Here is a 143,631-nt window from a genome sequence, read left to right on the forward strand (position 1 = left end):
GCTTCCCTAAGACTCGGCCCTGCGCTCACAACTTCTGAAAGCAGGTGGTTCCTTAAATTTGTGCCAGCTGTAAGGGCAAGATGGCACAGTGCTTGGGGGCACTTGCTGCTGGCTCTTCCAGACCACCCAAGTTTGGTTCCCAGCACCTATGTCAGATGGTTCGCAACCATCTAGAACTCAAGCTGCAGAGGAGCTGACACCTCTGGCCTCCTCACATACTTGTGCTTACTTGCACAAACCCGCGTACAAACACACATTTACACATGATTGAAGATAATACAAATAAATCTTTCAAATGATTTGGTTCTGTCCATGCCTTGCTCGTGTCTCCCCAGTCCGAGCCTTGCCCCAGGCCTCCTCTAAACCCCGAGAGTTTGGTTGGCACTCCAACGCGTGTGCTGATTGTATCTCTGCCGTGACTTTTGGAGGACAAAGTAGATCTGTAGCCCTCTACTAAGCTCCTCCATGGAGGCACCCCTGGTTCTTGCCGGATCCTTGGCGCCTCACCGGGTACATCACCCAGTTTTGAGTATAAAACTGCACTGGAAGTGCCTGTCCATTAGAAACCCTATTGGAATGCTTTCAGCAAAAGGGTAATTACGAGGGGTCACCCAGGAAGCCCATAGGCAGGGGTCCCACAGCTTAGGAAGGAGACAGCAGGAGTCTTGAAGTCTTGAGTGCTTGTTGCTCTGCTCTTCATCTTGACCAATACTTAAGGTGCAAAAGCTGACGTTGAGGTGCAACCTGTCGTGCCAGGCCCGTCACATCACATCCACAGTCAGGAAACACATAGCAAATTGCTGGTGTTCATCTGGTTTTCTCCGTTTTATTTGGTCCAAGTACCTATGTAGCCCACGGGACGGTGCTGTCAACCTCCAGGCTGTGTCAGTCTCCCCCAGTTAACCCCTCTGGAGACACCCCCACAACATGCCCAGAAAGGTATCTCCTACAGATTCTAAAGTCCAGTCAAGTGGACAACGAAGATTAACCAACGCACCAGGGAACCCCCTCTCCCCATCCCTCTCCATGCATTTGCCTCCCTCTTGATACGGAGAGACTTCCTGTTTCTCAGTTATTTTGGTAGAAAATGGCCTCTGGCTGCAGCTCCCAGGCCAGCTAAGATGTAACTCAAGTATAGAAATAGAGAAAGGGAAGGAGAAAGGAGGGAGAAGGAGGGGAAGGGAGAGGGAAGAGGGGGGAAGATGGAGAGAGACTGTTTGAACTTTTTCAATTCCGTTTTCAAAATCTCCATGGAAGGATCTGATTGGCTACTTTGAATAAGGAACCTATTTTTGGACCAGCCGTCTGTGATCAGAAGGCAATGAAGGAAGGAAGAGGACAATCCTGGGTGCCCTGGTAGGTGTTCATGACCTCTGCATAGCTTCATCATGAATGTGATTCAACTCTCAGTTCCTAGTCTCTGTGTCTTAGCCAAACACTCAAAAGTCCGGGGACAGAAAACACACGCTGACACACTTCTGGTTAAGAGACCACCGGAATGGGAACCAGGGAGAGGAAGGTTTTATAGTATAGGAAAGATAATTGGGGTGTTCCATGCATGAGGACGGTTTCCCGAGCTGGCAGACAGCTGGTGAGTCATGCCTAAAGGTGACTGTTACTGAGTAGTTGCTGAATAAATTGATGGAATGATCTCATTTTTTTTTTTCTAGACAGGGTTTCTTTTGTGTAGCCCTGGCTGTGTGGAACTCACTATGTAGATTAGGCTGGCTTCAAATTCACAGAGTTCCGCCTGCCTCTGCCTCCCCAGTGCTGGGATTAAAGGCTTGCACCACCACCGCCCACTGTGATCTCCTTTTAAAGGGGGCAATTGTTCAACACTATTAGCTAAGTATTAGGGAGCGATTGGAAAGCATACTCCACTATAGTGATATAGGAAACTTCTCAGCTTCTCTCAAATTCTTCCTTCTGCCCTTTGCTTGATTATCTTCCCGATTATCTTCCCAGTTCTACTCCAAGCTGCTTGCTGTGCCAGGGTAATTTCCCCGAAGCAGCAGGCTTCCCTTTTTTATTACCAGCCATCCTTCAATCTGTCTGAAATCTGACAGATCCTCTCCCTTCACAGGCTCCCTTCAGGTGAGGGTCAAGGACACTTTCAGGCCCAACTCTGACCTTCAGTACCTTGACTCACCTCTGCCCTCTGCCCTCTGCCCTCATAGCCTTTCAGGAGTCTCATCAGTCACCAAGTGACTGGATTTTCTTTTGTTTACACTGGCCCTTTTCATTTTGTTTCTGTTAGCTATCTCCCCCCTAATCCCCACCAGTGAGTAATTTCAGGGCATCTTTCAGTGGCTGAGAGGAAGACAGTATGGAAAAGATATTCTTAGACACCTAGGAATACTGCTGTTCTGTTTACCAGCCACCTCTACTCAGGAAAGTCCTTGGGAACAATGATACAATCAAAGAGAAACTTAATAATTAACTGAACATTTGCCCCCTCCCCCCCAGCCACGATGCAAAATAGGCTAGACGCTGGTCATTTCTGTCTGTTCCCCACCCCCACCCCATCAATGCCCAACAGGAGTCTTTTCTTTTTTTAAGTTTTATTTATTATGTATACAGTGTGCTGTCTGCCTGTAGGCCCGAAGAGGGCACCAGATCTCATTACTGTGAGTCACCATATCGTTGGTGGGAATTGAACTCAGGACCTTCGGAGTAGTCAGTGCTCTTAGCCTCAAAGCCATCTCTCCAGCCCTGTTTTGGTTTTCAATACAGCATTTCTCAGTGTAGCCCTCTATGTAGACCGTGCTGGCCTCAAACTCACAGATCCATGTTTCAGTCCTGCTGGGATTAAAGTGAGTGCTTTTTAAAAGATAACTTTTATTTATTTACCTTTTTGTGTGCATTGATGTTTTGCCTGCAGGTATGTCTGTGTGAGCGCATTGGGTCCCCTGGAACTGGAGTTACTGACCCTTGCAATATGCCATGTGGGTGCTGGGAACTGAAGCCAGGTCCTTTGGAAGAACAGTCAGTGTTTTTAACCGCTGAGCCACCTCTCCAGCTCTCTCAAACAGCAGTCTAAGAAGTTTACTTCTTAGCAAGACAGAGTCACACCAAACCGAGGAACTGGTTTAGACAGGATTGTAATTGGTAGCCTCTGTCCAAGGCTGGAGTTGTCCAAGCCTGTGTTGCCCTAGGATTTGGTGACCATGTGTGTGCACATGTACTGCATGACCTGGCTAGACTGCCTCTTCCAACGCCAGAGGTAGCCCTTGTCACCTCTCAGGCTGTGCGAAATAATAAGAAGGCTAACTTTCAATCTTGTAAATGTTCTACCTGGGAAACTGAAACTTACTTTATAGTCTCCCAAGTTGAGCAAGATTTTCTTTCTGTTTGGGGGACAGGTTGGGAAGGGCGGGTAAAATTTGCTCACAGTCTTCCTGAGTCATGAGAAGTAGAGAGACATGAGTGTCCTGCTGAATTCATGTTTGATCCCCAGTGAAGCTGCACTGTTACCATCTTAGCCCTTGCTCAACATTGACAAAAGCTGTCTGTGCCGCTAAGTTAAGCATTAGTGCTCACAGAGGCCATTAGGATCACCTGCCTTAAAAGAAACGGTTGTGTTTGTGTGAAGGTGTGCACAGCATGACAGGCACACAGAGGTCAGAGGACAACTCTCAGGTGGAGATTCTCTCCTTCCACAGCGAGACTAGAAAAGAACGCCAAACATAGTCATCGATGAGGTCAGTCAGATCTAACCAGGAGGGTAAGGTATCTGGGTGGAGGCTTCCAGAATTTCATTGATAACCCAATCAATAAGCTCAGGAGAAAGGCAAGAGGAACCAGAACTGAGTGTGTAGGGCAGTCTGAGAACCTGTTGACACAGGATTTGCATACAAAGGACTTGATGTGTTTTACTGTGCTGACAGAATACTCTGATGTATCTTAGCCAAAAATATCTGGCTATGTGGCAGCCTTGGCCTGCCAAGACATGAATCCCCATTCTCTTGCGAAGGTCAGCCAGGTTGGTCTGGGGCAGTAATTTCAATTTGTTTGGGATGCTGAATGTCATTAACTCTTTTTTTGTTGTTGTTTTTGTTTTTTGAGGCAGAGTTTCTCTGTAGCTTTGGAGCCTGTCCTGGAACTAGCTCTTGTAGACCAGGCATTAAATCTTAAGGATGTACAGAATTAATGTAAGGATGATGAAGTCAAAGCCATATATAACAGTTATCCCATTATACAAACCTTGGTAATAAATAGTGTCTAATTGCTATTTTAATATTTGTAAAATTAGAAAATTTATAGTAGAAAAATCTGTCAAAATTTCACAAAAGCCTAAGTTAATGCCCTCTGATATTATCTTTCTTTTATGGAATGTTGGCCATGGCCCGCTAAATTTCTCTTGTGCCTTGTGAGCGGCTCTGAGTTGCCATCTAAAAGCTCTGGTGACAATAAAGAGTGCATCTCTGAGGACAGGCTCAGAACTGGTTCCATCTCTTACCGTCTGATTTTGGGCAAATAACATCTACATATTCTGGTTTCTTTATCTGTCAAATGTACTTATGTGGGCTGCCTCTGAGAAGGAAATGAGAAGGGGAATAAAGTGTGGGCTGGGGATGTTGCTCAGCTGTTAAGACTGCTTGTCTCACATGCAAAAAGTCCTGGGTTTGGTCCCCAGCACACATTAACCAGGCATGGTAGCACAAGCCTGGAATCCCAGCAACCGGTGGGGGCAGAAGGCTTAGAGGTTGAACAGCATTCTCAGCTATACAATGGAGGCTAGCCTGGGCTACTTGAGGCCCAGGATAAATAAACGGAGAAGTGGGGGGGGGGGAAGTCCTGGGTCTAATGAGGAAAGGGCAAAGCACTAGTCTTAGGGAATGAGGGATGAAGGAAATGTTGCGACTAAAAGACTAACAGTTATTTTGATGAATTTTTCTAGCACATTGAGAAGACGGAAGAGAAAAACGTTCTGAGCAAGAGGAACAGTGTTTGCAAAAACTGCAAAATGTCAGAATTCTTAGGCTGATATGACCCAAGGCTTCCCAGGTCTACAATCTGAGAGAGACGTGGCAGATGAGGTCATCAAAGTCCTTAAACCCACCTTCAAAAATTTTAGACATTAGCCTAGAAGTAATGGGATCTAATTAAACATCCCAAGCAGGGAACTTGATTTGGATGATTTGCAAAAGAAACAAACAAACAAACAAACAAAAAGGTCTTCAAGCTGAAGCATTCAGAATGGACTAGATAGAGGGGGCAAGTCTAGTGACAGGGAGATCATGAGGCATGAGGTGTCTAAGTGCAGCCTGAACCAAAGTAAGAAATGACAGGCAGCAACAGTTTGAAGGATTTCATTGGATGTTCGGGCACAAGGGTACATGTCTTTGATTACGGTACCTGGATGGCAAGCACAGGCAAAATCTCGGAGCTGGAGACCAGCCTGGCCTTTATGTCGAGTTTCAGGTCATCCAGGGCTACATAGTTGAGACCCTGTCTCAAAAATAAAATAGAAAAGATTGCACGGGTATGTAAAGTTGAGGTAAAGGAGTAGAGTAGGAATTGTTCCCACAGCGATGGGTGGTATCTTCGATGCTGTTTTAGAAGGCAAGGAAAAAAAGACATTCAATTTTTGAAGAAAACGTTAGTAAAAACGAATGCTTCCTTATTTGTTAAGCTGTTTTCTGACACCCTCTGGGACATTTTAAAATTATCTAGGGTGCATAAAAATTTCCAGGAAGTGTTAAAAATGCAGGCTCTCGGGGTAACAGCTGAGATTCTAGGTGATTCTGATGGTGACTCCTGATGACACAAAAAACCAATCCAAACCCTCATGTCTCCAACCTCATTTGTTAGGCATGCAACTGAAGTCCCTAAGGCTTCAAGTAAAGCTCCCCACCCCCAAAAAAAAAGAAAGAAAGAAAAGAAAAAGCAAGGGCAAGAACTTAATTTTTTATTTTTTCTTAAAAAGGGCCTTGGTTTGCTAACAGGTGCACTTCGGAGCCCCCACAACAGCATCCAGTACAGAAGGGGTTCCTCAGAAATGTTCATCTAATAAGGAGAGAATAAATTACCATATTGCTTTGTACTGAACTTTTTCGCTGAACGGTCTGGTTAGGGCTTTGAAAGAGAGAAGGAAGTCTCATTTCAGAGAGGGGGTTGAGGCTGCGACCCAGGCCGCGCGGAGGAAAATATGGGGGAGCCCCTTTGGAGCGGTGGTCCCAGTTCCCCGCGCCGGGGACTGAGCGGAGTCCCCTTCGGATTAGCAACCATTTTGGGCCGCATGAGACTCTCGGCCGCCGCGTCCCCGGTTCGCCCATGCGGACGCCTCCCGGTCCCAGCTAAGGCTGCACAGCGGCACGAGAGGCCGACGAGGCGGCCGGGGGCTGCGACGGCACCGTCGAGAGCCCCCTCCCCGGGGTCGCCAGAGCCGCGCCGGCCTCGCCATCATGGCGGTCTCCGGGCGGGGAAGCTGAGCCGTGCGTCGCGTGCGTGCCTCCTCCCTCCCCTCCCCCTCCTCGGCGGCGGCGGCGGCGGCAGAGGCGGCAGCGCTCGCCATTGCCGCTGGTGGCAGGAGGCTGCGAGGAGCCGGCGCGGTCGCAGTCTCCACGGCGCAGGCCCACGGTAGCGCAGCCGCTCTGAGGTGAGTGCCCTACCGCGCAATCTCCAGCTATTTCAGCCCCGGCGCAGCCGCAACACGCCGCCCGCCCGCCGGCCGGCCGGCCCGCCCCGCAGCCGGCACCCTGCCGCCCCCGGCTCGGGGCCTGGGCCCCCGCCGGATTCGGCCTGCCTGGGGCGGGGGACCCGGGCCCGGCCCAGCCAAACCGCCACCCCGAGGATGCGCAGGCCGCACTAGGCCCCAGGCGTCCTGGCGGGCTCGAGAGGGAGGCGGCTGCCCTCCCGAGAGCCCCAGGGTTCCGGCCTCCCCTGCCGCTTCGGGTTCTCCGGGCCGCGGCCTTCTCCGCGCCGTGGAACCCCGGGGCCTGGCCTTCCCCCACGGGCTCTGGAGCGGGCGGCCCGGGAGAGCGCGCCGGGCCCGGGAGCGGGAGGTGGGTGGGCAGCGCGGGACCGGAGCGGCCGCTCGGCTCTCGCCCCCTCGGCTCTTCCCGGGTCTCGTCCGCCGGCGGCGCGGCGCGGCCGGTCGGGCGGGGCGCGGGAGTGGCTGTCTCTGGCGGGAGAAGGAGGCTGGTGGCTCGGCCGGGCGACCTCCGAAGCTTCCCTCCCGCCGGGGTGGCGTGGGCTGCTTCCCCAGGTGGACTGGGGGGCGCTGAATATGGCGCGCTGCCCACCTTCTTGCAAGTTGGGATGAGGCGCCTAGGCGGCAGTTCGGGGAGGAGGGCGCAAAGTCCTTTTGTACGCAGAAATAAGGAGCGACATTGTGTTTTCCTCCACGGCGGAGATGCCCACCGAGGGGTCTGGGTTCTTCCCGGGCCCGGCGTGGTGGTCCCCGGGGTAGGGGAGCGGGGAGGTGGCTCACCCCTCGGAAAGAACGGAACCTTTGCCTCGGTTAAAACGGGGTCTGGGATGGGGATGTTCTTGGGCTTGATCCTGTCCCGTATCCCAGGCTTTCGTGGATTCAGGGGTTTGCCATTGCGTGTTTTGTAGTGATGATGTCCACTGCGTTTCTCACCTGTTGTGTCATTGCTGCTGGTCTCAAACTTGGTACGGTGCACCTGACTGCCCACCAGAACTTGAGATTGTTAAATTATCTTAATGTTGTTAGGGCTTCAAAGGCTATCCGCTCTGACCAGTTGGAGGAGCTGTTAACAGTTCATCCCATCTTCCCAGCCATTAAAATATCGTGTACTAATTGTTTACGTTAGAGTTGGTATCGGTTGGGCCGAATTCTTTTCCCTAGGCAGAGCAAAAAAAAAAAATCACATTTTACTGAGTGTTTAAGCGGTGTTTTGGGGTGAAAGTTAGCGGGAGTGAACCTGTCAGTTGGGACAGTGCTCTGGAGGAGAGTGGGAACGCTTTTGTCCTCTGGGAGGAGTGGTCCTTTTCCTAGTCTTCAGCCATTCCTCTTAAATTCTTTTCTCTTTGGTCTTAAACACTAAGTTATTGGATTGTTCCTCACTCAAGGGAAGAGAAGAGAACATTGGAGAAACTTTTTTATAGGTGTGTTGGTTTTGCTTTTTTTTTTTTTTATTCAGTTGTGTCCTAACTTCTTAACATTGTTTGAAAGTTCTTGACCAGTTACCCTATAAGGTTAGTAAAAATATGGTTAGTTATGAGCACGAAAGGAAATATATAGTCATACTGTGTATTTACTTTTAATTTGGGTGCTGAATTGTGTGTAGATTTTGGGGGGGCTTTTTTTTTCTTCCTCTATTTTTTGTTCTATGCTTGGGAATCTAACCCAGGGCATTGGACGTGCAAAGAACCAGTTGCTGCTAACCTACACTGGCAGCCTTGTTTTGTTTTGTTTTGTTTTTCTTTTTCCTGATAGGAGTTAGATTGTTTTTTTCAGTTGGGTACTTGATCCAAACAAAAATAAAACAATCAGATTATGAGTCTTTCAGCCCACCTTATTTAAAGTCTCTTGACTTCATTATAATCTCAAACTCAACGTGCAGAAGGGAAAATGGCTTTCTGCCTAGTAGTAAGTGATTCATATTCTCTTTAGCCAAGACTAGCCAACTGAAGCTAGGTGTTTTCACAAAAAATATTGTTAAAAGAACCTACAGAATTATAAAGAAATTTTAGATTTCCCTCGATATTCATATATATATATGTCGGTGGAATCCAAGGTTGTGTGGCTTTTTTTTTTTTTTTAAATTAAGGCACAATTACACACCCGTTGCTAATTTACTTAGGGAGGTGAAGGCCGCTTAAATAAATGCATGAATTGTTATTGCTGGTATATTGCAGGTTTAACCAGACCCCTGGGTTGTCTGTTCAAAGCATTTTATGTGAAACAACCACAAACAGGTGACTTTTAAGGGAAAATTAAGGTTCTTGTGGCTTAGAATTACATTTTTATATCTTGGTTATATATAGCATAGTCTTGGTCATCCTGGAACTTGTTGTAGAGACCAGGCCTCTAAGGATCTGCCTGTCTCTGCCTCAGGAGTGGATTAAAGGCTTGCACCACCATGCCCAGCTGACAGTTCTTTATTTTTGCAATAAGACATTTCAGTAAATGTTTGTTGGAATAATAGTGATGATGAACAACAGGTTTTTTTTTTTTTTTTTTTGGTTTTTCGAGACAGGGTTTCACTGTAGTTTTAGAGCCTGTCCTGGAACTAGCTCTTGAGCTCTTGTAGACCAGGCTGGCCTCGAACTCACAGAGATCCGCCTGCCTCTGCCTCCCAAGTGCTGGGATTAAAGGCGTGCGCCACCACTGCCCGGCTGAACAACAGTTATTGAAGTTGGATATTGTTTCGGGACAAAAAAATCAGCATAAAAAGGCCTGTTGATTTATTTTTTGGGGGGTAGGAGAGATAATCTGTCAGTCTTAGGACACTCTCCAGGAAGTTAACCTGTCAGCCTCTGTCAGGTTCTTGGACAAGTGCAGTGCACCATGCTGAAACACACTTGCTCATCCTCTCAAAGTTGGAGGCTGAGGGGGACTCTGTGTTGCCCCGTCTCTCCAGAAAATGAGATATTTTACTCAATTACTCTGGGACTGTGTATAATGCTCATCGACACACATACATACTTGCATACACGCACTTGTGTGTACACATATATATTTTGAAAATCAGTCTCCCAAACACCAGACTATAGTCTTGTGAAAGACATTTAAGGAAATGCTGTTACAGAATGTTAGTTATTTGTATTTCTTTTTTTTTTTTTTTTTTTTTTTTTTTTTGGTTTTCGAGACGGTTTCTCTGTGGCTTTGGAGCCTGTCATGGAACTAGCTCTGTAGACCAGACTAGCCTCGAACTCACAGAGATCCGCCTGCCTCTGCCTCCTGAGTGCTGGGATTAAAGGCGTGCACCACCATCGCCCGGCCTTATTTGTACTTTTTTGAGTTCATTAGAACATGGGAGCATTTTTTAAGCCCAAGCTTCCCAGAAAATTTTCCACTATCCCTTAGTAAACTAGCAGCAGCTAAAAAGGCACGTTTATAAGTTTCTTTCAGAAATACCCTGGGCTTGGTGGTATAGATCAGTGGTAGAAGGAGTGCTTAACTTGAGCAGGGCATTGGGTTCAATCTCTAGCACTAGAAGAGCTGCTTAGACTAAGTCTAGTGGGTTGTGTGTGTGTGTCTAGTGTATTATGTCTCATAGTTTCTTATTAAAATTATATATATATATATATATGTTCAGTCTGTGTATATGTCTGTGCATGCCTTGTGCAGGGGAAGCCAGAAGAGGGCATCACATCCCCTGGAGCTGGATTTGTGGCAGTTATGAGCCGTCATGTGGAACCAAACTTGGGTCCTTGAGAATGGCAGTACATACTCTTTAACCGCTGAGTCACCTCTTCAGACCTCTGTTTTTATTTTTTGATTATGTGTCTGTGTGCTTAATGTATCTGTGTTTATATATGAGAATGTACATGTGAGTACAATTTGCCCGTGGAGTCTAAAAGGGCATCATCTCCTGGAGCTGGAGTTACAGTTGGTAGTGACCTACCCAGCAAGAGCGCTGTGGTCCTCTGGAAGAGCAGGCAGTGCTCTTAACCACTGAGCCATCTCCAGCCTGTTACTTTGTTTTGTTTTAAAGATAAGAATTTGTGTATCCTTGACTGGCCTAGAACTTGTGTAGCTAAAAGTTGACATTGAATTTTTAATCCTTCTGCTACCACCTTCCAAATGCTGGGATTAAAGGTGTGTGCTTTTCTGTATGGTAGGCAAGCACTTTAAACATTTGAACTACATCCTAGCCATTGGTTAATACTTGTCCATTATTATCTAAGGTGAACAGGCTGAAGAGAAATAGGAATTGAAACAAACAAATTACAGGCATTTTCAGATCACAGCTACACTAAACTGTTGGAAACTTTTAATCTTGGAACAACAGAAATGTTTTGAAGTTACTTTAATGTTATGTGGTGAAAATTTGGAAAGTGACTTTGTTTTTTGACTGCTCAAGGAAAGTAAATTATTTGTATGTGTGTGTGTGTGTGTGTGTGTGTGTGTCTTGGATTATTACCCTCCCCCATACAGTTGAGAATTAGGTTAATGTGTTTCAGCCTCTCCCTAATTTACTTGTTATCAAGACATCAGAGGCTTCATTATGTGGTCCGTATGCCCAAGCTGTATGCATATATGTTAAGACCATTTTTTAAAGCGCCTGGTTTTACTGTTGGCAGTTGGAAGCTTTTTGGAACTTAAGAGAGTGCTGCTGCTGCTGCTCTTGAATGTTAATGTCAGGCTGGCAGCTAAGCTACAGAGACCAAGAGGAAGTGAAGAAATGTCTCTGAAACATTGCTGAAAGCTGTTAAGCAGTGGACTAGAAATGGGGAGCAGGAAACTCAGAGCTGCATTCTTGTTTTATGTTTAAAAGAGAGTGAAGCACATCCCCCATTGAAAATTAAACTCAAGTGTGGCCTCACTTGAGAGTTTTGCTATTGTCAAACTAAATTAAAGACAGTCTGTATTTTAGACCCATTCGAGGTACAGAGTCACAAACCTCGGGCCTTATCCAGGACGGGAAAGATGAGCTCAACTCTTCTACAACTTGTAGAAACTAAAATAGGGTAAAGAAAGTGGTATGGGAATAGGGAGGAGTTTGTTTAGAGGAGGGACCATGACACAGGGAAAACAGAAATTAGGTAACATTTTATGTGTATTAAATAAAGTTTGAGAAGGACTGAGAGGCTAGAGGGAGGCTACAATAGCAGTTTGACCTGAGAAATAGCGAGTGGATTTTACTTGTACTTGAAGAATATAGAAAACGAAATTTCCACTTGGAAATTTGAGTGGGGAAGTTTGGGAAGTTGGTAATTGGCACTCATGAGTAGAGATGGATTTCTGTAGGCAGTCCGGGGCCATACGGGAGTTTCAGCAGAGCGGATGTTCTGGTTTTAACCTTGTGTTGCTGGTGCTGAGAGTGCCCTGCATCTCTTCAGACACAAATTGATCTTGAGCTTTGAAGATTTATGATATTAGTATGCTAATTATATTCTATAAAGTTTTTAGTTCTGAAGTTCAGGGATGTATTGTAACTGTAACTCTTTGAGTCTTGAAATGACATGCAAAATTTTGTGTGTCTAATCCCTATTTCTGAGAAGGTCCCAGTCTTACTTTTAGAAGATTCTTGGGGACTCTTGACACACAAAAGTCAAGGGCCTTTTCAGTAATGTTAATGATGAAATCCAGTGATGGTTGTGTTGGCCAGTTGGCTGAAATAAGTTCCAGGGAGGGACTTTGAGTGGGTCTCTTAAGTGAGGAGATCTGCTCTGAGGTACTTCTTAGAGATGGAGTGGGGACACTTGATGGAGAAAACCAGAGCAAACAAAGCTAGGGGAGTTGCAGAGATTTGCCAGCTCCTTGCAGGTTTTGTTTGTTTTGTTTTGTTTTTTTTTCTAGACAGGGTTTCTCTATAGCTTTTAAACCTGTACTGGAACTCAGAGATCTGATTGCCTATGCCTCCCAAGTGCTGGGGTTAAAGGTATAAGCTACCACCACCTAGTTTAGCTGACATTGTTTATAGGCTGTCCAGAAATATTGGTAAATATAGGAATGATGGATAGATAAATTTTGGGTAATCTTATACAGAAAATTTGTGTTGATTACTTTTGAAACATAATTATACTTATTTGGGGCTGTAGTTGTATTGACTTAAATGTAAACAATATACAATATTCCAGTCAGAGTAGTTAGCTCATTCAACATCAAAAACATTTCTTTATGTTGTAAATACTCAAAATCCTCTTTCCTACCTATTATGGTTGCTGTACTATGTGGTAGAACATAGGAACTTCAGCCTAGTTGTATTTTTGTGCCTGTTAGCCAACCTTTGTGTATCCTTTTTGCTACTCCCTTCCCTCTGGCAACCACTCTGCTTCTTACCTCTTCACATGTGGTATTTATCTTCCTGTGCCTGGCTTTTTTCACTTGTTATAACAGGTCATGCATGCTGCTCTAAAGTAGATTATTGTATGTGCTAATCTACAAGAATCCAAACTGAAGAAAGTGTTTTGTAGGTTCCTTAGGGCCCCTTTCTTTTTTCATTTGTTTTTTTGTCTTTAAGTAGATGGGAAATAAAAGTCTTAGTGATCAACTTCCTATATAAAAAAGCCCACGTATCACAGTAGGTGAACCACCACTGATCCAGCATCTCGGATGGCCTACAGTGGACTTCAGGTACTAAATATAAGGAAGAAGTGGTTCTAGTCTATCGCTAATTGTGTGACGGCTGAAAATTTACCTTTCTTTAATTCTTGGTTTTATAAAATTTCTTCTAAATAAAAGTTACTTCTAAAATAAATTGAGTCTGGCATGTTAATAACTATATACTGAATGTAAACATACATGTAATATGAATTCACTATAGAAAAGTAAAAGAAACATAACCCTACCATGTAAAGAACACTTTAATATATTTGATTTTAATTTTTATAATTATTATTTGTGGGGGGTTTAATTCAAGTCCTCAGACTTGGTGATAGGGCCTTTACCCACTGAGCAATTACCAGCTCAGTAAATAGGATTCCAGATCATTCCTAAGCATGCATGTAAACACAGTACTTATATCACTGTATTTGACAGAGAATAATATCGTGTATACTGACCTAGATCATCTTCAGTGTATTTGACATCACCAATTTATTTTTTTTCTGAAACTTTTATTTTCTTTTTGAGGCAGGATCTCTCTATGTAGTCCTGGATGTCTTAGAACTCGGAGATCCTTGAGTTGCTGCCTCCAGTGTGCTGGGATTAAAGGCACCACTATACCAGACTTCCTGAAATACTCCTTCTCTCCCTCCCTCCCTTTCTTTTTTCTATTTTTCCCCTCTTTTTTGAGACAGGGTTTCCCTATGTAACAGCCCTAAGTATCCTGGATCCCAATTTGAAGACTAGGCTGGCCTTGAACTCCCAGAGATCACAGGCCTTTGCCTTTCCCTCTGCTGGGTTAAAGATGTGCACCAGCACACCTAGTTCTCAGATACTCTTACTGGGACAGCAGCAAATGCTTTCGTTTAGTGGGAAATGTGTGTGTATTCTTTTCAGTGCTGTTTGTCTGCTCTCTGGTAAAAGGGTGGCTTGGAGTCAGGGTCAAGGTCTTTCCAGGAGGGCTCAGTGAAACTGCTTCCACTAACCTCAGTTTCTCTTCTGCATTGTCTTATATTGTCTACTGCCATCAAACCTGTTATCATACCTAGCATACAAGACACAAGCGGTTCAGCAGCACATCTAACAAGAGGTACGGTAAAATACAACTTAAAGGGTTTTTTTGGTGATACATTGTAAAGACTTAAAGGTGGGTGGCATTTGTGGGACGGGAGAAGAGTTGCTCTTGCTTAGTAGGTGATGAGTGCTGCCCCTTGGTGGACACTGTTGAATAAATGGTGTGCACTTAGACTAGGCTAAATTTATGAAAAGAATTTCTTCAATAAGTTATTTATTGCCACTTTTTAAACTTTTTTACTCTTGGAACACTAGCATAAAACATGCATTAAGCTGGATGTAGTGTGCATGCTAAAATCCCAGCACTCAGGCAGAGGCAGGAGAATTGATGCAGGCTTGAAGTAAACTGATCTGTGTAATGAGTTAAGGCTGATACCTAGTGGGACACTTTCCACAACACTGCCCATACATTGAACATGCAGTATTGTAGATCTTTTTTGGGAGGGTGGTGCTTCAAGACAGGGTTTCACTGTGTAGTCGTGGACGTCCTGGAACTCAATTTGTAGACTGTGGTGGCCTTGAACTCAGATCTGCCAGCCTTCCTCTGCCTCCCAACTGCTGGGCTTTAAGGTGTGAGCCACCACTGCTTGGCTAGTGTTTTATATCTTTATTCCATTCATCTATTTTCAAATTTTAAAAATGTTTAAGAGTTTATTTTTTGTTTAAAACCCACATAAGCTGGGCATGGTGGCATAATCTTGTCTATATTCTGTAGCAACTTTAGTAGGATTGGAAGGTCAAGGTCAATCTGGCTACACAGGGAGTCCAAGACCAATGTGGGCTATATGAGATTCTACCTAAATAAATTTCACTCAGCATATTTTAGTCTAGACCTGCACAGGGCTGTGGTAACATCACTATCGTCTACCTCTGCCTTCTGTCCCACTAAGTCCAGGGGTTGTCGTCTGTAATGACAGTGCTGCCGAGCTGCCTTCTGGATCAAGGACCTCACAGGCACTGAGATCTGTTTCCTCAGAAAGTGTGCACAGTGGCTTACTTACCTTTTTATTATATTCATTCATTCTTTCTTTTTTTTTGCTGTTGGTAAGCAGAAAATATACCATGAACATTTACTCAAGTATTAAAAATCTTTTGGCTTTAGGATTACAAGGCATATAATTGTAAAATTACATGCATGGATACACGTGGTTAAGAAAAGTCTAGAAAATGAAGGTTTTGGGTAAAACTCCTGGGGAGATGATAGAGCCAAGAGCTGAAGGTAGAAGAAACAGAATGAGTTTTGTATCCATCCTCAGTTTGTTGGGAATATGATTATGTCTGTGAAGTTAGATAAGATCCAGAGCTAGACTTTGAAGGCACATGCCTGTAATTCCAGCATACATGGAGGCAAGCTCGAGTGAGTGTCTTCTCAAAATGAGAGTGTGTGATAGTGGCACTTTTTAATACTAGCACTTGGGAGGCAGAGGCTGACAGATCTCTCGGGAGTTCAAGGCCAGCCTGGTCTACAAAGCAAGTTCCAGGATAACATGGGCTACACAGAGAAACCCTGCCTTGAAAAACAAAACAAAAAAGTTTTCCATTTTTCTTTGAGCATATTCAGTGACAGTCTAACTTTTGCCTGTCAGAAGTTCAGCTACTCTTTGAGACCTTGAGGTGGCTAGAAATATAAATTCAGGCTTGGAATGGTAAAACCACCTGACAGGCAAGCCCAATGATCAATGTTTAATTTCCAGGGCCCACATAAGAAAAGTTGTATGCTATGGTGTGCATCTGTAATCTTGGTACTTCTACCAAACATGTTCCTGTCCAGACGCTCAACAAAAATACTTTTTAAAAAAGATGTATTTATGGGTGCATACTTGAATGTATGTTTGTATTCCAGAAGAGGGCATCAATCCCATTATAGACAGTTATGAGCCACTGTGTGGTTGTTGGGTATTGAATTCAGGACCTCTGGAAGAGCAGCCAGTGCCTCTCCACCCCCATATACAAATATATCAACATATACATGCATATGTGTGTGTGTTTTTCAAGACGGTACAAAATTATTAATCTTTTTTAAATGATGTATTTTTCACTTTATGTGTATTGATATTTTGCCTACATGTATATCTGTGTGAGGGCATTGGATCCCCTGGAGGTAGAGTTACAGGCATTGTAAGATGCCATGTGGGTGCTGGAAGTTGAACCCAGGTACTCTGGAAGAATAGCCAGTGCTCTTAACTGCTGAGGCATATCTCCAGCTCCACAAAAATATTTTAAAAGAAAATATAATTTTAACTGAAATTGCACCTTGGAACTTTTTTCTGTGGATCTTCTGTTCTCTAGGGTTTCCAAAAACAAGTCTAACTTACAGTTCATTACAATAGTGTCTCCATTCTAGTTCAGATATCCTATGTCCTGTAACCTTCCTGGGAAGAAAAGCAGGTAGTTAGAAAAGTTGGGAAGGAAGGGCTGTAGTACTCTGAGGACTGTCATCAAATTGATAAAAGCTTAGTGCTTTGAAAGAAATGTATCTCTTAGCTCCAGAGAGATGAGTGAGTGGGTAAAGTGATCGTGGCACGAGCTTAGGAGCAAAAGTTGGGGTACTCTGCTCATCTAGCAGCTGGGCAGGAGGTAAATTGGCTAGTGAGACTAGTTGGAACTGACCGGCTCTGGGTGTGTCAGTGAAGTGGAGCGCCATTGAGGAAGACACCTGGCATCAACTGGACTGTCACATGCATGTACCCATCATGCATGCATATCTGGACCTACACTTGCAATTACATACATACCACACAGACAAATTATTGAGCATTGTAAAAAGTTTTTGTTTAATGTGGGTTGTATTTTTGATATTTGCCATGTTAAATACTAAAATGGATATTTCAAAAATATTAATTTAAAACTACAAATAGTAAGCATACAGCATGTTGAAATATTTTTCTATTTCTTTGGTTTAAAGTATAAAGATATCTCTCTACCAGATCACACACACCACAAATTGGGTATTTAAGAGCCTTTTTAGGTGCTTGTGGATATTATTTTCTTAGTTATTAAACCCAAACTGTATAACATTAGCTTTTTGAACATGAGGTATAAAGTAGAATACAAACTCATTTAAAATCTATGGATTGTCAGACACTTTGGATGCATGTTTGCTGTGACAGCCTGACTGTTGTCCCGCTGCCTACATTTCCTAGGCTCATGTGATGCCTCTGTGTCCCTCTTGCTGGACCTGTCACCAAGCCTAGCCAGAATGGGTCTTTCAACTCAAGAATGATCTTGTGGTATCTGACAAGAGAAATTTGGAAAATAGTTTACTGAGTTATGCAGATCTTGTAAATATTGACACAAGCATTTATTAATAACTCCATTATTTAATTAGAAAAGACTTTTAAGTAATGAAAAGTTATCAAGCTTACTGGAGCAGATAGAAAAATTTTCCAAAATTCTGACTATCACTTGTATATCTGACACTTCAAGTGATACAGGTTCACTTTAAGTTGTTGAGAAAAATCCTGTGCAGGACTTAATGTTATATAGTTTGTTGGCCATTTTATCAAAGAAAAGTGATAATTGGGAGAAAAATATTACTAATTTAGTTTGCAACTCAAACCATGCCTCGCCATGCTTTGGTGACCTGTGACTGCTGTCAAAAGGATAGAAATACTTGGTGTATACTTTGCATTTGTTGAGCGGAAGCATGAAAGGTGTTGGAACTAGTAGTATTTGGAACCAAGTAGAGTGGTTCACACCTGTTGTGTGTGTTAACCCAGTACTCAGGAGGGTAAGATAGTAGGATTATCATGAGCTCAAGGCCTACATAGTGGGGACTACATACATCAGGGACTGTTTCAAAAACCCAAAGAAAGATGGTGTGTTGACATTTAATCCCAGCACTCAGGAGGCAATGGCAGATTATCTGTGAGTTCAAGGCCAGCCTTGTCTGCATTTTAAGTTCCAGATCTGCCAGGGCTACATAGTGGAACCCTATTCCCCCAAACTCTCATCAAGTGCATGCTTAAATTAAACACACCTCTTCCTCCTTACTGTGAGCAGATGAGAATGAAGATCACAATGGCTACTGGTCAGTCCACTGCGGCACTGCTGCGTTGAGTTGTTCTGTTGGTGCCCCACCATTGCTCCTACATCTTGAATGTTAATTTAAACAGTGGTGGGGGGGGGGCATGTTGGGCATCTTAGTTGCCATGCAAGTTTTTTTTTTAAGATTTATTTATTATGTATAGTGTTCTGCCTGCGTGCCAAAAGAGGGCACCAGATTTCATTTAGATAGTTGTGGGTGCTGAGAAGTGATCTCAGAACCTCTGGAAGAGCAGCCAGTGCTCTTAACCCCTGAGCCATCTCTCCAGCCCCATGGAAGTAGTTTTAACACCATTGATTTCTTGAAAGAGTCTCCCGTTCCATGGTCACTTACAGACTAATCCTGAACTTTATGCACAGAAAATATGGTTCGGACATTAATGGACTCGATATTTAAACAGGACAAAGCTCACTGTGGGTAACCTTATGTCCATCCAGGCAGGCTGATTGGAGAGCGGAGTTTCTGCTGCTGCTGGGGCAGCAGTGTGAGCAAGTGGAGTGTAGATTGTGTGTCTCCACACCTCTGACCATGACAAGTGCAGTTGGATAAGTTTTCACTGCCAACTTTTCAAGCCTTGCTAAGGTTCTTAATGGTTCTATTTTTTGTCTAATTTGGTAAGGTGGGGTGCCCCTTGTAAATGGAGGCTACTTTTTTGTTTTCCAGTGCCAGATGTAGCTATAAATATTCTCCATCCTGCTGGTCCCCCTGGATTCTGCAGCCACTTACGAAATAAACATTTTGAGGATTAACATTAATTACTCTTTGGCCTACTCATAGGCTCAGGCACATTCCTAGCTAGCTCTTACATCTAAAATTAACCCATTTCTATTATTTTATATTTTACCACAAGGCTCGTGGTTTGTTACCTCTTGCTTCTTAGATGGCTACATGGCTTCTGGCTGACTCTGGGTTCTTTCTTCCTGCATTCTATTTAGTTTTCCCACCTACCTATATTCTGCCCTGCCATAGGCCAAACCTGTTTCCTTATTAACCAATGGTAATCAAACATTCATAGCATACAGAGGGGAATCCCATGTCAGCTCATCAAGTAGGATGGAGCTGATCAGAAAAGCAAACACCAGTTTGAAGTTCACAATAAAGGTCATTATTGTGTTGATTTGTTAAAGTCCGTTGATAAGGGACCACAGAAGGTAAAATGTGAACCACCGTTTTTATTTTTCCTGATGCTGCTTTTTGGTTTCTAAACAATCCCTCCTTTCATTGTTGTTGGGGGAGTTGGTTTTAGGGAACATTGTTTACTATAAATCTTTATGTTCTTTGTATTTAAAGAAGCTGTTTCTTGAAGAGGGGCTATAATTTAGTGATGGAGTGCTTACCTGGTGTTTGCAGGCCCTGGCAGTCCTCACTCAGAAAAAAAGCACTTGGAAGGAGGGCCTATGGGAAGGGAATTAGAACAAAGTATAGTATGTGTCAAGATGCCTCCATGAAGCTCCTTACTCTGTGTTTACCTACAAAATTAATTATAAGATGCCGGGCGGTAGTGGTGCACACCTTTAATCCCAGCACCCAGGAGGCAGAGGCAGGCTGATCGCTGTGTGTTTAAGGCCAGCCTGGTCAATAAAATAGATAGTTCTAGGACAGGTAGGACTGTTACACAGAGAAAAACTTGTCTCGTAAAAAAAAAATATAAGAAAACATCTGGGAGACTGGAGAGATGACTCAACATTTAAGAGCACTGGCTGTTCTTCTGGAGCACCTTCAATTCCCAGCACCCACACGGTAGCTCACCATTGTCTGTAACTCCAGTTCAGGGGATCTGACATGCTCACACAGACATAGGTGTAAGTAAAATATCTGTGAACAAAAAGAAAAGAAGGAAGGAAGAAAGATTACAGAGGATAAATTTTATTTCATCCTCATAGATATAAAAATTGAATAAAGACATTGCTTCAAAACAGGGACTGTTAATTTATTCTCTTAATAGAAATTAATGAAGGGATTGGCTATTGCAAATATTTCTTAAAGTAAGATTTACTTATTTTATGTATAGGGAGGCCTTGTCTTCTATACATCTCTCTGCACATCAGAAGAGGTCATCTGTTCCCAGGAGACTACAGTTACAGATGGTTATGCGCTGACATGTGCTGCTGGGAATTGAACTCAGGACCTCTGAAAGAGCAGCCAGTGCTGTGCTCTTAACCGCCGAGCCATCTCTCCAGCCCCCTGAGTAAGAGTTTTATATTACAAAATTGTAGTGCCGGTAAAAGGATTCAGCGGGTGAAAGCACGTGGAAGGAGAGAACCAGCTTCCTAAAGTTGTCCTCTGACCTCCACATGTGTGCTGAGGCACATGTCTGAACTTAGAACACATCACACACACACGGTAATTAAAAATAAAATTGTGCGCATGTGTGTGGTAAGAGACAGAGCGAGTGAGCGCTGGGCATGGTGGCTCACCTGTAATCTCCACACTTGGGAGGTGGAAGCAATAGGACCAGGAATTCAAGATCATCCTTAGCGTAAGTCCAAACCTCTCCTGGGGTACATGAGGCCCTGTCTTACCCAAGGGGGAAAATCAATTAAAAAGTATATATTATAACTTAATCAAACTGATACAGTATTTGAGCTGGTTTATGTGAGGCATTTTTATGTGCTATTGTAATTTTGCTTAATCCTTATTCATAAAGTTAAGTGAGATTATATCAGGAAACCTGGAAACATCTTTGAATATTTCTGAGTTTTCCTCAGAACTTGAGTTTTAGAGGAAAACCTATTTAATATTTTCTTGGCTTCTACCTGGTTTCTATAGAATATATAAGTTAAACTAAAACCACCTGGTAACCAGGAAAGCAACAATGATTCTACTGTAATAGAATTAGCTTAACTACAAAAGTAAAATGAATAACCCCAAGAAATCCCTATGTCACTTGTGTGAGCACTTCTTATTAGATAGTGAATAAAAATCTTACATCCATATAAACCACAGGTCTGTGTAGCATTAAATAATTTACCTGTTCACTGTGGGATACCTTTGTGCTTAAGAGACTCCTCCTTTTTCTTGTCGCTGGTGTTCTCAGCAGAGACAGCAATGAGAAGACGTCCTGTCCACTTTTAGCGTGAGAGCCTCCTCCGCCTGCCTGCATGTTTATAATCCCGTCACTTAAATAGCGCCTACCTCTGTTTTGGTTTTAGTTGGCTGTTGTGGTCTTTATTTCTGTAGGGATGAGTGTTAAAATCAAAAGTGGAAACAAAATGGTAGATCTAAAGCATCCTGGTTTACCTCCCCCACCCTTACCTTTAGGACTGTTTGTGTGTGTCTGTCTGAGCATATGCACACTTGGCCAGTGCTTTTACTGCTGGCCTATCTTTAGCCTCCACCCCATTTTATTATTACTACTCTTACCCAGGGGAGTCATGTGTGCTACAGTGTCTGTGTGAAGGTCAGAGGACAACTTGGTGGGTTCTGGGATTGACTCTGGTTACATGGCTTGCTGGACAACTGTCTTTACCCACTGTGCCATATTGCTTGCCATCTGTTCCCCACTTTTACCCCGTCTCAAGACAAAGGAAAATCATAAAGGATACTAAGTTGATGATTTTCTTCCATGCCGCACTCTCCCCCTCCAGACCCCCCACCCCGGGGTCTGACTAACATGGAATTCACTATATTGATCCTCCTCCTTCAGCCTGCAAGAGCAAAGATACAGGCAGAAACCAAGATGCCCAGCTAGAAATCCTAAGGGTGTGTATAGTTTTTTGTTTGTTTGTTTGTTTTAAAAGCATGCTGGGACCTTAAACATTAGTTCAAAAGATGAAGATTTGAAAATCTACCATCCTAATGTATTGGTATTTTCCTTTGTTTACCCACTTTGTGTGTGTGTGTGTTCTTTTTATGCCTTTTAATGCCAAAGGGGTCTGATTTTTTGGGGACTACATAAAATTGGAAAGTAGTCACATAAAGTTGTAATCTAATTTTAGTTGAAAAGGGACAGAAAATGAAGGAATATTCCATATGAGGCATGCCTAGGAAATTTATTGTACCAAATATTGACAGTGTATTACTATAGAGAGACATTTTTAAATAACATCTACAGAATCTAATATTGTGTAACATATTTTAAAAATTCTGTGAGGGTGCTGGGAGGTGACTAAATGGGTAAAGCTGTTTGCCACACCAGCCTGACCTGAGTTCAGTTCCTCGAACGCACATAAAAACCAGATGTGGTGATACACATCCATCATTCCAGCACTTGTCTGGTGAGGTAGAGATAGGAGAAACCCCTGGAATCTTGCTGGCCAGCCAGCCTAGAACATATAGCAGCATGGCTCAAACAATGAGACCCCTTGACCCAGGGAAAAGGAGAGAACCAGCTCCCTTAAAGTTGTTTTCTGTGCCAGGGTGTGCATGCCTACACTTACACACACTTAAAATAAGCCACACATTTTTAAAACTTTACAAGATTTTTCTAGTAAACGTATTTACCAGATTTATGATACTTAACCTTTTAAATATTAAGTGCTATTTTAGTTTTATATTGATTGATTCATTCATTCATTCACTCATTTTTTGAGACAGGGTTTTCTGTATAACAGTCCTAGCTGTACTGGAACTAGCTTTTTTTGGGGGGGGGGGGGGTTGTTTTTTGTTTTTTTCTTCTTTTTTTTTTTTTGGTTTTTTCAAGACAGGGTTTCTCTGTAGCTTTTTTTTTTTTTAGAGCCTGTCCTGGAACTAGCTCTTGTAGACCAGGCTGGCCTCGAACTCACAGAGATCCGCCTGCCTCTGCCTCCCGAGTGCTGGGATTAAAGGCGTGCGCCACCACCGCCCGGCTTTGTTTTTTGAGACAGGGTTTCTCTGTAGCTTTAGAGCCTGTCCTGGAACTAGCTCTTGTAGACCAGGCTGGCCTCGAACTCACAGAGATCTGCCTGCCTCTGCCTCCCAAATTCTGGGATTAAAGGCATGCACCACCACCACCTGGCCGTTTATTTTAAAGTAGACAGGCTCTTAGAATGGACCCTGGCTGTCCTGGAACTTACGATGTATACCAGGCTGGACTCAAAGTCACAGAGATCTGCTTGCATCTGTCTCCTGAGTGCTGAACTCAAAGGTGTGGCCCATATGTCTGGCTATCTTAAGGGTTTTTGTTTTATTTTTTGCTTGTTTTTTGGGAAACCCCAAAAATGAAACATTAGAGATATTTCTTTTTTTTTTTTTTTTTTTTTTTTGGTTTTTCAAGACAGGGTTTCTCTGTGGCTTTGGAGCCTCATTAGAGATATTTCTTAACCAGAGGACTATATATTGCTTATAATTTTGGCCGCTTGAGGTCACTGTGGAAAGCAAGCTACTGCCCTTTATTGGGATTTTCTTCAGCTGGGTGCCTTTGTACTATTTGTCTTGTGCACCTTTAGTTAGATTTGTATCAGGCAGAGAGGAGGAGGAACGCGGTGCAGAGTCTGCAGAGCCTCTCCCTGACGGCTGTGGTGGGAAAGCTGCCAGCAGCCATGCCTCTTTAGTGGAGAAGCGGGATCACTCTCTATCTCCTGTCAGTCAGTCTATACATTCACGTAGATTCAAGAACTAGGAATACGTTTATAGTGTTTTGCCATTTCCTGTAACATACTGTGGACATTATTTATGAATAAAGCTACTTTTCCTTCAGGACTTGTGTGGTATTCCTCCGTGTCAGCAGAGCTGTATCCTGCTTCACAGGAGGCATGACGATGACTACACTGCATCGTACCCACTGTTTCTGCACTATTCCTCTCTTGTAGAGTGATAGCTTGGCAGCCAGAATTGTACGCAACACTTTTATTTCTGCAGTGAGGAAGGGAGCTGCCTTGTTTTTACCCAGATGAGCTGGTTCTAAGAGACTAGGAAAGTTGGACGAGCAGCTTTTGGTGGGTTGATAGCCGGCTGCCTGGCCCACTGTGACCAGGACCAAGAGATTAATTACACGTGATGCCTCTTCCCCTCCTGTGGTAAAGTGTATCAAAGATCACATCAAGAAATATCAGTGAGAATAATATTTTTCATTCTTCTAATTTTCACCTTCTCTTGTCTAAGGCAGATTAAAATGCTTAATTTGAATGGCTGCATACTTATGAGGATTTTTCTTTAATTGATGCTGTGTAAACAGTGTGTAGGCAGTTTGGGTTTCTTTAAAATCTGGGGTAACGTTTTAGAAATTTATACCCTTTTAGATTTACGGATCTCTCTTACAGGTTAAACCAAGCCCACAATGACGATGTTAATTTTAATTTTAGGTGGAATTGTTTCTGTTTTCTCTCTCTCTCTCTCTCTCTCTCTCTCTCTCTCTCTCTCTCTCTCTCGTTGTTGTTTTGAGACAGGCTTTCTCTGTGTAGCTTTGGGCTGTCCTAGAACTTGTAGACCAGGCTGGCCTTGAACTCACAGAGCTCCACCCGTCTCTGCCTCCCGAGTGCTGGGGTTAAAGGCGTGCGCCACCACCGCCCGTGTTTTAGTTTTATAATCAGCCACTTTCTGAATTTCATTGCCCTTCCTCTTGAAGCCTGCTGTTTTATTTTTCTTATCTTTCAGAAATCTAATGTGAGTTTTTCTTTATGCTGCTGTGCTTTTTGTCTTGATTTTGAATTACAAAGTAAAGATGGAAACTCAATATGTTGACCTGCTGACCCTTGAACTCAAAGAGTTCCGCCTGCCTCTATTCTCCTAGTGCTGGGATTAAAGGGGTTGTCTACAAGACCCTGCAGAAATTTCTCTTTTTTTAAATGAATTCTCTGTCTGCACATACACATATATGCCAGTAGAGGGCATCTGGTCCCATTATAGATTGTGAGCCACCATGTAATTGCTGGGAATTGAACTCAGGACCTTTGGAAGAGCAGCCAGTGCTCTTAACTATAGACCCATCTCTCCAGCTGAAATTTTAACTTTTGATCAACCAGAAAAGATCAGATTTGCATTTCTGATACTGTTTGGAGTTTTGAAAACATTTTTGTTTTATGTCATTCAGAAAGGTTTGTTTTATTATTAAGTAACAAAATCAGTACTGTTTATCTGCCTTAATTTATATGATGTGTTTTTTCAAGTAATTTAGGTAGTTCTGTTTCATATCCGTGTAACAAATGAGTTTGAGGGATTGATGGCTTTCCATACTTAATTGTGTGTTTTCTTTCATACTGCCTGCCACTTTCACAATTGTGTTATTCATTTATTACTACATAAATTGATACCTTCCTCTGGACATGGTGGCTCACATCTGTAATTCCAGCACTCATGGTACAGAGATGGAGAATCAACACACGCTTGAGGCCAACCTGGTCTGGCAAGTTCCAGCCCAACCCAGGGCTACACAGTGAGACTGCATAAAAAGGAAAGCAGCAAAGAAGTAATGTTTCCAGTGTGATTAACAGTGAACCTTCTCGGGCATCTTTCTTTCCCTAAAGTGTAGTGTGGCAGCAGTGCTCCCTGTGCTGTCCTGGGGTGTGAGGCAGCTGTGCTGGGGTGCACCAGTAGTGCCTGTACTTGGAAGGTGGACATGAGAAGGCCTGAGCTTGAGGTCACCCATAGTATAATAGCAAGATTTCATCTCAAAAAATCAAAAAGGTCACTCATCACTTAAGAAAGAAATTATTGATATTTAGACTTACAGAACTCAATTTCATATTGTTTAGTGTAATTAAAATATGAAACTATCAAAGAGTTTTACGCGTATTGCCAAGATACAGATTGTTTCTGACATTTTCTGTTTGTCCCAGAGCAGTTAGTTTGCCTCATTTGTCTTTTTGGGGTGGGTAGTGTTTGAGACAGGGTCTCATGATACCCAGGTTGGCCTTGTCTCCCTGTGTATCTGAGGATAACTTTAAATTTATGATTCTCCTGCCTCTACCTGCTCAGCACTGGGATTACAAGTGTATGCTACCATGCCAGGTTTGTGCGGTTTTAGGGAATGTTGAGCCCAGGGCTTTCTGCTGCTAGGCAAGTATGGCCAACTGAGCCCCAACTCCAGCCTGGACTATCCTATTAGCATTCATCAAGAAGAATATTTAAGTCAGGAATCCCAGCATTCCAGAAATGGAGGCTGGAGAGCTACATAGCAAAACCTTCATTGAAAAAAGAAAATTTGACCAAAATCATAAACAGATCCAAAATGTTTATAAACTGTCATTGTGATGGTGCTGCCTTTGAAAAAGTTAACAGTGGTGTTTCTATAATCAGTTTGCCAAGAAATTAATGGTCTTAGATAACAAATGTTGGTAATACTTTGAAAAATATAAGTGCAATTTTCTCTCTCAACTTAGAATTTTCTTAATTTTTTATGTACGAAGATGATCATGATTTCTTTCACTGGTAGATAGTCTTGAATAAGCCATACAAGGAAGGTCACTCAGTCCCATGTAATGAATGACACCAAAGTCTTTCCGGCACATGTTCAACCCTCTCCCACATCAGATTGTGTCAAGTGAAGCTTCCACCTGGTGACTCAGTATACAGCTGTGGGTGACCCTTTTGTCTTCAGCTTGCCAATGAGGGAAAAAGACAACTCTTAATTATAGTGTTCAAAATGGGAACAGAAATAAATTTTTTCTCAATGTTGTTTACAAAAGGGTCAACATTGTTTCCCTTTAGAAGTTGGCATCTCGGCTGATAAAAAAATGACTATTGAGTTCTTCCAATTACCAAACCAAACCTTGGGAGTTTGGGGACTGCAGGTGTGCTTGACTCTGTGGTAGAAAACTTACTTAGCATGGACAAGACTCCTGGTTTCAATCCCCATCACCGAAGAAACAAAGTATTTCAAAAATAGAAACAGCATGGAAATAAATAAATAAAACCCACTTTTGATTGCTCTCTCACTCTCTCATCATCAGGTCATCAGGAAATCTTGGCAGCTCTGCCCTCAAAGCGTGTGACATCTGATACTTCTCCCCACCCGCTGCTCCCCACGCGTCACCACAGTGCTCATCTAGAAACACAAATTTCAAAAAGATCTTCTGCCTAGTTTTATGTCAACATAATAAAACTAAAGTTATCCGAGAGGAGGGACCCTCAATTGAGAAAACGCCTCCATAAGGTTGGGCTGTAGGCAAGCCTGTAGCACATTTTCTTAATTAGTGATCAATGTGGGGAGGGTCCAGCCCATTGTGGGAGGAGCCAACCCTGGGCTGGCAGGCCTGGGTTCTATAAGAAAGTGTGCTGAACAAGCTATTCGCATCTAGCCAGTAAGCAGTTTCTCTCTGTGACCTCTGCATCAGGTTCCTGTCCTGTGTGGGTTCCTGTCCTGACGGCCTTCACTAATGAAGAGCCATGTGGAAGTGTAAGCAGAATAAGCACTTTCCTCCCCAACTTGCTTTTTGGTCATCGTGTTTTGTTGCAGCAATAGAAACCCTAGCTAGGACATAGATCATAACCCACCTGATCAAAATTTTCCAAAGACTTCCTTCTTGCGCTGAGTAAAAGCTAAAGATCTTACCTAGCTCACAAGGCCATGCATTTGTTGTTGTGTTGTTTTGTTTTTCGAGACAGGGCTTCTCAGTAGCTATTGAGCCTGTCCTGGAACTCACTCTGTAGACCAGGCTGGCCTTGAACTCACAGAGATCTGCCTGCTTCTGCCTCCTGAGTGCTGGGATGAAAGGTGTGGGCTACCACTAGCTGAAAACCATGCAGTTTTGATCTTGGTGCTGCTCCTCTGGTCTCATTTGTCAATCCTGTCCACATACAGGGTCAATTTTGCTGTCCTGGTATCCACACAGGAACACACCAGAGATCCAGAGTTTGTATACCCAGAACCCATGTAAATACTGAGCGCCACTTGTAATTTCAGCCTCCAAAGGTGGAGACAAGGGATACCCAGTACAAGCTGGCTGGTGAGACCAGCCATATCAGCAAGTCTCAATGGCTAAGGTGGGAGAGCAGTCAGAAGATGAGTTAAGACATTGCTCTTAGGCCTCCGCAGACACCAGCACCCCAACCATGCCTACTTTCCTCCCCCTGCACACATGTGTACAAATATATGCGTGCATCACACACACACGAATGGGGGGCAGTGTTTGAGCACACTCCCTGCTCTCACTTTGCCATCTCCCTGATCTTATTTCATTACTTTCCCTCTTACTGTGCCTAAACTTACATGTGTGCTTATTACTATCTCCTTCCTCTAAAGGATGTGAAATCCTAGAAGTCAGATGGGTTGGTTCACATTAGCCTTAGAAATGAATGTGTGAAACTTTGATAAATTACTTCTGTTCTTTTTCTTCTTTTGCTGAACTTGGATCTTTTGTCTTGACTTTGCAACACCACACTAGTCTCCTGCTTCTCATTTTTTTTGATATTGCTTTATATTTTTCCTTCTACCCTTCTATGACATCTCAGTTGTCCCCAAATTTTTTGCTTTTTATTTACTTATTTATTGGGCTTGGTTTAATTTTTATTTTATTTTATTATGGAGACAGGGTTACATTGTAGCCCTGGCAGGCCTGGAACTCACTACGTAGACCAGGCTGGTCTTAAATTCAGAGGTCCATCCGCCTCTGTCTTCTGGGTGCTGGAATTAAAGACATGTTCAGTCACACCTGGCTTTTATGTTTTTTGGTGTCCCCTCCCCCTGAAACCATTATGTTGTCTGCTTGTTTGTTTGTTTGTTTATAAGCAGGTTGTCGTTCTCTAGGCCAAGCTGGCCTGGAGTCCATGGCATTCCTCCTGCCTCAGCATCCCAAATGTAAAGATATGAGAGTCCGTGTGGTTGCTTCTTTTATTGTTTTGCTTTGTGTTTTATTCTCAGTCAGCTCTCTTCTCTTGATGAGTCCAGTACTTCCACCCGTGTTACAGGTTTCCCCAGGTTCCAAGTGTGAGCATCTGTGGGACAGCTCGTAGTTACTGTTCTTTCTCCACAATGCTAATGATCACTCTCACTCCAACAGAAGGCAGTCCTGATGTTCTTCACTCTGGACACATCTACTTCACTAAGTTTTTGTGCTTTTCACTACTTACATATCTCAGGTCTTTTTGTTTTGTTTTGTTTCATTTTTAGGCAGTGTCCTTATGTGGTCCTGGGTGGCTGGAACTGGCAGTATAGATTGGGCCACAGAGATCGGTCTGCCGCGGCCTCTGTCTCTCCTGTGCTGTGAGTCAAGGCATGGGCCACCTTACCCAGCATCCTCTTCACTGTTTTAATTCACACCTCTAGTGGGTTCCTCCAGGGTCATTGCATAGTCACCTGATTAGATCTCCTCAGTCCTCCCCATTGTGTACACAACTGGGATATGCGAAACAGCCCTATCTGTGAGAGCAAAGCCTGGGGTCGCTGCAGACCTGGAGTCCCTGGGCAGACTGGATTATACTGTTTCTCAGAGACACTGCTTGCTGTAAATAAATGTTTAACATAGGCCTCTTACCTCAGTTTTTAAAAAGATTTTCTATTTTATATGTTTGGGTATGTACATTCGAGTGCAGGTGTCTGCACATGCCAGCGGTGTCAGCTCCCTGTACTAACAGGTGTCTGCACATGCCAGCGGTGTCAGATCCCTGTACTAACAGGTGTCTGCACATGCCAGCAGTGTCAGCTCCCTGTACTAACAGGTGTCTGCACATGCCAGCGGTGTCAGCTCCCTGTACTAACAGGTGTCTGCACATGCCAGCGGTGTCAGCTCCCTGTACTAACAGGTGGCTGTGAGTTGCCGGATATGAGTACTGGGGACAGAATTTGGGTCCTCTGCAAGAGCGGTATGCACTCTTGACTGTTGAGCCACGTGTCAAGCCCCTCTTCTCATCTTATTTTATATTCATAAAAGTCATATTATTTTACAGTCATAGTAAGTGCTATTATATTGTAAATTGAAAATAGTCTTGAAACCTCTAGTAGAAATTTCTCTTTACTTTTGTTCTTTCTTTAGAACAGAAAGAAATCTTTTTTTTTTTTTTTTTTTTTTTTCTCCACTGAATAGTCAGAATACCTACGGGTTAGTTTGCACAGTGAAATAGACTCCCAGTCTTCAGCCCCCCCCCCACTCCAGCTGAACCCATTGATTGTACTCTAAAGGGTATGCATACTATTTCTTCTGCTCAGAAGCTACCATTCTGGGTCCCACTGCTTCCCCCAAAACATATCTTCCATATCCACTTCAGAGCGCTTTCCTGCCAGTGTGAAGTCTAAACTCCTTTGCAAGGCCTATGATTCTGTCTGTCTTTCTTCTCTTCTCTCCCACCCAAATTTTCGCTGTGCTGCAGTCGCGTAGACCTCCTTTTGCTCAGCTCATGTTAGAAGACAAGTTTTTCAAGTATTCAGTATATGTTTTTTAAGTCGGTGGTTTGTAACTGTTTTTATGTTAGTTTTTGTTCATTGTTCTTAAATTTATAAAAATAATAACTTCAGTGGCATTTTTACTTTCAGAATACCATTTAAGATCTAGGCAAAGTGGTACAATACTGTAATCCCATCCTACCACCCTGAAGACTGAACAAGTAGAGTTATGAATTTTAAACCAGCCTGGGCTACTTAGCAAGACGTGTCTCAAAAAAAAAAAAAAAAAATCAGTTCAGGTGACTGGAGAGATGACTCAATGGTTAGAGGTAACTGACTGCTCTTCCAGAGTAGCTGATCCCAGCATCTCCGTGGAGGCTCACAACTTAGTTCTAGGAGATCTGATGCCATCGTCTGACCTCCAGACATACACATGGTGTATACACACATGCAGGCAAAACATCTGTGTGCATAAAAACAAATCAGTTTATATATATATTAGTCCCGAGTGCTGAGGTTAAAAGTGTGTGCCACCACCGCCTGGCTCAGTTTAGATATTTCACATATTGCTGTGACTACAGATGTAAACATTGTGAGCCACATTTTCCATTAGGAAAAGCTAGCCTCGTGTCTTTTGTTGGTCCCCCCGCCCATGCCTCCCCCTTGCCTCCCACAGGGTTTCTCTGTGTAGCCCTGGCTGTCCTGGAACTCACTCTGTAGACCAGGCTGGCCTCCAACTCACAGAGATCCGTTTGCCTCTGCCTCCCAAGTCCTGGGATTAAAAATGTTTGCTACCACCTTTGTTCTCTCTTTTTAAAAAGGTGTTATTTTTATTTTATTTTTTTAAAGATTTATCAGCTGGGTGGTGGTGGTGCACACCTTTAATCCTAGCACTTGGGACACTCGGGAGGCAGAGGCAGGCAGGTCTTTGTGAGTTCAAGGCCACCCTGGTCCTCAGAGCAAGTTCCAGGACAAGCTACAAAGCTACAGAGAAACCCGGTCTTAAAAAAAGAATAGAGTTTGGGGTTTTTATTTTTCTTTTATTGGTGTCTTGGCTGAGGCATGTCTGAACTACGCAAACCCGTCCAAGGAAACTGGATTTACAGATGGTGGTGAGCCACCATTGGGGACCTGGGAACCAAAGCCAGTCCTCTACAAGAGCAGCAAATGCTCTTAACTTCTGAGAAGTTTCTAGCCCCTGCTGTGCATTCTTACAGTAGATATGTTCAACTTTTTTCTGGTTGTAACAGCAGTGACCTTGACCTGCCTTTATCTCTCAGAAGCTTGATGTGCCACCAAGTTAGACTTCACTAAAAGTTTTAGAATGATACAAAACATTTTAATAGTGCGAGGATTTTTTTCTCTTTTTAATTTGTATCAAATGCAAAAAGCACTTATAAGTACAAAGGGATGGAGTTTGGTTCCTATCATACACTTCAGTAGCTTATAGCTGCCCATAACTAGCTGCAGGGGACTGAGTCTTTTCTTCTGGCCTTCCGGGGAACCATGCGCGCTGCACACACACACGCGTGCATGCATACACACACACAGAGAACACATTCACATAAAAACAGACAAATACACATAAATAGAAAAAAGAAAAATGTAAACAAGATGGTCTATAGTATAGGCTAGTTTTTGTTAAAAACAACACATAGAAGATGCTAGTAGGGGTTACAGAGATGGCTTAGCAGTTAAGAGCACTACAGAGGACCCAGGTTCATTTCCTAGCACCACATGGCAGCTCACAACCCTTGGTTTGTAACCCCAGTTCCAAGGGGTATGATGCTCTCTTCTGCCCTTTGCAGGCATCACGTAGTCACATGGTAGACATACATAGATGCAGGCCAAACCAGAAACATTGAAAAAGAAAAAATTTAAATGTTAGAGAAGAGACGATAGAGATTAGGATACACAATGGACCTGGCAAAGGTGTTCTGGGGTAGTGATTTATAAATGCCTTTAGGTTTTTGTTTTGTTTTCTTTTGGGGTGTATGTAGGGGCCTGAGGATTGGACCAGGATCAGGCTTTTAGGTCTGTCATCCCTTCCTCCCGCACTCTCTCCCCACAAGACAGAGTTTCTCTATGTAGCTTTAGAGCCTGGCCTGGAACTTGCTCTGTAGATCAGGCTGGACTCGAACTCAGAGATCTGTCTGCTGGGATTAAGGGTGTGCGCCACCACTGCTCAGTGCTTTTTGGTTTTCAATGCCTGTATTTTCTGTTACCCCCAAAGAATGTGTCACTACTTTACTATGAGAATACATTAAAATGGTTAAAATCTGAGAGTTGAGTGCCACGGTTTTTCTCAGGATTGTAGGCTAAAATGATATGGTAATTCCTGACAAGAATTCAGTACATATTTGTTAAATGAATAAGTGATTGAATTGTAGATATTCCTAGATGAATGTCGTTCACATTTATAATACTCCCATGATTTTTGTGTGGTTTATGTACTTGCATATTTGCACATGCTTGTAGGTACATAGGTATTTACATATGAATGTGTGTGTGTGTGTGTGCTCATGGGTATGTGTAGTGAGTGTGTGGGTACCCAAGGTTCACTTTGGGTGTCTTCCGCCATTGCTCTCCACCTTGTTTTTGACAGCGCCTCTCACTGAACCTGAGCTCATCCCTTTTGCTGGGCTGACTGGCCAGTGAGCCATCTTCAGAACCCACTCCTCTAAGCCCCTACCCTCCTCTTCCTTGGTGCTGGGGTTAAAGACACAGGTGCCACCATGCCCTGCATGCATGTGGGTCCTGAGATTCTGAACTCTGATCTTCAGGTCCTACAGCAGGCAGTGCTGCACCAATTAGCCATCTCTCTCCTAATTGTATGCAAGAAAAAAAATCCTTGGCTCAGTTATCTCAAAATTTAAAGCCCTGCCAGTATTGTTGAGCCTCTCCCTATGATCCCAGCACTGGATGCTGAGTCTGCAAGGTCTGGAGCTCAAGGCTAGCCTGGTGAGTTCAAGGCTAGCTTGTTTTATATTGTGAGACTGCTTTAAAAAAGAGCCTGGTATAGTAGCTCACCTCCTTAATCCTAGCACTCAGGAGGCAGAAACAGGTGGATCTCTGTGTGTTGTAGGGCAATCTTGTCTACAGAGTGAGTTCCAGGACAGCCAAGACAACATATGTAATGAGACCTTGTTAGGAAAAAACCAAAAAAAAAAAAAAAAAAAAAAAAACCAAAAAAAAAAAAAGAAAGAAAGAAAGAAAAAAGAAAAAGGAAAATTCATGCATTGAACTGTTCTTCAGAAATTAGGAAAAAGCTTTCCCTGAGTGTCGATTACGTGGTGACAGATCCAGCAGAATTGAGGCCTGCCACAGAAGCAGCTAGGCCACAGTGCTATTTCACAGTATGCAGAGTTTGAATAAAAGTGCTCTTTGTGCTGGTCTCAGACTGAGGGGCGGTGCTTGTGGCCATTTATGCTATTTCTGCTTAATGGAAATTGAGGCAGCCTCTAATCTGCTATCACATGACAGCTACTTATTTGATTTTTGGTAATTTGGGAGCAGCTGCAGACAAACAATTATTCTACAGAAAGAGCCAAGCAGCTGTATTCAGACCCAGTCACCAAGTGGTGGCTTGAAACAGTAAACTTCCTTCCACAGCCTTCCCAAGCAGGTATCGCTCCAGCAGCTCACCCGCTTTCTAAGTGCCCACGGGTTTGAAAATACATTTTCTTTTCCTCTTCTCTGCTCTCCTCTTCCACTCCCTCACTCCCTTTCCCGCCCCCCCCCCCCCCTGCTCCCTGGAGACAGGGTTTTACTATGTCTCCCTGGTTGGCCTGGATCTCAGTGTGCGCGCGCAGACCGGGGTGGAAGAGCCAAGCAGCCACATTCAGACCCAGTCACCAAATGGTTGGTCATACCAAACTTCCCTTCCATTGCTTTTTTTAAACTAGGATCTTATAGATAACTTTGGCAACTTTCCTGCTTCTTAAGCACCTACGGGTTTCTTTTCCTCACCTGCCTTTTTTTTTCTTTTGAGACAAGAGTCTTTTTGTGTAGCTCTAGCTGGCTGGAGCTCATAGAGGTATACCTGTTTTTGCCTCCCAAGTGCTAGGATTAAAGGCCTGTGCTACCATATTTGGCAAGGAGGCATTTTTCTAATTCTCTTTATCACCGTCACCGACATTTATTAGGCACCTGTTTCATTGAAGGTGCTGTGTCTGACCCTGGCTGTAATTGTAATGTAATGTGTTGAGTGCAGACGCTCACTTTCCTCTCTGACAGGTGGGTCGGCGTTAGGTTTATTTTTACACAGTAAAAAGTCTAGCATGAAAGGCATCAGAGGGCTGTTTTCCTTTAGTCACAGATTCCCCCATGTCTGCTGTCTGGTGTTCATTGATACCTCTGTGCCGTGCTGTGTACTTTCCCAAGCTGTTGCCTCTGCCTACAGCACCTTTTCATTCTGGAGCCCAAAGACTGTCTCCTTCAAGATGCTGCTCATGCCCCAGCAACCCTGTCCTCACAGTGTTCCTTAGCCCTTGGCAGCTCTTGCTAGCATGGGATTTGTTTCTTTTTTTGAAAATGGCAATGCCTATTTTCTTGTTGGTTTAGTCTTTTAATATACACTTTAATAAAAGTTGTTCTAGGGGCTGGAGAAATGGTTTATCAGTTCAAGAGTGCTTGCTCTTCCAGAGTACCGGAATTGAGTTCTCACTACCCACAACAGCTCACAACAGCCTCTAACTGTCTAACTGTAGCTTCAGGGGTTCTAACACAGCCCTCTGATCTGTGGACACCAGCACACACATGTGTATATACATACAAATAATTTAAAAGCTATTATAATCTAGGAGTTTAAGCATTTGTTTAATAAAGTAGCAAAAGGAACTGGGTAGGTAAAGTCTTCTATAGGAAGTAAAAGAAAGCATTGCTTTTGAATTTGTGTCCGCTTTGGCAATCTTCAGATCTCTAAAATGTTAAATCACCACATCAGATTGGCCTGAGTAGTGTATGAATTTCTCTATTACAAATTTCTTTAACAATGATACAACATGGCCTATAATTAGAAGCAAGTCTTTTTCAGCATAAAAATACAATGTAGAACTGCCCCATTTGTTATGGAAGCTAGAACCACATTAACCTGAAGATTAATGAAAATTAAATTGAATTGACAGTTTTAATTGCTAAGTAACAGTAGTCACATTTCAATATGGTCAGTTGCCACAGGAGTGTAGTGGCTGTTACCTTGTACATGGCAGATCAAAAATGTCATGCTAAAAGTTCTGTTAAATGGCATAATCTAGAGCCTATAGAAGAGTAGTCATGTCTTTAAAGCATTTGAAGTGAATTAGCTTAACTGTGCTTTAAAAAGAAAAGAAGATTTGGCTGAGCAGTGGTGGCACACACTTTTAATCCTAGCACTCGGGAGACAGAGGCAGGCAGATCTTTGTGAGTTCGAGGCCAGCCTGGTCTACAGAGTGAGTTCCAGGACAGGCTCCAAAGCTACAGAGAAACCCTGTCTCGAAAAGCAAAGAAAGAAGATTTGTGTTTACTTTGTGTATGTGTGTGTTTTGCCTGCATATATGTACGTGCACAATGGGTTTCCCCCTGGATCTCTTGAAACGGGGGTTACTCATGTGAGCCACTATGAGGCTGTTAGGAATCTAACCTGAGTTCTCTGCAAGAACAGTTAAGTATTCTTACTCAGTGAGCCCTCTCTCCAGCCCTAGCTCTTTAAAGCATGTTCTAGTGGAAACATTTAAGGACTTAGAAGTTCCTTGTACAGGCTTTACATTCCTTTTCCCTTTGGCTATGGCGCCCTCTAGTGCTTCAACTTTGTAGCAATGCCATCTTGAAAGGTTCTGTTTGATTGCAGTCAAAGAAACTTAAAACATTTTGGAAATCTCTTTCTTTCCTCCCCAAAATCTCCTTCCCTCTCTTGTCTCTTCCCTTCCTTGGGGAAGTGTCTGTACCTTTTACCCATCCTCCAAAGGACCTGAGATTCTGAGATTTAAAAAAAAAAAAAAAAAACTAAGACTTGCTCTTTGATACAAGTCCTTATGTGGTCAGAACTCTTGTAATGTCTTTAAAAAGGAGAGTGTAGTGTAACTTGAAGAAGGTTTATACCTCCCTTACATGTGAACTTCTGGATCACACTCAACGCGTGCCGCATCCCATACTGGGTATTTACAAAGAGCGATTCATTTGGTCCTCGCAGTGGTCCCATCTGCTCTTCTGCACTTAGATGGTGAAACTACAGCATACACACCAAATGAAACTCGTCTAAGGTGCCAGGAAGTGGTAGAGCCACTGTTGTGGCTCCAGAGTGTGTACTCACAAGCACCCTCTAGGCGCAGTGAGGTTCTGCCCTGAAGTGGGTCTGGTGGATGGAGAGGAGACTGCAGCCCCTGGGGCCTGTGTTGTAGCAGTAAAAAAACAGTAATAATAATAATAATGGAACTCTTAAGTTACTGCTGACCATGCATGAAATTGTGGTCACTATCCACTACTGATTTTTAGTAGATAAGTGTGTAGCGGCCCCACCCCCATCTTGTTTCCTTTGGTTTCAATTGCCCCTAGTCTAAAAGTATAAAATGGAAAATTCCAGAAGTAAGTGATTCACAACTTTTAACTTGAATAATGTTCTGAGCAGAGTGAATACTACACTATCCCTTTCTGTCTCACCAGGTATGTTAGCATTTTTTGTTCAGCTTGGCCATGCCATGTAGTCTGTCTTCCCATTTGTTGCTTACTAACTGCCTTAAATTCCAGCTCAGCTGTAGAGGCACCACAGTGCTTTCTTTCAAGTAGTTGTCATTTACTTAATAAAAGCCCAACCTTGTAAGAGTAGCGATCTGGGCAGATGGGTCCAAGAAAAGCTTCAAGAGCTTCCTACAAGTGGGAGGGTAAAGTTCATCAGTGCTATACAGAATAGATGGGTTATATAGGGTTTGACACTATCTACAGTTTCAGGAATCCTCTGTGGCCTTGGAATGTGACACTCACAGATATGGGCAGGCTGTTGTAGTACACCAAGAACTAGAATTACAGATGCCGTGAGCCGCTACGTGGGTGAAGGGAATTGAACCTGGGTCCTCTGCAAAAGCAGCAAGTGCTCTTAAACTGCTGATCCCTTAAACTCTGCAGCCCTATACCACCTTTTCTTAATTTATCTGTCTTGAACACTATGGACTTCTTCCTCAGAGGCGTGAGGGTTAATCCCACCATCCCCCTTTTTTGATAATGATATAATATTCTTTTTCATCTGTCGTGGTTATTAATGCTCCTATCTATTTTTACCTCTCCAAGCCTCTTGCCCTTTCGTACCAGCTTTATTTCACTTTTACAGTGTCCTAACTTTTATATTATGTTTGGTATCATTAGTTTTTTTAATTAAAATATACATGCACATGCCATAATGCAATGTGGAGGTCAAAGGACAGCTTGCAGGAGACGGTTCTCTCCTTCCACCGTGTGGGTTCTGGGGATTGAATTCAGGTTATCAGATTTGGGGCCACGGGCCTTGCTGAGCCATCTCAATAGCTTAATTTTTTTTTTTTTGCATTTTGTTCATTCTATAATTGAAGTCTGGAAATAGAAAGCAAATACAGAATACATGAACGTGACTTTTTTCTTTTAATTAGAGCCCAGGTTAGTTTTGTGGGAGGCTAATTGCTTTTCTTTGTATCTTAGAGGTCACTCTTGATAGACACATTCTTCTGTTCTTAGATTCTGCTTGCACTGAGTTTTAAGACACATTTTACCTTGCTTCTAGTTGCACTCTGGCTTTTTGGGGGGTGGTTGCTAATTTTTCTGCTGTGGTACAAGCTTGATCTATTACTTTGTTTCCCATGAAGCAAATCCTGTTGTTAACATTAGTGTTTATTAACTTTTGAGTATGATTTCTATTCTAGTGATAAATTTTGGGTTCCAGATGTGTGTCCGGGGATGTAACTTGAGCCTCTTTTCCCATGGACACAATCTTGGATTGAGATTTTTAGACCAATCTTGCTGATTTCTTTTTCTTTTGAAATGATAATGTTATTGATTAGACTAATGCTCTCTCTTATACTTTGTTATGCTTTGATTAGATTTTCTGGCCTGATCTTTCTCTCTTGATTTTTAAGTGCTCTTCGCTTAATCTCATCCATTATGTGTGGATTAGACTGAATTTAAGCCCCTTGATTGGCTCCTCCAAATTCCAGTATCCCCTAGGTACTGTATAAAGATCATGTCACCAGGGTGCTGCATACCAACAGTCCCGTTGTGTTCTCTGCTACTGTCCCTTGGCTTTATCTTAGAGGGTCTGTCTGCAAGAAGAAAACAGAAACCACACCTCTTACAGTTTGAACTTTTTTTTCCTTTTTTTCTTTTCTTTTTAAAGACAGAGTCTCATTATATAGCTCAATGGTTAATACCATTCCTTATGTTGTGACCCCCCAGCCATAAAATTGTTTTGTTGCTACTTCATAACTGTAATTTTTCTGCTGTTATGTATTGTAATGTAAATATCTGATAGTCTTAGGCAACCCCTGTAGAAAGGTTGTTCAACCCTGGGGTTGTGACCCAAAGGCTGAGAACCACTGATGTAGATCAAACTGGCCTTAAATTTACTCTGTAGCCTAGGCCTTAGCCTGCCCAGTGTAGGGTTATAGGCGTTGCTACCATGTCCAGCAAAGATCCCTCTTTAAAAATAATAATAATAATGTGTGTGAGTGTGTATGTGAATGTGGGAACCCAAAGAAGCCAGAAGCATCAGATACCCGTGAGCTGGATTTACAGATCTCCATCCTCTCCTGGAGCAGGACATAACTCTTAACCCAGGAATACTTTTAAATTCTTCTGAGAAGTTTGCTGAATACCACTGTCTGTAGTGGGATTGGCAGATGCACCATTTTTCTTTACTGGTTCAGAAGGTTCTAGCTTCCCCTCTCTTCTCCACTTTGTGCAGTTGTAAGTTTTATTGGGTGTGTTGACGTTCTCACTTTATGTCTAAACCAGTGTTAACTGTTCAGGTTGATATAATATGTGCATTGTAACACAAACTTCTCAGCTAGAGTGAAGCAAACCTCAGGAACAGGTATCTAGTTTCGAAGAAATTGAGGCACAGTGCATGGTGCACGTGAGAAAGATAGACTCTAAAGCCTGAGAGTTGGCATCGTCATAATTAACATTAAATACTTAGGTGCTAGGTTCTGTGTTCTAGACTTTGCTGGGATCTCTTCATTTGATTCTCACACCAGCCTTTGGAGAATATCTACTATTTATTTCTTCTTCTTACCTTAGAAACAGTGACAGGATTGTGGCTTAGTGGTCATTAAGTAATTTGTCCAGGGTATCTTGGTAAGAGTCCGCTCTCTCTTCAAATGTACATTATTTCCTATCTTTCCCCCATTAGCAATTTCCATTATTATTGTTAGCCAGAGATTCTGCCCTTGAAGATAAAAGCTGAAATGCTTTACTAAGATTGACATGCGGGGAAGGGGCTGGAGAGATGGCTCAGTGGTTAAGAGCACTTGCTGCACTTGCAGATGACCTGGGCTCAATTCCCAGCAACCATATGGTGGCCCACACTGCCCATAATTCCATTTTTAAGGGATCCGACACCCTCTTCTGGCTTCCATGGGCACCAGGCAGACATGTGATACACACATGCAAGCAAAATACTCATACACATGATATAAAATAAATAAATCTTAAGCCGGGCGATGGTGGCGCACGCCTTTAATCCCAGCACTCGGGAGGCAGAGGCAGGCGGATCTCTGTGAGTTCGGGACCAGCCTGGTCTATAAGAGCTAGTTCCAGGACAGGCTCTAAAGCTGCAGAGAAACCCTATCTCGAGAAACAAAAAAATAGATAGATAGATAGATAGATAGATAGATAGATAGATAGATAGATAGATAGATAGATAGATAGATCTTTTTGGTGTTTTGTTTGGTTTGGTTTGTTTGAGGCAGGGGCACATTATGTAGTCTTGATTGACTGGGAGCTCACTATTAGATCAGGCTGTCTTCAAAGATCTGTCTGCCTCTGCTTGCCTCTGCCACCAGAGTGCTGAGATTAAAGGTGTGTACCATGCCTGCACCAGAACAAATAAATCTTAGAATAAAATTGACTTAGTGGTGGGATCTTTCCTTCTTCATTTTTTCTCTGTTAACTATGGAAGTGGAAATCTAATAATCTCCAGCGTCATGTGTATGTTACTCATAACTGACTTAGATAACCTTTTACTTATTTATGGTTTGTGAAAGCAGTATTTACAAGTACTTCATTCTGGTTCAGAAAAGCCTCTATCTTTGCTTTTTAGAGTGTCCAGAATATAAGTGGCTAGAGAAGCTGGCGGATGAGGGGGAGGGTGGAAAGAGAAGAGGCAGGCACCAGGGAGAAGTGACAAGCCTGTGAAGCAGACAGCCCTATTGATTTATGCTGCAAGCTGCATTCTGGAGCAAAGAATTGAAATCCATTATCCCAAGCACATAGCTTTCAAATCCCTTTGAAAAGCAGTTTAGATGCCATCTAATCCCAAATCATTTAAAAATAGTTTTGAAGTACCCAGAATTCTAAAACGCCCCAAGCAATTTGTCTCGGACTAGAACCGTGAAATAATGGGAAATTAACTCTTTATTGGTATCTTCCTCTTATATGCTGTTCGTGTGACCTGGTGTATTAATTTGTGCTTTAGATAAGTCCCAACAAGGGGGCTAGGATATATCCTTGTATACTTTTGAAAAACTCACAACAAAGATAATATAGGAAAGAAACCCTGCCAGGCACTTCACTTTTTTTCTTTGAAAATATATTGCAAGTTCAAACCCTGTCACAGCAAATAAGTACAAATGCATGGCGCACGTAATTTCAGGCTTTTTGAAAAGTTACAAAGATCTTCAAATACTCTTTACTCAGAGTTCCCGCTTGTTAATACTTTGTTTTCTTCTTCATTTTCTCTTTGTTTAGTGCTTTACCAGGTGCCCTGGACACGCCTTTCATCTCAACAGAGGCAGGCTACTCCATATAGCAAGTTCTAGGCCAGCCAAGGCTACATAGTGAGATCCTGTCTGAGAAAACAAATGAGGTGGGGTGAGGTGGGGGGCGCAGCTAATTAGAGGAACAGAAGTTTTTAGACATTCTCAGAGACTTGTACAGTAGAGCAGTATAAAAGAAGACATATATGAACGAACAATCATATTCTTTCTACGTATAGCAATAAAGGTCATATTTCTGCACATATATGGTTGCCATTTCTTTTGGTACGTTCTAGAATGCTGTGCTCTATATTACTCTAACAGTCAAATTTGACAGTGCATTTGTATCGGTCTGTATGAGGAGAGGTGATGTTAGCACACAAGCGAACCCTTCAACTATGGATCATAACTTGAAATACATGTCAGATCTCTGCATGTTCATATGTTCAGTCCAACAAGTTCACCTTCAGTTTTCTTGTTTTCTGTCAAGAATCCTTTTTTATGTTGTTGTGGTGGTGGTTTTCTTGTTTGTTTGTCTGTCTGGTTTTTCAATTTGTTTGATTGATTGGTTTCTCTGTGTAGCTCTGGCTGTCCAGGAACTTGCTCAGTAGACCAGGCTAACCTTGAACTCAGAGACCCACCTACCTCTGCCTCTGCTAGGATTAAAGGCATATGCCACCACACCTAGCTAAAAACTTTTTTTCTTTAACTACTAAATTTGAGTTAAACCAAAACAGAGATCATAAACAGTTGGATCACAACATCTGACTCACAGAGCACGGCCACAGCGCCAGACTTGTGTGAAACACCTTCTTATGCCTAGCTTCCACCATGCAGCTTGAGAGGCTCGGAGCCAGCTTGTGGTATATTCAGCACTATGCTCACCGCCATCCTCCCCTCTTCAGAGCCAGCCTTCTTCCTTCTACACTGCCACAGCTGCCAGAAATGTCAAGAATTTATTTTTAATAGTTATCAAATAATGTACACATTTTTATAAAGATAAGAACTTAGTTTTATTTTGCTTTGAGATTGCTCATATATTCTTTATGCAGAAGTTACTGAGGGATGATGAGTGAGGGATGATTGTGTTTTAAGTTTCACATGTGGCAAAGTATATATAACAATAAATTTTAGGTGCACAGTTCAGAAACGTTAAGCATGTTTCTGTTATTGTGTACCCAGTCTGCAGAATTTGTGCATCTAAGAGAACTCATACCTGCTTGCACTTGGCCCCTGCCAGCCACTTCTCTATAGACTGTTCTTATTACTTTGCTAAGATAGACTAGAGGGCCAGGGCTCAGCAGATGAAAGCCCTTGCCATGTAAATTTATCTAAATTCAGTCTCCAGAACCCAGGGTAGTAGGACAGATGTGACCTCTACAGCAGGCTGTATCGCCCTTCTCCACCATGCACATATAAACATAGATAAAGCCCAATGGAGACATACAGTATTTGTCTTTGTGGGTAGCTTGTTTGACTGAGTAAAGAATCTTCACGTTTCACATAGTATAGTGTGTGCTCATGTTTCAGTAAGCCAAAACAATATAGTTTCAAATAGAACGGTTTTAAAAGAGTACAACAAAATTCAGTAGATGGTACAGAGGTTTCCTACATGTCTCCTATGCTTAATAAATTGCCTACCCCTCTGTCAGCATCCTGTAGGATGGCAGTAGCCATGAATATGTGTTGACATGTCATTATCACCCAGAGTCTATATTATCTTGTGGTTCGGTCTATGAATTTGAACACATGCATAGTGACATGCAGAGTGGTTTCAGTTTAGTGAAAATCCACTCTGCTCTGCCTGTTTATCCTCCCTGCCCCCCGCCCCCAGTACTCCTTTTACTGATTACATAATCTTGCCTTTTCTAGAAGGTCCTGTAGTTGTACTCATACCGTGTATAACCTTTAGACTGACTTTCACCTAGTGATATCCGTTAAGGGTTTTTTTTTCCCATGTCTTGGGAACTCACCCCCACCACTGCCTCTTGACGGGGTCCTTCTGTATAGCTCTGGCTCATCTGGAATTTGGTATGTAGACCAGGCTGGCCTGTCTTGTGATGCTTCTGTCTCTATCTCCTAAGTGCCAAGATTATAGATGTGTGCCACTATGCCTAGCTCAATGGCCCATTTCTTTCTAGTGCTGAACAATATTTCATTGTCCAGATGAACTGAACTTTTGTATGCAGTCACTTACTGAAGGACATCTGGTAGTATCCAAGTTCTAGCTGCTGCAGACAAAGCTGTGGGAAACATTTGTCTGCGAATTGCTGTGTAGATGTAGGTTGTTGGCTCCTTTACTAAATACCAAGGAGTTAATTATGGGGTCATATGGGAGGAGTGTGTTTGCTCAGTTTTGGGAGAAACTGCTAGACTGTCTTTAAAAGTGACTACCAGCAATGAGTGAGAGTCCCTGTAGCAAACCCTTGGCAGTTCACTGTTGCTGTTTGTGGAGGGTTTTTTTTCTTTTTTTAAAAGTGATTTTATTGTGTACACAGAGAATTTGTGCCTCTAGAGCAGAGACTGTGGACAACTCATTTCCATTTGGGTGGGAGGACCCGCCTAGTCTTAGAGTAATGAGGCAGTTAGCGAATTCTTCTCTCTATTTCAGGCTGACTGAATTTAACATCTTTATCCTTCCTGTTCCTCTCAGGATGCTTTCAGACAGTGACTACTTTCTTAATCAAATGGTAGCAATCCTTAGGGAGATCAGGGGCAAGGCCTTTGGACTTTTAAGTTTCTCAAGATCTTATTATCAGTCACAAAACGGACCTATGCCACTCCATGTGAGTCCCTCAGGATCATGCTTATTTGGGAGGAAGTCAGGCCTTTCTTGGCCAGTTTGTAAATCTGTTCCTTCAGATGTCAGCTTCAGCCGGGTGGGGACGCTAAGGCTGTAGGGCAGAGCCGACTGGGATGAGCTCTTCCGGGAGCACACATGTGACCATGATGGCCGAGGTCTGGCAGTAAAGAGAGCGAGTTTTACCCATGCAGTAGGTATATAGTTGTGTGTGTGTTACTGTTGTTTATTGTGCGACGCCGTAGGGACATGCTTATTTACTGTCCCGTACCTTCCTGGTGAGGCAGCGTTTTGTCCATTGTAAAAATGAGTTAGTTATATTCTTAATGTTGAGTTTTAGTTATTTTTAAAGTTTTGAATAACAACCCTTTATCTTTTGGTAAATGCTTTCCCCTGTTTGGTACTTAGTTTCTTGACAGTGTGATACTATTATGTGACCTTTTGTGGGGAGATGTAAACAAATCAGGTAGGGCAACAGCAACAAACCAGAGACATGATTCTACCCAAGCAAGTCTAGCTTGGTGAGCCAGTGAGTTTCTTGGGGCCGCTCGCAGGAGTGTGGGTGAGGGTTTGCACACAACAGGCAACAGAAGGTCACTGCAGCGCTGCAGCCCACTCAGTGTGGCTGATGGGTCGTGGAAGCTGTACCTCTGGAATCCCTGGTTCAACTTGCAGGTGGTTCCATTGAAGAAATCCCTCTTCAGCAATTGTGACTACTCAGATTACCTCAGAGGGGGAGCTTGTAGGTCCTATAACTTTCTGAGCCTCCTTGACTCGTGTAAGTTTCCTGAACTTCAGATGCTGCAGTTTTATTAGCCTAGGAGCATCCCTGTTCCTACAGGAGGGAAAGTTTTGATCCAGAAGAAATAGCTACCTAATACTTAATATGTTCAAAGAGCAAAAGATTTGTTGTTTGTTTTGTTTTGTTTTTTCAAGACAGGGTTTCTCTGAAGCTTTTGGAGCCTGCCCTGGAACTAGCTCTTGCAGACCAGGCTGGCCTCGAGCTCACAGATCCACCTGCCTCTACCTTCCAATGCTGGGATTAAAGGCGTGCACCATCACCGCCCGGCTTTATTGTTTGTTTTTGAATTGTGTGTGTGTGTGTTGGGGGGGGGGTTGTCTGCCTGTATGTTGTGTAGTATCTTCAGAGGCCACAAGAGGGATCCAGATCCCCTGTAACTATAACTATAGACAGTTAGCCTGCAACTAGTTGTGGGTGGGTACCTGAAGCTGAAACTGAATCCTCTGGAAGAGTCTCTAGTGCCCTTAACCACTGAGCCATTTTTTCAACCCTGAATAAAAATTTTTCTCTGGATAAAGTATGAATTGGAGGCCAGCCTGGTCTACACAGTAAGTCAGGGCTCCATATGAGACCATGTCTCAAAAAATTTTGAATTTAGAGACCAGGTGATTTTTTTTTTTGGTTTTGTTGTTTGTTTATGAGACAGAGTCTCTCAGTGTAGTCCTTACTGTTCTAGAAATGGCTATGTAGACCAGGCTGACCTCGAACTCACAGAGATCTGCCTGCCTCTGCCTCTCAAGCACTGGGATTAAAGGCGTGCACCACCATGCCTGGCTGTATTGTATCTTTCTATCAATGGGCATGCAGTATTCAGTCCTTTAGTTTCTTCATGAGAGTTGTATAATTTTCCTCATACAGTTTTTTTAAAGGATGGAAGTAAGTTCAGGAGATTTATTGTATAACATGGTGACTATAGTTTATGACTGAAGTTAAATGCTTTCATTTCCAAAATGATACCTGTATGAGGTGATGCATATTTTAATTGACTAGATTTTACCATTCTGCAGTGTGTATGTACTTTCAAATATCATGCTGTGCATGATAAATGTATACAGTTTTATATGTCTATTTGAAATAAAAATTTGAAAAGAATTTGCAAAGTCTCCTGTTTATTGCAGGGGATATGTTCCCTGACCCCCAGCAGACAGCTAAAACTGGATAGTGCTAAACCTGAAACTAAGTGACATTTTTAGTTCCCTCCCTCTGCCTTTGTGTAGCTCCTGTACATATTTTGTTCTATTTATACCTTGATATTTCACTTTTAGGAGGCATTTGTAGAATAAAATGATGTGTACTTCCAAGTTCTTCTTGTTCGTTGTCGATGTGTAAGAAAACATTGGTTTCTGTGTCTACCCTTATCTCAGAACCCACTCACTGTTCAGTCCAGGAGTCTGTGTTGATGACCTCACATAGATGGTCTTGCCATGCCATGCAGAGACAGTTGTTTTTCCTTCCCAGAGATCCCGTCCTGCCTTTTCTTCCTCTTTGCTCCTTCTTCTCTCTCTCCGTCCTTTCCCCTTTTTTCTTTTTTTCCTTATTTCTTTTATCTTTTCTGTCTTTCTTGTCATAATGTTGAAAAGATACAGTGAGAGGAGACATCCTTGTCTTCTGATTTTAATGGGAAAGCTTCCGGTTTTTCCTCTCTTTAAGTATAATGGGCATAGACATTCTTATAGATTTTTTTTATCAAGTCCAGAAATTCCCTTTATTCCTAATTTGCATTTTTTTCCCTTTTTAAGGTGGAATGATAAGTGATTTGAGTGTACCACGTTTTGTTTCCCATTCACCCATCGATGGACACTTGGGTAGCTTCCATCTTTTGGCTGTTGTGAATAATACTTCTATGAACATGGGTGTGCACATAGCTCTTTGAGATCCTGCTTTCAGTTTTTCTGGGTAAGTACCAGAAATTGGGTTACCCAATTACATAATAGTTCTAATTAAAAAACATTTTAGGAACCAGTACACAGAATTTCATATATAAGGATGTTCACTGCACTAATGTTTATAACAGCAAAACTTTGAAAGCAGTCTTGCTTCATCAGCATAGCTATAGAATAAAGTATTCTGTAGCTATTTTAAAAGAGTACGGTAGGTTTGTGAGTTTTAATATGTCAAAATGGCTAGGCATATTAAAATGAGAAAAACATTATGTCATTGTAAACCTGTTTTATTTTAAATCTGTACATGTTTGCTTCATTTTTTTTTTTTCCGAACGAATTATGAGCTTGTGGAGAAAGGGAGGAGAGAGACTGATAAGAGAGTCAGCTTTTACCATAAGGCACTGTACCATTTCAGGGCTTACAAAGAACACAGTTTTGTAAGAACACAACAAAATCGAATTATTGTATGGGAGAGGCTATTCCCATTTGTCTTTGAAATACAAAGATAATTCTGTTTTGCTTATTAAGTGTTTTTATTGTTAGACACATATCAAAGATTTTTAATGTTTTGTGACTTGACTCATGTATGTATGTTTCTACATAATAGTGAATTTCTGTCAAAACGATTTCACATAGTATGTAGTTTCTGTCCTTACTCTGTGAGACATTCTCATCTTGATTCCTCTGTGTCTGACTGGTGACTGCAGACTGAGCCTTTCCTATTCCCAGAATTCTCCGAGTCTGGTCACTATGCTTATACTTACTGCCTGGCCAATCAGCATTTTTTTTTTTTTTTTTTTTTTTTTTTTTTTTTGGTTTTTCGAGACAGGGTTTCTCTGTGGCTTTGGAGCCTGTCCTGGAACTAGCTCTTGTAGACCAGGCTGGTCTCGAACTCACAGAGATCCGCCTGCCTCTGCCTCTCGAGTGCTGGGATTAAAGGCGTGCGCCACCACCGCCTGGCCAATCAGCATTTTATTAAACCAATACAAGTGACAAATCTTTACAGGGTACAAGAACATTATCCCACAGTACCCCCTTTTTTCTTTTCATAACAAGAACTCTGAATCTGATCTCCTTTGTTTAGCTTTTTTCCTGACCATTATCCATAATAACTTGTAACAAACACTCTAAACTAAGACAAACATCCATAACCCATTTTTTGGGAACGTGGACGTAGTTTTCTAGACGGTTTCCTGCTGATTGGGGGCTGGTAATCTTATGGCGACCCAAGGAAAATTTAGGATTATGGTTAAATCCTGACTGGAATATTCTTTGAGGCTGGATCCATCTCAGCTAAGACAAATAATAACACAGTATCCAGACTCTCTGTGTATTTTCCATCATCATGTGGCTTTTAATTTTTTTTTTTTTTTTACTATTTCTTTTATTTTTAATTTTTGTTTTGTTTTTGTTTTTTGAGACAGGGTTTCTCTGTAGTTTTTTAGCCTGTACTAGAACTCACTCTGTTGACCAGGCTGACCTCAAATTTACAGAGACCCACCTGCCTCTCTCTGCCTCCCCCAGTGCCGGGATTAAAGGTGTGTGCCACCAAACGCCTGGCTTATATTTCGTCTGCTAAGAAACGTTACTAGGATTAAAGCTGCTTTTACGGCTGGATCTGCCCCAGTTTGGCTTCCTGAGAGATTAGCTTCATGGTGAAGGTATTGGTGGGGAGCCTTTTTTATTTTTTTAACCACAGCTTTGTGGAGTTTCTAGGCCCATGCTACCACCAAGAAGCATGCCACCAGCTGCTCATAAACACCATTTAAGTGTTTGGTGGCAGGACCTCTTAAAAGAGCTACACAGTTTTTGCTGCTAACGCTGAGTCAGGAAACCTCTCTTAAAGGAACTGCACCTCTGCTCACCTCTAGCAAACAGCCCACCTGAGGCAGGGCTGCTACCAAAAAGCCACTTGACTTTGTTCTTTTGTCTATCTCAAATCCATTTTTTAGCTTTCTCAGGCTTTATGTGGAAATTCTTGCCAAATGTTTGGGTGCCATTTGTAGACGGAAGTTTTTGTTCTTATTCAGTGAGGCATTCTCATCTTGCTTCCTCTGTGTCTGGCTGGAGACTGAAGACTGAGCCTTTCCTCTTCCCAGAATTCTCTTAGTCTGGTCGCTCTGCCTATACTTCCTACCTGGCTATTGGCCATTCAGCATTTTATTAAACCAGTATGAGTGACAGATCTTCACAGGGTACAAGAGCATTCTCCCACAGCAATGGTACTCTGCTGCGGTCAAGGAAGGGATAAAATTAGAGGTTTGTCAAAGAATTTCTTAGTTTAAGCATTCTGTTACATTGTACACTGAATCGCCTCCTCTTCCTCCTCCTCCTCTTCTTTTCTAGCAGTAGATCTTCATGGAGGACCACGGAGTGACCCAAACTGAACACATGGCTACCATAGAAGCCCATGCAGTGGCTCAGCAAGTCCAGCAGGTCCATGTAGCCACATACACCGAGCACAGTATGCTCAGTGCTGATGAAGACTCCCCTTCCTCCCCTGAGGACACTTCTTATGATGACTCGGATATCCTCAACTCCACGGCAGCAGATGAGGTAACTGCCCACCTGGCCGCCGCAGGTAATGTTTGCCCTGGAAGCTCCTCTTTCCTGACTTGTGGCCATGCCTTTCTGAAGGGCCTGGGATTCAAGCACGCTCACATTTCTTTTCATCATTTTTTTTTTTTCAGTGCTGGGGATCAAACCCAGGGCCTCGCATATACTAGGCAAGTACTCTACCACTGAGCTACATCCCAAGCCCTTCACCATACATTTTAAACCTGCATCTCCAACTTTAGCCTGTTCCGGGAGAGTTGCGTTCTGGGGTCACTTCCTACTAGTGTGGTAGCGTTGCTTGTCCTTTCTCATCCATCTGGCAGTCTTCTGGTTTCTAGTGGAGTATTTATTCACATTAAATGCAAGGACTGACATCTTTAGATTTTAATATTCTTAAGGTTAAGAAAAAAATTTTAGTGTTGGCTTTTCTTTCCTTTTGTGCTGGGGATGAACCCCAAGCTTTTACACGCTAGACAAGAGTCCTACCTTGAGCAGTGTCTCTCAGTCCTAGACTTTCTAATGAGAGTGGATTTCTCCACCTCTCCAGACATGGACTTGAGTTTCCAGTTTGTGTGAAAATTTATTACTGTTGTGTTTAGGTTTCCACAATAATCTGATTTTACAGTTCATGTGGGAATTCTTTCTGAGGGACCTGTGGATCTGTTGCTGGCTGTTGTTAGTGATAGGTCTTGTTTATGCTGGCTCCATGCTTCATATGCTACTTATATGTGAATGAATGTTATGTGATATGTTTTGAAATGGGGGGGTCTTTGAGACAGGGTTTCTCTGTAGCTATGGCACCTGTTCTGGAACTCTCTCTGTAGACTATGCTGGCCTTGCTTGAACTCACAGGGATTTTTGCCTGCCTCTGTCTCCCGAGTGCTGGGATTAAAGGTGTATGCCTCCACCGTGTGACTTTTTGAAATCATTTTAAAAAATAATTTGGGGTCTAAAATACTCTGCTGGACATGGTTTCTGTTTGATTCTGCTAGATAGGACCAAGACCCCTAGTGACCTTGTCGCAGTCCAGCTTGTGGGTTGAAGTTTTCCAGGATACCAAGTGACTTAAAACTAGCTGTGTCTTGTATAGTTCTGTGTACAGTGTGTGTTTATTATGGTGAGGACACTCATATCAATCATGCTTGGGTTTTATTTAGGAAAAGCAGGACAGGGAACCAATTATCAGGAATGGCCAAAGTATCACATTTTTAAAAATACATGCTGTATTTAATTAAAGTGAAGAAGAAAAGTATAATAATCTCATACTATAATTTTTTATGCACTGTGTTATTTCTGGAAAGGTGAACTTTTGTTGTTGTTGTTGTTGTTGTTGTTTTTTCGAGGAGGGGCTTCTCTGTAACTTTAGAACCTGTCCTGGAACTTGCTCTGTAGACCAGGCTGGTCTCAAACTCAGAGATCCACCCACCTGCCTTTGCCTCCTAAGTGCTGGGATTAAAGGTGTGTGCCACCCCCACCCAGCGAAAGGTGAATTTAAAAAGTAAGGGAGGGGCTAGGGTACAGCTCAGTGGTAGAGCACTTGCCTAGCTCGCATGTGCAAGGCACTGGGTTTAAATGTTTATAACATATATTTTGTGAAATGTTTAGACTTTCCAGAAGAGGGCATCCTAATACAATGAACCGAGCCCAACTTGGTTCCTGTGAGGGCAGATGCTTTTGAGAAAAGGCTTTGCTGTGCCCTACTGCATTGTCATAGTGTGGGGATGATGCAAGGGTAGCAGAGACTGGTTCAGGGCTTGAGCACTCACCTAGCGTGTGTGACACCCTGGGTTCCGTTTCCAGCATGACTAAAGAAAAGATTAGAAGTGACTAGGTATAATTGCCTGTGTCTGGAGGCCTGACTACTCAGGAGGTTGAGGCAGGAGGAACACGTGAGCTCAGGTGTTCAAGACCACCTAGATAATCACAATGAGACTTTGTTTTAAAAACAAACAACACGCAAAACAAAAGAACAGGAAAGGACTAAAGTTTTTCATCTGTCTAGTGTGTAAACAGAGGCCCTTCAAATTTCTGATGAGTAGCTACTAAGGAACTGTAATTATATAGACTACAAGGTATAGATTTTTTGACTAAGAGCTTACTTCTGAAGATACTGTCAGATCACTAGTGGCAGGTGATTGGTGTAGGGAAGTGCCAAGAAGAGGGCACTTCAGACTGAGGAAGTTTCAAAGGCAGGGACTTTCAGAGAAAAATGGGAAGGAGGCCATTGTGGCTACTCTTTGTGAGCAGGAAGAGAAACTAATGAAGAGGGCTGGCATGAGTGGAGCCATGCGGGGCTTCTGCAGGGCGGACTTTGCACAAGCAGCTGGGTGTAGAGGCACACACACCTGTAATCACAGTAAGCAAAGGAGAATTTGCAGAGATGACAGAGTGCTTTATTAACTGCCCAGGTTTATGATCGACCCTAACTTGTCACAAGCTAGAGAATTCTTTCTGAGGGCGAGTCTGTAGCATCGTTATATCTAAAAGGCAACTCAGAAAAGTCAAGTGACCATTTGTGTCATGTTGCCTGTCAGACTGTGATTCTCTCCAGCCCAGAACAAGAGCTCTTGATCATGTTGCTTTTCAGGAAATAAAAAGAAGTTAAGAAGGGCCTAGGGAGATGCTCCGTCAGCAAAGTGCTTTCCGTGCAAGCGTGAGGGGCTGAGTTTGACCTCAGGACCCAGTTAAGAAGCTGGTGTGGCGGCCTGCATTTATAATCCCAGCACAGAAAGGCCTTTGGGGCCTGCTGGCCAGGTAGTCTAGTCCAGATGCTACTCTTCCACATATGAGGAACACACATGTGTACACTGTGATTGCACACATACATGCACAAGATGGTCAACCTTTTTCCATATTAGTTTCCAGTATCAGTTTCAGAGGACTTCATATTTTGGGTTTTTAGATTTATGCATGTTTTGCCGCATGTATGTATGTGTACCATCTGTGCCTGGAGCCTACAAAGTTAGAAGATGCTGTTGGAGCCCTGGACCTAGAATTAGAGATGGTTGTGAGCCGCCATGGGGGTGCTGGAGACAATGGTGGATCCTCTGGAAGAGTAATAAGTCTCTTAACTGCTGAGCCATCTCTCTCACCCACCCCCAGGAAACTTCATTTTAATCAAAATTAGATTATTTTCTCTAAGGCAGTGGATAGAAGCAGAAAGAGTCACATGATCTGTAGAGACAATTGCTATCTTAAGAGTAGAGTTTGATGAATTGTCTGTCGAATGTAAAATCTCAAATCTTGGACATTAACCTGACATTGGAATACAGGAAAGAATCATGGCAAACACAAACATGCTTGTTGCCCACCTTTGTCAGGCATTGCTACAATTTTAACGTGTTTACTTTGGGCTTTTTGACTTTTCAGGATAGGGTTTCTCTGTGTGACAGTCCTAGCTGTCCTCTCTGTAGACCAAGCTGGCCTCAAACTCACAGAGATCTGCCCATCTTTGCTGGGATAAAAGGTGTGCACTACCACCGCCCAGCTCACTTCTGGCTTTAAAAACTATGTGGGTGTGTGTTAGGCATGCCACAGTGCATGTGTGGAGAACCATTGGAATCAAATCTCCTTCTACCATGTGGGTCCTAGAGATGGAATTCTGTTTGTTGAACTTGGCAGTAATCATCTTTACCCACTCAGCCCTTGATCCTCAGATTGGTTTTTTGTTTTGTTTTTTGTTGATGTTGTTTGGTTTTGTTTTTTCCAGACAGGGTTTTTTTGTGTAGCCCTGGCTGTCCTGGAACTCAGAGAGCTGTCCCTCTTTGTCTCCCCAGATACTAGGACTAAAGGCGTGCGCCACCATGCCCGGCTGGCTTATTTAGGAGTAAGCATTATGGATGCAGTTGAAACTTCTGGCGCCCTCCCCACCCATTTGTTTGAGACTGTTTTTGTTTTGCCGTCTAGCCCAGGATGGTCCTCTTGCCTCAGCTTCTGAATGTTGGGATTAGAAGTGTGCAGAATTATGTCCTGCTAGTGTACCTCCTCTTCACCTTGTTCTCCTTCCTTCTACTGAGCTCACAGCTATTCTGCATTTCATCTTTATTCTCTTGACTTCTTTACATTTTTCTATACATGTATGTATCATTAAATAATAGTTGGCATTGTTTTGCATGCTTTAAATTTTATATTTATGATACCACTTTGAATTTTTGTTTCTGTTTAGCATTTTATTATGTTTAACATTAATTTTCTATAAAAAGTTTTTTTAAAAAACTGTTTAAAGCTAGGTATGGTGAAAGGCAGAGGCAGGCAGGTCTCTGAGTTCCAGGTCAGCCTGATCTACATAGTGAGTTCCGAGCCATCCAGGACTACATGATGAGACCCTTTCTCAAAACTGTATAAACACACAAAAAATTTATTGTTACATATGTTTATATGTTGTAGTGGCTTCTACATGGGCTCCAGAGATGAGCACCTCTACCCACCCTACTCACTGAGCCTTCTTGCTGCCTCTATGGCCCTGGCTGTCCTAGACCAGACTGGCCTCGACCGGCCTGTTTCTGCCTCCCAAATGCTGGGATTAAAGATCTGCACTACTACTGCCCGCTGGGCTTTTTCCTTTTTAAAATATTAACATATATATCCATTGTACAAATTGATGAGTTTCATAATGGCATTTTCATTTAGTATTTTTATGAGATTTGGTTATATTGATAATGTGGCGGTTGGATTTATTATCAGAATGTTTCACCATTTGTAGATATTTGTCTCAGATCTGGAATTACATAGTTAAAATTTAATTCTCCTTGTCTTTGATAGCCTACCCTTCTCACCTTGTCTTCTGACATAGGGTCTTTGCAGTTCAGTTATGTGCGCTTGTCTATCCAGGAGCTGTCCCTCACTTTTAATAACGCAAGCTTCATAGTAATATGTGATAGAATCAGTACGTCTGTTTAGTATCTTCTAAATTGTTTTGCCTGCTCTTAGCCCTTGTATTTACATTTAAATAAGTGGATTAGTTTATCAACTTCTAAAAACACTCTTTGGAATTTATATTTGCATTTGTAATGGACCAAATCAAAGTCCCTCAAGCTTGCTGACTGAGGATTCAAGTTCAGTGCGAGGTGCTTTCCAGAAAGGTGGAGTGCACACCCACACTGCTCGTTCTTGCACACCTCAGAATAAGCAAAGAGCAGGCGGTGGTGGCACACATCTTTAATTCTAGCACTCAGGAAGCAGAGGCAGCCAGATCTCTGAGTTTAAGGCCAGCCTGGTCAACATAGCTAGTTTCGGGACAGCTAGGGCTTCACAGAGAAGCCCTTTTTCAAAGCAAACAAACAAACAAAAATTAATTAATTAATTTAAAAAATAAGCAAGGAGTTCCAAACAGATGTTGATGAATCCAGCTAATGACAAACCTGCTGAGGTATTTAATGGTGATATATAATTTTGCTTTTTGTTTATTTTGTTTGGCTTGATTTAGTTTTGTTTTTTCGAGATAGGGGTTCTCTGTGTAGCCCTGGCTATTCTGGAACTCACAAAGATCTGCCTGTCTCCTAAATGCTGGGATTAAAGATATACGTCACCACTGCCTGACTTTAAGGGTATTAATATTGACATTTGCAATTTACTTTGAAATGCATAAAAAACATATGGATTTACATAGAGAATAGATATGTATGGTAAAATGTTAAAAATTCTTTAAGCTTTCTTAATACATTTAAAATTTTTTATTATAAAATAGCAATACAGTGAGAAAACCAACCTAATATTTTAAAATGGTCAAAGGATTTGAAGAGAAATTTCTCATGAAAAGGTGTTCAGTGTCATAGAAAACACATGAGAAGATACCACATGCCTAAGAGAGTAGCTGTTAACCAAAGTTACAAGAGATAACTGTAATATATTGGCAAGACTGTGGGACAGTTGGGCCCTTTGTACATCACGTGGTAATATAAAAAAAGCCACTATAGAAGAAATTTGGAGTTTCCTCCAAGAAATTAAAAGATAGAAGAAGTAGGCCTCTGACTCATATGGCAATTCTAAGTAAGCAAATGAACTGGATCCCAAAGACATATTGATCACTATACAAAGTGGCCAGTATGGGAAGACGACCTAGATGTCTTTCTGTGGATGAAAGGCCCGAGGAGATGAACACATATAGCCACACCCTCAGCCTTCACAATGGGAAATCTTGCCATATGTGACAACATAGGTCAACCTTAAAGATGTACTAGCTAACAGAAATAGGCAACTCATAGAAGGACAGATACTGTGAGGGATTGAAATAGGCAAATTCATAGAAACAATACAATAGAATGTATTGCTGAGAGAAAGGAGGTGTGAGAAGTTACTCTTCAACAGATCCAGGGCTGGAGATAGAGCTTAGTGTTAAAGCCACAAGTACTAGAGCCAGAATGCTTGACTAGCGTGCACCAGAGCCGGAGGAGGCAGGGGAAAGGAAATGAGGAGGAGGGAGGGATGGCAGGCCTGAAGGCAGACTAGGTGGGAAGATAGCAGGAGTTCAAGGTCATCCTCTGTCTGTAAGGACTCTAAGGTCACCTGTCCAACAGGAAATTGTCTCTAAAACCTGAATGGATGAGAGGGAGGGATGATTTCAGTATGCAAGATGATAAACTCTAGAAATCTATACATTGTGAGTATAGTTAATAATACTGTTTTGCACACAGTTTTATTCAATGGCAGATCTTCTATTAAAATATTGCCACGGATTTACAATAAAATGGGGGGGGGGTAGGCACAATTAAGATTTCCCCCCTTACAGTTAGCTGGGTACAATGGTAATGGAATGCCTGTAATTCCAGCACTTTGGGAGCTGAGGTAGGAGGGTCACTTTAGGTTCCAGACTAGTCTGGGTTACACAGTGAGACCCGGAAAAAGAAAGAAAGAAAATCCCTTACCATATGTTTATAATAGAAAGCAAGCGGTCTTTTGCTTGCTCTGGGGTTGTTTAGAGGGTGCCATTTCATCAAGACCCTGCTAGTACTGAGTAGCCTGCAGGCAGAAGCCTGTCTAGATTTACAGAAAAGCTTAATGCAGTTCGCCCATTTAGAATACACATGCAAATCTGTTAGCAATTGAATTTTCATCTTTTATAGGACTGACAAGAAAGGATAAAGGTGAAATTTTGTCTTTGATATGTTGAAACTCCTAGGTATCAAGACTGCAATAGTAGTTCCTTAGAATTGCCCTTCGTTTATCCCCACCCTCACCCCAAGGCCTTTGTGCGTTAGTTGCAGGGCAGCTAGCCCAGCCTTTGTTAACATTTTCTTGTTGGAGTAAAGAAGTGTTGTCTCCTTGGCCAGGATCCTTTGATCATCTGGACCTTATGGCTGCTCTCTTCGTTCCCTGGCCCAGTTTCCGGCTTAGTTGGTATTCTTTCAGATGGCCTGTATAGCGGGAGTGTGCATGTTCACTCGCAGTTCTCCCAGTTCCATAACTTGGCAGAGTCTTGGAGCAGTCGGAGGGAGCTAGAGATGCAGTGTGAAGCCCTTAGCTTGTTTCAGTGTGGATAGGTCTTTCTCTCAATGCTGCACTATTTCCTGGTGCCTTTGAGAACACTGTCCTAATAGTGTGGGCATGCTGGCAAAATAAAGCAACAGCATTGTACAAAATTCAAAATGGTGTGTGGCAGGAAGGTATAAACCATTTTGCTTCTTAAAAGACTTATTGTAAATTTAAATGGTTCGTGAGACAATATATTGAAGAACATTGATAATATCAGAAACATTCTGTTTTCACTGAGTGTGTTGTTTTCTGTCTTGTACCCTTGCAGGCTCCTGTCTAATCTCAGCACATTCTTATTATTTCAGGTCCTGTGGGAATGGCTGCTGCTGCTGCTGTGGCAACGGGGAAGAAACGGAAACGTCCTCATGTATTTGAGTCTAATCCGTCTATCCGGAAGAGACAGCAGACACGTTTGCTTCGGTGAGGGTTGTGCCTCATCTTACTGTTCCTCACAGTCTTCCTGTGTGAATGGCAGGGCAAGAACATTTTTTACTAGGTTCCTCGTTAGACTTAGAATCATTCCCATTAAATTAAATGGATGAAAATCTAGAAAATATGATGTAATAAATGTATAACATTGGCTAGCTATGGTGGCATACGCCTTTAATCCCAGCATTTGGGAGGTAGAGGCAGGTGGATTTCTGTGAGTTCGAGGCCAGACTGGTCTACATAGTAAGTTTCAGGTCAGGCAGAGCAACATAGTAAGACCTGTCTCAAAATAAGATGTCTAATGTCACATTAATCCATCCAGAGGAAGTTTGTGTGCCTGCTGTGTGCCAGGTGGCATGCAAGGCATTTAGGAGAGTAACACTGAGCAACAAAGCCCCTTAAAGAATTTATATGAGGGAGAAAGAAAACAAACATACACTGTATTAAATCAGAGAGAGTGCTGTGGGGAGAAAAGAGCAAGTATATCAGGAGGTCAAAGAACATAGTTGTTTCTCTATTTTGAGAATGCTCTGGGAAATCATTTGCACAGAGCTGGGAGGACCTAACAGTGACTATGTTCATATTCTAGGAAGAGCATTGCAGGCAGAGGGAGTATTAAGAGCCAATGTAGTCATTTTATTGTTTGTTTGTTTTTGGAGACAGGATCAAACTAAGTCTGTCTGTCCTGAAACTCACTCTGTAGACCAAGGCTGGCCTTGAACTCAGAGATCCACCTACCTTTGCCTTCTGAGTATTAAAACCGTGCACTACCACACCCTGTCAAGGCAGTTCTTTTTTAAAAGCTGCCAAGGAAAGTACGGGAGGAGTGATTAGAAGAATAAAGGAAAGTCCAGCCCATCAGGAGGCTGGCCAGCTGCTGTGGCGGTTCGTGCTTACTGTTCCAGCCCTGGGGACGAGGGCTGAGGTTGGGGGGTTGCCACGGATTCAAGGCGTGGTTAGCACACACCTTTAATCCTTGCACTCAAGAGACTGAGGTAGGCACGTCACGGTCTTTGAGCTAGCCTGGGCTACATACCAAGTTCTTATCTCAAGGGAAAGTAGAGAAAGAACTGGAGGCAGTGACTACCAATCATTCATTCAAGAAATGATGTCTAAGTTTCTGTTTGGTATTGTGAAATGTAGGATCCTGAGTCACAGGATAATCCCTGTAAGATAGCGGAGAAGTGTGGTATTCTGTTCATTTATTGCTCCTCCCTGAATTCTCACTGTATCACTGTATCAAGGATTGTTTCTGTGACTGCAGTTATTTCAGATGGTCAGCTGTAGTCCAAAAATATTAAATGGAAGGTTCTAAAATAAATAATAAGTTTTAAATAATTTTACTAAACATTATTATAATTTGAACATTTTTTAAGATTTTAGTTTAATTATTTTATGTGTAAGAGTGTTTGCCTGTGTGTATGTTTGCCCAGTATAAGTGGCTGGTGCCCACAGAGATCAGAAGAGGGGTCTGTGTGTCTGCATCGGTTTATGTGTGCTTTAGGAGGCCAGAGGCATTGAGTTCCATGAAGCTGAAGTTACAGATAGTTGTGAGGTACCTAATAGGTGTACTAGGATTCAAACTCAGGTCCTCTGAAAAAGCAGTAAGTACTCTTAACCACTGAGCCATCTCTTTAGCTTCTGTTACAGTAGTTTCTATGATTAGTTATTATTCATCTTTTACTGTACTTAGCTTATAAATTAAACTTTATCATTGGTCTGTATGTACAGGATAAAAACACAATATGCAAAGGGTTTGATTCTATATCAACTTACAGGTAGGTATCCAGTGGTATTTACTTTGGAGCAGACCCCACAGATAGTGGGGCTACTGCAGGGATTCTCATTTTATCCTCATGTGGAAAGCACTGTGGGTTTGTTTTCTAGTTTCTTTTCTGTAGCTGTGGTAAGTACTCTGACGACAAGCAATGGAGGGAGGAAAGGGCTTAAGTGGTTACACGTCAGGTCACACAGTTCACCAGTGAGGGAAGTCAGAGCCGGAACATGTAGTAGAAACCAGGAGTACTGCCAGCTTGCTCCCTTGCAGGCTTTATAGGCTTTGTTTTTATTGTTGGTGTTTGTTTTTATTCTTATTATTCTTTGCTATGTGGGAAGCCACCATGTAGACCAGGTTGGCCTTGAATTCACAAGGATGCCTGCCTCTTTTCCCAAGTGCTGGGATTAAAGGTGTGCACCGCCGCACCACTTGTACACTTGTATTTTAAGTAGCTTTCTAACGCAGCCCAGGACCGCCTGTCCCGGAAACAGTGCTTACGTAAGGACTGGGTCCTCAGTTAACAGACTTGCCGGTAAGCCAGTCTGAACTCAATGACACTCCCTTCTAGGTGACTCTAGGCTGTGTCACGTTGACAGTTAAAGCTGACTAGGACAGTGTGACTATATCACAATAAAATATAAAGCTGTAGTAGGCATTGTGGTGCCCACCTGCAGACCTCACCTGGAGGATGGAGGCCGAGGATCAGGAGTTTCTTTGGATAAAATATATCAGTGTGAAATGAATAATGACTGTATCAATAAAAAATTGCCATTTGGACCACCTTTATTAATTATAGAGACAACAAAATAAGTCTGTGACATCTCAGCAGTCATACTTAAATTGTAAATAAATTGGTGTTGAAGCTTAGCTGGGTGTATTGGTTATACCTTTGATTGGAGCACTTGATAGGCAGAGGCAGGCAGATCTCTGAGTTTGAGGCCAGCCTGGTCTGCATATCGAGTTCTAGGACAACCAGAGCTAAGTAGAGACTTTGCCTCAAGAAAAAAAGATGAGCTAGGTGGTGGTGGTGGTGCAGGCCTTTAATCCCAGCAGAGGCAGATCTCTGTGAGTTTGAGGCCAACCTGGTCTACAGAGGGAGTTCCAAGACAGGCACCAAAGCTAAAGAGAAATCCTGTCTCAAAAAAAAAAAAAAAAGATGTAACTTACTGCATTAGAAGTTGTCATGTCTGTGTCCTGAGGCATGAGCCCCAGTACATCCGTATGTGATAGGCTTAAGAGAGTATGTACACAGTTTCTCTGACAGAATTCCATACTTCACTCTCCTTTCCTTTCTCAGATTTCAGAACATATTTGATGAGAGCTGTCTCAGATCATAGCAAGTTTAGTCTGTTCCATTACGGTGTTTTCTATCATCCTGTAACCTTTTATTTGTATTCTGTTCAGGAAGCTGAGAGCCACGTTAGATGAATATACTACGCGAGTGGGACAGCAAGCTATCGTTCTCTGTATCTCACCCTCCAAACCCAACCCCGTCTTTAAGGTGTTTGGAGCAGCACCTCTGGAGAATGTGGTAAGTCAGATCTCAGCTGTGTTCCCAGAAGCCCTTTGCTTTGTGTAGATTTTTCTCTTTTTATTCCTCTTTCTAGTTCAGTGCTCAGTGTTTTCTTCCACCTCTCTAGGGATGGAAGGTGGCCACTGGCTTTCAAACTACTTTATGTAGTAATATGATGTTATGCTCTTTGGACTGATTTGGGGAGCCCACCATCCAGCGCCCAAATGAATCACACACGGAATCTTATTCTTATTTATAAACATCTGGCCTTAGCTTGCCTTGTTTCTTGCCTGCTTTGCTTTTTTCTTTCTTTTTTGGTTTTTCGAGACAGGGTTTCTCTGTAGCTTTGGAGCCGTCCTGGAACTAGCTCTTGTAGACCAAGACGGCCTCAAACTCACAGAGATCCTCTTGCCTCTGACTCCCAAGTGCTGGGATTAAAGGCATGCGCCACCATTGCCCATCCTTGCCCACTTTTCTTAATTTACATTATCTCGTCTACCCTCTGACCTGCGTTTTTCCCGTTTTCTTACTACCTTAACTCTTACTCTGTGGATTGCTGGGTAGCTGGCCCCTGATATCCTCCTCCTTCTCGGGCCACTGCTCAGAATCCCTTTCCAGTTTTCTTCTTCTATGTATTCTCTCTGCCTGCCAGCCCTGCCTGTCCTTTCTCCTGCCTCGCTATTGGCCATTCAGACCATCATTGTTCAAGACAGGCAAAGTATCACAGCTTCACAGAGTTAAACAAATATAAACAAAAGTAACATACCTTAAAATAATATTTCCCGCAACTTTGTGCAGATTGAAACCAAAAAGATCAGCGCCTTGGCGACAGTCAGAAAGATACCTTATTGCTCGCGTTCATTTGTCAATCAAGAACAGAGCAGACAGTAGAACTTTGAACCTAGTTTGATGCTTGACTTGACCAGAGCTGTTTTATGCCTTGTGCACATAGAATGATGATTTTTTTTAAAAAAATGTTCATTGCTGTTTCTCATTGCTAACTCAAGATATTGTACCCCATCAGGAGCAGTGAACAAAAGGACAGTATTTGATTTGTTATGAAACCAGTACAGGACTGAGGAGGTAGCCCAGTTGGGAGAGCACTTGCCTAGTATGCATGAGGTCTTGGTTTCCATCCTAAGCACTTTACCCACTGCCATGGTACAAGTAGTCTCACATCCAGGAGGTGTGGAAACAAGAGGGTCAGGTATTCAAGGTCATTCGTTCTTGGCTACAAATTGAGTTCAAGACCATCTTGAGCTAAATTAGATACCACTTTTTAAAAAAAATGTGAAAGTTTTTATTCATATCTGAAACAAAACACTAGATGATTCCAGGATAATGATTTTATGAGTTGAACTGGAAGCATATTATTAATCACATATTTGGGTATGTCTTTTAAAAATATCTTTTGCTTTTTTCAAAAAAGTTCGTTTAGTTGGGCATGGTGACATATGCCTTTATTCCCAGCAGGAGAGGCAGATAGATCTTTGTGGGTTCAAGGCCAGCTTGGTCTACATAATTTTATTCTTGCATTTTGTTGTTGTTGTTGTTGTTTTTGTTTGTGTGTGTGTGTGTGTGTGTGTGTGTGTGTGTGTGTGTGGCTTGTAAGTGCATGCCTCATGCATGTGTGTTCCTGGAGGTGCGATGAAGGCATGAGGTCTCCTGGCACTGGAGTTACAGATAGTTATAAGCCACCGTGTGATGTGGGTGCTGGAGGTTGAACACAGGTCATCTGGAAGAACAGCCAGCATTCTTAACCACTGAGCCATCTTTCCACACCCCCTAATTTAAGCAAGCAAGGAAGGAAATATTTTCCACTTGCATTTTCCCTCCATGTCCTGTGTGTACAATGAGGACAAGAGTTCCTTCTTCCCTGGGGACAGACGCGAATCTGTCTGCCGACATAAACTCCTAAAGGAGAGTGGTGTGAGAGCGCTGGGCTTAGGCGGTGGTGCGGCTGAATTGCTGGGACTGTGCTCTGAGGGCAGCTGGCTCTGTGCGAACCATGGACTTTCTTGCGCTTTTTAGAAATAGCCTAACATATTTTCTTGAATAACATAGTAAAAACTTCCCAAGACTCCAGTACTTCTGAAGGTAGAGCTCTTTAGTCAGAGCCAGGGGCTGGAGCACTTAGCTGAGCCCACTGAGAACAAGCCACTCAGTCAAAAGGGCTGAGGTAGCTCTGGAGTGACCACCAGCTGCCTACCTTTATTTCCTTCCTCTTCCTGATGGATAAGTGGACTGTGTCCTCCATTTGTTTATATAGGTTTTAGAAAGTGGCTTCACTTATAAAATGTAGAAAATGTTTTAAAAGTATAGCTGGGGAGATTGCTCCTTTGGTGAAGCACTTTAGCATGCAAGCCTGAGGGCCTTGTTTGAATCCTCAGAATTAAAGCTGGGTGTGGTAGCCTGTGTCTGTGCTCCCACTGCTCCTGCGGAGAGGAGACTGGGACTGCTGAGTGTGGACCCACACTCACATACAGTGCTTCAATTTTCAAGTCTTGACACCAGATATCTGTGCTGCTGATACGGCTCTGTGGATAAAGGCCCTTGCTGACAAGCCCAGTGACTTGAGTCAGTACCTGGAATCCACATGGTGGAGGGGATCCATTTTTACACTCTGTCCTCTGACTTTCACACACGGTGCCATAGCACGAGCATCTAGAGAGGCGGGAGAAAATAAACACAAAATCTTGCCATAAAACAAACAAACCTAGGAGTCCAGAGTTGGTGGGAGAGCTGGAGCAGGCTGGTCCTCCAGAGTCCCGTGTGAGGGCTGCTCCATGCTCGTGCAGCTCTCAGTCTCGGTGCCTTCTGTGTGCAGTTTTAAAAAGATCTTTATAGCACTTTCCAAAGACTACTCCTGTCCAGAGTGCTCCAGAAATACAGAAGAATTATGGGGTATTCTTCAAGGTTATTTATTTGCAACCTGACTAAAGGCCAGTTTCTAAATTTTCAACAGTAAATCTGTACAGAATTGTAATGATTTGTGTAACCGCCCTAAACCTAACCTTCTATCCCTGGAATTCATGAGAATATGTGGTAATGTACCTTCCTGTGTATCTGAATACATGAAATATTTTATGATACGTGTTAAAAAAGATTGCTCAGCAGATCATGTATTCATTGTGCACACTGTATTCTGGGAACAATACTATAAATGACACATAATTATTTGAGACTAGAAATTTAAAGCAGGAAGGTAAAGACAGGAACACTTGAGAAGGTCTTTCAGAGCATATGTGGAAATTGAGTTGGACTTTGAAAAATAGGCAATATTTGCATAAAAAGCAGAATTAAAAGCCCAGAAGTAGAAAAGAACTTGCTAGAAGCAGAAACTAGTGAGGAGGCTGGCCAGCAGTTTTAGATGCACTGAGATTTTAGAGGACTAGAAAATGAGGTTTGTGAGTAGGAGGTGGGGATACATCTCAGAACTGAGCGATCAGATGGAATTGAAACACCGGCTTTATGATTCTCAGAAATCTACTTTACCAAGCAAGCTTAGATGGGAGTGCTGTGTTCACCTGGAGTTGTTTTGTTGCAAATTACTCGAAAGCGTACTCCATTGGCATTTTTAAATGAACATTGTCAAGGAATTATACAGTATTGTTAAGTTTAGCAAAATACCAGAATATGACTTTTCCTGATCCATAAAAATGGCTGAAATTAGGAGGCAGTACTTGGGAGGCAAAGGCAAGTGGATCCCTGTGAGTTCAAGGCCAGCCTGGTCTACAGAGGGAGTTCGAGGATAACCAGGGCTACACAGAGAAATCCTATTTCAACCTCCCCCACCCAAAAGACTGAAACGGTTTGATAATGACTAATGTAATAATAATAATAACCTGGTGTTTTCTAATCTTCTAATACCAGGTATTGCCAGCACAATCAAAGGTGTTTTTATACCATTTTCATTCCTCCTATGGGCCTGCACACATAAATTCAACTTGATACACTAAATTAAAAAAGCCCAGACTTGGAAGAGTCAGACTTTATTCCATGTCCCAATCCCCTTTTGGATTAGAAGCCTATATATTGCCAGTGCATATGTCATAATAAACATACTGATGATGGCATCTGAACCTTTTTTGTATTAGTATAAAACTGAATTAGTTGGGTTATAATGAGTCTAGTATTGAGGTCATTTTTTTTTCTTCTCCTTGGTGTTCCTAGCTATAGATTCTCTAGCTTTGGAACTTGGTCTGGATACTGTTCAGGTGTTTGGAGTCGTGTATGGGAATTCTCTCTTTTGAGCATCACAGTGAGACAAAGTAAGGAAGTAAGCTCACTGAGCAGAAAACATTGTTGGTACTTGGCAAATTCATTTTGTCCCCCTGCCCTGTCCTAAGAGAATGTCTTAAGGCCTGAAAACAAGTTAATTTCCCATCCCATCTAGTTACATTTCCATAATTCCATGGCTTTATTATCTCTAGAGACATCCTCATTCCCCTTGTATATTCTTCTAAGTGAATAAGCCCATTATTGATGGCTTGATGGTTACGGGATCTAGTGTGTGCCTCCTCCTCTTTATTTTATTTTGTGTGTGTGTGTGTGTTTTGGTTTTTGTTTTTTGAGGCAGGGTTTCTCGGTTTCTCTGTGTAGCCCTAGCTGTCCTGGAACTCGCTCTGTAGACCAGGCTAGCCTCAAACTCACCTGCCTCTGTCTCCCAAATGCTGGGATTAAAGGTGTGCACCACCATTAGCCAGCATGCCTCCTCTTCTTGCTCATAAAAGAAGGATGTACACTGCACTCTGCACTGTCTGTGCAGGAGGATCTGCTGTCTTGAGATAACCGTTCACTACACTGGTGAAGAATAGAGTCAGGGAACAACACTGATTCAGAACTGCACTGACACGCAGCGAGGCACATGGCTTTGGAGTTCACCACTGTCTCCAGGAAGTACCTGAAGGGAGGAGAGCTTGACCAGTGGGGCTCCCTAGCCTCAGGCCTTACTAGTAATGGTACTTTGAGCACTCAGATGTATTATCCATCTCTTGCTTTGTTGATTCTTTTCAGGCCAGCCTCTTAAGCACTTAGATCTCCTGTCCATGTGCTACCTGGCTTTCTCAAAACAATAGCAGCAGTTTCAAATACATTAGAGTTTAGAGACATAAGTTCTCAGATCTGGAAAATGATTTTGAAAGTGAACTATCATATTTGATGTGACCTGTACAACTGGCCTGGGAAGTGCAGAGTAATGAATATTATTTACATTGTACCTGGAACAAGTGATGGATCTCTGTGGGTTGAGAAAACATGACTTTTAAGTTCTATAGAACTTTTCTACTGGCTCCTTCCTATTGTTGTTAACCTAAAATTTCATCATCTTTTTATTTGATTCTGTTCAGTGGTGTCTTTGGGGCCAATGGGTATTTTCACCTTCTGCTTGGAGGAGTGTTTGTTCTTGGGGCTCTGCAGTGGCTAAGGGACACCAGCCCAACCACTTTCTTGTTGCTTAGCACCAACCCTCCCTGGCTGTTGAGCATCTTGTTTATTTCTGCTCCTAATTCCCTGCAGGTGCGAAAGTACAAGAGCATGATCCTGGAAGACTTGGAGTCTGCTCTGGCAGAACACGCCCCTGCGCCACAGGAGGTTAATTCAGAGCTGCCACCTCTCACCATCGACGGGATTCCTGTCTCTGTGGACAAAATGACCCAGGTACAGGGCGGGAAGTGAGGAGGAGATGCAAAGACAAGAGATGCAGTCGTGGGCAGGCCTCTTCTCACTTTTCTAGCTTTGTCTTGGGTAGTGTGGTCACACATGAGACATAGACTAGAGTGTGTGGCAGCCTTGGAGAAAACAGAGTCCCAGGGGGGCGCCTTCTCTCTGCTGACCACCCTCTCTGGGGTCTCTGTGCTAGGGAAGGAAGCTTTCTGTTTGGGAATGGTTTGACCTGGAAACTCTTAGACAGTTCAGGTGTCAAGGGAGATGAGTGTAAGAGGCTGGGCTGCACCTTCACCCTCGAAACAGGCTTTTGAGGCAGGGTCCCTCTATGTAGTCCTGACTGAACTGGAACTTGCTATGGAGACCATGCTGACCTCAAATTCAAAGCAGCTGTCTCAAGTGCTGGGACTAATGGCATGTGCCACCACACTTGACTTTTTCACTAAATTTTGGTTTTGGTCTGTTTCTCCGTGTACAATTTTAGAGCAATAACTTTTTATTTTTTACTGCTATTCAGTTCAGATGTCCAGCACCTAAAATTTCATGCCATCTGAACAATAGCACTTGTTTAGTAAATGACCTAAGAATATTGGAACAAAACTGAATTCAGTAATGTAGTGGTCAGCTGGTTCCATGAATAGGTCTGAACTTGGGACTTGATAAGGAGTGACATTGCATTTTATAAATAGAAAGCTAGAGCAGAGTGTGGTATCACATGGGCTGAGACCCCGAACCCCGAGAATAGATGCAGGAGAATCACAAGAATTCAAGGCTAGCCTGGTATACATAATCAGACCCTGTCTAAAGAAAATAATATTAAGCCTGAACTGTGACCTTTCTGTGGACATGAAGAGTATTCAGTAATGTCTTAGAAAGGAAGGTGCATTCCTAGGTCTTCATAGTGGGTGACATTCTTTTGCTAGTTCCATTGTGCATGGAAATACATGTAACACCAGCTGATCCTCTGGTGTAGGGTACTAGCATAGAAAGAACCCTTTCCTGCATGGGTTTTTCTCCCTTACTGCCATGTTTGATGTGTTAGTTGAAATAGTCCAAGGTTTTGATGGTAGTGAACATGCTTAAATGCTGATTTTCATAAAAAACATTCAGTATCACAGAAGTTAGAGCAAACAGCTACTGTTTGAAAGGAAAACATTGGCACCTCAATGTGCTCCATTCTATGCCACACACTCGGTAGATAGATCATGGCACAGTGACGGAGCCAAGGAAAGATGGTGCTTTGTCGTAAGCGTGCAGTTCACTGCCACGCACTCCCTGCTGTCCCTCTCACTGCAGACGATGTCAGGAAACGGACATAAGAGACAGGTGAGCGCCTAGGCACTCTAAAGGAGCTGGCGAGGCCACGTGGTGGAGGGAGAGAGCTGGCCTCCAGAGCTGTCTTCTGACCTTCTCATGTGCTCTGTGGCAGTGCCCCCACAGTAAATAAACATTAATTACAGTGTGAGGAGGAATAAGTAGGGTGATAAAAGACCAATCCTAATTGGATGGAAATCTCTAAGTATTCAGAAACTGGCATTTTCTTCCTCTACCTTTTATTGTTTTGCTTTCCTCATATACGTTCATCCTAAGCTGAACCAATTATCTCTCAATTTTAAATGATCTAAAAGCCTTTCCCTTTTAATAGTAGTAATGAAAGAGTGTTTAATTTCAACCAAGCCTGAATAGATAGACAAGAACCATGTTCGGGAAAAGTTCTTCTACGTACTGCCCCTGAGACTGTAAGCTGACAGACACACTTGCTAGGAGGCAGGTGAGTAGTGCAGAGTGAAGTTTAGTGTGCGTGTCCAGGATTGGGCAGATGGCTCAGCATTTAATCTGAATTTGCTTCTCAGCTCCTGTGTTGGGTAGCTTGCAACTGCCTATAACTGCAGTTCCAGCAGACCTGACAGCTTGTGCGTGTAATTGAAAATAAAAATATAAATAATCTTTAAAAGGTATGTGGTTTGCTCTCTAGTAAAGCTGGGGTGATTGTTTACTGTTTGTGGCAGCATTGTTTACATTAGGAGAGTATATAACTTAACTAGTGGTTAAATTATAATAGGAATGCCAACTGCTTACATGGGAGGAGGCATACCATGACGCAAAGATGACAGTTCTGTACCATTCAGTGACCTAGTAGGTACGAAAAAGAGTGCTCTCTATTTGGAGTAGAGTAGTGCCTGGGATGTATAACAAGCAACTTGTAAAATTGCATTTCTTATGTACTTAATTATAAGAGGTTATTGTTTTTTTCATTTCTTTTCCAAGGGTAGACTTTTTTTTTTAATTCAGAGAACACAAAGTTAGAGTTGGTTGATCTTATTTTCTAAAACATGTATACAAAACATGCCCAGGTGTGTGCACTAAAGTTTATAAGAGTGTACCTCAAATTATTAAGTGATTACTATTTCATGATGACATCATGAATGATTATCATTATCTTTGTAGATAGATAAACACCAATTATTAATTTTGTGATGTTTTTTCCTTATGGATTGTTTTAATTATTCACAAGGGCCCCTCATTTGTTGCGTGTGCGTGTGTGTGTGAGAGAGAGAGACAGACAGAGAGAGAGAGAGAGAGAGAGAGAACACTATAGGCAAGAAAGGCAGACTTCATATATGACTATAGCCCCCCCCCCCAAAAAAAATACAAGTATGGCCTGGATTTCAGACTCTGTGGGTAATTTATGACTTCCTTAAATTGATCAAGTCCTGGGAAACTGGGTTCTCCTACAGATAGACTCTAGCTAACCAGACATCTCTGTTACCCATCTTTTTGGTTTTTCTTTCTTTCTTTTTTTAATTTAAAGTTTCATTTATTTATTATGTATACAGCATTCTGTATGCCAGAAGAGGGCACCAGATCTCATTATAGGTACCTGGGAGGCACCATGTGGTTGCTGGGAATTGAACTCATGACCTGTGGAAGAATAGCTAGTGCTCTTAAATTCTGAGCCATCTCTCCAGTCCCCTCTTTTTGATTTTTCAAGACAAGGTTTCTTTGTAACTTTGGAGCTTGTCCTGAAACTCCCTCTGTAGACCAGGCTAGCCTTGAACTCAGAGATCTGCCTGCCTCTGCCTCCCAAGTGCTGGGATAAAAGGCGTGCGCCACCACTGCCCGGCTCATCTCATAATGTTATTATTACTGTTAGCTTTTGTAAATTTGCATTTCTTTTTTTATGCTTAATTTTAAGAGACTGGGGCTTTACTGTTTTTATTTCTTCTCAAAGACTTTGTTTTGAGAGAGGGTCTTACTGTGCAAGCCTTACTTGCCTGAATTTTCTATGTAGATCAGACTGGCCTCAAACTGACAAATCCACCACCCTCTGCCTTCTCTGTGCTGGAATTAAAGGCGTACGCCATCATACCTAGGTACAGTTGACTTTATTTTTGATTATGAGTGAGTGATTGTGTGTGTGTGGAAGAGAGAAAGAATGTATAGCTACATGTAGATGCTTACAGATTCCAGAAGACATCTGTTGTCCTTCAGGACTCTGCAAGAGCAGTCAGCATTCTTAGCTGCTAACCCATCTCCTTAGCTCTCCTTTCTTTTCATTGCCTCCTGTGGATAGACGGGAGTTACAGAGCAGAGTAGTTGAGCTCCATCCAGAACTGACTGCCCTGTTTAGAAAGCAGCACTGTGGCAGAGCTTTGCTGTTGTTACAGATTTTTCTCTTTTCTGCTTTGAGTGTATAATTCTTGGAGAGTGTGGTGTTCACATCAGTGGCCTTAGCACTTAGGAGATGAAGGCAGGAGGACCACAAGTTCAACTTCAAGGCTAGCCTTAGCTTCACAGCAAGGTTGAGGACAGCCTGAGCAATATGAAACCTTATCATGAAAAACAACACACAATAAAATAGAAGTATAGTTCTCTTTTTAAACCACTCATAAAAGTTTGAGAAGGTTAAAATAAGGCTTAGAAAAAATAATCCATTTGGGGGTATGGGTTAGGTTCTCTGTTGCCAAAAGTAGTCTTGTTTTTTGGTTTTGGTTTTTTTGTCTATTTTGTTTTTGTTTTGTTTTGAGATACGGCCTCATTATATAGCTCTGGACCTGCCTCTGTCTCCCAGGTGTTGGAATTAAAGGTATGTCCCACCATAACCAGAATGTCTTGAACTTTTTGAGTTCAAGCAGTTCTGCCTCCGTCTGCCAGGTAACAGAGACTCTAGTTGTGTGTTGCTACGTATGCCTTGTTTTTCAGGAATTTGGAGTGTTGTGTTAATAAATTGTTGTAGGTATGTCAGTCAGACCAGAGTCTAGAGAGTTGGCTTCATCTATGCTCAGATATTGCCCTGCATCTTGTCAGATGCCTGCTGTGGTTGGAACGAGGCCTGGGGTCTAGCTCCAGCTGATGCTAGCTGGTGCTGCTAGTTCTCAGCTGCACTCAGAGCCTGAGAATTACATTGTTTCCTGAAGAGTTTTTATCACTTAAAACAGTCTTTTTGGTGGTGGTGGGGAGGGGGATGGCACGGTCTTTGACCCCAGCACTTGGGAGACGGGGAAGTGGATCTCTTAATTTGAGGATAGCCTGGTCTACACAGTGAGTTCCAAGCTAACCAGAGCTCTGTAGTGGGTTAGGGGAGAGGAGAGAAAGAGACAGTTCCCTCTACCCCGGGTGAGTACGAAAGAGCTCTTAGTCTGCAGAGGTTGGACATTTTTGAGAGAGCTGTGTTTGAAAAGATACAGGTAAAGAGTGTATTATAGGTGGAATTATAGAGAACTCATCCCTGGAAAGCCTGCCCAGTATCACTGGTTCATTCTACTCCTCCTTCCCTTGGCTCTTCTCCTGCCCCTTGAACTTGCTGTCTTTCTCTTATTCTCGCTGGGCCATCTTCGTTGCATTAGTAAGTAGTCCCTGGAGTGATGACGCAACTGGGCAGTGACTCTCGAGTCTCAGGAAGCCTTCGAAACAGTCCACTCAGCAGCTGCTTCCTCAGGAAGACTGAGTCACAAACTCTTCATTTTCCTTAGAAAACTGTCAGTCTATTGTCAGTCTAGGTTTTTTGAAGGTTTTGTTTGTTTGTTTGTTCCATGAAACACAGGTCGGTCTTTCCTACACAAAGAGCAGAAAACATTATGTTACGTGAAGTAAAGGAAATGAGCATAAGACCTCACAAAAGTGAGTGTTCTCCAATAGGTAAAGCCATGGAGATAAAAAGTAAAGGTTACCAGGAACCGGGGGAATCCAAAGGCAGTTAAAGTTTTAACATAGTTTCTATTTGGGATGATGACGAAAATAATTCTGGAAATAGTGATGAGATCACACATGGTGAGTGCTCAAAATGTCCCTGAATTGTGCATGTTAACGGAGTAGATTTCATGTTGTAAAGTGATTTAAAGGAGAGGAAGGGGCAGCTGGACTAAAGTGTGTTCTAGTTTGGTGGTCTTCAATGATGGCTTCACCCTCACCTGGGGGATTTAAAACCTCAGTGTGCGGTTCACACTCCAGGCCAGTTAAGTCTGAATCTTTGTGGATTTATTTATTTATTTATATTTCCTGAACAGGGTTTCCCTGTAGCTTTGGAGCCTGTCCTGGAACTCACTCTGTAGACCAGCCTGATCTCAAACTCACACTCACATAGATCCTCAACCTCCCAAGTGCTGGGATTAAAGGTGCATACCGCCACCCAGCTAGCTGTAGTTCTAAACCCTCAGATTTTGTATTATCCACTGGTATAAACAGTAGTTCCAAACTGCCTCTCCATTAAAAGCAGACTTCCTTTTTTGTGGGTAGGGTGTCATGTAACCCAGGCAGGTTGACTTTGAACTCCTGGTCCTCCTGTCTCTGACTCCCAAATACTTGTTTTACAGACATGCCGCCACACTCAGTGAGGTTTTCCTACTGTCTGAAGTTTTCAGAGTATGAATGTGTAATATGCCATGCTTTGTGAAATAATCAGGTAGAAGGGATATAGCTCAGTGATAGAAACATGCCTAGCATGCACCAGACCCTAGGCTCATGCTTCAGGGCCACTGGAAGGAAGGAAGGAAGGAAGGAAGGAAGGAAGGAAGGAAGGAAGGAAGGAAGGAAGGAAGGAAGGAAGGAAGGAAAACATCTTCCTTTATGGCCTTCACCTGGCTAGGGAGATTGTATAAAGAGCTTGTCGCACAAGTATGAGGTCCTAAATTCAAATAGCCAGAGTGTGTGTGTGTGTGTGTGTGTGTGTGTGTGTGTGTGTGTGTGTGTGATAGGCAGATTAGAATTAGAAGATAATGCCAGGTGGTGGTGGTGCACGCCTTTAATCCCAGCACTCGGAGGCAGAGGCAGGTGAATTCCTGTGAGTTCGAGGCCAGCCTGGTCTATAAGAGCTAGTTCCAGGACAACTAGGACTGTTACACAGGGAAACCCTGTCTGGGGGGGAGAAGATAACAAAAATATATGGTGTAGGCCAGCAAGTTAGTTCAGCAGTTAAAGGCACTTGCCTCAAGCCTGGAGGTGGTGGCCACACCTTTAATCCCAGCATTTGGAAGGCAGAGGCAGACGGATCTCTGTGAGTGTGAGTTCAAGACCAGCCTGGTTTACAGAGTAAATTCCAGGATTGCCAGAGCTGTTATACAGAGATACCCTGCCTCAAAAAAACCAAAAAGGGTGGCGGGGGGGGGGGGCACTTCTCTAAGCCTAAGAACCAAAATTCAAAATTCAATACTGGAGACCCACATGGCGGAAAGTGAAACTGACTCTTAAAAGTGGTCCTCATGCCATGGCATGCATGGCAGACCAATAAAAAGTCAACAATAACCTTTTAGACGTGATGTATTCTTAAGTAGAACATAGTGTATTTTAAGCAGAGAAGCATAAGGTATATCAAGAATACTCATAAGGGCCAGGCGGTGGTGGCGCACGCCTTTAATCCCCGCACTCGGGAGGCAGAGGCAGGCGGATCTCTGTGAATTCGAGGCCAGCCTGGTCTACAAGAGCGAGTTCCAGGACAGGCTCCAAAGCCACAGAGAAACCCTGTCTCGAAAAATCAAAAAAAAAAAAGTGTGTAAAAGAATACTCATAAGGAAAGGGATAATGACCATATAAATTACACATTGAGGGTACAGTAAGACCAAGGAAATACTTGCAGCTTATATGGTAAAGATGTAGAACAGATTAATGCTTCAGATTAATAAGAAAAAATTCAGAAAATAAGCTAATTATTATAAATAGCTTATGAAAGGTCTGGCAAAGTTTGACTAAGATGACTCAGTTGTTAAGAGCATTTGTTGATCTTGCAGGGGACCCAGAATGAATTCCCAGCACCTACATGACAGCCCACAACCTCCTGTTCTGGAGATACAGTACCTTTTCTGACCAATATGGGCATCATGCATGCATGTGTACACAGTCATACTTGCAGGGAAAACACGTATACATATCAAGTAAAATAATAAGCAAGTGTGAACGAGTGGGTACTATGACATTGTGGGTTGGAGCAGGACAGATGGTGTCTGTCGTGTTGGGTGCAGTTTCACTTTCTGGAGTTTCTTCTTAAGAACACACATACACAATAGACTTAGTGGTGCGTGCCTTTAACCCGTTACTCTAGAGGCAGAGGCTGAAAGATCTCCGAGTTTGAGGAGGAAGAAGAATCGGGTGGGGGGGGGGGGGGGGAGCAGGAGGCAGTGGTGGCACAAAACTCCCTAGATAACTTAAATGCCTATCAGTAGAAGAGTGGTTCAATAACATGAGAAACAGATATTAGCAACTGTTAGAGAAAAAGAAATGAGCTGTTCATACAAAGAAGATTCATACAGCAAAATGTTAAGTGAAGAAGCACGTCCTAAGTTTTGGATGAGACAACACTTTCTCTAATGTAAGGGAGGAATTCGGTCTACAGGGAGAGCTATTCATCAGTCCAAGGCTTCTGGGCGGCGCACAGAATTGTCAGGTTAAGCTCGCCTGTTATGTTAGTGTGTGGTTTACAAAAAGAATACAACTACCACAAGCCAGCAGAGACTGACCAGTCTGAGAGGAAGAGAAGGTGGCACTTGAAGGCGACACTTAAGAGTTTCCTGGGCTGTGAGAATGGGGAGCAGAAGTTTGACTTTCTGACCAAGTCTTTGAGTGAGCGTCTCTATTGCCCGCCATGACTTCACTAACTCTGAGTCGACACTTTCACACTGGCCCTTCCCACGCCTCCTCTGGCAGTGTGTTTTGAGTGAGGAGAGAATGAGATAGAGAAAACCTAGTGTTCCAAAGATGCCAGTGTTTGTGTTGGCAACTATATTTCTCTTTAGGATTAGCCATTTTATCATCTCTGATCAGAAGTTGGTAGTGCAGATAATCCAGATAGTGAGCAAGAAAATCATTGGGCTTTAGTTCTCTAATGCCCTTGAAATACACATTTTGTTATAAACTGGTCTGTCAACTTGGAATTCTTCATTTCAAATTAAAATAACAACATCTGGTTGGGAAGGTGTGTCTCTGGATAAAAGGCTTGTCTCACAAGTGTGGGGACTGATCAAATCCCCAGAATCACACAAAGTCAGGCATGGTAATACATGTCTACAGTACCACCTCTTACAGAAAGATTGGAAGCAGAGACTGGAGAACCCCAGGAGCTCACAGGCCAACTTGGCTGGTGGGCACAGTGGTGAGCAAGAGTGAGAGAGACCTTTTTTCAAACAGTAGAAAGTGGGGACCTTCATCCCAGGTTATACTTTGTCCTCCACACAAATGCCATAGCGTGAATCATACACACACAGAAAGACAAAAGTCTCCACTTGAACTGGGTGGTGGCATGTGCTTTTAATCCCAGCACTTGGGAGGCAGAGGCAGGTGAATCTCTGTGAGTTGAGGCCAGCCTGGTCTACAAGAGCTAGTTTCAGGACAACCAGGACTATCCAAAACAAAAACAAAAAACAACTCCAGTTTACCTTCTCCACCACATCACGATTTTCTTGAAGATTATAGAAATCTTCCTTTTATTCATAGTTTAATATGTGCTATTCTCTCTTTAAATTTGTTACACAGTTATCCTCGGTGTCCATGAAGGACTCACTATACCATACCCTTACAGAAAATGGTACATAGTGTTTGTATGAAATCTGTCTCAATCTTTCCATATACTTTAAATCATCTCTACATTATCTATAATATCATCTAATAGAATAAAATGCCATATAAGTAATTGTTAAGACTGTATTGTTGACCGTGGTTTCTGTCCCGCCTGGTTCTGCAGCCATTCAGTCCCAAAGAAAACACACAGAGGCCTACATTAATTATAAATTGGTTGGCCTGTTAGCTCAGGCTTCTTATTAACTCTTAGTAACTTTTATTAGCCCATAACTCTTGGCTGTGTTAGCCACGTGGCTTGGTACCTTTATCAGTGAGGTATTCTCATTTTGCTTCCTCTGTGGCAGACTCACCCTTTCCTAGGAGTCTCCTGTTCTTGTTGCCTGCCTCTACTTCCTACCTGACTAGCCCACCTATACTTCCTGCCCGGCTACTAGCCAATCAGTGTTGTATTAAAATACAAGTAACAAAACTTTACAAGGTACAGACCATTCTCTCGCAGCGCTGTATTGTCTAGGAAGTAATGACAAAAAAGACCACTTGGTACATATTCAGGACAGGTGACTTTTTTTAACCCTGAGTATTTGTTTCACAATTGATTGAATCTTTAGATACATAACTCACAGATGTGGAACCTGACTTTATATTGTCGGACCAGTGCAGTAGAGATGGAGTTGGGAGGCATACTAACTTCAGAGTTCTTATCTTACAATTGAGCCTAAATACCAATGAGGAGCCTCAGAAATCTCTGGAGTTTAAAGATACAGGGAATAAGCGGTGACTGGCATTTTGGAATATGTTGAGGATACTACATTTGCTGAACAGTAGATAAGTAATCAAGTTTACAAATGACAGATTTCTGACATAGTAAGAGCTATTGATTCATTTTAGCTAGTTTAGGCTTTTGTTATATATCCAAATACTAAATCAAAACTCATGTCTTGAGTATGCGAATGAAGTGTTCTACCATTTAGTGACATGTCCCAAGCCCTTCGAATAGACTATTTAGCATTTTATAAAATCTTATTTTTAAAACCACCTATGATGTATATGTGTTTGGCTCTTTTGTGGCTGAATGTCCTATAACCTAGGCTGTCCTTGAATTTACTATGTAGCTAAGGATGACCTTGAACTGATCTCATGCCTTCCTGTCACAAATTCTGGGATTAGACATAGGTCACCATGCCCAGTTTAGCTTCCACATAATTTATGTGTGTGAGTGGTGCCTTCATGTGTGTATCTGCATCATATGCATACAGTGCCTGTAATACCAGAAGAGGGCATCAGATCCTCTGGGACTGCACTAGCAGACTATTATGAGCTACCATGTGGATTCTAGGAATCAAACTTGGGTCCTCTGGAAGAGCAGCCAGTGTTCTTCAGTGAGCCCTTTCTCTAGTTCCTATAATCTTTACTTTTAATTGCTGCTGACATGAATTTGATACCCTTTTCTCTCCAGTTGTGCCCTGGAAGGAGTAGTATTTTCTACTTGGAATAAGTTTACTGGCTAACCTAGGGTCCTATAGGCTCACAAAGAGACCTACGTCAGAATGAGACACCAAGCGAGCATGTTCTAGCCCAAATAAAGCCCAGCCTGAGAAGTAAGGCCTTTCCTTTACTGACCCTGCTGATTGGCTCCCTGTGGAGTATAAACGAACTTTCCTTAACAAGCACATTGAGAAGCTTTGCTTTCCCAAACTCTCTAGGACCAGTAATTAATCCAGCTGGTAATGAAGACACAGAGTTAAAGTCTGGAAAGGAATTATTATTTAACTCATTCTTTGCTAAACAGTTGATACCTGCTTTCCCTTTATAGTCCTTTCAGGTCAGGCTTGATGATCCACACCTTTAGTCCCAGCACTGAGGAGGCTTAAGCAGGAGAATCTCAAGTTCAAAACCAGGCTGATATATAAAGAATGTTGTTGTTGTTACTGCCTATTTTGAGAGAGAGAGAGAGAGAGAGAGAGAGAGAGAGAGAGAGAGAGAGAGAGAGAGAGAGAGAGAGAGAGAGAGAGAGAGAGAGACTAAGTCTTTTAAAAAGTCTTAGCATTTATTGGGACAGTTTAAAAAGTAGTCTCAGCTGGGTGGTGGTAGTGCACACTTTTAATCTCAGTACTTAGGAGGCAGAGGCAGGTGATCTCTAAATTCAGTACCAGCTTGGGCTACACAGAAACCCTGCCTTGAAAACCAAAAACCAAACAAACAGCAACATCAATACAAAAAGATAGTCTTTTCCTTTTTCTATGTTGGAGGGGCTACTAATGGAACTAAAAGGGGAACTTTTAAGTTCTTAGTGTGTTTATTTCATTTGTGCATTATAAATAGCTATTGTTTTGTATGTGAAGAAATATAAAATGTATATAATTCCTTTTCTGCTGTATGTATCTGAGGTGAGAGAAAGACACTCAAGAAACCAGGATAAAGAGAAAAATGACTTTGAGGTGTACTTTCTTAAAATAACTGGAGGAGTGACCTCATGAGCCAGCTGATAGCATGGCTTTGCAAATGGATGCATTTCTATTAGTCTGCTACTTGATGCTTCAGAGTCAAATATACCTGGAGTGTATTAAATCAGAGCTTGTAGGCAGGAGACTGTCTGAGTAGGAAGAATTTAGGAAGAGATGAAGTGGCATTGTCTGCACAGGAATTAACCAGACCTGTCTTGGTTACATAAGCATAGATGATTTGGATTCATGGTTCCCTACTATATAGCAATTTGTATTGTCTTCTGGTAAAATGGGATTCCATATTATATGAAGAACTATAGATACACCTAGAAGATACATTCTTCCATATAACAGTATTGACGTACTCATTCTGAGTCTGACTCCTTGCTCAGAATTTGCTTCTCCTTCTGGTTTTACAGTACAAAGGCAGCACAGATGTCTCCTTGGCATATGCAGGATGCTGCTCTCTAGGCAAGGTCTAAAATCTTAACCTGATAAACTGCTTTTCTAGCCCCAAATCATCACCCTTGCTGAAGAATATTCACAGCACAAACCATCCTGAGCATGTGCACTAGTTACTGTGCCAGGAAGTATATGTCACCCGACTGGTTTAAACCTGATTTGATCTCAGTCAGCTTTGCAGATTCAAGCTGAATGAAGTCCATAATGTATTTAAAGTACACAAGTGTCGATACATCTAACTGTGAGACTTGTGCACACTGGCCTGGCTTCCAAGGAACTTGATAGAAGAATTATTGGGTTATTTTCACCTTATTAACTGGAAAGCAATTTATTTTCATTTATTTTATAGGCATCCACCTCTTTGTGGATGTAACCCACCCTTTTCGTGTTTGTACTGTTTTTCATTTTACTCTAAGGCGTTCCTGCTCGAGTCCTCTCATCTACAGATACTGATGGTTAACCTGTTGCTCACTTTTTCTTCTTCTGTTATGACTTGACTACCACCTCCAGAACAATGCTGAACTCCTTGCTATGAACTTTTAGCTCATGAAAATCAGAAGAATAATAGGGCCTAGTGCCAGTAGTGTCTCAGGCGGCAGAAGTCAAGTTTGGAGAGAGACATTGTTGCCCTTTGAAGAACAAGTCTACAAATGGCAGCTTTTAAGGTCTCCTTAATCAACAGATGCATCCGCCCCAGTCATCCGTGTAGCAGAAGTAACCTGGAGGAAGCAATGGGCTGTCAGCAGTCACACTTGGGATTTTCTGGCACCCTCAGGAAAACTACCTGTTTCATGATCTTAGATTTTGGTGGGGGCCACAAGCACATCCCAGATGTCTTTCATGATTTTATTGTGATAACCATGCTCTTCTCTTTCAGGCTCAGCTCCGGGCATTTATCCCAGAGATGCTCAAGTATTCCACAGGTCGGGGAAAACCAGGCTGGGGGAAAGAAAGCTGCAAACCTATCTGGTGGCCAGAAGACATCCCATGGGCCAATGTCCGCAGTGATGTCCGCACGGAAGAGCAGAAGCAGAGGGTGAGCTCCTCTGCTGCCCGCGGCTTTGCCTCAACTTCTGTCTCTTCTGAAATCAGTGTGGGACTGGAGGGGAAGTCTGCCAAGTGTGTGCTAGTTACCCTGCACTGGGAGAAGAAAGGCTGATCTAGATAACCTTCTTACTTTTTCTATACATTTGGTTTTTTACTTTATCTGGAAGTTTTTTAAGAGACTTAATATATAATTCTTGATCAGAGAGAGATCTCTTATGAGAAATTTGAGAGTTTGTCCTCAATTTGGACTAGGACTTAAAACCTAAAACCAAGACTAAACCAGACCTTGGTTAGGAATGAAAGCCCCCCTCCCAAAAAAAAAAAATCATTTTTTTTGTTCCAGAATAATTCTGTGAGAAATCCTGTGATAAACTCTACAAGAGGTTCAATAAATACACAGATGACTATTCCGTAGTGGCCTAAATACCAAAATTCTTTGTGATTTATTGTGCTTTCCTGGTCTTTCGGTGACAGGTTTCATGGACCCAGGCATTACGGACCATAGTTAAAAATTGTTATAAGCAACATGGACGGGAAGATCTTTTATATGCTTTTGAAGATCAGCAAACACAAACACAGGCCACCACCACACATAGTATAGCTCACCTCGTACCATCACAGACCGTAGTACAGACCTTTAGTAACCCTGATGGCACCGTATCGCTCATCCAGGTAAGCCCGGGCTTGGGGGAGGTGGGCAAATGGCATCTCACCTCAGGCTGGAGAAGTTTCTTATGCAGACACTCTTCTCTGGGTATCGTACAGCTGCTCTAGTCTTCTTACCTAGAGTTAACTTCTAAACAGTGCTGTTTGTTTATTTTTTATTTCTTTTCTTGTGATTCTTGGAATGCAACCGAGGCCTCACCCACACTAGGACAGTACTCTACCACAGGGCTAGTCTCATCTCCAGTCTTGGAATCGTATTTTACATTGCTTACATTTTGTTTAATTCAGAGCTATCACTAGCTTCTGGGGCATTTCCAAACAAAGCATTTGAAAATCGTTTCTTGGGTTCGGGTCCACTTTAGTGGTAGAATGCCTGCTTATCACCTGTAGCGAGAATTAAAGAGGAGGATTTGGGGAGAGAGAAAGGGAAGGAAAAATAGATAAGGGTACTTGAGAACACACACATCGGGAAAATACCTTTTCTGAGGTGAAACGCCATTTATTGACAGATGAATCTCTGAAGTTCACGTTGGGTTAGAGGAGAATGTTAGTTGGCACCAAGTGCTAGAATAAGATGCACTCACCCTTCTAGTGTTGATTTGGCTGAAGTGAAATACTGAACTCATGCTAGTCCCTGGGAGATGATTTTAGTAATCTCTTCATATCACAGGCATGTTGTGCTGAATTCAGGGAGACTTAGCTTCTTTGTAAGGGCCAGGCAGAGGGCCATCTACAGACACTTAACTTTCCGTGTTTCTTAGGTGGGTACGGGGGCAACAGTAGCTACATTGGCCGATGCTTCAGAACTGCCAACCACAGTCACTGTTGCCCAAGTGAATTATTCTGCTGTGGCTGACGGAGAGGTAAGAAAAAGCTTCCGGTATGCCCCTATTGAAGTAGTGCATGAATAAGTAAGGAGAAGTAAGGGCCCAGAAGACAAAGGAGCAGCAAGTATTATTTGAACCCATGTAATAGCAGACTATGAAAGTTTGGAGAAGTATCTTATACTGTGTATATTAATTGTAACAATTAAAATTTGTGGGTCACTACAACCTAAATTGACCTGATACAAACTTAGAATTTCACATTTGTAATGTATTTTATATATTGTATGTACAATAAAAGGGATTATCCTTTCAGTATTTTTATAAGAAAAGCCATTTCAGGGTTACCTTGCTGACCATAGCTAAGTAAGTAGTTACAAAGAAAAAAAGCTCTAACTTTAAGCAGTTTACAGTTATTTAGGGACACTGTACAAATTACATGGACATTTAGAATTCCACATTAAATTGTAAAGTAAACTATGTTGATTTTTAAAAATATGTAGTTTATTTGAAGATGCAATTAAGAAGCAGTTATCTTGCACAATGGGACCACCAGTTGGTATTGGTCATGTTGATTACATTAGACATTAGAAAGATCAAATGATATCTAATGATGATGGCATATGTAATTCTGCTGCACAAAGGAAAAAAACACCCATGTACAAAGGCATTAAAGATACGAATTTCAAAGTGGGACACCAGTACATGTGATGAGTTTGAAATTATATGACATATTTTGGTAGGCTCTTAGTGACTATCAGTTCAGCTGAAATATGGATAGGCTCAATAACAAGTAGGAAAATAAAGGAGTATGTTCTTCACCCACACCTTCAGTAAATGCCAGGCTTTGCAGTCTAGACACAGGTCAGTAAAGACTACCCTCTTTCGTAAGAGGTGGTGGGGAAACCCATGGTCAGCCATTCAGTGAGCAGAAGCAGGGGGAAGAGATGGCGCCCCGGGTGTAGTGCAGTGGATTTGCTTGAGTGCTCTCCAGAGGAATAATAGACCTGAGCTCAGACTAGGGGAAGCGAGCAAAAGCAAAGGCTCCAGCGATAGGGGGATGTCCTAGCCAGGGCAGCAAGCATGGAAACGCCCTGAGTTCTGAAAATGTGAAATGGCTACAGTGGCTTGCCTCTAGCTAGATGTCAGAGGAGCTACCATTTGAAAGGCTTCAGCACAGTGAGTTTCAGCAATAGGACATCTTCTGGATAGCTTTACCTCTTGGGCTTAGAGCTCTCTTTGAAACATGGTAGCCTGCAGGCACATACAATTATATGCAGGAGGGAAGAGTAACATAACAGGCACTCAAGCAAACATGGCCAAGGGAAGCACTGCTTAGAAGGATGTAGTGCCAAGTATACCTTCTGCCTCCCATCCAAACCCAGCAGTTTTCTCTGTTTCTTTCCCCTGGCCTCCTCCTTTTCATTTCTTGACAAGGTCATGCTTTGTAGCCCAGGCTGACCTGGGACTTGGGAGCCTCCTGAATGCTGGGATTTAGGTGGGTGTGGCCATATTTGACTCAAAGTATTTTCAGTGACTCCTCTTGTGTGTTTCCAGAACTTCTTGATACAGACACAAATTTAAATGTAAATTCTAACAGTCCCCTTTTTTACACAAAATATAGCATACTGAAACTCTCCCCATATATTATAGGTCATGTTGTATGCATTCATTTGGCTAAAAACATAGTGTTCCATATTTTGACTTTTTGACTGTCCTTGTCCTTTCTGCTTCAGGTGGAACAAAATTGGGCCACGTTACAGGGAGGTGAAATGACCATCCAGACAACACAAGCATCAGAGGCCACTCAGGCGGTGGCATCACTGGCAGAGGCCGCAGTGGCAGCTTCTCAGGAAATGCAACAGGGAGCTACTGTCACCATGGCACTCAACAGGTGGAGGCAGGGGTGGGGAATGAATGGGATTGCAGGTCTGTCTTAAGAGAGGCTCGTTCTTTCTCAGTCAGAGGTGACAGTTAAGGATATCTTCAAGTCATAAGACACTGGAGGCTGGGTTATTTTGTTTTCTACAGTCCTGGGAGTAGAGCTCCCAGGCCCCTGTGCGTGCTAGACAAACATTCTAATACTGAATTACTGCACTTTGGTTCCTAATCAGCCCTTACCAAGGAAAATTGAACCCTTTCTCTTTAGGGCTAGTTAGGAAGAGCAATGTAGGAAGAGAGGCCTTTTCTAAAACAGAATTGCAAGTTTTCTTCTGGCCACTTCCTGATGGTTATTGACAGGAAAGATCATACCCATATTATTCTTCATTGTTGACACAATTTTATTTTCAGAGACCCAGGCACTTTCATTAATCATTAAGAACAGGGTCTGCCCTGTCACTTGCTAGCCAGCTGACCTTGGACATTTTATTTAAACTCTCATTGCCCAAGGTGTCTTTTTTTTTGTAGACTGGGAGTAATATCAGTACCTGCCTTAAGAAAGTGTTAAGACGGGGCTGGAGAGATGGCTCAATGGTTAAGAGCATTGCCTGCTCTTCCAAAGGTTCTGAGTTCAATTCCCAGCAACCACATGGTGGCTCACAACCATCTGTAATGACGTCTGGTGCTCTCTTCTGGCCTGCAGACATACACACAGACAGAACATTATATACATAATAAATAAATAAATAAATAAATAAATAAATATTTAAAAAAAAAAAAAGAAAGTGTTAAGACAACTGAAGTCACTGTGGGTGAGATCTTTGGATCGGTGCCTGGCACATGTCAGGGCTGCTGCTAGTCATCCTGGACGGCCCTTAGTCTTACATAGTCCTTGACCTCCACACAAGCCAGCACTCTTCCTGGGGGAGGCCGTGAGGAGAGGCTCTAATTTCAGCAAACACCTATCAGGTGATACTAAAATGTTCTTCACTATTAAATTGTAGAATTCTGACTGGACATTGTAGAAATCCAGAGAGAGGAGTAACCTTCCCTGACATACAAAAATAAACTGAAGTGTAGATTTGGAGGGACCTATTTTTGTTGTTAAATAAATTGCTTTTTTAAAGAAATCAGATTGGTAGGTGCAGGTGACTGGAGAGCAAGGGTGTCTATGCAGTGTGTGTATAGCGCTGGACAATGTGTTGTCTGAGAAGAGGATTCCAAAGTTCCGTAGATTTCTGGTTTGAATCACAGCTAAACCATTTGTTATCTTTTTGACCCTGAAAAACTTAGCCCCTACACTTAGTTTCTTCTTTGTTTTTTGTTTGTTTTAGTTGTTTTGTTTTGATTTTGATTTTTCGAGATACGTTTTCTCTGTGCAACAGTCTTACCTGTCCTGGAACTCACTGTGTAGACCAGGCTGGCCTGGAACTTAGAGAGATCCGCCTGCCTCTGCCTCCCAAATGCTGAGATTAAAGGCATGCGCCATGACCGCCTGGCCCCTTCTCTTTCTTTCCCGAGGGTCTCACTGTAGGCCAGACTGGTCTTGAACACATGTGATCTTAGCCTTAGCCCCTGAGATTATAGGTATGAGCCGCCTTGCTCATCTTATTTAAGTTACACTTCAAGGGCTTAGATCAATGGAGAGTCTGGCATGTGCAAAGCCTGGGTTCAAGCTATGCTTTAAGACTTGTGTAGTCAGAATTATGATCGTGAAGTGTGATTATAAAAGCAGTCAGGATGAGGCAACCTAGAATCCAGGGGTGCTTTGTTAAAGGCTTGGATACCAGTCATTTGAAGGAAGCCATGACTCGGATGTAGTTGGTCAGACTCCTAATACTGAGACACAGGCATGTGCTCACTCTCTGCCTCTCACATTTACCAAATGAATTTCTGTGTGACCTGGAGCTGAAACTTCCCAGCTCAGTGATTCGTGGACTGTTCAGAATCATGGAACTCATAACTTCTTTACACTTTGGCCCTCTTCCACCCCTTCCTTTCAGGTACTCAGATAAATTTCCCAAAGGGCTCCTCAGAGGGAGAGCCCCCTCCTTCAGTCTAGTGTCCCCTTACTGCTACTTTGTTTCTAACAAACCATCACTAAAGACCAGCAGGACCATCGCCTTCTAGTCAACGCCCTGACTTCCAGTGACATGTGGTGTCCTGGGAAGCCTGCACACAGTGGAAAATCTGAAGCACATTCTGGCTCCCTTTGCTGTGAGAATGCGCTTATTTCTAAAGGCCATGAGCATAATGGTGTCCCCTGAGGGCTTGTTAGCTGCACCTCAGGTGCAGCAGAGGTGGCTATAGTGTTTACTCCAGAAAGGAGAATGTGGTTCCTGTGGCTTGAAGGAGGAGCAGAGGGATGTTGAAATCTGTCTGCAATCAGACAGTCCAGTGCTCAGTGAGTCTTGGGGTGATGTGTTCAGCCTCTGGCAGAAGCTGAGACTGGCAACAAAGCAAGTTGTACCCCACGGGTGAGTGGCTTTGTCAGGTTACCTGGGTCTAAGACAACCCCTTACTCATTGCATGAGATGCAATGAAATCCTTTATCCCCACAAAATTTATTGTTGGAAGTCCTCTTGAAAAAAATACACAGAGAACACTGGTCTTTGTTCCTATGGTAACAAAGTGATTTCATAATCTGTCGCCAGTCTCTGTTTCAGGTGCAGATGGAAGAAGCATGATTCTCTAATAAGCACCTGCACCTCTGCTGCACTGTAAACAGCAGATGTGAGTGCAGGGCAAGAAAGGAGAAGCCAGCTCTGGGGAAAGGCAGTGGGGGCCTAAGAAGGCACAAGGTTCCTTCATTCACTAGAGGGGAGACGGGGTCAGGACAACTGTAGGCAGACCTGTTTTTCAACTATGCTGCTAAAAGAATTTTTACAGCAAGTCAGAACAGGACCCAGGGATGCACAGTCTTAGCCCACCCTAGCATCATAACAACCCAAAGGGCTGTGGAAAAGTTACCAGTATTAAAAATGGGAAGTGGTGTTCATTTTAATAATTCAAATAAAGAATAAACCAGGACTTTTAGGAAGGAGATAGGAAGGGAATCATGGTTAACAAATACAGAACACAGCATCACACATGCACGTGCGCGCGCACACCAAACAAAAAACTAGCTTTTCAGCTTAGACAAGCAGCAGGGAAAGGAAGTGATGTCATGACATCTAATGAGGATGACGCTTTGCGTGATTGGTTCGGCTCTTCTGTACTTATAGTCCCTCTTAACCAGACCCCCCCCCCCCCGCCCCCCCCCCCCCCCCCGCCCCGCAAAGATACTTCTCAAGTCTCCAGTGTAGCCCTGCACAGAGATACATGGTGGGAATTAGTAGGCTGGGCCTGTATTTGCCTTAGGAAGAACCTGCTGTACCCTGTGTTGTCAGTGTGGTTTTCATGTTCTGCTGAGCACGGTGCTTCCACTCAGCATTGTGAGGAAGCTGCTGCTTGGCTCGTTTCTTTTCGGGAAACTTAGAATGTGCCCTTCTTTAGCTGTGAAAACTGCTTTTAAAAAGAAGTAAAATAACGTGGTATTTTATAAATGAGCACATGCCCTTATTCCAGCACTCTGGAGGCAGAAGCAGGAGATTGGCTAGAAGTTCCAGGTCAGCCAGGGTTACTTAGCAAAGTCCTACCTCAAACAAACAGCCGCAAACAAAACAAGGGGCAGGAAGGAGGAAGGAAAAGAAGTAAACCATTTTTATTTTTTATTTTTAACTGATACACAAATATACATACTTAGGGAGTATTGTGACATTTCAGAATATTGTTATACTCTTCAAACTGAAAATATTATTAGAGACATTATTAAAATATAATGTTGCTCTAGTGAAGATTGACATTGGTCCAATAAGATGGGATGGAGAATGTGAATCAGATTGTCCTTATCTATAATAGGTAAGGACTATGCGCTTTCCTGTAGATTAAAATTGGACATATACAAATAAAAGGTTGGGGGCCAGGCAATGGTGGAGCGTGCCTTTAATCCCAATACTTGGGAAACAGAGCCAGGAGGACAGACACCAACCAAAGCTACACAGAGAAAACCCTGTCTCAGGTGGGATGTGAGGGGAGGGCTGATGAGGGGTCTTGGTGATAACTTAGTAAAGTGTTTGGGGGTGTGTGGCAGACCCACAGAACTGAGTTTGACCCTCATCCCCCAACTACGGAGTATAGTGTCTTGCTTTTGTGACTCAGCACTGAGGAAGTAGAGACAGCAGATCCCTGGGACTTGGTAACCAGCCTAGCCTCATGGGTGAACACCAGGCCAATGAAAGACCCTGCCTCAGAAAACAAGGTGGGCCTCTGGCCAACACTCACACTGATCAGAACCAGACTTTTAGAGTTCTGCTTTGAAAATGGATTTTGACTAAGATTTACAAAGTGGTAGCTTATTTTGTGTGTATAAGTATTCTGCCTGCATATATGTATGTATGCCACATGCATGCTAGTTCTATTAGAAGTCAGAAGAAAGCTTCGGATCCCCTGGAACTGGATTTACAGGTGGCTGTGAGCCACTGTGTGGGTGCTGGGTCAAACCTGAGTCCTCTGCAAGAGCAGCAGTAGTCTTAACCACCAAGCCTTCTCCCCAGCCCAAGTTAAAGACTTCCCCTCAATAGAGAACTGAACCTAGGACTTCACACATGCTGGGCACATGTTTATCTGTATTTATTTGTTTATTTGTTTATTTTTGGTTCTTCGAGACAGGATTTCTCTGTGTAACAGTCCTAGCTGTCCTGGAACTAGTTCTTACAGACCAGGCTGGCCTCAAACTCACAGAGATCCGCCTGCCTCTGCCTCTGCCGGTATTAAAGGTGTGCGCCACCACCACCTGGTTATATCTATAGTATATCTATCTATCTCATAGATAGATAGATAGATAGATAGATAGATAGATAGATAGATAGATAGATAGATAGATAGATAGATAGATAGATGGGTGGGTGGGTAGGTAGATGGGTAGGTAGATGGACGGACAGATTCATACATACATACATACATACATACATACATACATACATACATACATAATCTCCTCAGTACTTTAAGTTTTAATGATTTTTGTGATGTGTGTCACAAAGGTTCCAGGGCTGGCCTTGAACTTCCTCTGTAGTCTACAGTTTGGCTGTTCCTGCTCAGCCTGTTGAATAACTAGGATTATAGGTCCCAGATGGGGCTTCCCTAAAGGCAGGATCTGCCTACAGCTGTCTGGATGTATTGTTTCCACCAATGTCTGTGTTGTACAGGCCCTTTATTCTGTCCGTGGATTCATAAGATTTGTAATTTTTCTATATAAAACATAGGCTTTACCTTTGTTCTCAAGAATAAACAACTCTTTTTTTCTTTTCATCTTCTAAACGGCACCTGCTACAGCTGTCACTTCTGAGGTTTTCTGTCTGTTGGGTCTGTCTCTCTTCCCTGAGGAGTTACTGTGCCCATTGCCTTACTTGTTGAGCTTCTTCAGTAAAAGAACTGTATTTAATAGGGTGTGCATTGCTTTGCCCCAGTCAGTGACATGTCTATACCAGCCAGTCCTCTTCCCTCACCAGTCCCTACTAGAGCCTGGGATTGCAAGAAAATGGCTTTATTGGTGCAAAGCCTGTAGTTTCAGAGCAGAACTGCATCTGTTACCTTATCTGAAGATGGAACCAGACCTTAGCCTACCTCTGCTAAACTAAATGGCACTAGCTTCTCTACTGTGTGCTCACTCAGGTATTTTTGAATATTTGCTTATTCCGTGTATATGTGCACATATGCATATGCCACAGTACACATGTGGAGATCAGAGGATGGTTTGTAGGAGTTGATTCTCTGCTTTCACCTTGTGGGTTCTGAGGATCAAACTTGGGTGACAAATGCTTTCACCTATTGAGCCATCTTGCTGGCTAGTGTCCGCTTACTTAAAAAAATGTTTTTAGTATGTGTGTGGTGTTTCTTCGGGGCAGCAGTTACTGTACCTGTGTGCACAGAGAGGCTAGAGGAGAGTGTTGGGTGTCCTGCTCTGTCACTCTGTTTCAGACAGGGTCTGTCACTGAACTAGAGCAAAGCTGGCAGACAGCAACCCCACTGATCTTACTGTCTGCACCAACAGCATTAGGTGACACACAGCCATGCCAGCTTTTTTCATATGGGTGGTCAGTTCAAATCAGATCCTTGGGCTCGCACAGCAAACTGCCTTATCTCCTCATGCTCCCTCCGGGACCCCAGTGTCAGCTGACGACCTCCATCTTCATAGGCGAGATTCTGAAATTTCTGAGCTATTTTATTTTGTTTTTAAAATCATTGAAATTTAGATGACAAATTTTAGTCTTACCATCTTCAGGAATTTTCTTCCTTACTGGCATAGTAAAAAAAAAAAATAGTCTAGGCCAGGCCGTGGTGGTGCACACTCAAGAGGCAAAGACAGGAGGATCTCTGTAAATTCGAGGTCAGCCTGGTCTACGAGAGCTAGTTCCTGGACAGGCTACAAAGCTACAGAGAAACCCTGTCTCGAAAACAACAAACAAACAAAAAAATAGTGTATGGCATTACAGAGTCATGAAAAATGAATGCTTATTTATATAGTAAAAGCAGATAGCAAAGATGGAAAAAAAAAAATGGGACCCAAACTGCTAGAACCATGTGCTCCCTTTAAACAGATGTCTCTGCTCTGTGCAGAAAGGGAGTTGTTGATTTCCTTGAACTTGAGAGGCCAGAACTTTGGTTTACAGTAATGATTTTAAAACTAAGACTCCATTTTTAATAAAACAAAAGGAAGAGCTGGATTATTCACATTAGTGGTCAGCCATTGTTTCCTATTTGAAAAGGGACTGTGTAAACTATGTTGATCAGAGAGCACGTCCAGCTTGCGAACTCCTCAGATTATCATACATCTTTGAGTTAGAGGAAGTTTCTGATCGTCTGTCCTATGGTACCTTGTGATTGACAACCAAAATGGCTTTGTGTGACTGGGAACAGGGCTTCCACTTTGGGTTCAGTTGGTGATGATAAAGAAAAGACTGACAGTGAACACCTGTCCTCAAACACTCATGACCTCGTTTTAAAGAAAATGTCACATTAGCTTCAGAAAGATGTAAGACTTGAGACTTCTCTGGCCATCTGATAGTGAAAATTACTCTTGGCTCTTACCCATTTAGCCCTGGTGCCTGGCACCCAGAGAGCCTAGGAAGGACAGTGCTGTGCCTTCACTCATCTTGCATATGTCCCCTCTGCCCTGTCCCTGTGCCCACAGTGAAGCTGCCGCCCATGCTGTCGCCACACTGGCTGAAGCCACCTTACAAGGCGGGGGACAGATAGTCCTGTCTGGGGAAACCGCAGCAGCCGTTGGAGCACTTACTGGAGTCCAAGATGCTAATGGTAAGAGATCGTAAATATTTTATTGAATTTATTCCCTGTTTCCACTTAAACCTTCCTGATATAGCTGGCAAGAAACCCTTTAGGAAGAGGTTGAGCTTAGTTTGAGTTTTTCTTCATAGGTCGGCAATTGACGCCTAGGAAAATCTAGGGGCCTCTGATTCCTCTCACTAATAGGATCCTTGAGGTTCCCTGAAGGAAAATGCCTCTATAATGACCACCTAATTGGACTGCTTTTCAAAAATTAGCTGTTTTGATAAATGAGACCTTGCTGAGGACTGCTTTAGAATTTGCTGTGGGGCATTTCCTGTCTTTACTGTCTTGCGGGCAGAGATTTGCATGTGGATGGAATGCGCTGACATCCATAAAGGCACCACCACGTCACCTGTCTGTCCCAGGGTATACAGCAGACTGTAATGAAGGCACTTTTCTGGTTGGTCCTATGGGTCCTGTTTCTTGTTATGTGTGTGGCCTTAGCACGGACATCTGGATTTAGCCAGTAACCAGCCGCCACCCCTCCCTTCTTTCCCAGCTCTTTGACCTCCTTGAATATTGGTGACTATCCCAAATAAACAAAAGGGATAAAGTTCATAGAATTATGGTGACAAAGGCTTACAGCCCCAGTTCAGCTCTTTGGATCCACTTCAGCAGCCTCTGGGATCAGTGGCCAAGATCTGGGCTCCCCAGGTCTGTGCACAGAAGTCTGGGTGAAAGGATGACCAGCCCTATCTGTGAGACTGTGTGCGATTGTTTCTTTAATTAAGGAGGACAAATCAAGTATCTTGGTAGAACTTTTAGAGAGATAACATCTTTTTATTTAGACAGAAAGTTTCTTCTTGGCATGGGCATAGTGGCACTCTTTAATCTCAGCACTGAGTTCCAGGACAGCCAGAGCTACCCAGTGAGACTCTGTCTGGGGGACTGGCTATGGCGCTGTTTGTTTTCATGGTCAGCCCGTAAGAGCTGGATACCCTGCTAGTCGGGGAGTCTAAGGAAGACACAGTGCCGTGTCCTCTTTGCAGTAGGAGAGTATTCTGTTCTCCTGGGGACAGAGATGTAGGAAGTCCAGAGCTATTAGCACTTCCGAGAAGCAGTTTCCCAAATTACATACTACAACCACAGGCTCTTTTCTCTGAGGCTGGGGACTTTCCACCACTAACCTGAGTGGAGGTAGGATTGGCTTTAGTCAGAATACTGCAGGATAAAGGATACCTTACACCTGTGTATTCGGGATGCAATGGACCATGCAGAGAATTAAGGAAAAGCTCCCTTTGTGGCTAAGACCCTGCCTCTGTTTCTTTACCTTTTCTCTTCCTCATCTACTCAGAGAGGAAGGTAGGCTCTCTAGCCATGACATTCTCCTCTAGTACAGGTGCTCTAGTAGCTCCATGGAGCTACTGAAATACGTCTGGGTCCCATCTCCTCCCCAGCCTCCCCTTTTCAGGATGACAAACTTAAAGAGAATTCTAAGTATGCTCTGGGTATCCAGCCAGATAGATGGGCAATATAATAATATCGAATCATGTTCTCTGCTATTCAGTGCTGGAAGTCGCCTCTTGTCTAGTAGTCTTCATGTTGTTGGCTATTTCTTAATAAGAGCACATTTGTGATCTACGCCCCAAGAGTCCAGCCAAGCATAGTGACCGTGCCTGTAGTCCTACTTCTCAGAAGGCTGAGAATGGAGGGCCACTCACGCCCATGAGTTAGAGACCATCCTGGGCAATATGATAAGAATAGCATAAAAATAGAGTTTTAAAAATTAAAAAAAAATTATGAGTTCAAGGCCAACCTGGGCTACAGAGTGAATTCCAGGACAGTCCAGGGGTACATAGAGAGACCCTATCTCAAAAAAAAAAAAAAAAAATTAGCTGGGCAGTGGTGGCGCACGCCTTTAATCCCAGCACTCGGGAGGCAGAGGCAGGTGAATCTTTGTGAGTTTGAGGCCAGTCTGATCTACAGAGGAAGTTGCAGGAATTGCTCCAAAGCTACAAAGAAACCCTGTCTTGAACCCCCCCTCCAAATAATAATAAGTAGATAAATTAATTAAAAAGCTATCATTAGTCTCCCAAACAAGCCAGTGCTTGCCAAACTGAGGACCTTTGACCTGGGCTTGTCTCTTTCTCACTGGGGGTTCTCTTTATCAAATTAAACTAGTGCCTTGTGCCTCGTCTCATCGATTTCAGGCAAAAGCCAGTCATGTTCATCTGCTCTTAGGAACTAAACAACGGATGTCATATGGGAAATGAGCCCGATTGTTCTGACATTCTTCTGTGTTGACACTTTTCACCTAGAGTGCTATTCGGTTTACTCTGGATTAGAATTGGTGTCCTCCTTATCCAGCTAATGGTAGCTGGCCAGACCATTCTTCGTTCTTTCTGTGTGTGTTCTTGTGGTCCTTGTCACTTGTGTGTCGATAAACTCAGAGTATCTGCCAGTAAGCCAATAAGATTTCTTTTGTTTTTGAATCAGAAAGTTTATTATCAGGAAGACTAATGATGGTAGAATAAAGTCCTGACTTGAAAATGGGCACTCCCTGGGGGAAGTGCATCACAGACTCCAGAGAAGTCGAAAGAACAACCCAAATAAAAATGATTCTTCTTAGAGCCGTTCAGATAGGGCTTCATGCCTGAAGAGGAGTGTGGTTTTTTTTTTTTTTTTTTTTTTTTTTTGGTTTTTCGAGACAGGGTTTCTCTGCAGCTTTTTTAGAGCCTGTCCTGGAACTAGCTCTTGTAGGCCAGGCTGGCCTCGAACTCACAGAGATCCGCCTGCCTCTGCCTCCCGAGTGCTGGGATTAAAGGCGTGCGCCACCACCGCCCTGCTTGAAGAGGAGTTTGTGGGCAGAACTAGCAGGAATAGAGGATGACTGGCCTCAGAATTTGCTGGAGTAAAGTAACCTCTGTATGGTAGGTTAAGGCACTGAGAATATAAACTGTTGTCCTATAAGACAGTGTTGAAGATCGTGACCCATGCATAGCAGAGGTAAAGTTCTAGGTCATCAGGCAGACCTGATACATTCACTCTTCATCCACATACCCTGAAGACATACTCTTTTTTTTTTTTTTTTCTGGGCACCAGCTCTGTCCCAACACGACAGGAAGTTGGAACCCTAGCGTTGCTTGATTCTGTTTGTGTTTTGAGAGGCTGTGCACATCAGCCTGTTCATTTCCCTTGACTGTCCTCTTCTCTGAGAGGCCCCGTCCCTGTACCCCCAGGACCCGTGGCCTGCAGGACCAGAGGATACAGGCACTCCTTCCTATTTTACAGCTCCTGGCCACCTCAGCAACCCCTACTTTCATGTCAGAAATATTATCACAGGTTCATATGGGGAATCTTTTTTTCCTAAAAACAAGATGAGGCCAAGCAAAACAGATACCTGAAGTTGCTAGGTGCCCTTGCTTCTTCCTAGAGCTGTTGAACGTCTCAGCATCTCCTAAGTTAGCTGACCTCACTCTCCCAGTGAGCCAGAAGAGAAAAGACAGGACAAAGATAGGATCTGATGTGGCCTTCAGTTGGCCTTTGCTTTGCTTTGCTTGGTTTTATTTTGCTTTTGTTTGTTTGTTTGTGGGAGTGTTTCAGTATTTTTGGTCTTGCCTTTATTATAAAAATATTGATAATTCCATCCAGTAGAATGTTGATGTTTAAGTTTTTTAAATCTGGCCTTTCTTTCTGTTTCTAAAAAAAAAAAAGTTTTCAAGATAAATAGGACTGTATTGTCAGTTTCATTTTGTAACTCGTTTTAAAGTGTCTTAGCCATTTTCTTGTCATTAAATCATTTTCCAAAAGGTCATTTTATTATGCTTGATAATATTTCATAATATTGTCCATAATTAGTGAGCCATCTGTTATTGGTAATTTAGCTTATTAATAGTTTTTTCCCAGTAAGATAGTATTGGTTATCTTTTTATAAGATTTTACATACATTTATTTATTTAGTTAGTTAGTTAGTTAGTTAGTTAGTTAGTTGGTTAGTGTCACATTGCCCATGCTTGCTTATTCTCCCATACTGGAACTGACCTTCTCCTTTGCATTGCACTGAGCATATTAGCATGATTATAATTTTTCCCTATTTTAGGGCAGGCAATAAGTTCTGTCTTATTTAATTTTCATTTTTATATTAGTAATGTTGCCTTTTCGTTATTTTTTATTTTTGAAATGGGCTATTATGTTGTCCAGGCTGACCTCAAACTGAAAGGTTGCCCTCCCACATCATCCCCTAACTGCTGGGGTTGCAGGCGGGAGTAAACACTGCTCTCAACCCTTATTTTTATCTACATTTGTGCACTTCGTGTGGATGTTTTGTCTTCACGTTTGCTGTGTCCTAATAATGTTTTTTGTTAAATGTGTGCATATGTGTGTTATCAGAATTACAGAGAGTAAGCTTTACACTAACTTTGAATTTCACTTACTTGATCCCTGCGAGCTCTTAGCAGCACTACCTGTGTTGTCTGGCTAAGACCCGGGGTCTCGGCTTCCTTCATGCCCTCCCCTGAGAGGAGGGAAAAGGACTGGAGACTGTTGAAACATCAGAGCTGCCACCCGCAGGGCGTTGACAGAAGGCACCTGTCCTTGCTCACCTTTGGGCCGCAGAGCCTGCTTTCCCCAGCTGGCCCTGGCAGCAGCTCCCTGCTTAGCTTCCCTTAAGACTCTTTCAGTCTTATGTCTGTACCACAAGCAGTACAAGCAAGTAAAGTACCTCCGTTTACTGCTCATCCTGCTGTCTCTTCTCACTTAACATGGCCTCTAACTGACCTCTTTACTCTTTTGGGTTTTTTTTTTAATATTTATTTATTTATTGTGTATACAATATTCTTTTTTGTGTGTATGCCTGCAGGCCAGAAGAGGGCACCAGACCTCATTACAGATGGTTGTGAGCCACCATGTGGTTGCTGGGAATTGAACTCAGGACTTTTGGAAGAGCAGGCAATGCTCTTAACCACTGAGCCTTCTCTCCATTCCTTGTTTGTTTTGTTTTAATGCAGGGTCTCTCTACATAGCCGTGGCTATCCTGGCCTGTAGGCAAGGCTGGCCTCAAGCTCACAGAGATTAAGGCATGTACCACCATGCCCTGTGTCCTCCTTACTTTTAAAATTCCCGCTTTAACTTGATCTCAACTGTATTAAAATACCTCTCTAACGTTTGGTCTTTAGGCCTTGAGACTGTGGGTTCAGTGGTAGAGAGACTGCCTGGCATGTGCAGGACCTAGGACTAAAAGGCAAGAAGAGAAAAGAAAAACGATCATTTTTTCTAACAAGCATGAGTTTCTGCGAAAGGAGCAGCATTCCAGGGGGACATCCTCACAGGAGACAATAGAAAGTACAGGCTCTAAGCCTGCCTGTAAGCAAATGAGTCCAGCCAAACGCAAAGGAGCATGTGCGTATTTTAATTTCCTGTTAAAGCCTCCTTGGTGTGTATTGTAAGAACATTAGAATATCTTAAATGTGAGGTCTGTAACTGTTTCCTTCTGGGATCCATAGTTGTAATCAGATGTTAATTAGAGCTATGTCTCTCTTAGGTGCGTGCACACACGCAGATTGAGATTAAGACCCTCTGCCGCAGAAGGTGGAGGTGGGGGCAGGGATACAGGTCAGTAGTAGAGCATGTGCATTGCTTGTGCCGAGCTGTGGTTCCTCAGTGAGTGGGGGCGTGGTAACAGGGTTGTTTAACTTGGTGAGTATCTGGTGTGGCGGGCTGACAGTGGTGGATGACCTTGAGCCAAGGGCAACAGTGTCTCACTGAGATGCTAGAAGGCCACAGGTTAACTTCCCTAAGCCTTAGCTGTGCAGTGGGATAAAGGTTTTGGTCTTTGTTCATATGGTGGTGAGCACTGAACAAGATGATGCCTGTCTAGGGCTTAGCATAGCAAGTATGTAGGTGCATTGCACACGGGGCAGTGTCCCGTGTTTCACAGAGACAGTCAAGCAGCACCGAGCTCACAGTGCTATAGTGCAGTTGTGCTTTTCCACCTTGAAGACAGATCCCGGTGCTTAACCTGTGCCATCAAAAGAGTTGGTCTCCCGGGTGGACACCAGACTGTCCTTCACTGAGGGCAATGCAATACAAGGCAAGGTGGCTTTACTTTGGGTTCTGCCACTGTCTCCAGTGCATAGTTTATAATAATTAGGGTACCCTTTGTCCTCCTAAAGTGGCCGAGTGACTGCACTGACGTCATCATCCTGCATGAAGGGTCACTTTTCCCCCAATGTTTTGTCTCTGTCACCGTCCTCCACTGTCACTACCATGTCCTGGCTTCTCTAACTCTTTAAGTCCTTATTCTGATAAACCATAAAATATCTTATTCTTCCCCTGTGCTGCTCATTAGTGTATGGTGACATGCTCCCAGAAGAGCCACTGGGGATGTGTCAGTCATTGTGTGTCATGAGGTTGCTGATAGGCTGTTCCTTTGTGCACTGATTACTTTTTGACTTGGTGTTGAGATTTAAATAAATAAATTTAAATGGAATATATTTGGGGCTGGTGAGATGGCTCAGTAAGAGCACTTCCTGTGCAGTCCCGATGGCCTGAGTCCCATCCCCTGACCCCCGTGGAGGAGATAATGAGTACCCTAAAGTTGTCCTCTGGCCTCCGTGTGTTCACGTACACACAAAATAGTAATAAATAAAAATTTTAAATTTAGCCTGACATGGTGGCACAATCTTTAATCCCAGCACTCAGGAGGCAAAAGTGGAGGAGGTTCTATGAGTTGGAAGCCAGCTTGATTGATCTATATATCAAATTCTAAGACCCGTTCCGACTAAATAGAGAGACCCTATCTCAAAAAAAAGTAATTCTATTTTATATGATACCATTTGTACCTTAGCCGAAGGTGATGAATGCAATGCCACCAGGGCTGAAGCAGCCCCTGAGCGAGCATTTCTTGCATGTGTTTTGAGTCCCAGTATTTGCATGCTACAACCTTACCTTCCAGACCCCACTGTTGTTGCTGCGGGCTTCCTAGAAGGTAAATGGCTCTCTTCTCCGCTGACTCCCTTTGTGGTGTCTAGTAAGAAAACAAAGGCACTAGGGTGGATGTTGGGTCAGGCCGAGTGGAGACATCCCTGTTCTGCATGGGAAAGCCAGTGCAGAGTCCTTCCTAATGCAGCACTGCCACTGTGGAACAGGGTGGCCATACGTACGGCAGAGATCTCCTGATGAGAGACAAGAGATAGGATGTACGCCGTGCTGGGCTGTGGTAGGCACATGAGCAGGCCTGCAGTTGAGCCCTCAGCTGGCTGCTGCTCTAGGAACTCGACCATGTGCTGCTGCAGCAGGACAGTGGTGCCAATGTGTCGTCCACAGCCCGCCAGGAAAGAAGCTTCCTTATACAGAGGTTCCCCCATTTGAGTCACTTACCTGTCTTAAGATGGTAGGCTGCTAGTGTGCGTTGAGGGCCTTTGTGTGAAATGTTAGACTGTTACGCCTTCATCTCTAAGTGCTCATTTGATCTGTGCTGTGGCCTTCAAATGTAGTGCTCAGCTGTTCTCATGTTTAAAGCTAGATGCCTTCCATTTGGTTCCTTAGCACTCCAAAAGGCATTAGCAGATGCCAGCAAGCCAGCTTGACATACTTAAAGTCAATACTTAAACTCTACAAAGAGATTTTTTTTCTTTTTTAATATCAAATCAAGATACATAATTGAACAAATTTAATTGTAGTCATTTCTGTTCGATTCATGATTGGAAAGTAGTTATTTGGTTTTTCTCCATATTCTTGCAGGTTTAGTAAATTGTGTACAAGGGGCCTTAGCTACTGTTCACATAGGGACCCACATTATAATAGGACAAGCTTTTGGAGAATAAAGTTCTCAAAGATCTTGGGTAAAAGAGAAGACCTTCCTTTTCTAGTTTATGCTTCTGTTAGAACTTTGAAGGAATGTCAGCACGCCTGTTATTAACTCTAATAACTTGCACAGCACAGTGTGGTTGCTTTGGGGCCTTCTGACTCTCAGGTTACCTGTATAAATACAGGATTCACTTCCCTGCATCCAGCTATTCCATTTGCTTAATAAAGAGCAAATGTGCAGAGCCCAGCAGCAGCAGTCTGGCAGAAGTAGTCTGAGCAGGATAAGCATGCTTCCTTTTTGTGTGGTGCTCTCTCCGTCTCCTGCCAGGAGTAGGGTATCAAATGAAGGGGAGGCTGTGGCTGGAGTCGGCACTATGAATGTCTAAGTGGCACCTGCTTCATTCAATAGATCTGCTTTCCTGGGCCTCCCACTGCACATCTGCTCCCGACAAAGCCCCTTTCTCCTCCTGTTGGTCAGACTAAGAGCCAGGGCCCAGCAAGAAGACATGCTGGTTCTGCTTTGTCAGCACAATTGCCTGTGACATTATAATTACACCAAATCTTCATTGTCAGAAGGGCTCCAATTTAGAGATTTTGAAAACCTAAATGGGGTTTTCAAAGTGAAATTGATTTTTAAGAAAATCTTTGCTGTTGTAAAGCCAGCAATTGGATCTGAGAATCACTGAAGGGATCTAAGTATGGGAACGGAGACATCAACTCTGAGCAGGGCAACAAAGGCAGTGCTATCAGATTGGCTCTTCTGACTCTGCCCACCCCGGCTTCTCCGTGGTGCTCAGTACTAACATAAGGTACACCTAAGGTACTAGGTGCTTGTAATGATGGTGTAGTTTCTCCTGGAGAGGCCTAAGGAGCAAGAAAATGTTAACGTAAATTGATAAGGTAGGGAAGAAAAGGAAAGAAAGAATTGTGATATAAAACAAGGAAATGTCCAGGAAATATATTTCTGGGTAATACAAAGTGTCCATTTTCAGATTGAGTTTCCATCTAAACAAAGGCAGCTCTTCCATGGTGTATGTCTGTGTGTGTGTGTGTGTGTGTGTGTGTGTGTGTGTGTGTGTGTGTGTGTGACTGATATACATCTATGATGTGGAATCTGCATACTAGAAACTCTAGAAAGGTTTTTAATATTGTAACTATTTAGGTTAATTAAAATGAAATACGATTTAAAATGCAGTTCCTTAGTCACCCTCCATAGCCACTATGGTAGCGAGCACAAAGACTGAATGTGTCTTGTCATGAGGAATTCTCTGAGACACTGGTCTGAACTGGAAATGTGTTGGTTGCTTTAAAGTCCTTGGAGTATCTAGTGCAGTCTTGGTGAAAGAGGAGAAAGGAATCCGGGCGGTGGTGGTGCCCACTTTTAAACCCAGCACTCAGGAGGCAGAGGCAGGCGAGTTCCAAGACAGGCTCCAAAGCTAGAGAGAAACCCTGTCTCAAAAAACCATTTTAAAAAAAGAGAGAAAGAGGGTCTGGAGAGATGGCTCAGAGGTTAAGAGCACTGGCTGATCTTCCGGAGGTCCTGAGTTCAATTCCCAGCAACCACATGGTGGTTCACAACCATCTGTAATGAGATCTGGTGCCCTCTTCTGGCCTGCAGACATACAAGGAGGCTGAACACTGTGTACACAATAAATAAACAAATCTTTAAAAGTAATAATAAAAATAAAGAGAGGGAGAAAGAGAGAAAGGAAGGAGTGTCTGAACATGTAGAATACCTCCTTCTAGCTATGCTACCCAGACTGTATTCTCAAGTTCTACAAAAAGTCTGCCTCCAAGAATTTCACCACCATCCTCACAAAAGGAAAGGGGAAAATACTGGTTTTAGGAATGCCTACTTTGTTTTGTTTGAGACAGAGTCGCTGTGCAGCCCTGGCTGGTTTTGGAACTCGCTCTGTAGACCAGGCGATCCTGGAACTCAGATCCACCTGACTCTGCCTCCCAGTGCTAAGACTCAAGGTGTGTGAATGAAGCAGCAGGAATGAATGTCTGTTTTCAACTCCTCTCCCCAGCCTTCTCTTCTCTCCCCTCAGTTTTCAAGGCCCAGCTGTGAGGACTAGAGAACTCTTTTCTCAGTAAACAGCCTCTAACAAGAGGCCATGTGAAATTCAGGGGCCACAATGTATAGGAATTAACATTGTATAGACAGCAAAAAGTTCAAATATAGGTTGATGGCACCTTCCCTTCCCAGCAGACTTTAAGACCAATGTGTAAGTGGCTTTTAATCATTTCCTCCTCACTCTGCTTCCAGTAGCCACTACGTGGTTGCTTTGTCTCCTGGGAGAAGGCTCAAATAAAATAAATACTGTTACCTCAAGTTTAAACTATCTTATTTTTCTTTTCTTTTCTTTTTTTTTTTTTTTTTTTTTTTTTCCTGTTTGTTTTTGTTTTTCGAGACAGGGTTTTTCCGTAGCTTTGGTGCTTGTCCCAGATCTAGCTCTTATAGACCAGGCTGACCTTGAACTCACAGATATCTGCCTGCCTCTGCCTCCCAAGTGCTGGGATTAAAGGCGTGCGCCACCACTGCCCGGCAGTATTTTATTTTTCTAATCTAAAATTACATAAAATGCATGTAATGTTACTTAGCACAGGTCAGCTCTGACAGTTAGAAGTGGCCTGTGGATTTTATAGATGTAATCAAGTCTTAGCTGTCACATACAGATTATCTCTTATGTAGATTGCTTGTGACACATTCTAAATCCTTGGGCAGTTTCGAGTGTAAGCCTAGGCCATCCCCACCACTCCGCCCAGCTGCTAGGAGCTTAGGAAACACAAATTAGTTTTCATATTAGCTTAAGGAAGACGTAATTAGGAAGGTAGATCTGCTACAAGAAAACCGTGTCACAAAGGCTACTTTAGGAAGGAGGTAAGTGGGAGTCATTTACTCCCCTTTGGCCCAGGTAGGAGCTGGCTGTAAGAATACACTTTTGTAAACACGTACACCGTTCATGCTCAGTGAGCTGCTGTGTTCAGATGAGCTGGGTCTGTTCATTGTTTCACAGAACACTGTGCACTGGGGTGTATGGGGAGCTGCAGAACTCTGGCAGGTTCTGGTGGACCATCTTGGCCAGTGCCTTTTAACAGTTCTATGTTCTTGTCAGGCCTCTTTATGGCAGACTGTGGAGGTTCCAAGTGGATCCTGGCAAGAAGGCTGCAGGTGGGTTCATCTGTGGGGAGAGAAGGAAGCAGCTGAGGGTACAGTAACTGCAGCACGGCCTTCCCAGGCTGTCTTCCGTGGATGCCCTTATTCCCTACGATACAGCCTCCCTCACCTAGTCACCTGCTAGCTTTAGTAACTGTTGGTAACTGCTACCTTTAGTGTTGTTGCTCTTTGGCTTGCTGACCGCCTGGAGTTGTGGCTATAGAGCCTTGTCTCCGGGACGAGCTGGCCATGCAAGCACAGTTCAGACAGGAGAGAAAGAATAACTCTCCAGTCAAGATGACGTTTACTAGGCTTGGCGATACATGGACTCCAAGATGGCGCCAGTCCTTCCAGTGCAGAAGAAGAAGAAACCTTTAGATGTCAGAGTGAAGCAGCTGCTGTGCTAGCCGTGGATATGGATGTCACTCCTAGAGGCATCGTCGAGCATTTCAAAGAGATCACCACAACACATGCATGAGTCAGAAGAAAGGAAGCGCTGCTAGGGTGGCTTGGTGCCGGCAGCCTACGACCTTTTCAACTCCTGCCGTCCTTAAGAAGAACTCAAACCTGAATGGCGACCGTAACCACGGAGAGGGACAGTGCCCGGTCACCCTGAACCGCGATGGCCTCGCCCAGCGCCTGTGTGGGGAGCTCCGTCTTCGCTGACTCGTCTCCTACCCTCAGAATTGACACCCAATGAAAAGTGACTGTTTTGTGGAAAAGATGAGGCTTTACTGAGGTAGCTGTCTTTCTGTGTGACTGTCAAGCTGTGAAACTGTCCAGTTAACACTCCTTTATCCTGCACTCCGGGGAACTCCTCATCTCTGCAGTAAAACTCAGCGTGGTGACTTCTGAGGACCAGATGCAAGCCACTGATGGTGTGGTTTGTAGCCCTGCTCTCACTCCCCTGCCTTCTCTGTGTAGTTTGATCACACATTCTGAGCTATGTTCTGCACATTCTTGTTTGTTTGTTTGTTTGTTTTTCTTTTTTTTTTTTTTTTGAGACAGGATTTCTCTGTAGCTTTGGAGCTTGTCTCGGAGCTAGCTCTTATAGACCAGGCTGGCCTTGAACTCACAGACATCCCGAGTGCTGGGATTAAAGGCGTGCCCACCACCACCCAGCAGTTCTGCAAATTCTAATTGAAGGCTTGTCCCTGCTTATATAGTCAGGAAAGCCTTTATGGTCAGCAAGCCTAGAGTTCAGTCTACAGGATAATGAACCGCAGGGGATCCAATACCAAAGCCCAGACCTCATTTCATAGTGTTCCCGAGCATCCCCACAGTGTTCAAGAGGAAATAATGAGTATATATTTCCAAGCTCTGTTTTGAGATATATGTACTAAAAATAAATTCAGTTTTAATATTTGATTTATGGGGGGGACAAGAGGAGTTTCTAGCAAGACAACACACAATGAAGGCTAACTGGCCCTTGCTCCCTGACCTGCTAGCATTAGGGTTGCCTGGGCCTCTCTTCAGTTTGAGGTTGACATTCTTTTTTTTTTTTTTTTTTGAGACAGGGTTTCTCTGTGGCTTTGGAGCCTGTCCTGGAACTAGCTCTTGTAGACCAGACTGGTCTCGAACTCACAGAGATCCGCCTGCCTCTGCCTCCCGAGTGCTGGAATTAAAGGCGTGCGCCACCACCACCCGGCTAGATATATTTAATTTTGTATGAATGTTTTCTCTACAAGTATGTATACACATGTGCAAGTGGTGCCTGCAGAAGTCAGAAGGCATCAGATTCGCTGGAACTGGAGTTGAGGTTAATCGTGAAGCCATCATGTGAGTGCTGAGAATTAAGCCATCTCTCCAGCCCTTTCTTGTTCATTATCTGTTCTGGTCATAGACTTGATTCTCCACTTAGACCAGTGTTCTTCTCCTACATATATTAACCTTCTAGTTAACGAGCTATAGAAGGAAGCCAGGTGTGGTGGCGCAAGCCTTTAATCCCAGCATTTAGGAGGCAGGGCCAGGTGGATCTCTTGAGTTGAGGCCAGCCTGGTCTACAGAGGTAGTTCCAGGACAGCCAAGGCTGTTACACAAAAAAACCTTGTCTTGAAAAGACAAAAAATAAAGAATAAAATAAAATACAGAATGCATTACAACATCATTTCCTTTTAGTTTTAAGAATCATTTCTCAGTCAAGTATGGTGGCTCATGCCTGTAATTGCAGCACTCAGGAGACTGAGGCAGGAGGATAGCTGAGTGAGTGTAAGGCAAGCCTACGCCATATAGTGATTTCTAGACCAGCCAAGTCTACAGTATGAAACCTGTCTCCAAAAGAAAAAATAAATTTTTTCACCAACTGTTGTGTTTATTTTTTGTAAATTTTTTTCTCTCTCATGACCGTCCGTGTTCTCCCAGCTAAAGATATTTCCACAGCCAACTCACAAGACCTTTGGCCTGAAAGGTTGAATTACAGCAAACAACAATTCCCAAAGGTTTCCCAGCTTGGAGGGCAAATAAAAGGCCCATTCTTCTGAAAGCTGTCTGTCCTGCCCTATCTTGTCGTGGGGTGGGGGGAGGGCAAGCTGTGGTGCCGAGTGGCCAGCAGTCCTGATGCCCTGGGTTCTGTTTGGTTCATGTCTATCTTGTTTACTGCTGAAGAGTTGAGAGGGGTTGATAATATTATATTATACCCGATCACGCATGTATATATAACACACAGAGGTCAGCGCCAGGGATTGTGCCCATAGGCCTGCATATGTTAGACAAGCATTTTACTATGGAGCTACACGCCCAGCTCCTGCCCCCTCCTGTTTAACTTTGGTTTGCCCAGGATTGCTCACTCACCTGGCACTGGGTTGGCGGCTGCTTTGTCTCCCTCACACTGGCGGTTACCGTGCTGTGGCGTGCTGTGGAGACGGCTGCTGTGCTGCAGATGGAGACTGCCTGCTGCTTCTCTCTGCGTGATTCCATGGCCTTTAGCTCAGATCTGTGTGGAGGCCTTTGGTGAATGAAGTGTTGCAAAGTGTGTGCTGTTTCCACTCGTGTGCTGCTCCCTGGGAGCGCTAGACTGCCACCTGCAGCTGTGCTTACTTGTCACGGACAAGTACTGCAGACCTCTGTATGCCGGACACTGTCCCAAGGGTTCAGCATCCCTGTGAGATTAGTAATTAGCATTTTACATATGAGGAAGCTAATGCCCACAGACTTTGAAGGACAGAAATCAAACAGGTCTTTGTGACTAAGAACCCTTTAATGAGATAGCCTATAGGGTAAAATGGCTTTCCCATGCAAAGTCCCAGATTTCCACAAAACATTTGACTACAACACCTTAAGGATGCTGTGAAGAAAGCCGCTCATTCTAGAGCAGAGCAAAGCAATCTGCAGAGGGCAAGGCTGTAAGGAGTGTAGCCCAATTTCTAAAAAGTCACGAAGAACATGTTCGATTCTGTCATAATGTGTTCCATTAATGAGCAGCTACTGAGCTTAGGCTGCTCAGTATTTAGTGACAGGTCTGTCAACTGAAGTGAGCAGACTTCTAAAGAGAAACCCAGCAGCTATTTGGAAGCAGGGCCGGTCCATACAAGTTTGAGTGAATGGTGCAGCCCACGACATCACAGGAGGCAGAGAACAGAGTGGACTGTGTGTCTGCTCGAACCCCCTGGATTGTGAAGAGTCTGACTTCAATCTGCAGGAATAATCTAGCCAGGGAGGGGCTGGGTGGTGGTGGTGCACACTTTTAATCCCAGCACTTGGGAGGCAGAGGCAGGGGATCTCAGTGAGTTCCAGGACAGCCAGGACTGTTACACAGAGAAACCCTGTCTCAAAAAGAAAAAGATCCCTAGGCAGGGAAATGTGTCTGAACAAGTGTGTGTAGCATTTAGGGTGTTGACGGACCAAACATGCTTGTGATGGAGGGACAATGGCGGGAATTTGGGGCCAGTTAGTGTGTACTTGCTCAAAATTCAGCTAACCTGGCACAGTGGTCGTGTGGCCTCAGCATCTGGGAAGTGGAGGCAGTAGCAATGAGTTTGAGACTACCCTGGGTTACTTAAAGTGCTGAGGAGAAGCAGAAGTACCCGTACATGAGCTTGACAGTGCTTTACCAGAGATCGTTAAGGCTGGGTTTACAGCACGCCAACTAGAATACTTTCTCACTGCAGGCCCAGATGACGTTCATGCATGGACCATCAGGAAAGCCGTGAAGGCTCCTCGGGCTGCAGGAAAGATTCACACAGATTTTGGAAAGGGATTCATTATGGCGGAAGTAATGAAAGATGAAGATCTTAAAGAGGAAAGTTCTGACGATGCAGCTATGGCTGCTGGGAAGTACAGACAACAAGGCAGAACTTACGTTGTTGAAGATGGAGATATTATCTTCTTCAAATTTAATTCGCCTCAGCACCTGAAAAAGAAATAAAGTTTAGCTCTTACCTTTAGCATATGTATGGCTTTGGTTTTGACTTTGGGGTAGTTTTTGTTTTTAGCTCAAGTGTCTGACACCTGAAGGCACACAGTTGGAGTGGGACTCTTGTAAAAATCGTTACATTAAAATAGAAGTTGAGTTCTGGTTTCCTTTTGGTAGGAGAGTTTGGTTGGAGTGGACGCAACAGTCAGGAGTGCTCACTGTCCTAACAGAACCCACGAGCATCAGTGGGTCCAGTCCAAGGGACCTAGCGCCCTCTTCTGGCTTCCAGGAGTACCTCACACTTGCCATTTGCTTACACAGATGCATATAGACACATAAGTTAATAAAAACAATTTTGTAAAAAGGGGGAAGGAAGGAGAGCTGGCAGGAGTTTGTGTATTGGATGTGAAGTCAAGGGTGGTGAGGGAGGCTTCAGAAACTTGAACCTGAGCAATGGGAAAGATGTAATGGCCATGTACTGAGGTAAGGAGGAAAGGGAAGGCGGGGCTCCGTGTCTCTGGTTATCAAGACAGGGCAGGCTCAGGTCTCGTTTCAGAGGAAACATTTCCTAGGGTTAACAATTCCTTCAGGGGGTTGGAGTATTAATTAGAAGATCCTAGTGGTGAGATCTGGCTCTCTGAGTTCCCCTCTCACCTCTGTTCTCACTCGGACAGTGCTGCATGGTTTACATGGACCCTGGAGGGGCAGCAGTGAGCCTGGAAAGACTGTTCGTTGTCAGGGGTGGTCTGGTGCATGGGAAGGCTCCGGATCAGAAGCCCAGACATCTAGTTAGTAAACTAGTCATTGAAGGTGGGGGACAACAGGCCGACCGGTTGCTGCCCCATTGTTTTATTGTGTTTTTTTTTAGATAAGATCTTAAGGCTGTTGACAAGACTGGCCTCAGGGAGGCTGTGGGCAAGGACTATAGTCAGTGCATTATTACCTTGCCTGGCTTTCGGGTGTGGGGGTTGGTTTTGACTCTGAGACATGATTTCACCGTGTAGCCTGGGCTGCCTCAAATCTTCCTGCCTCTGCCTCTCGAGTGCTTATCTTTTTTTGTTTTGTTTTTTGTTGTTGTTGTTTTTGGTTGGGTTTTGGTTGTTGTTTTGAGACAGGGTTTCTTTCTCTGTAGCTTTGAAACCTGTCCTAGAACTAGCTCTTGTAGACCAGGCTGGCCTCAAACTCACAGAGCTCCGCCTGCCTCTACCTCCCTAGTGCTGGGATTAAAGGCGTGTGCCACCACTGCCCGGTTTAGGTGCTTATCTACCACCACAGTCTGTAGCTGCTGGGTGTTGTTGTTATCATATTTACTTGTTCGGTGTGTGCATGCATGTGTGTGCACACACCCCAGGGCACACAAGTGGAGATCAGAAAACAACTATTGAAGTCAATTCTCTCTGTCATGTGAGTCCTGGGGATTGAACTTGGGTTGTTAGGTTTGGTGGTAAACACTTTCACCTGCTGAGCCATCTTGCTTGTCCTTGCATTTTGTTTTTTGGTAGGCTTTTTTGTTTGTGGGGGAGTCTCATTTTGTGGCTCTAATGGACCTAGAACTGGCTATGTAGACCAGACTGGCCTCATACAGAAATTTACCTGCTTCTGCCTCCCAGGTGCTGGGATTGGCTAAATGATTTACAGCTGGGCATCATATCTGTAATCAGAACACCTGGAAGACTGAGACAGGTAGGAAGAGTGCCATGAATTTGAGACCAGCCCAGGTCAAATTATAATAAACTTTGAATTTAAAGAAACAGTTTAGATTTGCTAAACTCTGGTATTTGTGTGACTTTGACGTTTTGGAATATGAGTCTTGAGAACATTGTAAGTCTGTGCTTTTCTGATAGGTCCAAGGTTCTGCAGGTAGAGTGCTCATTTATGAAAGATGCCATCCTTCATCCCTCTCTGGGGTCCTAGCACAAATCCAGGAGCATGCAGCCACACACAGCAAGGAGTCTAGGTACTAGGACAGCTCTGGGTCTCCCTGAAAAGGAAAAAACTTCAGGCCCTTAAAGTGGAACATGAAGTGCTCCCTGTTGCTTAATCAATTGAAATGACCCAGAACACAAGTATGGATTAGCATGTGCCCCTAGATTAGGGCTAATAGGGGCAGGCTGAGCAGATGCAGGGACACTCCCAGCCTGATTACTGTACCTCAGCATTTAATCATCTCTTCCAAGGGCAGCCGCCTGACTTAGTGTGTACTGGGTTTCAAAGCTTTCGGCCCTTCCCCCATGCCGTGGACATAAAGGTTGCTAGGTCAGAGACTGGGGAGATTTAATCTAATCCCATGTCCAAATGCCTGCGTGGGTGTTTGTGTGGGAGAGAGATCTTAAAATCAGCACGTGAAGATGGCAATATATTTATGTTATTTAAGGTGGACGTAGACCAAAAGTACATGTAAAAAAAAAGGGCAGGAGTTGAGTTTTGAAGGCCTTTGAGGTTATGCATTGACCCTGTATATGGAATTTCTGTCCTTGAGACACCTTTCAGATGTGTGGTGCCTGTCACAATTACCTTGAGACAGCTTTCTGCAGGAGTCATTTCATAACTCAATTGTTGGGGCTGCACTGATTTCTTCCCTGCGTTATGTGAAATACACAAAATGCAGTCTGTAAAAAATTATTTTATTTGGATAGGTCTTGGGTATGGTATCTTTACTTTGTTTTTGTTTTTAGGAGAAAATGTCTCACTATTTATTCCAGGCTGAGGTAGCCCTGCTGACTGCTGAGATCACCCTGGAGCATTTGAGTTTTCATTTGTGAGTGTGGAAGAATGTGTGGAGCACCTGCTCACTGTTAGGGACTCAGTGATAGACTTGTTCACTTCTTAAGGAATTTGCAATCGAATTGACACCAAAATATGCAAACAATGATGATATGTAAGATTGTTCCTCTGTAGAAGACTGGGCAGTGCCATGGAGCTACCAGGGAAAAGGACTCAAACTTGGAGGGCAGAGACTGAAAGAACCCGAGAACAAGTCAAAGACAGTTGCTGCAGAAGTCATGGTGTGTACAAGCATGGAGGTGCTTGTGTGGAGAAGATCAAGTACATTGAAGCCTTTACAGACCGAAGCATAGTGGGTACATGCTTCTCTTCCTAGCACTTGGCAGAAGGATCAAAGGTTCAAGGCCAGCTTATGCTCCATATTGAGATCCTGCTTCAAAGCAAGAAGATAGCCTAGAGCAAATCATGAGTGCCCTGAGCACCCGCTACAGCGGCAGGCCGACTGCTATGGGCTTTGGGGACATGATTAACATCACTGCCTGGGAGAGTAGACGGCTAAGCAACGTTGTATATATAAAGTAACTTCTATGGCAAGGAAGGGTGAAGGGACAGAACTTAAATACAGAAATTGACTCAGCACTTAAAAGCCATTTGGAAGCCGGGCGGTGGTGGCTCACTACTTTAATCCCAGCACTCAGCAGGCAGAGGCAGGCAGAGCTCTGTGATCTCTTGTAGTCTACAAGAGCTAATTCCAGGATAGGCTCCAAAGCTACAGAGAAACCCAGTCTCAAAAATACCAAAACAAAACCCATTTGGACTGATTCAGAAGAAACCCAAAGTCACAGCTCTCGTTCCTTCCTCTGTTGGCTTTTCCCCGTCACACAGAGGAGGCTCTCACTGACTCTGCCTTTGTTTTGTTAACACACCTGTATAAGTGGGGTTTCAAAAATGACTGTCGTCAAAACAAACCTGTCAAGCCCTGCTTCATGTTGTGCCATCAAGTGCTTATCCCTAAATTGGCAAGACTGACTCCTAGAAAATGCTCACACACAGTTAATACTACGAAATCAGATTTTCTTTTGCATTGATTTCTTTTGGTTTGGGTCCCCCCTCTCCCTCCCCGACCACCTGGGCAGGCACACCTGGATGCATGCATGCCACCAAGTGTAGGTGATGGTCAGAAGACAACTTTTAGGAGTGAGTGCTCGCCACCACATGGGTCCCAGGAATTAAACTCAGGTCATCAGGCTTGGTGACAAGGACTTTGAACTCACTGGGCCTACTAACTGGCCCAAGCCTACCCCACCCTTTCTCTCTCTCTCTCTCTCTCTCTCTCTCTCTCTCCCTCCCTCTCTCTCTCTCTCTCTCACTCCCTCCCTCTCTCGCTCTCTCGCTCTCTCTCCTTTTGAATTAAGGTCTCACTATTTGCCATGGCTGACTCGGAACTCACTGTGTATATCAGATTTGCCTCCAGCTCACAGGTCCACCCACCTCTGCTTCCCAGGTGCCACTCACTTTTATTTTCAGGTGGGACTCCAGCCAGGATTGCCGCCTCTGGCAGCGTCACAGAGCTTGATAAAACCAGCCCAAGTATGGTACCACATAAAATCACACACAGCTGGAGAGCATGAGAGGGGACCCAAATTTATGGCCACTTTTATGGGGTCTTAAAGTCGAGCTGCTAGATAGATAACCAGTCTTGGTACCTGACTATGGACTGGACACAGAAGCTAGTGCCATGCCTACTATAACTGCAGTACCTGGCTTTGCTCCTTCCAGTGGCTCCTGGTGCTTAGACCAAGCTCTGTTCCTTGCCTCGCTCCCATTTCTGTCTTCAGGGTCTCCAAAGTCCATGCCATCTGAAGTTTCTCTGCACATTCTTCCAAGCTTCCTGAGAAAGTGTGCATGGGCAGCCAGAGTTTTGAGCCATATCTAAAATTGTGTGGTCTGTAGTTCATACAGATCATTGCAGCTGGGTATAGAATTGCAGGCTGCGAGCTAGTCTGGATTGCTTGAACCAGGGTGTTTGAAGGCATGACTCCATCATCTTAGCTTCTAGGTTTTACCACCGAGTCCAGTATTATTCTCATGCCCATTTTTTTCATATGCTCCCCCTTCCGTACTTCATTCTTTCTGGAATCTTTTGAGCTTCTCACTGTTTCCCTCATGTTCTGAAATGTGTCTGGGTCTCTCGTCATCCATTGTACCAGGTGTACCAAGTGGCCTTTTCCGTGACAAGTTCATTTTCTTGGTAATAGAAGTTTTCTTGGGTGTCTAATTTCCCTACTTTCTAATCTTTTCCATAATTGGAAAATTTCTTTGTTATCTTACAACTTTTGGAATGTGTTTATTATACTTTTTATTTTTAAAATACCTCACATTTTTCTTTCCTAGTTGTAGTATTTTGGAGGAGTTGTTGGGGTTGTTGTTGTTGCTGTTATTTTTATGTGACAGGGTCTATGTGTAGCCCAGATTGGTTTCAAACTCACAATTCTCCTCTCTCAGTCTCCTGGATACTAGGATTATAGACATGCCCCATCACAAGCCTTGGGGTTTGAGGTTCAATCGGTAGGATGGATGGATGGGTGGATGGATGGATGGGTGGATGGATGGGTGGATGGATGGATGGTCAATTGGTTGATTGACTGACTGGTTAGTTGACTGGTTGGTTGACTGATTACCTGGTTAGTTTGAGTAGCTGCTGTTTGTGGTTATAGGGATCTATCTTAGAGTTGGGTAAGATTTCTTCCACTGAGCTATACTCCCAGCTCTTTATTTTGTATTTCTAAAATGGAGTTCCATATGTTATATCTTAGGCTAGCCTGAAACTCCAGGCCTCAAGTGATGCTCCTGTCTCAGACTCCCACAGCAGGTGTGGGTTTGTTTTTTGTTTTTCTTTATGTTTTATTTTGCTTTGCTTTGTTTTTAATGGCATCCCATTTTAAGACAATCTCTGAGGATACTAGGCTGTGCCAGCATTTGTTTTGTTTTCTTCCTAAGTTGTCTTTGTATAGTTCTGTGCCCCTTAAAAGGGGGATACATCAGAGTGCTGCTTCCCAGGTTGTCCAGGGCCAGAGCTAGGCAGCTGTGGACGTTGGGGCTAGGTAGTGTTAGCACAGCCACTCCACTCCCCTTATCTCACTAGAAGTATTTTCTTCGGGCTAAATCTCAGATGTTCTGAGTGGTCTGGGTGTTACTAACCCACTCAGCTAAACACTTATTTCACACTGACTCCTGCTCTCAGCCTCCTCCGCCTTCCCGGAAGATCCCGCGGGGGTTGGGGCAGGGGCTCTACTTCTACTTCTCTGACAGAAATACTGTGCTGGGCAGCTTCCTAAGCACAGCCCTTCCCTGTCCGCGGGGCTCCAACAGGAAGACAAGGCAACTGGACCGAGCCACCCTTCTCCAAGGTTCCATGGAGAAGGTTGTGCAGTGGTTCTGCTCTAAGTAATGGTGGCGCTGGGGGATGATAGATTGGGGGCGGGGGTTGCTTTGTTGTTGTGTTTTTTTTTTTTTTTTTAGTTAACCCTAAAATGGTTTTGAAATTATACCAGCCTATGGAATTCTAAAATTAGTAGATAAATAGGCTGGTTTAGTTTGGTTTTGTTTTTTCTATACGCTTGACTCTGGAGGAAAGGATGATTCAGTGGCCTAACAACAGGGTAGAAGACAGGAATTTGTGTTTTCGTTGTTTCTTTTCAAGCTGATGGAAGCTCAAGCATGGGCACTAGAGAGCTGAAAGAGAGAGACGGCTTAGCAGAGGATCAGAGCTGCGGGCCGGCAGGAGGCCTGTGGCTGGAGGTGGGGCTGTGCTTGCTAAAAATGGAGGCAGGCAGGTCTGTGTGGAAGTGTCTCCACACTTCTCTTTCCTAGAAGTTTCTTAAAGAACTAAAACGAACTGAGAAAAGAAATTTGCTGCCAGGTGGCCAGGTGTCATGTTCCCCACATACAGCATTTAGGAGGTTGAGATGGTAGGATCCAGAGTTCAAGGCCAACCTGGGCTCCACAGGAGCCCCTGTCTAACTTAAAGGAAAGAAAAGAATTGACACCTGTGCCTGGGAAGCAGGTGAGTCACTAGCTGGGGCTGGCAGATGCTGGTAGCCTGAAGGAGCAGGGCCAGTTGCCCCCGCCAGCACCGGGGTCCTGAGCACCGGCCCTACCAACGGTCTTGCTTTGTCTCTCCAGGCCTGGTCCAGATCCCTGTGAGCATGTACCAGACTGTGGTAACCAGCCTCGCCCAAGGCAACGGGCCAGTGCAGGTGGCCATGGCCCCAGTGACCACCAGGATATCGGACAGCGCAGTCACCATGGACGGCCAGGCTGTGGAAGTGGTGACATTGGAACAGTGACACGCAGCCCTGTCATGGCATCGTTTTCTAGTCTACTTCAATTTTTTTACATGTTTGCAGAGGTGCAATCAAATGGAATTAAGTCTCTCGACTTGGAAAGAAAAGTTTTGGTAACCTTTTTTTTAAAAAAGGAAGAAAGGCAGCAGATTTTGGAATCACATTTTTTTAAAGCACCACTTCTGGGATTTGGTGGAGTGAGAAACCACACCGATTTCACTGTCCCAAAAAAGCCAAATTGTGGCCGGACATATTGTGCGGAAACGTGTGTATACTTACGTGTGTGTATGTGTGAGTGTGAATATATGTATATGTGTACATATGGACATACACATTTGCATATGTGTATAAAGTATATATGTACATACATATATATGTATGAAACCCGCATGGAATTAACTGTATGAAATCAAGGTGAACTGTGGAAAAAATAACCCACCCAGTTTAGTGGGTGGTAGGGTACATGGCCAGACACAGTCACCTGGTTTTCGTTCATACCAGGGTCATGCATTGAGCTACTGACAAACTCAGGCAGAGGTGACCACGTCCTTCACCAAAGCTGCCTCCCAGTGGCCGCCTAGAACTCTGCTAGATTCAAGCGAGGGGAGGAAGATCCAGGACGCAATGTGGTCCAGAAAGTGCTTACGGGGAGTCCAGTCACCACGCATTTTGCCAGCAGAGACTCTTCAGGCTGGCCCAGGTGCTGACCTTGCCTCAGGCAGGTAAATGCCCTACAGGCTCCTGGCAGGGGCAAGAAGTCTGTCCTCCGGTTCCCACCTCCTCCCTTCCCAGGAATCCTTGGTCTCGTGACTAATAGAGTTGCTCTGGTTGCCAGGGCAGTCCAAAACCTGTTCCCTGTGAACTGCAGGCCACAGGAGCGTTGAGGGGCTGAGGAGATGCTTGTGGAGCAAGCGGGTGTAAATGCAGGGGTTTGCGTGTGTGCGCGTGCGTGTGTGTGCGTGCGTGTGTGTGCGTGTGTGTGTGCGTGTGTGTGCGCATGCACTGGGGAGAGAGTGAGGAGAGAATGGGAGAGCAGGAAGGGAAGGAGGGAGAAAACTTAATAAGCCAGGGTGCACCCATGGGAGCCGTGCTCCCCCGTTATCTAGTACGTTAGCAGAGGAGACTGCCACGCAAAGGACCTCTGCCTGAAGGCTGGCCGTCACGGCGTCAGGAGAGAAGGGACCATGTTCCTGGTGTGGCCCTGCTCCGGGAGGACTGCAAGGACCGTTTCCCCAGGCACAGCCCGGCCGCCCAGGACTGGCGCGGCTTTCCTACTCAGTGTGGCTCGGACTGAGCGTCCTCTGTCGGTGTGGCCTGTGCTTTTTCGCCCACCAGCCCTGAGTCTCCAGCGGCTAGTTCATCTGACTTCTTGACAAGCCAAATCTCCGCTCCTTACGCACAGGGACAACTTTTCCTCCTCCCGGGTCCTCCCATGTGTGTGATAGTGTATTTAATGTGCTGTTCTGGTTTTTTGTTTTTTAATGAGACATTAAAAGATTCTTCATGTCTTGCTCAGCCTTTGAGGAAAGTTTCCAATTCTTATATTTGCTTGTTTTATATAAAACTATTCAATGTTTTTTGTATGTTCTTTTCTGTACGTAATGGGGGAGGAGCGGGAGATTTGCATATAAACAGTCCTGGTTCTACAATTTGTTATTTTTTTAATTATTATTTTTTATCATATATTGTGAAGCCGTTCAGGGGCTTTAAGGTCCGTGTTCCTTTGTGGTAAAATAACCTCCCAATAGTTTGAGAAATTGCCAAGAAGAAACAAGCAAGACCCCAGTAGCAGAGCATGGATTCTGTTGTTCTCCATTCTGTCTAAACTGCCTCATTCAATAAATAGTTTAAATGTGGCAATAAGACGTGCCCCTCTCTGCAGCAGCCTCGGCCTCTTGGGGGTGGGGGAGGGTGGCTCGTCCTTTTCAAAAGACATGTGCTAGAGGTCTTTACGTGGAACATTCCAGGGGCTCCGGGAGTGTGCTGGGTGAAAGTCACCAGGCCCAGCCCTTGTTTTCTGTATTATGGTGGTGTGGAACAGGCCTACTTCATGATCAGCCAAGCAGCTGGGGCGCAGGCCTGCAGTCCCAGCACACGGGAGGCAGAGGCCATTCTGGTCTACCAAGTAAGTTCTAGGACAGGCTCCAAAGCTACAGAGAAACCCTGTCTCAAAAGAAAAGAAAGCCTCAAGGTCACGGTGTGAGGGCTCCACTCGAGGGGTGTGGAGGGTCCCCCCAGTGAGTGTTTGATACAGGAATGTCCTCAGAGCACGAGGCCCTGCGTTGCTCCTATGTCCTCATGTCTTGGTTTCTCACACAGCCACATGCCTCACTCCCTGTTTTAAGGTGGCAACTGCCACTCTCTCTGCTGTCTCCTGCCACACCCTACCTTGGACACTTCCCAAAAGTCTCTGGTCTTCTTACTCACCCTGAATGCCCGTTTTCCGCCCATTTTTGTTGGTAGATGGCTCTGTGCGTTTCCTTCTGGTAGGATTAAAGAATAGAACGAGGACATGTTTTCCTTTGGTGTTTAACCCTGGCCCAATAATGTCAAGTGCCTGCTTCTCTCCATGTGCATACGTGGTGTCCGCCATCCATGTTCTCCAGAGAGGGCGGGCAAGAGTGGGTGCAGCTGCACAGAACCCAGGTCATCTGGGCATCGGTCTTTCCCAAGACGCTTGTTACCAGCCCTGCCGTTTGCCAGCCAGACCCAGACAGTGCCTTCCTCCAAGTTTGTGTGGACACTGTCTTCCGCAGGCTGACGCTAAGCTTCTCTTCCACTCCTGCCTAGGCCACTAGCCAGGGGCCACTAAACTGAACTGTGCCCAGCGGCCAGCTAAGCCTAGTCAATGAGGAAGAGCAGCAATGAGGTGGAGATGGGCATGAGACAGGCGGAGTGAGTGGCAAGCAGTCAACCAATGGGTAGCGTCTGCAAAGTTGGTGCTAGCTGAATGTCACCTCGAAGGCAGTAGGCCTTGCTACTTTCAAAATTCCCAGAGAATCTGGGGAATCAGGTTTTATATGAAATTTGATTTCATTAACAAGATAAAATTCAGAATGTGCTCTGCAGGCAAAACAATCTATTCTGTCATCTAGAGCTGACCTGACCTGAGGGTCTGTTAGGTTAAATTCACAAATACTGGCATGTCCCAGGTAAATAAAGCTTGGCGTGGGCCTGGGAAGTAGCTTGGCCGGTAAAAAGTGTTTGCTGCCAAGCCTCATGATCTAAGTTTCATCCCTGAAGCTCACATAGGAGAGAATTGATTCCCTAGGGTGGTCCCCTGACCTCTACGTGTGGAGCGCGCGCGCGCGCACACACACACACACACACACACGGCAGCTGTCCATGAGGAGGAGGGATGGGGTTGTGCTGAGTAGTAAGCATTTGCCCAGCATGCACAAAGCCCTTGGTCCAGCACTCACAGGAGTAAAGGAAAGAGAAGATGGTCCCGTTACCAGACTGTCACGGCCCAAGATGGTGGGGCCTGTAGGGTGCTGAGTGGAACGTGCGCCAGCCAGCGTGTTGTATCCTGAGGATCCACCGTGTTAAAAAGCCCTTCTTCGTGCTGCAGACAGGAATCTGGAGCTCACAGAAGCCAAGAGGCCTGCGATCTAGGGACTCTTGGTCTTGCAGCTAGAGCTATGCCCTGGTGGTGCTTGACTGCTGGAGTCTTCTACACTCCAGTGACCAAGCTGGGATCGCTGGAAGAGCAGCTCAGGCTGCAGGGCACAACCAGGGTGGTGAGCGCCAGATCTATCTGGGAGAAAACCAACTCGATTGTGGAACAGGGTCCACATCCCCATTACCCACCACCCCACACTGCAGCTGTGGGTCACACAGGTCACTGGCCCAGGCCTCAGCTGCTTGTCACTGAGATCATTGTCCACACCTGGCAGCTCTTGAAGTAAGGAAGCTGGGCAGTGGTGGCACACGCCTTTAGTCCCATCACTTGGGAGGCAGAAGCAGGCAGATTTCTGTGAGTTCGAGGCCAGTCTGGTCTACAGCGCGAGTTCCAGGACAACCAAGCCTGTTTACACATAGAAGCCCTGTCTCGATTAAAAAAAGAAAGAAAGAAAGAAAAAAGAAAAAAAACCACATGAAGAGGAAGGTGGGGTGATGGAAGGGAGCCCGAATTTTGAGCTGCGGCTGCACTGAAGCAGCTACAGAGTGGAGGCTCTCCACCTGTCACCGTTCTTGGGGCTGCACTTCCTCAGGAGCTTCTCCCTCCTGAAGACCATTGAGCTGTTTGCTAGTTTTTGTTTGCTTTTTTTGTTATTATTTTTAGTGCTGGGGCCTGAAATGCATTTCTTCCAGAGTAGGGAAGAGAAAGAAGGGGTAAGGTAGTATCATCTGCAAGGTGAGGTGGGGGTAGGGCGATCCACAGAGAACCTGGGGTCTCTCTGGAGCCGCCTTAAGGAGACAGGTGAGGTCAGGCTGGGCCCTAACTGTGCACAGGTGCTCCTAGTTCTTACTATGAACACAGGCTTGCCCGCAATTAGAGAACGTCTATAGCAATAATAACAGTTTTCAGTCCTTACGCTACTAACCGACTAAACCTGGAGGATGTACTATCATCCTGAGCAACAAGCTCCAAAGAGGGCAAGTTAAAGTACCACACCAAGTTCACTCAGCCAGAAAGAGAGAAGCCAGGTAGCCTAGAATCTGTGCCCAGAAATATTAGTTCATATGCTTGAGCTGGGAAAATGTGCCGCGTGCAAGAACACAGTTGTATTTTTAATTGGCTGAGCTATTATTTGTGGGGAGAGCTAGGTGCGTTCCCCCAGATTTAATGCCCTTGCTAATGAAGTCGTGAGGCTGAGGGTGTAGCTTCTTGCAGATTACCTGCCTAGCATTTGCAAGGCCCCAGGTTCAAAACCCAGCACAGCTGGTGGAGGGAGGACTGGGAGCAAAACTCAATGAACTGGGTCTGCCAGGTGTGATAGCCCATGCGCAAAATCCCAGTGTTTGGGAGGCTGACAGAATTGCCAGCAGTAGAGGCCAATCTGGATACAGACTTCCAGGGCAGGCTGGGCTACAGAGTAAGACACAGCCTCAAAAACTAATCAGTTAATTAATTCACTGGGTTCCACTTAAATTTCTTCTGGATTTATGTACCTTTTAAGAAACTAGGAGTGGGGGCCAGGAGGTAGTGGCTCACGCCTTTAATCCCAGCACTCGGAAGGCAGAGGCAGGTGGATCTTTTGAGTTCAAGGCCAGCCTGGTCTATACAGTGAGTTCCAGGACAGCCAGGGCTATGCAGAAAGAGACTCTGTCTCAAGAAAAGACAAAAACAAGAAAAAGGTTCCTAAGTATGATCTGGGCTACATGAGACCGTGTCTCAGAAAGGAAAGATGCTAACAGTTAAACGGTACTGTGTTCTAAACGGCTCTGCACGGTGCCGTCAGACGCCTTGCACCCTCAGCTCTGTCTGCTCCAGCTGTGGCAACTGAGACTCAGCATCTTCCCCAAGTAAGTGTGAACTCACAAATGGAGGGCTGAAGTACACACGTGTGTGACTGTCCCCAGCAGCCTTACTGTGTATGCTGGCACTCAGAGAGGTCACACAGAACAAACTGCATATAATATTCTATATAAACATATTTTTTTTTTTAACTTGGAGACAGGGTCTCACTATACATAGCTTTAGCTGGCCTAGAACTCAGCTTGTTCTGAGTCAGGCCTGTAATTGCGCCATGGGCCTTATCCAGGGCTTGCCACAGCTGCGGCTGGGCCTTTTCATCATGAGCGCAGGCAGGCATGCATTAGCAGGGGCTGAGAACATCACCCTAGTTTCCCAGTGGTTTTTTAAACCGGAAATACAAAGAGCCCCAAAAACGCATTTCCCTTTAACACTTCCACAAAAGAAAGTGTTAGCACTGTTGAACAATTTGGTGTAAAAATGTTGATTTAATTCACAGTCCTATAAGGGCTGAAGAGCCTTGTTGCCACCAGATTTTATTATCTTTAAAAGCTCCAGGACCCACTCGACCAACAAAACTCAAGAGGTGTCAAACAAGGAGGCCAGGCCAAACCTGGAAGTCATTGGATTGTGAAGTCAGTTGGGTCTAAGCCCACAGGCTTACCCGTGGGTGCAAGGCAGCTTTAGATTTGATAGCCTTAGCTAGCACCCAATCCCTTTTTACCTGTGCCGGTGAAGGCCTAGCCAGAGAGGCTAGAAAGATGGCTCAGCAGTTACCATAGATGTGGTTAGCAGCTTACAACTGCCTGTAACTCCAGTTACAGGATGGGTTGGTACATATGCAGACACAGACATACAAATAAAATGAACTATGTTTTCAAATGCCTATCCAGAGGTAGTAAGAAGCCTGGGGTCATGTGGCACCCGGCAGGAGCCACCTCCAAATGTTTTTCCTCGACTTAAACTGAGCTGGCTCCTGTCCTGACATTCCAAATCATGAGCAGTCTTTGCAGTGGACTCGGGTGGGGCCTCTGATGACCACGGGGCCTGGCTTCTGTTTCCACCCATCTGATCCAGTCTCAACACCTGCCCTCCAGCTGAGACTGACCGGAAGGATGCCAGGATGACCTCATCTGTGAAAGACCGTGCAGGTGGCCAGGCTCCCATCCACCTGCTGAAGTTGGAGGCTTCCCCTGAGGTTGGCAGCCCGCTGGGAAGCCCGCCTCTATGCTACAGTATTGGAGAGTGTAGTCTGTTGACCAGCTGGGGATACATGCCCACTGTGACCCTACTCAGTGGTGGCCAGGGGTTCAGCCACAAAGTCCAAACCCAGGAGGGATCAGGGCTGTGATGCAAAGGCAGCACCAAGGAGCATGGGGCCTGATGGCCCAAATGGAGCCTGAGGTCTGTACCAGTCTGAGTCTGCACATTAGGAGCCCTTACGACAGCAGTGTGCCCCAGTCTCCTGTGCCCACCATCCCTGTAAACTTGGTGCTTTATAAAACTACACTCATCAAAATCTAATTTTAGAACATTTTTATTTTTACAATAAGAGGCCATTTTTAAGTACTTTTTAAAAAAAATGTCTTGGAGCAGGTTACATAAAAGATATTTATGTTTAAAGAGGAAATCAACATGAATAAAAAGCCAGAGACCAGAGACCACACACATACCGACTCAGGTCAACTTTGGTGGAATAAAGGGTTCCATTAGATCTGGTCTCAAGAGGCTAAATGGTGTCACTGGTACAAACAAGACAGGAAGTCCAAGCAGTGGTGGCACATACCTTTATTAATCCTAGCACAAACAAACAAAAATAACCAAAAAAAAAAAAAAAAGACATGGTAGAACAAACCCTAGCACTTAGTTTATGAAGTCAAAAGGATTCAGACTTCAAGGCCAGCCTCAGCTACATAATGAAGCCAGCCAGCCTGGGCTATATGAAACTTTGTCTTGAAAAGCAAGATTGGGCCAGGAGGTGGTGGCACACCATCTTTAATCCCAGCACTTTTATCCTAGCGGATCTCTGTGAGTTCAAGGCCAGGTTCTAGAACTACAGAGAAACCCTTGAAAAAACAAAAACAAACAAACAAACAAACAAAAAGTGTGACCTTAAAACAGGATCTCAGTAATCCTCTATGTAAAACAGGCTGGCCTCTACTCGAAGAGATCCGCCCACCTCTGCCTCCAGAGTGCTGGGATTGAAGGCGTGCACCAAGGTCCCCCCCCCCCCCCCCCCCCGCCTGAGTTCCGGTATATTCGGAATCCTCCACATTTCATAGCTAAGGAATAGCTTTATTTCCTTAGGATTTGAAAACCTTCAAAATACCTCCTTTGCAAGGATATTCTGAGAGGGGCTAAATCCTGCGAGGAAGCTGAAAGCACCTTTTCTAGGTAGTGACTAGAACAGGAAGGAGGGAACCGCTGAAGGGGACAAGATGGCGAACCGGTTAGCTGGGTCTTTCTGAAATGGTGGCAACAAGAAATGAGGTTTCCCCTCTGCTGCGACGCTGCTCAGATACAAGTGAGGACAAAGATTTCTTCCCCACACCAGAACCCGGGTTCAGGAGAAACACCAACCTAGAAGCAGGCAGCAAAACCACCCTGCAGCCAGGACACCTTCCCGGATGCCTCCAAGACCTTCCAGGAAGTGGCAGCTGCTCTTCTCCTTGGTCGTGAGGGAAGTGCTTAAAGATTTCTCCACCCCTTTCCTGTGTCTCCCTCCTACCCACCACACTCCATCCCCAGTCCTGGAGGTTCTGGGCCAGGAAGAGATGTGCAGGAGACAGGTACCCTTGGGGCCAGCACGTCAGGACCTGACTGACTCCCGCAGAGGGACAATCAGTGGAATGAACTTCAGCTTGAGAACGAAGCTTACGAGTGGGAGTGGACAGACCTGATGGCGAGGCTCGTTTACAATCGTGAACTTCACTCCAAATGTCCTTAAGGAGCCAAGAAGATAGTCAGTCAAACACGGTAAAGGAGTTTCTGCGTTCAGATTCACCAGATAAGATGCCTTTTTTGTTCATAAACAGTACCTCAGTGTTGTAGGTTAGTCTGCAACATGGCTCTATATTTCCACAAAATTAATACACAAGTCTGGTTCCCTGAATGGACAAGCCCCACCTGCCCCTCCTGTCCATGTAGGGGGATTCCTCCGCCTGCAGCCTCTACCACTGACAGTGGCCTTCCTCTTCTGGTCCCGAAGATGTCTGCTCCCGCTCCGCACCCTGCTCCCACACCACCTTCCCAGAAGAGCTGGGAGTTAGAAGACTAGCTTCCAAATGGCAGGGACCCCCAGGAGAGGATGTCACTGGGGCTGAGGAAGCACACGCAGACTTCCAGAACTATCCATTGGTAGAGATGGGCATGAGTTCCAGCTGGGAAGAGGAAGCCGTAATGGCTGCCTCCACCACCACTCATAGGCCTGCCTTCCGCCTTCCTTTCCAGCCAGACTTCACTCCAGGAAACTCTGCAGAACCACCGCAGGGAGATCCCTTCATTCTGGGAAGATCCGATCATACCATTGCCCGTAACGGCTTCCAGAAAGAGCCCACATCCAGCAGAGGATCAGCACCCAGCATCTGCAGCGTGAGAAGACATGTGCTTTGTGTGAGCTCTCCCGCCATGGCACTTAAAGACTGAGGTGAGCTAGCTGAGCGATGCCCAGGGCACAGGGCCTGAGACCCCACCAGATGGGAAACTGACCTAAACACAGCTCTTCTGTCAACTGTCTCCGCTGATACAGCTCTCCAAGGCCAGCAGCCCACTGCAACACCTCAGCCCCTTGCAAAGTCATCTTTGTGACTAGAGATCAGTCATCCTTCTAAGGCCACCGAGGCTACAGAGATGCCCCCATTCCTCTGCCCAGAGCACCTCCTCTTGTGCTCTTGAGGCTTCAACTTCCCATCTCTTCTGGGTAAGTTTTTCCTGGCGAGGGCTGATGTGTCTCTAAATGTAGTGGAAGGCCTCCATCAAACACAGACACATCCCATTTCCAGGACAGCGCTCCTCACAAAACCCAAAAGCTAAGATTTCTTTTCTTTCCTGTGCTGGGGCTTGAACCCATGTCCTCACCCAAACTAAGCAAATTCTATCACAGAGTCACAACTACGAGGCTAGAAGATATTTTTAAATATCTCTTTAAGTGTACAAGAACAAAGTAAGTAACCCACAAGAGTCCCCTAGGTACACAAGCTGCCACTGGTCTGGTCCGGATCAAAGGCACTCAGAAGGTGCTAGAACCTGACCAGGGCACAGGGATGGTCACTCACCTCCTCTAGGGCTGTCCCACACGAATACATGCTCTGCCAAAGTCGCTGCGTCTCGAGAGCTTCCTCAGCTCATCACTCTCAAGGTCCTACCTTTGTGCAATTGATTTTCCTCTACCCTCACTGGGGTGCTGTCCCTGCTCTGATGTAACCTAACATCCTATGCCATTTCTCACCATCAGCTGACACCTTCTTTTAAAACAAGGCCCCACTCTGTAGCCCAGGCCTCCTGCCCCAGCCTGCTGAGCACTAGATCACAAGAATGCCCCTGTGCCTGGCTTCTACTGACAGATTATTGCTTTACAGCGCCTTTGGCCTTTGTCATGCCCGTGGCTCCTTCCCACAGCCAACAACAGACAGATCTCTAGACGCTGTCCCACATCCCCAAAAGGCGTAAAACCCACTTCCAGAGATGCGCTGTCCTGTGCCAGCCTGACATTTGGCCCCAGGCTCTACCATAGTGCCAAATGACAGAAGAGGTTCAACAGGGCACACTTTCCTCAGCTCCTCTAGACTGAGCCCACTCGCCAAAGGCAGCATCCTGTGGGTGCCCTGCCACGTGGCCACCAGCTGCTCCTCCTGCCGCCCACTCCTATCCTGTCTCCTCTAAGGCCCAATCTAGCTGCTGTCTATATCCGAACCATAGGACCAGCCCAGTGTCAAGGTGCTGAGTCTGTCTGTACTGGGTTTGGTTGCCCCATATCCTCCCTGCCCTGCACGGGTATCCCCTCACCTGGTCCACCTCCCCAGCCCAGCTAAATGTAGAGGAAGACCTCCATCCAAACACACCCTCTAACGTGAGTAGCGACAAGCCCAGTGTATGCTCACCCAGCAGCAGGCCAGGCCAGGCCAGGCTGAGCCTCTCCCTGGAGGGTCGGAAGGCCATTAGCCTGGGAATACTTACCTGTGCTCTGAAAGCCAGGCCCCAGTTCCCTGCTCTGGACAGCTACTTTAGGAAGGTGCCCTCATGCTAGAAGCACCTGCCAGTCCTGGCCCTGGGACACAGCCTCCGTTTGGAAGGTCAGAGCCAGGGAGGCCTTCCTGTGACCTCCTGGGGCCCAAGGGCGTCCAAGCACTGGAGGGTGATAAATCCAAGGTCATCGTTGGTTTCAGTGAGTTTAGCACCAGGCTGGACAACACGAGACCATCTAAAAATAAATCCTGAGATGGGGGAATGTACTAGGCGTGGCTGTTAGTAAGATGCCGGCCGTGAGGACCTGAGTCTGGACTCCCAGAACCCATGTTAGCTGCATTGCCCCTGTAACCCTAGTGCATATCCACCATAGTGGCTGGAGGTAAGCAGATCCCCAGAGCTTGCTGTTTATAGCCAGCCTAGCTGGTGAGATCCTGTCTCAAAAGAAAGCCCTTCGTGGGGTTGGAGAGATGGCTCAGAGGTTAAGAGGTTAAGATGGCTCAGAGGCTGCTCTTCCAGAGGTCCCGAGTTCAATTCCCAGCAACCACATGGTGGCTCACAACCATCTGTACTGAGATCTGGCGCCCTCATCTGGCGTACGGGCATACATGGAGGCAGAATGTTGTATATATAATAAATAAATCTTTAAAAAAAAAGGCCTTTTTAAAAGATGGTTTGGGGTAAAGACACTTGCCACCAGGCCTAACAACCTGAGTTTGATCTTCACAACCTTTCAGTAAGAGAGAACCAACCCTGGCAAGTAGTACTGATCTCCACAGGTGTACCATAGCACCCTTCCCCAAATAAATAAATACAATAAAAACATAGAAGAGAGGCAGAGGCAGGTGGATCTCTGTGAGTTCAAGGCCAGCCTGGTCTACAGAGCAAGTTCCAGGACAGGCTCCAAAGCTAGAGAAATCCTGTCTTGGGTAGGGGGGAGGCCAAAGCCTTCATCACTGCTGACCCAGCAAGATTCTAGAAGGGTTTCATCCCTGCCTCCTCTGACTATAGCTATAAACTGCATACTGATTTAACTGTAGCCATTGACCTGTCCACCTGTACGCTAACCATTAGAAGTACTGGCACTGAGATTATGTGCCATTAACCACTCTTCAATCAAGTCAGCGGTCACTAACCCACGTGGCCCACACACCTTGTTTTCTTGCTCACAAGTCTACAGAGTGCTCACTACCTTCCCGAGGATTGTCTGGGAGCTCTCCCAGCCCAGCCCAGCCCAGCTTGCTCCACTTTCCCTCTGGATTAACTAACCCTTGTGCCCCCGGACTTGGTCTGTCTTGTTTTCTGCGGCAGGGTCTTGCGTCTTGCTTTGTAGCCTCAGATGGCTTGGAACGACGTAGACCTTGAGCCCATGGCAATCAGCCTTCCCTGCTTCAGGAGGCTGGAACCCCGGCTCCATTTGCTCCTCTGATTTCCCACGAAAACCCCTCTCATAAAGCAAACATCTTCCCCACTGCTTGCTGTGGCTCCCATGGCCTTCAGTTCCAAGAACAAATATGACCTACAAAACAGTTGCCCTGTTGGGCATGGTGGCACACATCTTTAATCTTGGCACTTGGGAGGCAGATACAGGTAGATCTCTGTGAGATGAAGGCCAGCCTGGTCTACAGAGTGAGTTCCAGGACAGCCAGGGCTACATAGTGTGACCCTGTCTCAAAAAACAAAACAACAAAACAAAAAAAAACCCTACTTGCCTCATGGTAGATTCTGCAATACCAGAACTCAGTAGGTGGAGGCAGGAGGATCTTAGGTTTGAAGCCAGTCTGGGCTACATGGCAAGACCTGTCACAAAAGAACAAAAAATTCAGTGAGCCTCGATTTAACAAACACTGTACAAATAAATGGAGTCCCCAACAAAGGAGAGGAGAGAAACCAGGTACAAATGCAGTAGAATAGTGGTGAAAGTCTTCTAAAGTCGATCAAAATGGTCTGCCTTCAGCACCGTGCAGTGCCAAGGCCGACTCTGACGGGTGAGGCCTGTATGTTCACCAAACAGCCCAGCCTCTTCCCACCTACACTGTATGTGCGTGGGAGAAAGGTACCTTTCTCTTCTGGGGTGCTCCTTGCTGCTTGGCCTATCTCTTCCTAGGGAGTTGTACAGCCCAGGGGCAGTGAAGAGGCTGTACACCTCCCCATCAGCCTGAGGCTGGAGCCACTAATGACCTGAGAGCAGGAGGAAGGAGTGGGCTCAACTACGATAACGAGTAGAGGTCTGGGCTGTCCTCAGAGAAAGGAAAGGCCTTAACTGAGGGTCACACACACAGATGTGCATTTGCACAATTGCATGCACACCTGTAGTCCCAAGTCAGGAAATCACCCGTGGGGCCCAGGCTTCCCCAAGGGGCCCACCTACCAAGCTCTGCCCTCTGAGAACTGTCACTCACCCCAGCTCCAAGGCAGAGTTGTATGAACATCCAGCCCAGGCTATCAGCACAGTCTGAGTGACTCCCCCTGGGAACACAGGCTCAGAGGAACACAGACAGAGCAGTCTGTCCACAAAGTAGAGCTGGCAGGGCTGGCGGAGGCTGTAGTTCCAGAACCCAGTCCTGTCTTCCTATACAGGTGACCTTAGCACACTTCCTCCATGTGGAGCCTTCATTCCTTCTGCCCCTCTAGGGTTCTGGATGTCTGTTGAGTGCACACAACCTGCCATCTCCACCCTCATCCCCACAGCTGGAAGCCCAGAGAGATCCACACCACACTGTAGGCATGGATCAGAACCTACCTGAGAGGGTGGGGAGATAAATCACCCAGGAGAGCCAGATATGCGCCCTTGAACACCAATGTTCCTTCCTCACCAAGCTTAGGGTTCCCCACCTTCCCCAAGAGGGCCAGCCTGGAGCAAGGCTGGATCCCAAGCCCTCGCCAGTTCCTGAGGGCTCGGAGGTCGGCTTCCCAGCTGACTTGAAGACTTGTGACCTCAGGGGGGCGCAGGGAAACACTAAGGGTCACTTCCAGCTGCGCCCACCCTCTGCCACTGCCTGCTGGTCTGGGGACCAGCGTCCTCCCTCCTTCCTGGTGATCAGCAGATTCCAGCGTGGCGCAGACCCTCTTTCGGCAGTTCAGCACCTACACCATAGTTGGCAAGTCTAGAACCACCGGGTCCCATTACCTCACCGGTGTGAGTTCTACCATTGCCAAAAATGGTGGGAGGCCAGACCTGGGAGCCTGTGCTGAAGAAGATATTAGGGCGGTTGAGAAGGGCACTCTATCCCCACAGTTAAGACCAAAGGTCCAGGATGTGGTCCTGCCCAGCTGCTCCAGCATGGAAACCCCCTCTGAGACCCGCCGTCCCTTTGTAGGTTCGCCAGGCAGTGATGGAGCCAGTCATTGCTCTCAAAGGGACTCGCTCTAGAGGGTGACTCCACCCCAGGCACCTGACAGCAGGGGCTAGGGACTGGGTGCGCTCTGGTAACCAAGGGAGAGAGTTGTAGGGAGCCAGCTTTGCCATCTACCAAGGGCCCCAGGTGACATCCTGTTTAATCCCGTCCCATCTCTCCCCAGAGCCTAAAAGCTCCCCAAGCTGCCCCACCCCACAGGGAGGGAGGTAAGAGTTAATTCACACATCCTACCTCCTCGACAAGTCACAGAACCACTGCTTGGCCCCTGGCCTCCTCCCTGAGGCTGGGAAAGAGCACCAAGGCTAAGACCCCCTCTGGACACTGGGGCTAAGACCCTCTCTGGAGAGCATAGGCAGCTACCAGTACAGGCCAGCAGGGCGAGCCAACCAAACACAGATGCATAACCCGTACACACAGAATTCTCCCGAGAAGAATCCTTACCCATCCCTCCGAAGGACCCACACACTCCTCCAGGCTTCGAGGAACTTACCCAGTGACAGCACGTCTTTGCCCCCACATCATGCATGTTCGTTTCCAAACGGGTATATCCCAGGGGAGCTGCTGGCTCACAGGGCCTGTGACAGCAAGGCCACGACCCCTTCTGTCCTCCCTGCTCTGCAAGGTGGATCAAGGATTCCAAGATGACACCTTGGAAGGTCAGAGCTGCAGATAAACCCAGGACACTATGAGGCTGGGTGCTGCCAGTGTACTAGGCTTGAGGACTGAGACGCCACTGTCAAGCAAATTTGTGTTATAGATGGGCCCGGACTGTGGGCCACGCATGTCATCCCAGTCCTGAGTTCAAGGTCTGGGTGATCTACCTGGCAAGGAAGGTCCTTGAAACCTTGACCTAGGGTAGGTGAAACCTTTGGGGATGGGAGCAGGACCCACGTTTCTTGGTCCCATACGTCCCACAGGCTGGCCATTTTTGTCACATTCAGAAAGTACCCAGCAAAGCCTTTTGGCTGAGTGGGTCACTCCCTCCCCCCCAGTGTGAATGAGAAGGGTCCTGTCCTGTCCCTACCCCTATTGGCTCAATCTCAGGCCAGCTCCAGGCTGGGAGCAGGCAGTCCCGGCCGCCTGCCTGCATCAATGGAGCCAGATCACATTTCCAGAGCCTGAGGACTGCAGAGCTGGGGCAGGGACCCGGATAATGGCCTGGATTGAATAAGCAAATGAAGCGATGGGGGAGGGCTAGTCTGCAAAATCCACTGCTCATGGGCTCTGGGGAGCCACAGGCCCAGGCAGCCCCAACACCAGGCAACAGGGGGCCTGCTGCCCCGAAAGCAGTAACCCAGGCACCCAGGGGCCACCGTACCCTGAAACACAAAAAATTCAGGGAAGAGTGGGTGCCAGATAGGTTAAACCTCACTAGCTGACTTGGTGCCCTCTGAGAAGGTAAATCCTTGGCGGTATCCCAGACAGCCAGGAAGAAGAGCCCTCTCCTACCTGCCCTTACCAAATGGTCCTCAGGAAGCTGATTCCCTGGGGAGTCCGGCCAGCCTGGTGGCCTCCACTCACCTGCAGGCACTACTGTGGGTGAACCAGAGAGCTATGGCCTGAGGTCGTCCTCTGGGACTGCAGGCCCCAGAGGTTCCAGTCTGGCAGGAGCTACAGAACTGGCCATGCCAGCACCTGCTGGAGAGGGCTCAGCAAAGCCTCTCCCCTGGCCAATCTGAGAAGCAAGACCCAGGGTCTGAGGCTGCTTTGGTTGAGGGGGGGTCAGGGAGCCAGCTGGGAGTGCGCTCAGAGTGGTGGGCTGGAAGGAGCGGAGATATGGTGTGGACTCAGCCTTAGGTATGGACTCAAACAGCCAAAGCCAGGTCTCCCAGAGACCCAGGGCTTACAGACCAGGAAGATCCCTCACCGGGCAGTAGTCTCTTCCTATTGTGAGATAAACAAGCGGTCCCCTTTCCACAGGTTCTCAGAAGGCCTTCTGCATGGGACACACTAAGCACCACACCCCAGAGATTTAAGGGAGCCTCTGCTCTGTGTGGCAGCAGTACATTGTCCTGACTAACCCACACCCTCCTCAGGGCACCAAGCAGGCAGCCCTGGAAGCTTCGCCCGTTCCTGATGGGCAGCCAGCTGGATTGGATGATTTCTAACTTCCAGCCTCAACCACACGCATTCCCTGGGACCAGGCACCAGGTCTCTTTAGCTCAGCAACCTAAAATGACTCGGTAAGGGGATTGAGTGACCAGCCCTTGCCTGAGGTTCCCCAGGGAGAAGCAGCCTCATGAGAGGCCAGCCCAGGCACTTCAGGTATGATGGCTAGAGATGGTCAGTGGACCAGGTCAGCCAGCTGACCCTACTGCCTGCCGGTCACCTGAGCTTCACCCAGCTGGTGGGCTCCTCCCAGCCTTGCATCAGGTCCAGCTCTCATCTCATCTCGGAGACCAGGGATATATTCAGGGTCAAAGGCAAGATTCACCCAGCCCTGGGGTGTGGAAGCAATTCCCACAGAGCAAGGCCACTGGGGTCAGTACCCTGTGGTGGCTGAAGAGTCACATTACCCATGCTCCACTCATTCCCCATGGACCTCTAGCCTGGTGCTCTTCCCCGGGCCTCTATTCTCCATCTGTAAGATGGCTCTAAACTGCACGTCCCATGTGGTTATCTGACACAGGCAGGGGTGGCTCAGGGCCAGTAGGTTATGGGGAATCTAAGGATGTGGGGACCCACTAGTGTGGCTGTGAAGGCCACAACTGACCCTGCCCTAGAACCTCCCCAACGCTCCACGGTCAAACCATACTAGTTTCCCCTCCTCTCTGCACGGCCAGAGGTGAGCTTCAGGTAGACTCCAGGGACAGTGGCCCTCATAAAATATACAGCTTGGGAATGGGACATCCTCATTGCCTGGCATTGCCTCCTTGGAAGCCCGTAGCAGAAGGCCAGGCCCCATTCTGCCAGAAGAGGTCTCACCCCGAGGGTGTGCTAGGAGCCAAGCAGGGCATTTCTTCTTCCTCGTGGCATCACAGAAGCAGGCCCTACAGATGGTGACCCCCACCCCCACCCCAAGCAACTCCATCTGTTGGCCCGGCTCAGATTGCCCAGCTCTGACACCGCTCTGGCCCCAGGCAGTGTAAGGCGATCTGGCTGCCCACCAGGATAGGGTTGCACCCTCACCCAACACTAAGCCAGCTGGGCCAGGGAACTGGTGGGAAGCGTAGACCCGGGGAGCTGGGGGAGGTGAACGTGACCGTGGCAGCCCGCTTTTCCCATATTGGCACTGCACATGATTGCTCAGAGCGGAGAGACACAAGCAAAAATGTGCTAGTGCCAAAATCGGCCAAGCAGATGGTACCGGAACGAGCCCTCTGGGGACAGAGTGGACGAGGAGGTCTTTACACCCCTGGAAACAGCGACATCCAGGCAGAAGGGGTGGGGCGCTCCGAGGCGGCACTCGCGGTTCTGTCTCTGCTCTGTTTATGGCCCTTCGGTAATTCACTGACCGAGACTGTTCACAGTGAATTCTACCAGTGCCATACACAGAACAGGAGTCACGCTCTCCAGCCTGCAGATGCCAGGTGCCCTCCCTCCGGGCCTCAGCACCCAGCAGGACTCCTGGAGCCCCTACCACCCCACTCCCATCTCTATTGCTGTCACCCATAGCTCAGCAACCCTCCTCACACCAGCTTGGCACTGCTTATTAGTCCAAAGTGACCTTCAAGGAGAGCAGGACAACAGAAGAAAGACTGACTTCTTGGATCTGCAGAGAGCAGCGGAGTTTTCCTGCCGCAGCCCAGCTCACATCCTTCTACCATCACCCAAACAACCCATCTTTTTGCCAAGGTCAGCAAGCAATTGCCAGGTCCTCCTTAGGACTATTATACCAGACCTCACGAGCGGGCAATGACAAGAACATCCAAAGCGCGTCTCCCAGCCTCTGAGCCCAGAGGCCAACAGCTCCAGCTTGCCCTGTGACACAAGCAGAAGCCCAGAAGGCAGGGCTGTGAAATGCCCTGGAAGGACACCTTTGTTGACAGGAGGCTCGCTCAGATAAGGAGGCAGCTTGGAAGGAGCCAGAGTGACCTGTCTCCGGCCGGAGCCTGTGGAAGCAGCCTCTGGAAGGCTCTGAGAGCACTCTGAAGGAAGGTGGCGGCCAGAGAGCCAAGGGAGGGCAGGGGCAGTTGCATCAGTGGTTGCCACGAGAGGAGGCACAATGGAGGCCCTCGCCTCTGGTGCCAGGTGCCCTGGGGATGGAGGAAAGAGGGAGGGTAGATCTCTCTGGAGCTGGTGCCCAGAGAGCAGCCAACACAGGCTCAGCCTACCCTGGGCTAGCCTGGGGTTAGAGGGGAGGAGAAAATACAGCGGAAGGGTCACAGAGTAAGAGTTCTCCAGCTCAGAAACCTTGTACACTTTTAGTCCAGGATAACCTCAGTCCTGGGTGTGGGGCTTTGACACAAAATTCACTATTAGTTCAAGCTGCTCCTCCAGCTCAGGACCCCAAAGGCTATTTCAGCTTGATAAGATGGGAGTCTGGAGAAGTTACTCCCTTGCCTTTGGCCTCAGTTTCTCCCACTATAATTCTCTGAACTTGGGGCTTGAGCTCACGGGGTTACTGGTCAAGTAGAGGTAAATAACTGTTGTTATCAGTGTGGTTTGGAGTGTCTGTCAATCAGAATCACCAAGGAGCCCCTTGAAATGTAGATTCAGGGCCCACTTGGAAATCTGCATTTTAATCTGGAGAATGTGGAGCTGGGAAGGAGAAGCCCATTAGAATTCTGTTTAGGAAACAACCCCAAATTCTTTTTTTTCCCCGGGTTTCTATGAAGCAGGGGCGACACTGATGGGAGGGACTTGGGGGAAAATTGGTGACACTCAAGATAGCTTGAAGCTGGAGCTAAGGACTCCGCTGTCCTCTGCCCAGGAAGGCTTTAGCACCATAAGAAAACAGCCCTGTAACATCAAGTGCCTGGCACGCCCACCCTTCTGACTACGTTTTCCTCTTCAGTAAGTGAAGGGGGGGGAGGATGGAGAAGAGCAGGAACAGCTTAAGGAGCCAAATACCCCTCCTCCAGCATCCAGGCTCCTCCTAGCTCTGCCTTGCTCCTCCTAATTCAAATGCGGCAAGAGATAATGCCGCAGTGCCCAGGCAGGGCCACACCCATGTCCACGGCTAGAGTCCACCCAACCAACAAACAACCGAGCTGAACCTGGCCTGGGCCAGAGGGCCTAGGATCTTCGAGGTCTCCCGACAAGCGGGTTGTGGAGTTCTGCAGAAGCATCATTGATCCTCCCCAAAGGGGACCAACGACTGTGCTTTGTGCAGGCACTCAGAAGGGACTCTTGCTATTCCTGAAGGTCAGAGTCCTGACCTTGAAATTAAAAACTAAGAAATCCCCTTTTGACCTCGGGAAGAGGTAATCTCCCACCCTTGTAGGTGGAAACAATTTAAAGGGCATCAGAACTGGTGCGAGGGGAAATGGTAGGGGAGCAGCGGTGTCTGTCCTCCCAAGTGAGTGTGTGCCCTACACCCCCTGCAAGGTCTCCCTCCCTCAGCCCCAATCCCCTTAGGCTGGTCTGGACCGCACACTCCGGAACTCTTCTTGGATCCTAAAAAACACTTAGCAGAATCATCCTTCCCTTTGTGGGGGGTCAGGAACCGGGCTGGGGGGGAATCTTTCCCTAGGCACTTGCCGGAACAGTCAGTCTATCCCTCCCATCTCTCGCAGTACCAGCAGCTAACCAGAGGTGAGTGGTACAGGTGGGGTCTCAGCAATCTTTTGCTATCATCCAGCCCTGTAACTTAGCTGTTCCCCCTCAACCTCTATACAACGAATCTAGAGTCCCTGTTGCAGGTCCTCCCACCAGCAATCAGCCCAGCACCGGTCTCCACCGACGCCCCAAGAGCTGGGGCAGTCAACCTCTCCACACGCTCAGGGCGTGGCCCAACCTCCCGGCTGGCCAGTGAAATCGCAGGCGGCCCCTCAAGCTGCTTTCGACGCAGTCAAAGCCGCCAGGGAATGCACCAGTAACTCGAATGTGTAAATGTGTATCGCACAAGCACGTTCCCGGAGCCACTGGACCCCGTTAATACTCCTAGTGGGAAATAAAAATAAACGAAATTCTCACAAATGAGACTATTACAGTGAAATTGTTTCTTATACGCGTAATGTCCCTCCCCATTAAACCCCATCACTGCTTGAAAGGGTGGCTAGAATCCCTGAAAAAGAAAAAAAAAAAGTGGAGGCTGGAAGGTGGGCTTGATTGACCTCGGAACAGAGACCTGGAAATGCGATGCCCAAATGGTTTGTGTGCGGCAGGCGGAGGGTGGTGCAGGCTAGGCTGAGTGCCAGGGTCTCAGGACTCAGGACCGAGATGTAACGTGGGCACCTGGTCCAAGGTGTGGAAATTGGACTCTATTAGTCCTTAGGAAGTAAGCGAAGCCAACAGGAAACCCGGAAGGCCCGATCCTAGCTAACTCTGACAGTGAAGGGGCCCAATTAGGGCAGAACCCACCCACCCCCCACCCACCCCGTCCCTAATCCCCTAACCAGAATTTATTACTTCCCCTAGCACTGGCAGGTATTTCCAAGGAGAGTAGGGACGCCAGAGACGAAGGAAGGAAGGTGAAGGGCTCAGCCTGTATGTAGGGCTCCGCAGAATAGAACGACCCCTGACGCCCAGACCGCATCCTCACTGCCCACAACCATAGGATACACCTTGGGACCAGCCTTGACTAACCGAAGGGGTTCTGACTCAGGACTGGTCTCCGCGTGCTCCGAAGCCGGAGGCTACGGAAGGAAGACGAGCTGGAGGTCTGGGACCAAGCTTTCCCCAGGGGACTGGGCGGGGCAGGCCCCGGGTCACGGAAGCCGTAACCGACCTGAGCGCAGCCCAGAGAAGAGGGGCAGGAGAAACCTGCTCTGCGCCGGAACGCTTCCCGAGCCCGCGTCGCCGCCAGCCTCCCGGCCTTGCACTTCCTCCCGGGCCCACCAGGGCGGCGAAACGCCCGCGACCCCAGCCGAATTCCTCCGGGAGGCGACGGTAGGGAGGGCGGCCCAACGCACCGCACGGAGCCAAATCCAATCTGCGCCTGCCCCCGCCCTCCTCGCCCCCCCGCCCAGGGAGCCGCACTGGATGCGGTGCACATGTTACTAAGGGCCCCGGCCCCCTGTGGGCACCCTCGCCAGAAGGCCCGGGAGAGTCAGGAATTCAGTGCAGCGTCATCCCCGAAGGCCACAGTCACGACGTGGCCATTACTTGCCCCTCCAGCGGCCCACAAAACTGCCTTCTAGCCCCGCTGGCCCTCGGGGCGCCCACTCCACCTTCTCCTGGCCCCCGCACTGGCTCTGCCCAGCCCCGCCCCGCACACTCACCTGCGCCGGCTCCGGGCTGGACCCAACGCCGCCTCCCAGCTCTGCTCCGAGTCCGCACCCGAAGAACTAGGCAAAACGGGCCCTCGTTTGGTGCGGGCTCAATGGACGGAACTTGAGGCGCGCCTGGGCTGAGCCGAGGGCGGCGCCCCGAATCTCCGCAGTCCGGCGGGAGGAGGCGGCGCCGAAGCGCGGAGCCCAGCGGGGGAACAAAGAGGAGCCGGGATGGGGCCGCGCGCTTCCTGGGTGTCGGGTGACAGGTCTGCAGGGGAAGGCCCCGGCGAGCCACCTGAGGAGGAGCCTCTGCCACGCAGCAGGCGGGGTAGGGCTGAAGGGGCACCCGGGCCCCAGAGCCGGACGAACGGGGTGCACCAGGTGCGGCGACCGCGTTCGAGGGAAGAAGCTGGCGGGCTCCGGCGCCGAGACCCTGGGGCTCGACGGAGTGCAGAGATAATAACTCGGGGAGGGTTTTACCGCCCCCAGCGCCCCGCCCGCCCCCCGCGCCGCGCCATTGGCTCAGGTGCTGTGAGGAGGGGGAGGGACAGTAGGCGGACCGAAGATGATTCACCTTGACTGTGGCTCCGGTTGGTGCGCGGCGCAGGGCACGCCCGACCGGGACTGCGGAGACGTCCGGAGCCCCGCCTGTTCGTCCAACCCAGTAGGGGTTGGCCCCCACGGATCCCACCGCCCACCTTCTGCCCCTGCCTCCTACCTTTGGGCTGGGGTACCTCAGGCCGAGGTGTGCCCCGAATCCCTGCCATCACACCTTCCTTTGAGTCCGTTGCTAGCCAAGGTGTGTATAGCACAGCAAACTTGAAAATCCGACTCTGGGCAGGGGGAGGGGAAGTGCTTCTGGAGGCCCGGGAGTACTGTGGGACCACACTGGACGGTTCTCTGCAGTCTCCTCGAAGAATTGGGCACAAGTCTGCTCTCCCTCGGTGGTAGCACCCAAACCCGAGGGCACAGAGTTGGGGTGAGCACCAGAGGCTCTCCACTTATCCTCATCTACCTTTGCCTAGCTCTGAGGCCTTACAGGTGTCTGGCCACCTCCGCCGCAGGGAACAAAGACCGCCTGTCCCGGAAGGGGGAGGGGAAGGGGAGCCGCCCCCAGACTCGCTCCCATCTCCCTTCCTTCCCCTCCACTGCCACTGCCGCAGTGGCTCCCCCGGGACGGGGCGGGGCCATCTGTGGCGAGGATCGGGATTAGATCCCTCTGAACCTCCTTAGCTCGGATGCCACCCCGGAGCCTTCGGGGAGGGGCAGGGTTAAGGTACACCCCAGCTGTCCCCGTTGAAGTGGCCTCTTCCTTCTTCCCCAGCATCCTGAGCACCAGAGCGCACCCTCATCCCCTCCCCTACTTTGGGCGCCCTCCCATTCCCTGCTGCGCCCGGCTGCCCCAGACGGCAACCACAGTTCAAAACCAGATTAAAATAAAACGTTAATCCGCCTTCCTCCCTTTTAGCTCCCAGTTCTCCCAACAGATCCGGGCAGGTCTGACCGCCTAGAAGCTTCTAAAACCGGGGTTGGGGGTGGGGTGGGGCTTAGCTGATGCACCCACCAAACTAAAGGGCCCTTGCGCTTAGTTAGGGCTTAGGTAGAAAACCGTTAGCGCTCTGTCTTGAGCTCTAGCGAAGGAAGTGGATTAGAGGAACCGGGTCCCTAGATTCGTCCCTCCCCTGCTGTGTCCTCCAGGGTTCGAGAATGACGCTGCAGATACGAACCCTTCTATACACTCAGCTCCTGGGCAAGACCTGCTTCAGCCATGGTTGGTGCAGACAAATAGCTCCGGAGGCAGGACCCACCCCAAGGCAGGAAGGCCAGGACCTGCTTGTCCCTCTCCCAGCACAGCTGGGGAGATGCGCCGGAACCCAACGAGGAACAACATACCACAGGGGGGTGTGGTGACTCCACATTAACCCCTCCCTGTCCTGCTTCCTTCCCTCCCATCTCTGTGGCCCTGAACCTCGCGGCCGGCCGGCACCTCCACTCACGCCCTACCTGGTCCCTAGGCCTGTCCGGCACCAGGCGGCCACAGCCCTGTGTGCCTGGAAGCGCAGGCCACGCCGGCTGCGAGTGGCCCCCTTGTCCTGCCGCGCCCCTTTATAGCGTACGCCCCGCCCCCCACGCCCCGCCCGGGCCCATTCACCTGCTGTCGAGAACCAGACACCGCAGAGCGGAAAGCTAGCCGCTCGGCTGCGGGGTCCCGCCGTCGGGACTCGAAGGGCGGGGGCGCGGGTGAGATGGATCCGATTTCTACCTTTCTTAAATGCTCTGTTGAAAGTCGAGACAGCCCCGGCCCCAGAGCCAGCGTCACTTGCTGCCCCCGCAGCTCCCTTCGCACCCTGAGACTCCCCAGCCTTACTCTAGGAGGGGCCGTGAAATTGCACCCTCAAGGTCCTCATACATATTTTAGGGAGCAAGCTCGGCCAGAAACTGGAGCTGGGCCGGAGTGGTGAGGGGGCGGTCCCCAGGGACCTGATATCCCAGATCGCTTACAGCTCCCGGCTCAAGCCGGAGAAGGGCTCGGACTAACTCGGTCCTCACTTGGCTGGCCCGCTGAGTGTACTCATGACTGCATGCAAGTATCCCTACTCTTCCTCCTTCAGCAGGTCCAATGTCTGCCTACCAGCTGCGACAGTCCGCACCTAGAGAGATCCTTCCCTTCTGGACGCCAACGACGCACTCAGCCCCAGTCCTGCTGTCAGAAATATGTAGTTTTGTTTCCTGACCTTGGATCGAGGTTTAGGAAGGGCTTTCCTAACTCCCACCTGCAAGATCTTGTGCTGGGCTCTTGAACATCAGAGCCTTACCTGGTCCCTAGGCTTGTGGGGTTCTGGGTGGTCGGCACGCTGTGTACCACGGCACTGCAGACTTAGCGCTCCTGGTATCTCTCAGCATGTCCTGACGATTTGTTTTTTTCCCAGCCGCTGAAATTTACCTAATTCCAACCCCTCACTCCTCCGTGATGGCCTCAGTGGTACCAAAAATGTTAAGTGAATCAATCCTTCGCTCCCATCTCCCTTTGAACTCAATATGCATCAGGGTCAGGGAGGGGGCTGCTGTGTGGGTAGCAACAGCTCAATCAAGCCACCGAAGGTAGTTCCGCCATCCACCTCTTGGCCTTTTAGTGGGTTTCGAGTGCTAACTTCCAATGGAGTCCGTTGCTCCAGCCCTTTTTTTTTTTTAATGTCTTTCTGGACTGTTCAAAGTCGCTTTTCTGTTTATCATATATATGCACGATTGCCAGATTCTCTTCACCTTATGAGCTTTGGTTTTCCCATTTGCAAAAATAGCTATCATGACCCCTACCTCTTGGAAGACCCCGGAACCCTGGCTCTGCCATGGTATCCCAAACCCCAGGGGCCCTTGGAGACCTCCTTCATCTTATTCGTGAGAATGTGGCCTTACTGCCTTGGGCCCAACCCCAGCCCCAGCTCTCTCGGGGTGGGGCTTTGAGGTAAAATCTAGATGCTCATGAATGGGCTCTCAAAGGGCTGTTCAAAACCCAGCTAACTAGCTGGCCCCAAGGGCTGTGTTTGTGCCGCTGAACATTCTCTCCAAGAGACTGCAGAATCCTGGACAAATTTCTGCTGGAGCTCAGGAGAAGCACTCCGGCTGCGGGAGGCGGAGGTGCAGAGCCATCTGGGAAAGAATGAAACACGCCCACAAAAGGAAGGAGATCCTCATAGGAATCCACAGGGCTCTCAAAAGAACTAGAAGCCGGTCTGGAGCCGTACACCTGTAATCAGCCTTGGGGAGGTTACAGCAAGAGGATCCCGGGTTAAGGCCAGCCTGGAATGCATATCGAGTTCCTGCCGCCCGATAAATTAATTAATTAAATCATTAATTTAAATCCACTAAATAGGGTGTGTGTGTTATCATATCTTGAAAATTATCTTGGGCATTCAATAAAAAACGCAAAGGGCGCATGGGTTCTTGTTTGTGAAAAATATAAACGGGAAAGGTCTTTTAGTACCTTTTTATGTACTAAAGAAAATCGAAGAATTTTAAGATTTCTCTCTCTGTGTGTGTGTGTTCTGGGTTATTACAAGCGAGTTGTGCTGCCTATATGTTTTATTGACCTTTTCATTTAAAAGGACACTCAAAAGTTGAGTTTTTTTTTTAAAAAAAAAAAACAAAAAAAAACCTGCTTTGCGGTCTTGAAGGAGTGGCACTTGGGAGGCCAGTTGCAGACCACCGGACTACAGCTGCTGTAGCTCTCTGCTACAAGGGTTCCCGAACCCTTGCTCTGAACGAGGGCTGGGGGAAGGAAGAGAAAGAGAGGACCTCATGGCTTCGCAGCTCGGGTCTGGCGTCTTCTGGCTTTACGGGAAGTCTCAAGCCCCATTTCCAAAAAGTCTCTAACCCGAGTCAGCACAGACCAAGGCCAGCGCGGAGAGGACCGCATTTAGCTGGTTGCCTTGTCTATAAAACGGAAAAACATCTTCGTGCCTTCTTCCGGAATGGGGAGGATGCGAAACAGAAGGAGCTTGGCCCTATAGACGACATCTCACTGCGTTGCTCAGCTGGGGTTGGGACTCCCTTTCCCTCTAGGGAAGGATCCCTGTCTCTCCCTCCCCCACGACCTTTCAGCATGCACTGCACCTAGATGTGAGAACGCACCAGTCACACACCAAGCTCAGAGTTCCCGGATACAAGCTCAGAAACCTTGAGGGTCTAGTCAGTTTATGTTTGCAGTTCTTAGGGGATTGGCCCCCTACAGCCTTCAATAGATTATCCAAAGGTCGGTGACCCAAATACTGTTTGGCCCTAAGCCAGGTTTCACTCCCTATGTCCAAAGCAGAATTTAATAGTGCTGAATAATTTGTCCCCAAACCATACAAACGCCTCCCTCCCTCCCTTTTCTTCCTTCCTTTCTTCCTTCCTTCCTTCCTTCCTTCCTTCCTTCCTTCCTTCCTTCCTTCCTTTCTTTTTTTCCGGAGGTAGGGTTTCTCTGTGTAGCATTCCTGGCTGTCCTGGAACCTCACTCTGTAGACCAGGCTGTCCTCGAACTCAGAACTCAGATCCTTTTTCCTCCTCTGACCCGCACCACCGCCGCCTGACTTAAACGCGATTTTGTTTGTTTTGTTTTTCATTTTGGGACCTTTGGAAGAGTTATCTCTTAAATGTCCCAAATTAAGACAATAGTCTACATTGTTTATGAAATTACCTAATACATATTTGGGTGCGATGTGCTATGATACACCTATAATCATAGCATTTGGGAAGCAGAGTCAGGAAGGTCACCACAAATTCCAGACCAGCCGGGTCACAGAGAGTTCCAGGTCTTCCTGGAACTCTTTTGAGATCCTACCCCCATTTGGGGGAGGGGGGGTCGCGCAATTTGGTGATCTATTTTGAGATTCAGTTTCTCTTTGAATTGGGGGCTTGCCCAAATCAGAGGACTGCTGTGAACATCGAATTAGGAAATGTTTTTGCAAACATTTTTTTTTCTTTTTAGGCAAGGTGCTTTTTCAGCGGACCGTTTTGTTGTCGTTTTGTTTTGTTTTTGGCACCAGTCACGTACGTTCTAGGAGACTGGGGTTGTCTGAGCATGCAAATACGCTCCTTGGCGTACCGCGCCCGTCGCCAACCAGCCAACTCTGGCTTTCAGCGCGAGTTTCTTAGAGGTGTCTTTTTTTTTTTTTTTTTTTTTTTTTTTTCCTGAGGTAGGTGACTCGGAGTCTCTCCGGGTTGCCCGCAGCCCCTCAGACTCCCAGGGCTCCGTGCAGGCGAAAGTGCAGAGTCCTCCCCATTCGCGTTGGAGCTAGCCCCCCCACCCCCGTTGTGTCTTCCAGTCTTGTTGCTGTTGCTCTTTGTTTTTGCAGATGAAAGATTCCCAAGCCAGGCTAGGCCGGTAACTGTGGGCCAGTGTCCAATTCTTGGAATCTTTCCTCTGGGCGGGGGCTCAAGGTCCGTACAGTACTCGGGAGTGGGAGATTAAAGGACGCCAAGGGACCCCTGGGGAAGCCCGCGGCCTTCCTTGAGGGAGCTTCCCCGGGAACTACAGAGATTTTTCCCTGGGAACACCCCTGGAGGGTGGGCCGCACGGAAAGATTATCCTAGCGTCCTGCCGGCAGGAGGATAGCCTCGTTAGCCCCAGAGACAAAGCAGGATTTTCCAGGGAGGATTGGGGGTCGGAAATCAAGGGAGAGAGGAATCAGTCCGAGTGTATTGGAGCGAGCGCCGATCCACAGTATCAGGAACTTATGAAGCGCTGTGATCACCGGTCCACCAGCCTCCATAAGAAAGGGAACCCCTCCGTGGTGGGTGCTACCGTTACCGGCCCTCCGGAGACCCTTGAGACCGGCAGGTGCTGGCTTTCTCTGCAGCTGCCAGCTCTGCCCTGAGGGAGGCAGCCTTTGGTCTGCAGCAAGGATGCCAAAGTGCTGAGAGCTCGATGTGAATCATAGCCTAGTTTCAACTTCCAGGGTGGGCTGGTGGGGGCGGGGGGGGGGAATACCCTACTCAACCCTTTAGCCTGAACCCTTCGGGATAAAACCTCCAGCCAGAGGGAAGGGCCACACCCACCGGCCGCGCCGGGCTCCAGAAAGGGGATCCCTAAGTCTGTGTTTGAGTGACTGGATGGGCATAACACAATGAAGTCGCCAGGAGAGTATGGGATTCCACAACACAGGGAGCGGCTCCGCGTAGCAGGACAGGGCACACATCCCCTGTGTCTCTGTGGTGGCCTCTGCTCTGCGTGACAACGTCAGTCAGCAGGACCTCAGCCCGGGAACTTCCCAGGCTTGTCTTTTCCCCATTCTTCATTGTCCTAGGCACAAAGTGTGGACGGGTTCCACACCTGCGAACTGGGGGCTAGAAGAAAGCCCCAGAACTACATCTGCTTTTCCAGTGTTGATCTTTCTTCATCCCTCCAGCTTCCTTTCCCAAGACACATTGAAGAAGCTGTGGTAGCCATGGCGCAAACAGACTGGCCTGCAAGGACTGTGCTGTGCCAGGTGTCTGAAGGCTTCTGATGCAGGGCCTGATCTTGGAGGGATCTTGGACCTATCTATCACATGTGCATTCTCTATCCCCTCTGAGAAGAGGGAGGCATTTTGCCTATTTTTCAAATAGGAAACCGAGACTCGGAGGAGTAAAATGCTCAAAATCATGCATATAATGAGCCTCCCGCTATGTGCTACACGGTATGGAAAAGTAGATGTCTAGTAATTAAATTAGCACAGACCCCCAGGGGCCCAATCGTCCGGTTCTAGATTCTATCATATGCCAGAGACTGTGCAGGCCTTTAAGCTCACCTTGTCCGACAGATAATGTGGAAGGTGCTCTACCTACCAATTCAGAAACTTGCAGAACTCTGGAACCTTCCGGCCGGCCCTTGTGTGGCCGAGGGTGGTCAACAGACTAAAGGAACCAATCCTTAATCACCTGTGGAGCCTTTGTGGCCACACAGGGAGGCGGAGCTTGGAAACGCTCCTCCTCGCTCTCTGTGGCAGAGTATCAGAAGCTGCCCTTCCTTGGGCTTCGTGTCCTGGGCTCACTCACGTCCATTCTCTGGAGCTGGGAAACTGCCACCTCTCTTCACTGTGTCTCTGTCACACACCCGAGTCTCCACCCTAGACTGCCTGCCGCTGATGGGGTCTCTTGACGGAATTGATTTCTGCAAGTCCCTAAAGTGTTTCTTCAGGAGCCATCCCTACCCAGCCTCTGGCCCATGAATGATTTAGCACCTCGGAGGGGTTGGACTACTTCCTCTGCCTTGGAGGCCTGTGGCCGTGACATCACCAGCCCCCCCCCCCCACGGTGATGGATGCTCTCTTCTGCGCTAATGGGGAGGAGAGTGCGTAGGGCCGTCTGGGAGGAGATTGGCCATGAAAGTAAGTATCCATCTGGCTCCACAGACCTTTGGTTTGGGGGTCTTACTGATGGGCCAGTCAGCTAATTGCCCTCAGAAACACCCAGAGAAAAGGCCTGAGTCCATCTCTCTGTCCCCAGCCCAGAGGGACAGAAGCCCATTTCAGAGCGAGAGTTGCCTTTCCCTTCCTAGTGTGCTATAGAGAAAAGAATTACACAAAGTGTTGTGATCCTTTATTCTGGACACACACACACACACACACACACACACACATGCTCACACACACACATGCTCACAAGCACCTACCTCAACGTTTCTCAACCTTCCTAAAGCTGTGACCCTCTGAAATAGCTCCTTATGTTGTGACCCCAACCATAAAATTATTTCCTTGCTACTTCATATCTATATTTTTGCTACCATTATGAACTGTAATGTAAATACCTGATATGTGACCCCCAGAGGGGTTGTGACCCCACGATTGAGAGCCGCTAACCTACAGACGTGCATAAACACGATTTCGATGTCCTCGTGCCTCTTCCCAGGAAGTTCATCACTCTTCACCTCCTAAATCTTTCCTGCTATCAAGAGGCTCGTTTTTCTTAGACTCCATCTGGAACCAACAAAGAACAGCTGGTCATTACTGGCCATATGCTAGCCCTCCAAGCACACATGTCAAATGGTAGCTGTCATGGTCCCTCCCTGCTCTGAGTCTCCTCTGAACGTGAGTGACTTCGGTTCTCCCAATGCCACCACCCTTTGTGGGAATATTATTTTGGCTAAGCAGCACAGAGCCCCAGCTTCTGCAGAGACAGGAGAATAACTTTCTGTGGTTCTCCTCTGGCTGTCTTCTTCCACCTCGGAGTAACTTGTAAGAAGAGTGAGTCCTGTTCTACTTCAAAGCAGCTTTTCTGCGGGCCTTTCCCCAGAGGTAGCCCCTCCGCAAGGGAATTTTCTGTGGTTGTTCCAGGTGAGTAAACTGTGGCTCCACCAGGATGACATCCCTGTCTGTGGAGGACATGGGACGGAGTGAATATGGCTTAGGTTTTGTTGAGATGGCTTTGATGAGATACAATTTACACAGAAACAGAATCAAGTACAGCTGAGCAAGAACGTGGGGCTGGAGAAATGGGTCTGTGTGCATCCTGAGGCCCTGAGTTCCAATCCCCAGCACCCGTGTAAAAAGTGGGGTTCAACCAGGCGTTGTAGTTTATGTTTTTAATCTCAGCGCTCGGGAGGTAGAGACAGGTGTATCTCTGTGCATTCAGGAGAAAAATCAAACAAGCAAACAACAAATGATCTGGGTGTGGTAACTCATGGCTTTTATGCCATCACTCGTGAGGCAGAGGCAAGCGAATCTCTAGGCAAACCTAGTCTACAGAGTGAGTGCTAGACCAGTTGAGGCTGTGTAGTGAAATCACTATTTAAAACAAGCAGGATGGCCAGGCAGTGGTGGCACACGCCTTTAATCCCAGACAGGCAGATCTCTGTGAGTTCGTGGACAGCCTGGTCTACAAAGCGAGTTCCGGGACAGGCCCAAAAGCTGCAGAGAAACCCTGTCATAAAGAATCAAAAAAAAAAAAAAAAAGAATCAAAAAAAAATCAAAAGAAAGAAAATAGAGGAAAGAAAGAAAGAAAGAAAGAAAGAAAGAAAGAAAGAAGGAAAGAAAGAAAGAAAGAAGGAAAATTTAAAAGCAGGATATAGGACTGGAGGGATAGTCGAGGGGGTGGGAAGACTGTCAAGCCACAAAGCTGCATTAAGTCTGGCCACCTGGGTAAGATCAATCCTAGAAGCGCATGGAAGGTGGGAGGAGAAAACTGTCCTGGAACTGCCTGAGTAGCTCAACCCCAAACTTGTAGCAATCCTCCTACCTTGGTCTCCCAAGTGCTGGGATTATAGGTGTGTGCTATGCTTGGCTTCTCCCTGGTTATTTTTCCTTTTCTTAAGCCCTCTGCAGGCAGGAAGACTGGGTGCTCAGACCTTACCTCACTTTTCAAGCTCCCCAGAAAAAAACTCAGTCCTGGTCTTCCTTGCGCCCAGGTCTGAAAATGTCCCTTTTCTGCTGATGAAGAAATACCCCACAGGCTATTTCATCTGCTCCTCAGGATCACCTGCCACACAGATGAGGAAATCGGGGTTCAGAGAGACTGAGCGACTTGTCCAAGTCACACAGCTCGTCAGTGGTAGAACAACTGAG

At 45.5% G+C, this 143,631-nt stretch overlaps 1 protein-coding gene across 9 annotated transcripts; it reads left to right on the forward strand.

Moving 5' to 3' along the window:
* The first annotated feature begins 6,485 nt into the window (after positions 1–6,485).
* On the forward strand, positions 6,486–114,196 carry Nrf1 (nuclear respiratory factor 1). Of its 9 annotated transcripts, none has more exons than XM_038318575.2 (14): positions 6,486–6,601; positions 46,735–46,891; positions 49,225–49,459; positions 49,569–49,604; positions 57,210–57,324; positions 60,515–60,641; positions 66,141–66,281; positions 79,077–79,235; positions 79,721–79,918; positions 80,674–80,775; positions 82,473–82,630; positions 89,852–89,976; positions 100,872–100,927; positions 105,019–105,192. In XM_038318575.2, exons 3-14 carry the CDS (start codon positions 49,237–49,239, stop codon positions 105,058–105,060), a joined length of 1,482 nt encoding a protein of 493 aa, XP_038174503.1. In that variant the 5' UTR covers positions 6,486–6,601; positions 46,735–46,891; positions 49,225–49,236; the 3' UTR covers positions 105,061–105,192. The 9 variants fall into 9 exon arrangements, with proteins under 9 accessions (XP_038174503.1, XP_038174501.1, XP_038174505.1 ...); XM_038318571.1 differs by lacking the exon at positions 100,872–100,927 and adding an exon at positions 29,272–29,364 and having other exon boundaries at positions 6,489–6,601; positions 105,019–105,294; XM_038318573.2 differs by lacking the exons at positions 100,872–100,927; positions 105,019–105,192 and adding an exon at positions 112,173–114,196.
* The last annotated feature ends 29,435 nt before the right edge of the window (positions 114,197–143,631 follow it).

The sequence above is a fragment of the Arvicola amphibius genome, chromosome 2, assembly GCF_903992535.2.
Source record: "Arvicola amphibius chromosome 2, mArvAmp1.2, whole genome shotgun sequence".
In the NCBI taxonomy this organism is placed as follows: Eukaryota; Metazoa; Chordata; class Mammalia; order Rodentia; family Cricetidae; genus Arvicola; species Arvicola amphibius.

Bases quoted from the DNA above. Each gene is read 5' to 3' on its own strand.
- Nrf1 (XM_038318569.1), top strand. From the start codon at position 49,237: ATGGAGGACCACGGAGTGACCCAAACTGAACACATGGCTACCATAGAA. The intron at 49,460-49,568 runs GTAATGTTTGCC...TTTTTTTTTCAG, and splicing joins TGCCCACCTGGCCGCCGCAG to TGCTGGGGATCAAACCCAGG. The intron at 79,919-80,673 runs GTAAGCCCGGGC...CGTGTTTCTTAG, and splicing joins GCACCGTATCGCTCATCCAG to GTGGGTACGGGGGCAACAGT.